The sequence below is a fragment of the Apteryx mantelli genome, chromosome Z, assembly GCF_036417845.1.
Source record: "Apteryx mantelli isolate bAptMan1 chromosome Z, bAptMan1.hap1, whole genome shotgun sequence".
NCBI classification, from domain to species: Eukaryota; Metazoa; Chordata; class Aves; order Apterygiformes; family Apterygidae; genus Apteryx; species Apteryx mantelli.
Window position 1 is genome coordinate 75,876,966 of NC_090020.1, and position 116,342 is coordinate 75,993,307.

A 116,342-nucleotide genomic window follows, 5' to 3' on the forward strand; every position below is an offset into this window, starting at 1 on the left:
ATGGCTTAATGGGAGTCAGTCTTACTGCAAGGGCTAAAGCAGCATATGTGGAGTGACCACAGCCCACACCTGACATGCTCTTGGAAGTCCAACAAGTGGTCTCATGGAATTGGAGCTCATCAGCTCCCATAAATCATGCCCTACAGAGTTTGGATTCATGAGCTGCTGTGTGGCCTGACAGCCCTTGGAAACTTCACAGAATCACAGAATCGCAGAATGGTTGAGGTTGGACAGCACCTCTGGAGATCATCTGGTCCAAACTCCCTGCTCAAGCAGGGTCACCTAGAGCACATTGCACAGGATCGCATCCAGGCGGGTTTTGAAAATCTCCAGAGAAAGAGACTCCACAACCTCTCTGGGCAACCTCTTCCAGTGTTCTGTCACCCTCACAGTAAAGAAGTTTTTCCTCATGTTCAGATGGAACTGCCTGTGTTTCAGTTTGTGCCCATTGCCTCACGTCCTGTCGCTGGGCACCACTGAAAAGAGTCTGGCCCCATCCTCTTGACACCCTCCCTTCAGATACTTGTACACATTGATAAGATCTCCTCTCAGCCTTCTCTTCTCCAGGCTAAACAGGCCCAGCTCTCTCAGCCTTTCCTCATAAGAGAGATGCTCCAGTCCCCTAATCATCTTGGTAGCCCTTCGCTGGACTTGCTCCAGTAGTGCCACATCTCTCTTGTACTGGGGAGCCCAGAACTGGACGCAGTACTCCAGATGTGGCCTCACCAGGGCTGAGTAGAGGGGGAGAATCACCTCCCTCGACCTGCTGGCAACACTCTTCCTGATGCACCCCAGGATACCATTGGCCTTCTTGGCCACAAGGGCACACTGCTGCCTCATGCTTAACTTGGTGTCCACCAGCACTCCCAGGTCCTTCTCAGCAGAGCTGCTTTCCAGCAGGTCAGCCCCCAACCTGTACTGGTGCATGGGGTTATTCCTCCCCAGGTGCAGGACCCTGCACTTCCCTTTATTGAACTTCATGAGGTTCCTCTCCGCCCACCTCTCCAGCCTGTCCAGGTCTCTCTGAATGGCAGCACAGCCCTCTGGCATATCAGCCACTCCTCCCAGTTTTGTATCGTCGGCAAACTTGCTGAGGGTGCACTCTGTCCCTTCCTCCAGGTCGTTGATGAAGAAGTTGAACAAGACTGGACCCAGTCCTGACCCCTGGGGGACACCGCTAGCTACAGGCCTCCAACTAGACTCTGCGCCGCTGAGCACAACCCTCTGAGCTCTGCCATTCAGCCAGTTCTCAATCCACCTCACTGTCCACTCATCTAGCCCACACTTCCTGAGCTTGTCTATGGGGATGTTATGGGAGACAGTGTCAAAAGCCTTGCTGAAGTCAAGGGAGACAACATCCACTGCTCTCCCCTCATCTACCCAGGCAGTCATTCCATCACAGAAGGCTATCAGATTGGTTAGGCATGATTTCCCCTTGGTGAAGCCATGCAGACTACTCCTGATCACCTTCTTGTCCTCCACATGCTTGGAGACGGCCTCCAGGATGAGCTGCTCCATCACCTTTCCAGGGATGCAGGTGAGGCTGACTGGCCTGTAGTTTCCTGGGTCCTCCTTCTTGCCCTTTTTGAAGACTGGGGTGACACTGGCTTTCTTGCAGTCTTCAGGCACCTCTCCTGTTCTCCATGACCTTTCAAAGATGATGGAGAGAGTGGCTTAGCAATAACATCCGCCAGCTCCCTCAGCACTCGTGGGTGCATCCCATCAGGGCCCATGGATTTGTGGATGTCAGGTCGGTTAAATGATCTCTAACCCGATCCTCCTCCACCAAGGGAAAGTCTTCCTTTCTCCAGACTTTCTCTCTTGCCTCCAGGGTCTGGGGTTCCTGAGGGCTGGCCTGACCGGTAAAGACTGAAGCAAAGAAGGCATTCAGTAACTCTGCCTTCTCTGCATCCTTTGTCACCAGGGCACCCACCCCATTCAGCAGCAGGCCCACATTTTCCCTAGTCTTCCTTTTGCTACAGATGTATTTGAAGAAGCCCTTCTTGCTGTCCTTGACATCTCTTGCCAGATTTAATTCCAAACGGGCCTTAGCCTTCCTCGTCGCATCCCTGCATACTCTGACAATGTTCCTGTACTCCTCCCAAGTGGCCTGTCCCCCTTTCCACTTTCTGTATACGTCCTTCTTCTGGTTGAGTTTTGCCAGGAGCTCCTTGCTCATCCGTGCAGGTCTCCTGCCTCCTTTGCTTGACTTCCTACTCATAGGGATGCACCGCTCTTGAGCCTGGAGGAAGTGATGCTTGAATATTAACCAGCTCTCTTGAACGCCCCTTCCTTCTAGGGCCCTCACCCATGGGATTCCTCCAAGTAGGTCCCTGAAGAGGCCAAAGTTTGCTCTCCTGAAGTCCAGGGTTGCGATCCTACTTAGTGCCCTGCTGCCTCCTCACAGGATACTGAACTCCACCATCTCATGGTCACTGCAGCCAAGGCTGTCCCTGACCTTCACATCTTCCACCAGTCCTTCTTTGTTTGTTAGTACGAGGTCCAGCAGTACACCTCTCCTTGTTGGCTCCTCCACCACCTGTGTCAAGAAGTTGTCACCAATGCTCTGCAGGAACCTCCGGGACTCTTTGTGCCTAGCTGTGTTGTCTTTCCAGCAGATATCGGGGTGGTTGAAGTCCCCCATGAGAACCAGGGCCTGGGATCGTGAGGCTACTTCCAACTGTCTGTAGAAGGCCTCATCAACTTCCTCTTCCTGATCAGGTGGCCTGTAGTAAACACCCACAACAGGGTCACCCATGCTAGCCTGCCCTTTAATCCTTACCCATAAACTCTCAACTCTCTCTTCATCCACCCCTAGGCAGAGCTACATTCCAGTTGCTCTCTCACATAAAGAGCAACTCCACCACCTCGCTTTCCTGGCCTGTCATCTTATTTGAACTCTACTACATGGATCCCATTGAAATAAGTCACCATCAATTAACTAGCAGCTCTAATGGTAGACTGTGAAGGAGCTAGGCATATGAATGAGTGCTGTGGCTTTCAGTATATCCTCAGCACTGTGCTAGTGCATGTTATATGCTAAGAAGATGAATCTTTAAAAATGGTAAATTTCTGTAAAGGAGGAGGCCAAAACACAGATTTCTAGACCCCAATGCATTTAAGGACAGGGAAAAAGAAAAGGAATATGAACATCAACTGCAATAGGAAGCTTCTTGCATCAAATGCATTTCCTAAGTTTGGTCATTTTCCTTCACTGATTTTGCTTCTTTCTTGCAGTGAAGAGAAGCAGTGAGTGCATCTACATTTTACCCTGGGATTTTATGGTGCCATTACCCAGTAAGTTCTCACTGTGGCCATACTCCTGATCCTTGCACCTCTTCTGGCTGCATGGGGACAGAAAGACCACAATCCCAAAGCCCAGGGACTATCCAAGAAAACAGGGAGGGCCTGATTTGGTTTTGCTGCTCCTCTCTCTGCAAGTTTGCTAGGAGGCTTTACCCCATTCATCTCACAAACACTGTATGGGAGAGGGCTGGACTTGATGCACTGATGTTTCTGAGCTGATAATAGAAGAGACCCAGCTTCCAGAAACCTCTCAGGGTCTCTGCTGTGCTGAGGCAGTGTGGGCAGATGCACCGAGATGTCCTGGGGTGCTAAGGATGGTGGTTCCTAGGAAAGGACCAGCACTGGAACCCCAGCTGGGTGGTGGAGAGCAGCATCACAGCAGGGTAACAGGAAAGGTTTAGAAGAGAGGGCAAACAAACCACATCTGGCTGATTCAAGAGCTTTTTCAGGACTGGAAGGAGTCCCAGGGCGGGGGGGGGAGAAGGTCAGATTTGCTGCAGGTGAGGCTCAACAGGAGGACTGTTGCAGCTGTGGTGGTTTAAGGTAACAAGTAGTGAGATTTGGGGGCAAAGGTGATACAGTATAAGATCAGCTGACTTAGCTAGAAAAAAGTGGATGCATTTTCACCTGCAGTTTCTTCTTACCAGCTCTAGCAAGAAGCAGTGAAGTCCAGGTCAAACATAAAGACAGAAGTTATTGCTGTCTGTTGAATGTCTTTACATAAAGTATTGAGAGGACCTGAGAGAAATGAGGGAGTAGAGTGTGATACAGGGGCATTGGCTGGTTTCAGCCATGTCATTTCAGTGAACGAACTGGGTGCCTTGGCTGAAAACAATTGCTTTCTGTAAATGGCCTGTGTGAGGTCCATGAGCCTGAGCAGTTGTGCTGTGAGACGCTAATTCTGGTCACAATACAGATGGGATGGCTGGCTTTGCATCAGGCATGAAGCAGTATATGAGAATTCTTTCTGCTGTTGAATTTCAAGTTATGCTTCCCATGTAATTTCACTGCATATGCTGAATGGTTAGTAGCAATTTCTCTCCTTACCACAGAAAGGTCTTACAAGATATCTGGGTGGCTCATTCACAGATGTAATATATTCCCTGAGGGCGGGTCACAGGCAGGTGCAAGAGGATTGTTTTTTCCTTGACATCCACAACTTGATCTCTAGGGAGAGATGAGTGAAGTAGGTTTGAGGAGGTTTTGGAGATGTTTGTGGGACCAGGATTATATGATGGCTGCCTGAGATGGCTTGAGAAAAGGCTGGACTGGTCCACCAGGGAGATCAAACAAGCCCTGTACCTTGAACGTGGTGCATCTGTGCACATAGGCAAGGAAAGAAAGTGGCTTTGACACCAGTGGGAGGCTTTCTGAACAAAGAGGAAGCTTCTTCCACCACATGCAATTTCCCTGCCAGGCTGTTTCATTTCTGTGTTTGCACCTTGATTGCACGCAGTTACACAGATACCGTTCCTGAGGGGCAGCGAGTGGGACGGAGACCTCAGTCTTGCCCTGGAGCTGTACGCTAACATGGTCTTGCGAAGGCTGGCTCTGGCCTTTCTCCTGGTTCTTGCACCTCTGATGCCGGCACAGGGACAGAAGGATCCTGGTCCCAAAACCCAGGGAGCAGCTAAAGAAGCAGGTAAGAGCTAGTTTCTCCTCCCTCTGCAAGAGAAGGTCTTGCTGCTTCCCTCACTGCAAGTCTGCTATGCAGCTTTACCCTATTTGGCCCACAGCAGCTGTGCTGGAGAGGGCTGAAACTGTTGTCCATGTAAGTCCCAAGACAGTCGGGCATCAGTCAGGTAGCAGTGGGGTGTGGGGTAAAGCTGTGTTTGGAGGTGGAGGGCAGCAAGCCTCAGGGTGCTGGGAAAGTCTCTGAGAGTGCAGGGGCTGTAACATTCCTCCAAAGACCGGGCAGTCTCCCCAGGAGCAGAGGTGTGTGGCCTTCCCAGGGCCATTGGAGCAATGCTCCCATTACAGGGGTGATGGGTGATAGTCCTCATCAAAGACCTCAGGAGCTGTAAGCTGAGCCCCTGTGTCAGTGGGGATGCCTGCTCTCTCCTGGAGACCCTGGGGACAACAGTGGTGGGAGCTATGGTTTGGTGGGATTGTTCTTTAAAAGTCTTGTTCTGCTCCCCACCAATGCCGGGAGAGCCAGGGTACCTCCCAGGGCTCTGCCTGGTTCTTCTGATGGAGACCGTGTGCTTTCCGCTGTGCTGTGCCCTGGGCCTGCCAGTACCTTTCAAGGTCCCCAAGTGGCAGAGAAGTAACAGTTTCTCTTGGCACTAGAAACTGGGGTGCCAAGGGGGTGAGTCATTGTGTCTGTGGGGAAATGTGAGCAGAAGTGGCTTGGAAAGTCATCCTATGGCACATGAGTCATGTTACCCATCTCCAGTGGCTGGAGAGACACTACCCTTCCGGTGTCAGGCATCTCTCAGCTATCTGTAAAAAGGGCAGTGTGAAGTTGATTTTCCAGGTCTCACCAGCAATTCCTGCCACTTGCTCCCATTCCCCACAGCCCATCCCTCATGAGCCCTCTCAATACTCACAGCTCTCCCCTCTGACCTACTGCCTGGGGAATGGAGAAGACTGTGTTGTGTTTGGTAGTGGCATTGGCTCTGAATCACTGGGGGAGGTTTCTTGGATCTGCGGCCACAGAAGAGGTGTGGAGCACCAAATTGAGGTTCTGCCTGTTACCCTCTGTGCCATGCAGCTGGCGCCTGCAGCACAGGAGGGGGTCAGAGGAGTTTGTGGATTATGAGTAGCCCAGGAGAGCTCTGGGCAGGGGCAGAGCTTGAGCTTGCCTCCATCTACACAAAGAGGAAAGCCCTGGTGCCAGGCCAAGCCTACAAAAGGGCTTTTGCTGCAGTTTGTGCTCTTCAAGTATCATCAGGGAATTAATCCAGCTTACTTCCACATGTCTACCATAGATGTATGCTTTTCCCACTTTCTCTGCATGTCCTGTGTTCTTGCTGTTTCATGATAGCTATGAAAAGCCAAATGATCCGCATGCATTTTCTGGACCAGATCTAAACAACAAAAGCATGAAAAGCTCTGCCTTGGTCATGTTACTTGCTGACAGTGCCTATGGCCCAGTCTTGCTAGCCTTCCTCTCCTCAGTGAGCTCTACATAAGACAATTTCGTGCTCCGGTTGCTCTCACTTACTTCGTACACTCTTGTCCTTTGGTCTTCCCAGCTGTTTCCCTACAGGCTCTTCCTGTTGTTTTCTACTTCCTTTGTAGTTCAACCTATTTTTTACTGTGTACTATTGCATTTCGGGTCATTATCAGCCTCATGACTGAGGCAGGTTGTGCTCTTGCTGCAAACCCTGTCCTCCTCCCGTGTAAGGGTGTTTCTGCAGAGCCTTTCATATCATACTTCATCACAGGGACAGACAGCCTTCTCGACCTCTTTCCTGACGATTACCAACAGGAAACCAGTCCTCACCATGTGTGAAAGTCTGCTTTTGAAGTGTCTTTTGTTTTGCTTGCAGGGGGATTTCCTCCCTGGCGGCTTGGCCATGTGGGGGTAGCCCACACTCTACTGTGATGGAAGGCTCCCTGCCTTCCCTCTCCTTTAATCATAGGAGAGGGGAAATGTTCATATTGGGGATATCTAACTAAATGCACACGGAGTCAAGGGCTTAACATCTGTCAAGGCTTTTGGTTGTCACAGTGAAGTCTGTGGCCTGAAGGTGCTAGGAGGCATCCAGTTGAGGGGGAAGAAGTGCCCACGCAAAGGCACGCGACAGGGTGGGGTGGGCAGGCGTGCCTGCAGGGACCTGTCCTGCACTGCCCCCGGCGTGACTGGGGTAAGTGCATCGGGGGTTGGTCTAGGGGCCTGATCCTGGTAGGGGCTCATCCCTGCAACCCCTCTGAAGTGAGGGGCCTGACGCCCCTCTGGATGTGGTCCCATCACCCCACAGATGATGCCAGAGCCTAGTGAACCCCAGGGCTCTCCCTCATTTCTTTGCACACAGGAAGATGCGAAGCCCCCTCCGACTGGGACCCCAAGCTGCAGTTTACCCCTAACAAGACCAGCTATGCCTTGAATGAGTTGGTGCAGCTGAGTTGTGCTGGGGGCTACGAGCCATCAGTCCCTGTGCTCAGATGCATTTCCAACAGGAGCCAGAGCTTGTGGAATGGGACTGCCACCTGCGAGGGTAAGCACAGCCCCACATCACCGGGATCGCAGGGTCCTGGGCTGGCACCAGCCCCTCTGTGCTGGCTGTCCTAGAAAATTCCTTCCGCCTGCCATATCCTGCCTTCTTGTGCTGCAGCTCAGCCCCCTGCTCAGCCAAGCCAGTCCCCTGTTACGTCTGCTCGTTTTCCTGAGTGTGGGGATGGACTGATCTTGTGCTTGGGGGTGGCTGTGCTTACAGACCTGCCAGCTTTCCTGACCGCCTTTGCCTCCCATGGGAACACCTTGACCAGGCCCAGAGTAAGAAGACGTCTGCCCTCCTGAGGGCTGGGCTGTGTGCTCTGCTACGTGCCCTCCTTGCTGCTTTGGGGATCTCAGACGCCGCTCTTTCCTGGTCACAAGGCTGCCACTGTTTATCACATCCCCAGCCAGCTCTTCCTGGATCACAACTAGCATGTCCCAGAAGGCCCCTGCCCTGGCTGGCCCATCCAGTGGCTGTGCTAAGAGGTTATGCCCAAGTCCCTCCAGAAATCTCCGGGACTGTTGCACCCCACAGTGTTGCCCTCCCAGCGGATCTTGGGGAGGCTGAAGCCTTCCACGTCTGTTTATCTGGAGACTTCTTCAAGTTGCCTAAACAGGACTTTGCCCATGTGTTCACCTGAGGAGGTGGTGGGGACACAGTCTCACCACGATGACACCCTTACTAGCCTCTCCCTGGTCCTGACCCACAGGCACCAACCAGTCCGTCAGCTGTTGCCCATTTCATAGGAGCGCTTCAAATGCTCGAGCCAGCTCTGGATGCCACCAGGTCTGCTGCCCTGCCTGGGTGACCACCTTGGAGCTGGAGACCCACAGCAAGCCCCTTCCTGGCCCACTGACTCCCACCTCTTCCCTATGCAGTGAGATGCCAGCAACCCCAGTGGGACCCAAGGCTCCACTTTGCCCCAGAGCAGAGATTTTTATGGGCTCAATGAAGAGCTGACACTGAGCTATCCTCCCTTCCCCAGCCTGAGCATCTCCCAGGCCCAGTAAAGGGGCTGACGCTTTCTCTCTGTAAGTGATGCAGCAGCAGCTCTCCTGAGTGCCCTCTCAGCCTTGACCCACGGTGGCTGGTCGTGATGTTGCCCGGCTGAGTGCCGGGCATGCCACAGTCCCCCCTTGCTGCTGTGCCTCCTGGCAGAAGAGGCCAGCCAGGGTACAGGAGATGACTTCCCCATAGGCAGGCCAACTGGCGTCACCTGTGGTCATTCCTGAGGAGGCCAAGTTGGGGCCCTGCAGATGTAGCACCAGGGCCTGGGGCAAGATCAGAGGCTCTCAGCGAGGTGCCTGCTGAGGTGCCCTGGGCTCCAATGCACCTCCTGGTGCCACCCCGGAAGGTGCAGGTCTGCCCTGTTCCTGTGTTGCCTGCCCGCCCATGTAGTTGAGGGGTGGGAGGCATCTGGCACAGCCCCTGCAGCCAGGCTTGAGAGGACCAAAGGGAGCCCTGAGTGGCCAGTGCTCAGGTGGCCCTCAGCGTCTGGGCTGGCGGCAGCGGAGTGACGCCTGGGGGGAAGAGCAATGCCCTCCCTCAGGTGCTGGTGGGTGCGGAGCTGCCCTGGCAGCGCAGAGCTTGGCCGAGCGTGGGGATGGCTGTGCGTGGCAGTCCAGAGCGCAGGGGAGGTGGGACAGGGAGTCACCCTGCGTGCTACATGAGCCCACGGTTCCGCAGGCCTGCTCCCTGCATCTCGGGACAGGCAGAGCAGGGGCAGGAGGATGCAGCAAGGTGGGATCGGCCTCTGTGCAAGGAGTGTGAAAGACAACAGGGCTCTTCAGCTGGACAAGGCTGTGGAGGGGGCGTGCAAGAGCCTGCGGTGGGTTGGGCTGGTGCTTCAGGGTCTTCTTCGTAACGAGGTACTAAGGGGTGGGGAAGATGGCAGGACCAAAGGAGTCAAAGGAGGTGTCTCCTTACATGGTGCAAATGGCCTCAGAAAGCTCCTTGCTGTGGGATGCAGAGGGGGTAAGGAGTGTCCATGGTTGTGAGTGCAGAGCAGGGAAGCAGGGATCAGTCATTCTTTGTGAGCGGAAGGCGAGGCTGGATGGATGCGTCAAGTTCCCCTCTCCCTTTAGGGGCAGGAATCCATTGCTGACACCGCCATCATCTACCGTGCCCCGCCTGGTCAGCTCCCCACTCTGACTACCCTTTGCCCACTTTCCCCTTCTGTTTCTCCTGCAGAAACATGCCAAAGGCCCCAGTGGGCCAGGGCTTGGGTCTTGAGTTGCATTCTCACTGTAGCATCGAGTGAGCAGGAGTATGGGGGAACAGGGACATGTCCCATCGCACCAGGAGCCTCCTCCTGCACGGAGTGGTTGTCCCAGGAAACTCCCTGCTGCAGGACGTGGTGGAGGGCTAAGAGTGTCCACAGACACAAGGGCAGAGCAGAGAAGTGGTCAGTCCCGCTTCATGTGCACAAGGAGAGCCACCTCCCACCACTCTGGGCTGAGGTGTCTTGTCATGACCAAGGGGTGTGTCGCCTTCCCCTCTCCCTTTGGGGGCTGGACTCCATCACGGGTGACTTCTGACAGCCTCGTCTTCTCCCCACTACCCTGACCAACCCCCATCAACTTGTGCCTCTGCCAGGAACATGCCAAAGGCCCCAGTGGGATCAAAGACTCCAGCTGGCACCAGACCACACAAACTACAAAAAGAATGAAAAAATCAGGCTTAGCTGCCCCCGGGGTCTCCATCCTTCCTTCTCCCAAGTCAAATGTTCAGGGAACGTCCAGTCCATGAGTTACTCTGGATCTGTTAACCAAGATGTGTGGCTGGGGAAGATCGGCACAAGCAACTGGACCCACATTCAGAGGGCCGTGGAGTGCATCAGTAAGTGAGTCAGCAGGAGGTGCCTCCTCTGGAGCCCCATGGTCAACTCCTGCCCCCTTCATCCCTCTCTGAGCTTCTCTGGGCAAGCTTTGTACATTGCACGGTTGCATCCCTGGTGTGCAGAGACCCGGGAGCTGTCAGCTGCCTCTAGCCTTTCCTGGGGGCCTGAGAGGATCAGTGTGGGGCCCTTCTTTGCCTCAGCTCCTGCCTGGGGACGTGGTGTGGGAGGGCTCCTCCCCCGTGTTGTGTCCCAGAGCTCCCTGCCTCTCCCTCGTCATACTGTGCCAGGAAAGGGTATCACCCCCTCCCTCCCTTGACATTCTCTGCTAGGCCAGCCTTCTGCCCTGCTAATGCCTACACATCTTGTTGGTGCAGAGAAATGCCGGAAGCCCCAGTGGGACCCCAGGCTCCTGTTCTCTCCAAACAAGTTGTTCTACGAGTACGACGAAGTGATGGTGCTGAGCTGCCCTGAGGGGCATGGGCCTCCCCCCCTGGAGATCACGTGTGTCAAGCTAAATCCAAGCTGGGAATACCCAGGTCCTCAGGGTGCCTGGCACATGAGGAATGGCATGGGCACCTTGCACCGTATCGAGGGGAATATGACCTGTGTGGGTAAGTGAGGGAGCAGCTCATTCTCCGGTTACTCTCCCACTCTTGTTCTTTCTGGGCGGGGAGAGCAATGCGGGCTGTGGCCTACAGCATTAGGGCCCTGTGCTCAGGGAATAGCCCGTGCCTGGGCATTTGCCCAAGGGAGAACTGAAGCTGATCCGGCACAGAGCCTGTGCTGGCAGCAGGAGCTGCTGCCCTGCACAGCTCCCACTTGCTCTAGTGCCTGGACTTTCACTCACCTCGCCAGTGTAAAGCCTGCCTGCAGGATGGTCCTGGGCTGGGGCAGAGCCTGGACATGTGTCCAGGTGAGAGTCAGCATGGGAAGGTCATAGTTTCTCCCAGGGGCCAGTCCGCGGAGGTTCGGCAGCTGTAGAAGCAGCACCCACAAGCCCAGGAGGAAGTGTGGCCCCTTGTGCTCTACCCTGCCTCTGAAGGATCACTCCAGCCTCGCAACTTCCCAGGTGTGAGGCGAGAGGGGCCCCCTTTGTTGCTGCCTGTGAGCTGTGATGGTGCCCATGTGGGACATGCTGGCCTTTGCTTTCTCCTGCCCCCCATCCCCATGTCTTGGAAACTTCTCTCACTCTTGGCTAGTCATGGTGGCGCGCCCTCGGTGCAGCACGTTGTATGGCCAGACCAGCCTGACAGACTGGAGTGGGTCTGGGTCACAGTTGGTCATGACGATGTCCTGACATTTACACGGTGATGCCCCCAGGCTCCAGCACCTGAATCGTGCATCGCCTTCAACATGGATTCACAAAGGGGAAATCATGTTTAACCAGTCTGATAGCTGGGTAGATGATGGGAGAGCAGTGGATGGTGTCTACCCTGACTTCAGGAAGGCTTTCAATACTGTCGCCCGTAACATTATCATAGGCAAGGCTGGTGAAGTGCGGGCTACATGAGTGGACAGTGAGGTGGACTGAGAACTGGCTGAATGGCAGAGCTCAGAGGGTTGTGCTCAGCGGCGCAGAGTCTAGTTGGAGGCCTATAGCTAGCAGTGTCCCCCAGGGATCAATACTGGGGCCAACAGTATTCAACTTATGCATCAGTGACCTGGATGAAGGGACAGAGTGCACCCTCAGCAAGTCTGCTGACGATACAAAACTGGGAGGAGTGGCCGATACACCAGAGGGTTGTGCTGCCATTCAGAGGGACCTTGACAGGCTGGAGAGATGGGCAGAGAGGAACCTCATGAAGTTCAATAAAGGGAAGTGCAGGGTCCTGCACCTGGGGAGGAATAACCCCCTGCACCAGTCCAGGTTGGGGGCTGACCTGCTGGAAAGCAGCTCTGTGGAGAAGGACCTGGGAGTGCTGGTGGACAGCAAGTTGACCATGAGGCAGCAGTGTGCCCTTGTGGCCAAGAAGGCCAATGGTATTGTGGGTTGCATGAGGAAGAGCATTGCCAGCAGGTCGAGGGATGTGATCCTTTCCCTCTAGTCAGCCCTGGTGAGGCCATGTCTGGAGTACTGTGTCCAGTTCTGGGCTCTGCAATACAAGAGAGACATGGAGCTCCTGGAGTGAGTGCAGTGAAGGGCTCCTAAGAGGATTAAGGTGCTGGAGCATCTCTCCTATGAGGAAAGGCTGAGAGAGTGAGACTGTTCAGCCTGGAGAAGAGAAGAATGAGGAGGGGGAATCTTATCAACGTGTATAAATACCTGAAGGGAGAATGTAAAGAAGATGGGGCCAGACTCTTTCCAGTGGTGCCCGGTGGCAGGTCAAGAGGTAACTGGCACAAACTGAAACACGAGAAGTTCCATCTGAACCTAAGGAAAACCTTCTTTCCTGTGAGGGTGACAGAGCACTGGAACAGGTTGCCCAGGGAGGTTATGGAGTCTCCATCCTTGAAGATATTCAAAAGCCATCTGGACAGGGTCCTGGGCAACATGCTCTAGATGACCCTAGAGCAGGGGGTTTGGACTAGATGATCTCCAGAGGTCCCTTCCAACCTCAACCACTCTGTGATTCTGTGCATGTGCTCTGAACGTTGCTAGTCTTGATGCAGAGCCCTGTCACCGAAGGGATGTGGCTTCCTGCCACTGCTAAGAGCTGGAGCCAAGAGATGGTGGTAGAGTGGTGCCAGCAGCAGCAACGGAAAGGGCAGCAACAGGTCAACTTTTCGCTAGCCTGCAGTTCCAGAGGGAATACGATAGAAAAGAGAGTGAGAGCCACGGTCTGAGGCCCCGCTGGAAGTGCGAATCAGCACCCCCAGGGTGGGAAGGAGGTGGTGTGAAGAAGAAGGGGAGGGAAGTATGAGTTGTTAGGGTTGTGACTGGAGATAGGGGATGATGCAGGAAGGGAGTTGAGGGAGATGATGTTGGAGCCATAATCTGTCAGGTTGTGGTGAAGACTGGGCAGAGGTGGGCCCCTTGCCTACGTCAGCAGCTGTACCTCCTCATGGCCATGTCCTGTCAAATCATGCGGTGGCTTTGAACCTGAAGTTTGACTGAATGTGCACCGTCCCCTCAAGCAGCAGGAATCAGCCCACAATGTCATACCTGTCCTCTTAGCGCACCAGGATCCCAAACTGCTCCTGCTGCCCAACTCGGAGACATGAAGGGACTGCAGTCAGATCCATGCTTCCTCTTCCTCCCCGCTGGGTGGGGAGCAGGGTGCTCTGACTGCAGCATCCTTGCAAAGGCAGGAGGGGAAGGGAAGGAAATGACGCGCTTGCAATGTTTCCTTCACAGAACTTCTCCAGGTTGTCCCTGGGACCTTGGAGGTTTCTGCTACCAGCATCAAACTGAACTGGACCTGCATGTTCCCTGACGCCTGCCAGCACATGTGGGCCATGTGCCGCCTTGCCGGGCCTTCCTCCCCTCCCTGTGAGGCTGAGGAAGTCACGGGAGAGGAGATGCTACAGGGCCAGAAGGGAACATTTACCTGCCCCCCTCTGCAGCCCTTCACTGTCTACAGCGTCACCATCTCCTTGCCCCCCAGCATGGTCCTGTACACAAGGCTGGTCAGGACAGAGGAAACGGGTATGTGCCTGTGTAAATGTAGTGTAAATGTGCTCTTCCCTCTGCAGCTCAGCCTGAGCGTATGCCCTGTGCAGTGATGGTCCTGGGATCAGGGACACTGGGAGCCTGTGGGGATTTGGGGCAGGGACTGTGCAGGGCCCTAGAGCAGAGCACAAGCCCTCCTCACAGTCATCCTCTCCACCACACCACTACTGTTCCTGCTGCCGCAGTACCCTTTAGGGGGTGCAAAGCTTGCTTGGGGGGGGTCAGTTTGCAGGGTGTCCTCTGGACCAGGAGCTGCCTGCACCCTGCTCTGGCCTCAGCCCCATTCCCTGGCCCAGTGTGTGACTCCGTCCTCCTGTGCTTCCAGTGCCGGACAAAGTGGAGAATCTGTCACTGGATCGCAACACCGGGTTGCTCAGGTGGAATGCGCTGCCCTCCTGCAAAGGGGAGATCCTTGGATACCAGGTACCAGGCTACCCCGGACTCAAAGGTGAACTCCCTCCCCTCTCCAGGCACGTCCCACCTGGGCTGCTTTGGACATACACACTGGGGTGCGGTGTGAGCCCACGTCTGCTGGGTCCCCTCAGCTCTATCCTGCTGGCCATTCTGCAGCCTCAAGTCCTGGCTCTCTGGGACAGGAGGCTGCAGGATCCCTTAGTCCTTTCTGGCTCCATACAAGTGTAAATCCAACTCACCTCCATCCCCAGTACTGCAGCCTAATACCTCAGGTTCTCCCTGCTCTTGCTTCATGCAGGAAAGGCTCCCTCGGATGCTTTGTTATTTCTCAGCTCCTCCACAGCAGCAGAAGCACATACATCAGTTTTCAGCTGTAGGTTGGGAAGATTTTGGACCCTGATGGGGGAGTAGGGTGCTCTCAGGGAACATCCCCACCCCATATGACTGCCCAACAACTCAATGCAGAGGAGCTGGCGCCAAGAACTCCCTGCAGAGCTGTGCCCCTCCAAGTGCCTTTGGAGAGCCACCAACACAGACAGAGGCAGCACAATTCCTTGTGCTGTTGATGTTCCCCACTCTGCCCTCTTGTGATGGGGGCAGGTCCCCTCCTGTCCTTGACCAGCAGTAGCAATGCCACTCCATGGAGCTGCCCTTCCCTGGAGTGAGAGGTCAGTGCTGCTCTCTGTCCTTCCTCTAGCTGAACATCTCAGCCAGGAGAGTGCATGATGGCAGCTTCCTTGAATTCAAGCAGCTGATGGTGAACGCATCTGTCACTCAGTACATGCCACCTTATCAGAGACCTGGCAGCAAATACATGGTGGCAATCCAGGGCCTGACAGCAGCTGGTGCTGGGGACACATCAATCCTGGAATTTCAAATGTACTTCTCAGGTAATGGTCTCTCTGCACTGGGTCTCCCTGAAGAGGCCATGGAGCGAATGCTGAGGCTGGAGCATCTTCCAGAGCTCTCTGCAAGCTAACCCGGTGCCCACCAATATGGAGACAGGGAGTGTGGGCACACAAGAGACCTACTCAACCAAGAGGTGCAGTCCTGCTTCAACTGAGTGCATCTCCTGGCCCCCAGAGCCAGTGCATTGTGTCATCTCCTGTTTGTGAGAGTAGAGCTGGCCCAACTCCTCCACCTAATCCAGGCAACAACTGAGAGCATATGGGAAGTGTCTGGGAATTCTGGGCCACAGCAGACAGACAGGAGGGACAGTTTAGCATCCTTTCGTATGAGCCAGGAGCTACAGCCTCAGAGCTGGGAAGTCATACCTACAAGGCTTTTTCCTAGGTTTAGCATGTAGCTCCCACAGGAACGAATGGCGTTTCTTACCTTATGGCCCCTGAATAACACAATCCCACCATAGAAAACACCAGTCCCTGCATCAATGTATGCTGCTGGCTTGGGGCTAGACAGTGCTAAGGCTGCTGAGCCAGAAGGGCTCTGTGTCCTGGCTGGATCCTGGGTTGAAAGGGTTTCCATCCCCTGTGGTCTTCTCTGGGAGGTGGGTCAAGTCCCCCTGCTCTGGAGGTCCCTTTTCTCTGCCTTGCCTAGAAGACTTGAAGGCAGGGCATGGCTCTACCTCACTACCTGTCTCTTGCAGCAGCCAGGATGGCAGAGCCCAGACACCCAAGTGTGCACACATGTGCTCACACCCAATGCCAAGGGTGGGGGCCCTCATGGACCCATGCCCCAGGCAGTGACACCCACCCCCGGCTCTCTGTTAGCTGCAGGGCAAGCCCCGGCCCCATGGCCCTGGACTGCGGTCACGGTGGTTGCTGTGCTCTCGGTGCTGGTCCTCCTGTCTGCAGGGATCCTGTGGTTTGTGCTGTCCAGGTGAGTGGCTGAGCGGCCTGGATCACTGCTCTGTTGCAGGCCTTTGTGTGCTGGGGGCAGCTGGGGCTGGAGAGGGTCCTCTCCCCTGCTGCTTCCACTTTCTGGGTGATGTGGATGCAGCCGGCTGGTCCCAGCCCCACTCAGCTGGTAGGGCTCCTGCCTGGGGCTCGTGAACATCTTCCCTGGGGCTGTGGCAGGGGCCACAGGCACCAAGAGCCCCCATTCCCTGTGACTCTTCCTGCCACTGCTGCTGTCCCTCAAGGTGCTGGTGGGCAACTCTTCTGCCAGTTTGTGGGAGGCCAAGAGCAGAAGGGTGCAAAGCCCTCCCTCCCTCTGCTGCTGGGGTCAGCAGGGCCCTGGGCAATGTCAGCCTTGCCCCTCTCAGGATTGCCCTTTGTCTTCGCAGGAAGAGGAAAGCCTTGCCCAGCAAAGTCGAGGAGGAGCATTACACAGGTAGGAGCCAGGTGACTCCCTGGGGCCACCATCACAGAGATGGCTGCAGGGCTGAGGTGGGCAGCAGTTCTCCTCCAGGAGGGCCTGACCCTTGGCAGAAACATCTGCCCATCCTCTGCCATCCCAAGGTAGCTGCAGGGAGCCCGGCCGGTACTGGCTGACCTACCAGAGCAGCATGCCCCATATCTGCTCAGCGACTTTCCCCTCCCAGCAAAGAGCCCCTGTCCGGATGGCCTCTTCCACCACCTCCTTGCTGGGGTCCTCAGTAGTGCCAGGGAGAGCTGGGAGCTCCTGGCCTTGTTTGCCCTGTCCTGGGGAAGCAGCACCTCTGCGCAACTCTGCTGCCCTGCAGATGCCTGTGCCGGGGGCTGTGTCAGCTGCCAGGGCTGCTCCCTGCCTGGGTGTGCCCTGTTCCTTCTCCCATCTCTCAAGCTGTTTCTGTCCCCTCCAACAGAGCTCCAGTCCTATGAAAACTTGGACTCTTACTGTGTAATCAAGGGCTGTCCTCTGGCAGATGACAATGCAGGTAGGACCCAGAGTGCCCTGCCTGTGTCCCCACGCACCTCTGGGAGAAGGTGGAGAGGGATCCTGCCTTGACATGCCCCACGTTTGCTCCAGCTCTCTGGTCCCCTGGACAGTCAAGATGACTCTCCCCGCTGGCCCCCAGGCTGCAGCCAGCGAGGCTCCAGGCACGTCTGCCCAGCCTGGCACAGCGGCAGGGACAAGCAAAGAGGAGCACCCAAAGGGGAGACTCGTCTCTTGCCCTTTGGAGGGACCCAGGATTGTGGGCAGGGCCCGGGGAGGGCTAACCCTCCCCTGTGATGGGGAAAGCTCTGCTGGGAGGTATTGCAGGAGGGGCAGGCCCCGGGGACTGGCTGCTCTCGTGTGTGCCAAGGGCACATGGCAGCCTCTGCCCTGGTGCTGTTGGTCTCCGCAGGTAAAGGTGGCCAGGCTGAAGAGCTGTCACTCCCGTCTCTGCCCTGACCACAGGAGACAGGAAGAGCAGTGAGGGATCAGAAAAGATGAGGAAGATGTTGTCAACTCGCTGCTGATGGCAGCCATCTCCCCAGGCCCTCCTGTGACTGCGATCAGCTCTGGGAGCCTCATCCAGGAGAGGCCTGAGCTGTTTCTTTCAGGGTACAATGTCTTCTTTAGAGCTCTTGCCAAGCTCCAGTATGCTATCTCACAGAGCAAGAGCAGCCCAAGGCCTGGGACGAACTGCTTGTATCAGCAAAGATGTGTGCTGAAAGTCCTTCACTGCTGTGATTAAGCCATCTGACCCTGACCCTTGTGCCCATGACTGGCCTTTGGGACCAAAGCAGCTCCTTCCCATGGGCTTGTTGCTGTAACCTGCCTGCTTCAATGGAGCTGGCTGCTGCCGATTGATGAGAGGGAATGAACAGGTTTGGGATAATGGGAAAACTGAGGTTTGGCTTATGCTGCTGCCTCCACCCAGGCTCCCAACCCCTCTCCCTGCTCCATATGCTGATGTCCAGCCAAGCCCACAGCTCTGCTTGAGTTTGGCCTCACTGTGCTGCCCTCGTGGCTCTGCCCGCTGTGTCCTTACAATCAATAAAGGCTTGTGATTTGGAGGGGACTGCCTGCCCTGCTACAGCCCCTGCCTGGTCCCCTCAGTGGGTCACACCTCCTGTGGGAAGCTGAGCTAATTGCGTCTTTGGGAGGGAAGGCAGGAAGCAGGGCAGCCATGACCCCCTGGCCTGGACCTGAGTCTGACGGCATGCCTGACCCCCCCACAGCTGTGCTAAGCAGCTCTCACATGCATTTGTATGATGTGGTGCGTTGTGGGAATCGGGAATGGATAGCGCTTCCCCACACACACCCGGGGCAGGTCTGTGGCCTGTGCCTGTGGTATGGGCAGAACTGGGGGACCTGGGTCCTCTTAGCCCCTCTGCTGCCCCCATGTCTGATCACCCCTCTTTCCTCTCCCTGCGTTCTTCCCTGGTGCTGTGTGCAGGTGCCTCAGTATCATCTCTCTCCTTTGGTGAGCTTTTAGACTAATGTCTGACCTTCTACTGCCTCTGTTTTCTTTTCCTGGGTATTTTGTGGCTCCAGTCCTGTTCTTCACCTTCTCTGTATGGCTGCCATTTGTTCTTCATCTTCCTGCTAGCTGGTTTTCTGTCTGAAACCACTCAAACAGTGCTCTGTAGCAATCACTGCAGGCTATTCCTTTCACTCCTGTTCTGCTGCTTCCTTTCGCGCTTGATCTGTGTGACTCAACTTTTGTGTTACCGAATATTGGCATATCCTCCAGGATTTTGGTGCCCTTGTGCATCAGTCCTGTACCAGACGCTGTCTGCAGCTGCTTCTGCACTGCACCATCAAATCCATTCTGGGGTCACAGTTTTGGGAACCAATGGACATGGCCTCTCTGCACATGTGAGGCTGTCCCGCGTGGAGAACAGAGGACAGTCTGGTTGGAATAACTTTCCTGTGGGGGCTAAGAAAATGTTTCCAAACAGGGGAGCAGGGAGGCTCAGGAACAGCCTCCACTGGCAGGCAACTGACCAGGGGAGGTTTGAGAAAGCTTTGGGATGTCTCTGAGCAGGATTAAGTGATGGTAGCCTGAGCCAGCTGGGGACCAGGCTGGGCTGAGCCAGGCCACCCAGGAGATCTCAAAAGCCCAGAACCTTGCACATGATGCCTCCATGACCTCCGAGGAAGGAAGGAAGGAGGCAGCTCTGAGGCAGACGGAGGTTCCTGCTCCGATGAGGAAGCCTCCAGAGCCAGATCCCATGGCTGTTTGATTTCTGTGCATGCACCTCTCGCATGCAGCTACACAGATGTGCATGTGTGGTCTCTCACTGGTTGTTCTTCTGTTAAATTCTACCACCATCCTTTACCCTCCACAGTAACTGCAATCTACACAGGTAAGTGACTCTTTTTTTGTTCTGACGTTCTCTAGTTGCAGGGGTCTGAGAATAAAGCATAGCAAAGGGGGAAAAAAAGCAGTTTTGTGGGGAGGATTCAGTCTTTTTGCTGCCAGGGTTTGGGGACACTGGCATTTGAAAGAGAAGATTGCAGCAATAGGGGCATCCCTGCTTGGTGAAGGATTGGCAGGCAGTGAGGTGACTTAGGCATGCTGCAATCAGGAAGCCCCAGAGATTTCAGCACAGCATCCTCACGTAATAGTTTTGCGCAAAAAAGAGCACAACCTACAGCTTGCAACATGATGCAGGTTTCAGAGCCAACCTTACAGCCCGGCAGCTCTTCCTCAAAGTTAGACCAAGGACCATCCGCGGGGAGGCAGATCATTCCCTGGGCACATGGCCCTGGCAGGGGAGAAGGAAGGGGACTCATGAGCCACCTGGGAGACCCTGCCTCAGCCTCACCTGGACAGCGTAGAGGTGGAAATGTCTGTAGCTGCATGGCTTTCCTGAGTAGCTCCTTGTGTTTGTGGTTTTCCAGTGGGTATGGATCATCTCTGGCAGTCTCTGAAGAACAGCCAGCTGGAGCCAGGGCAGAGTGTGTGTTGCCCAGAGCTGCAACAGCACTGGGAGCTGGGACTCACGGAAGTGTGAGACCAAGTGACAGTGAGTGAGCTGGAAAGTAGCAATGAGCAGAGCCTGGTGGTGGCTTCAAGGGTGGGACACTCGGGGAACGTGAGTGAGGCAGCGTTGGGGTTCTGGCCCAAACTTTGGAGCACCCAGAGAAGTCCCTACCATGTCGAAAGATCCTGTCTGCCACCTGAGCCCATGGGAGGTGCTGGTGGCAGAGAAAAGCAGTGGGGGTGGGTGATGGGCTGACAAAGAGCTTATGGATCACGATTAAGGGGCAGACTAGCATGGATGATACTGTTGCGGGTGTGTGCTGTGGCCACCTGATTAGGAAGAAGAAGTAGATGAGGGCTTCTGCAGACAGCTGGAAGTAGCCTCGTGTTTGCAGGCCCTGGTCCTCCTGGGAGTCTTTAACCATGCCAATATCTCCTGGAGGGGCAACAGAACAGGGCACAGGCAATCCAGGAGGTTCTTGGAGAGCATTGATGACAACTTCTGGATACAGGTGACAGGGGAGGCAACAGGGAGAGATGCTCTGCTGGACCTCAGGTTAACCAACCTGACAGCTTTCTATGGTGGAATGACTAGCTGGGTAGATGAGGGGAGAGCTGTGGATGGTGTCTACCCTGACTTCACACATAACACCCTAGAGCAGGGGGTTTGGACTAGATGATCTCCAGAGGTCCCTTCTAACCTCAGCCACTCTGTGATTCTGTGAAGAGGCTTAGTGTGGGTTTAATGTGTTTTTCAGAAGGGTCAAGGACCTTTTCCAGCCTTGAGGTGTTCTTTGGAGTTCACCTGTCTTCCCATCACTGACTCTTGACAGCTCTTTTCATACCTTCTCAGAGGACCTCAAACTGCTGTGATCATTGAGGGAAAAGTGCGGTGATTTGTTAGAGCTCAAAAAGCCCATGACTGCAAGCAATGACTTTGGGAAGCATGCAGATATAGTGTCAGAAGTGTGAGCAGTGTTTCTTGAGTACACTCTGGTTACCAGGAGGGTTTGTGGAGCAACCCTGGTATCCTAGTGACAGGGGTCCTCCTGGTGAGAGCCTGCGCCTGGATGCCCCGTGGCACACAAACAACAGGAGGTAGCAGCTCTGACACCAGTGGGAGGTTCCCTCTCCAAAGAGGAAGACTCTTGCAACACATGCAATTTACCCGCGTGGTTGTTTCCTTCCTGTGGTTGTACTCTCTTGCATTCTCTTGCATGAGCTGAAAGGCAGCGGGTGGTGCTGAGATTTCAGTCCTGCCCTAGGACTTTATGCTAACATGGTTTTGAGAGGGCTGGCTCTGGCCCTTCTTCTGGTCCTTGCACCTCTGAGGGCTGCACAGGGAAAGGAGGAGCCTGGTCCTAAAGACCAAGGAAGACCCCAGGAAACAGGTAAGAGCTTCTCACTGTGCAAGAGGAGGTTTGGCTGCTCCCCTTCCTGTAAGTTTGCTGTGCATCTTTACCAGGTTCAGCATGCAATAGCTGTATCTGAGAGGACTGGAGCTGGTGCCCATGCCAGGGCCCAAGACACCTGTACCTCAGCCAGACTGTGGTGACATGAAGCTGCATTTGGGGATGGAGGGCCGCAAGCCTTGGTGTGCTGGGAAAGTCTCCAAGAGCATGGGGCTGCAGAATTCCTCTGGGAAGGGGCAGTATCCCTGGGAGCAGGAGGTGGCCAGCTCTCTTTGCAAGGTGTGCAGGTGAAGCCTGAGTGTGTGGCCATCAGAGCACTGTCCCCATTACAGGAGACCTGGTTGCTGGTGCTCAACAAAGACCTTGAAACCTGTGAGATGGAGTCCAGCTGGGTGCCTGAGCTCCTGTGTCATCTGGGATGCCTGCTCTTTCCGGGAGACCCGTGGGGACAGGAGCTAGGGTGCCACGTGGCTGTGTTGGGGGTAGTGTGAGAAAGATAGGATGAGGCTGGACAGTCAGGGACTAGTCACATCCTGCACTGAAAATCCATCCCGGAGAAGGTAACAACCCTGCTCATTGCCATGCACAGACCAGAAGGATGCTTAGACAGACCCAACCTTACACGTTAAGCCTTGGCAGAAGGCAAATATGCACCTGGGACACTGTCCCTGCTGAGAGTAGAGCAAAAGGAACAGCCTGTCACTTTGCTGAGCTAGATGGGCCTGGGCATGGGGTGGGACTGTGTGCCTCTAGACCGGAGGAAGTGCACAGGCAGTGACGTGTTGCTAGGGCACATCTGCTGTTTGCGGTTCTCAGCTGGGCATCCCTTGTCTTCTGTAACCAAGGCTGTTCAAAAGCAAAACCTTCTCTTAATCGGCTTTTGCTTCACAGCCAAGTTTGTACTTCTTTGTGGCTGTTCAGAAGATGCAATGAAACTTGTCAGATATAGTCTATGTCCCATTAGGATAGGGAAATTCATATTATAGGCACCCTGAGAACTTGCAGAGACCCTTGCAGAGGCTGGCATGGGAATTGCTCCCTTTGCAGGTGCGAGCATCACTGCCCACAGGAATCCTCACGACAAAACCTGCCCTTGCAGCACTCAGCACACTGTTGGGACACGCTATGCGCCTGCTCTCTACCTGTGCTCTCCTCAGCCCGGGAGGAGGGAGAGTGCAGCAAGGATGGGCAGAGCCAGGAGGAGGACAGGGGCCAAAGGAGCAGGGCTTGTGGCAGGGGAAAGGGGCAGGGGCAGGAGCTGGGGTAAAGCAGAGGACCTGAACGGAGAAGGCCCCATGTCCCAGCTGCATGGGGACATGGGCAGGAAGGGAGCAACAGAGGGACAGAGTGAGCCAGCACAGGGACAGCAGAAGAGCTGTGTTATTGCTGTGGAAGTGAGCGACCAGGCATGGCGGCAGGAGGGCATCTCCCACGCCTTCGCCTTCGGGAGGGAGGAAGAACCGTGCCTGGAAAGAGGTGCAGCCCAGCAGGAGTGGCCATGCGTTGGGGACGTGAGGGGCAGGCCGACCTGGGGGCTGAGGGGGACGGGGGGGGACAGCAGCCTGTGCTGGGCGGGTGGCAGGTCAAAATGAGGGGAAAAGGGGGTCTGCTCTTGCAGGGTGATTCTCTCAGGAATCTCTTTGCTGCGGGATGTGGTGGAGGGCTGAGAGTGTCCACGGACACAAGGGCAGAGCAGAGAAGTTCGTGGATGAGTGGTCATTCCTGCTTCATGTGCTCAAGGAGAGCCACCTCCCAGCAGGCCTGGCTGAGGCGTCTTGTCATGACCAAGGGGTGTGTCTCCCTTTTGGGGGCTGGACTCCATCACGGGTGACTCCTGACACCCCCATCATCTGCCCTGCCCCACCTGGTCATCCTGCAACCCTGATTAACATGCACCCCCTTTTGCCTCTGCCAGAAACATGCCAAAGACCCCAGTGGGATCGAAGACTCCAGCTGTCACCACACCAGGTGAATTACAGGAAGAATGAAGAGGTGGTGCTGAGGTGCCCCGAGGGTCTGCAGCCGTCCTTCACTGAGGTCAAATGTGCAAGTGAAGTCCAGTCTATCAGTCACGGGAAACCTGTATACAGAGAAGTTTGGATGGGGAGGAATGGCACAGCTGGCTGGATCCGCATTCGGTCTAACGTGGAATGCATCGGTAAGGGAGGCTTCAGGATCTCTCCTGACTGCCCTGCTCTGCCCTCCCTGAACAGGAAAATGCAGGCTGTGCGTGCACACAAAGTTTCAGCCTCTCTGCCAGGCTAGGGAAACAGTAGGTGCTGCTGAAGGCAGTCCTGATGGAGTCCCTAAGCCTACCCTGTCCTTGTCCAAGGTTGCCAGGCGCACCTTGGAGTGGAAAGTGGCCAGTGCCAACGTTTGTGCCTTCGGGTGCTGTCATGAAGGGTCTGAGAGAGCATGCTCACAACAGGCCAGGGCAGGGTGCTGGGCATGCAGGAGTCCAGCCTTCAGTTCTTGTGTGTGCAGGAGGCTTGTGGTGATGGTGTGTGGGTGACGTGGGGCTCCTTGAGGGCTTTTGGCCCTGGTAAGCCAAGAGTATTTGCTGGGGGGAGAGAGGATAAAGCGTTGGGCAGGGAAGAGGTATGTGCGGTGCAGGCTGTGGGCTGCACTGAATCACAACTGTGGTGGGCTCTGCTGCCTGTGTCCCATGCAGTTGTGGTAGTGCTCCAACCTGCTCCCCACTTACTGATCCCCCCATGGGCCCTGCTCCATGCTGGGCTCAGGCTCAGTGCCATGTAGTCGCAGCTTGGGGCACTGAGATCCCTGCCAAGGGAGGGTAGGGTGATCTTGTGGTGTTTGAGAATCCCAGTTAGATGTCGCCAAAGCTTGGGTGACAATTAGCCCTCTGCTGCTGCCCAGCTTGCTGCATGCCCTCTGACTGGGCCAAAGCGAGAGGGCTCAGGGTTGGTTCCCCACTAGCAGCTCTGAGCAAGGGCAGTAGGGGATGTGGGCTGGAGAGGAAGGGGATGATGCTCCTCTGACAGTCTGTGATCCATGAGCAGGGGCCATGGGGTGAATCTCCATGCCTGGGCCAAGTTTTCAGGGTGTCCTGCCTTGTCCCTTCGACCCTGTGTTGGCCTGTCCGGCAGCACACACCCAGGCTAGGTGGTGGGAGCTTGGAGGCCCCTGAACCAAATGCTGGTTGGACAGTGCCCTCCCTGGTGCCCAGAGTCCCTGGAGCTCCCTGCTCTTCCTGGCCTTTCCCAGGAGGCCTAGGGGAAGCAATGTGGGATCTTTCTTCCCCTCATCCCCTCCCTGGAAATGTTGTGGGGAGAGCTCCTCTGTACTGTGTCCCAGAGCTCCATCCCTCCTCATACAGTGCCAGGACACAGGATCCCCCCCTTCTCTTGGGTCTTATCCACAGCATGGAAAGGCTAGTTCTCCAACAGCCAAATATACTTGGCTGTGGAACTGCTTGGACCCACAAACACTGAGGGGGGACAGCTGCCTTGAGCAATGGCAATCAGTGCATACACCTGTTAAGCCATGCCTGTCTTCTTAGCACACCAGGATCCCAAACCCATGAGCCCTGCTCCCCAACTCAGAGACATGAAGGGACTGCAGTCAGCCTCGTGCTGCTTCTTCTTACCTGCTGGGTGGGGAGCAGGGTGCTCTGACTGCAGCCTCCTTGCAAAGGCAGGAGGGGAAGGGAAGGAAATGACGCACTTGCAATGTTTCCTTCACAGAACTTCTCCAGGTTGTCCCTGGGACCTCGGAAGTTTCTGCTACCAGTATCAAACTGAACTGGACCTGCATGTTCCCTGACACCTGCCAGCACATGCGGGCCATGTGCCGCCTTGCCGGGCCTTCCTCCCCTCCCTGTGAGGCTGAGGAGGTCACGGGAGAGGAGATGCTACAGGGCCAGAAGGGAACATTTACCTGCCCCCCTCTGCAGCCCTTCACTGAGTACAGTGTCACCATCTCCTTGCCCCCCAGCACGGTCCTGTTCACGTGGCAATTCCGGACAGAGGAAACAGGTATGTGTCCATGGGCAAGTGCAGCAAGGACAGGACAGTCCTGGGCTGTGTCACAGGTGGGGGAGGCTGGTAAATGCACCTTTTCCTCTGCAGCTACTCCCTGCAGTGATGGTCCTGAGATTGGGGCCTGCAGGGATTTGGGGCAGGGACTGTGCAGGGCCCTAGAGCAGAGCACATGCCTTGCTCACCGTCCCCGACACACCAGCTGCAGCAGTATGTCTGCCCTTTTGGGGAGCAGAGCCTGCTTGGGGGGTCAGTTTGCAGGGTGTCCTCTGGACCAGGAGCTGCCTGCACCCTGCTCTGGCCTCAGCCCCATTCCCCGGCCCAGTGCGTGACTCCGTCCTCCTGTGCTTCCAGTGCCGGACAAAGTGGAGAATCTGTCACTGGATCGCAGCACCGGGTCGCTCAGGTGGAATGCGCTGCCCTCCTGCAAAGGGGAGATCCTTGGATACCAGGTACCAGGCTACCCCGGACTCACAGGGGTACTCCCTCCCCTCCCCAGGGGTGTCCTGCCTCGGCTGCTCTGGGCATGCAGGTGGGGAGAGCAGGGAGGGTAAAGCTGTGATGGCCCACAGTTCCCCCATGTCCGGTCCTGCTGAGGTGAATTTCATGCTCTAACAAGCCTGAGCGTTTTCTACACCCAGTCTTTGTTCCTCCTGCTCCGGTGCTGTCTGGAGAAGTGCTGGGTGCCCCCTGCCCCACGGGCTTCCTCTTGACTGTGCAGAGCCTGGTGTTTGGATGGCTTTGCAGATTGGTGTGCAGCACTTCGTGGCGTGTTCATTGGCTTACAGGCCACGGGGGTAGCCAGCTCATAGCCACCTGGAGATAAGATATGTTTCCTGCCTTACTGGGATTTCTTGGAAAACCTTGTCCAGTTCTGAGAGCAAAGGACTGCTCTGAGCAACCCCCTCCTCCTGCTTGCTGCTCTGCTGGTGAACCTCTGGTGCAGCAGATTCCTCTCAGCTGACGAGCGCTCCTCCGAAATGCCCGGCTTCACTGGGAGAGGTTCATAGTTCCTTTGAATTGCCCTCCCTGCGTGGCGAGAAGTGCCTCGTCTTTCTGATCAGTCAGGGCTCTTTGCTCAGCGTAGTCCTGCTTTCTGGTATTTGGTGCCTGACTCTCTTACCAGCGTGCTCTGTGGCCTCTCTGAGGACAGACCTGTCTGTAGGGTGAAAGGGGGCCCCAACGTGCTGCTGCTTCTCCCCCCGTGAGCTCTTTCCTGAAGGAGCCACAGAAGTGGGGCCACGGCTGCATTGCAAAGACCAGGCCACCGGAGCTTTGGGAGTCCGTGCCAGCTGGCTTTCTGCTCCCAGACACCGGGGCTTGCGGCAAGAACCATGTCTGTGGCTTTGAATCAATGCTCCCTTGCGCGTTTCCAAGATAGCATTTCCGTAAGCATCCCTGCAGCAGCAGGGCTGGGCATGGGCTCTCAGGTGACGTTCAGATGACCCAGTGGCACTTGGAGAGCCTTGATTGACATCCCTTGCGGGGAATTCTGCCATCCCCTCTCCAAATGAGTCACCTCCATGTTGCCATGCTCCCGTGAGCCTGGTGCTTCCAACGTGGGGCCCAGACAACCCTATGCAGGGCCCAGGCAACCCTACGTGGGGCCCTTCTCAGGGTCACTGCACCCCCCGAGCTTTCCCTGCCCTTGCAGGGGATGCGGCGTCCTGGAGCGCCAGGGGCAGCTGCCCCATGAGCATGTTGCTGCCGGGCTGCCTTGGCCCCGAGCAAGAGGTCAGTGCTGCTCGCCTCCAGCTCTCTGCCCTCCTGCAGCTGAGCATCACGGCCAGGAGCGCACACGAGGGCGGCTTCCTGGAGATTGAGCGGCTGAGGGTGAACGGCTCTGTCACCGAGCACGCGCTGCCGGACCACCGACCTGAGCGCACGTACGTGGTGACGGTGCAGGGCCTCACGGCTGCCGGTGCCGGGGATGTGTCACGCCAGGAATTTCTGAGCAGCGACTGGGGTAAGGGGTCCGCACGGGGTCCCTCTGTGGCGACCGCGGAGCGCGGCAGGCGGCCGTGCAGCGGGGCGGCGGGGGCCTGCCCCCCCTGCTGAGCCCCAGGCTGCACCAGCAGCTCTGCCAGGGCAGATGCGGGGGCAGTCAGGCCCCAGCGCCGCCCCCGTCTCGCAGAACGGCTGCGCGGCCTCGGCCGCACCAGCCGGGGCAGCTCTGCAGCCTGCGCTGCCCGCGGGCTGCTGCCTGCGCCGCGCAGGGCCCCTCCGTGCTCTGCTGCCTGCTGAGCCTGGGCCCTCTGGTTCCCCGTCAGGCACCGCCGCCCCTCTCAACGTCAGCTCCTGCGGCGCTCGTGACATCTCCCCATCCCAAGGGACGGCCGTGCTTCCCCTCCGCCCCATCGCCCAGCCCCACGCGGCGGTGAGGTGAGTGCAGCCCCTGGGGAGCTCGGCTGCTCTCCGTCCCGGGAAGCCTTTCCCCCACGGCTGCCTCCGCTCTGCTCTCCCGCTGCCCATGCCCCCCGGCCCCTCTGACAGCCGTGCCTTGCAGGGAGCACCAGCTCATCGTTGCTGTGACCCAGGACACCGCTGCGGAGGCAGGCGTCTGCTCGGAGGAGCTGCAGCCCTTCGACGCCAGCCTGCAGCACCGTGCCTACGTGGCCGCGGTGCTCAACCTCACAGCCCCCACCGACTTTGTGCTGGGTGATGGGACTCACCAGCACGGTTACTACAACGCTCCGCTCCAGCCGGATAGAAACTACACGGTCCTTCTCCGCCTCGTCCGCCGCCAGCAGCAGGTAGCCTCTCGCGGGGCTCGGGGCTCGGGCTCGGGCAGAGCCTGCTCCTTCCCCAGGCCCTGTCGCCAGCGGAGCAGTGAGAGGGGCTGCTCCTGCCCCACGCACTGAAAGCCGGGGCGCCTTGGCAGCACGGTCCCGCTGGGGAGCTTCGGCCACAGCTGGGGCGTTTTGTGGCCCTGGGGGGGAGGTCTTTGCTCCCGGGAACTGGCAGCTGGGCAGCAGTGGCCTGAGCTCTCCCTCCTGTCTCCTCCAACAGGCAGAGAAGTTCACCTGTGTTTGCTACAGCTTCTCTGTTGGTAAGTGGGCTCCTCTCTTCCAGGCTGGGCTCAGCCCCACACCCTGTGCCCGAGGCACCCTCCCGCATCCTGCCTTTTCCCAGCCTGGCCGCTTCCCTTGGAGAGGGTTTGGCCGCTCCCAAGGGCAGTGGGGTCTTGGTGTGGGGGGCAGAGGAAACCTTTTATTTCTCTTACATGTGGGTGTTCCTCCATCCCAGAAGAATCCTGGTCCACAGAGTTGTGTGTGGGGAAGGGTTCTAGGAAAGTGCCCAGCTGAGGCTCAGCATGGGAAGATCATAGTCCCCTCATGGAGTAAGCCCCTCGGATGTGTTGGCCTTGTTGACTGGGGATTGTGCCTTCCTGCCCTTTCAAAGACCCAGAGCAAAGAGCCAGAGATGTGGCAGTGCCAGCAGAGAGGGTGGAAGGAGACGCAGAGCTGAATTGTTTCCTAGCTCCCTGCAAGGCAGGGCATGACTGGGCTTCACTGCCTGTCCCTGCAGCAGCCAGGATGGCAGAGCCCAGACACCCAAGTGCGCACACATGTGCTCACACCCAATGCCAAGGGTGGGGGCCCTCATGGACCCATTCCCCAGGCAGTGACACCCACCCCCGGCTCTCTGTTAGCTGCAGGGCAAGCCCCGGCCCCATGGCCCTGGACTGCGGTCATAGTGGTTGCTGTGCTCTTGGTGTTGGCCTTCCTGTCTGCAGGGATCCTGTGGTTTGTGCTGTCCAGGTGAGTGGCTGAGGGGCCTGGATCACTGCTCTGTTGCAGGCCTTTGTGTGCTGGGGGCAGCTGGGGCTGGAGAGGGTCCTCTCCCCTGCTGCTTCCACTTTCTGGGTGATGTGGATGCAGCCGGCTGGTCCCAGCCCCACTCAGCTGGTAGGGCTCCTGCCTGGGGCTCGTGAACATCTTCCCTGGGGCTGTGGCAGGGGCCACAGGCACCAAGAGCCCCCATTCCCTGTGACTCTTCCTGCCACTGCTGCTGTCCCTCGAGGTGCTGGTGGGCAACTCTTCTGCCAGTTTGTGGGAGGCCAAGAGCAGAAGGGTGCAAAGCCCTCCCTCCCTCTGCTGCTGGGGTTGGCAGGGCCCTGGGCAATGTCAGCCTTGCCCCTCTCAGGATTGCCTTTTGTCTTCCCAGGAGAAAGAAGGCCTTGATCAGCCAAACCAAGGGGAACAATTAAAAAGGTAGGAAAAATGCATCTCCCTGGGGCCACCATCGCAGAGATGGCTGCAGGGCTGAGGTGGGCAGCAGTTCTCCTCCAGGAGGGCCTGGTCCTTGGCAGAAACATCTGCTCATCCTCTGCCATCCTGGGGTGACACGTCCCATTTTTACCCCAGCTCTCTGGTCCCCTGGATAGTCAAGATGACTCTCCCCGCTGGGCCCCAGGCTGCAGCCAGCGAGGCTCCAGGCACGTCTGCCCAGCCTGGCACAGCGGCAGGGACAAGCAAAGAGGAGCACCCAAAGGGGAGACTCGTCTCTTGCCCTTTGGAGGGACCCAGGATTGTGGGCAGGGCCCGGGGAGGGCTGACCCTCCCCTGTGATGGGGAAAGCTCTGCTGGGAGGTATTGCAGGAGGGGCAGGCCCCGGGGACTGGCTGCTTTCACATGTGCATGTCTGGGACACCCTGGCCGCCTCTAGGGACCTGTGGGTGGGCACAGCTGGTGACAGGGTTGGGACCGTGCACTGCCCAGCACTCCAGCCTGTCTCAGACACTCGCCCATTCAGGCAGCTGTGGCGGGGGGACCTCCCCACACTGCCAAGGGCCCCAGGCAGCCTCTGCCCTGGGAGCCAACACCCCATATCTGTTCACGACAGCAGGAGACGGGCGGAGCAGTGAGGGAGTGGAGAAGAGGAGGAGGATGTCCCTGGGTAGGTGCTGATGGCACCCCAGGCTCCCCAGCCCCTCCTATGACTGTGACCAGCCCTGGGAGCCCTCATCCAGTTCAGCAGAGCAAGAGGAAAATGCAAAGCCAAGGAAAGGCTGTGAGCTTTTTGTTCCCTGAACCCCCTACCTCGCCCCATCCTTCACTTACTGATGTAATGCTTGGCATATTTTGATGAGACTTCTTAGAGTTCCTTTTTTTGAGGCTTTGCTTTCTTTTTTGATTTCCTGGAAACAGGAACTGGAAACAAGGCTTCCTAGCCCTTGAATTTTATGGGCTCAGGCTAAGGTTTGGCTTGTGCTGCTGTCTCCAGCTGGACTCCCAACCCCTCTCCCTGCTCCATGTGCTGCTATCCAGCCACACCCATAGCTCTGCTCAGATTTGGCCCTCACCACTCTTCCTGCTGTGTCCAGAAAACCAATAAAGGCTTGTGGTTTGGAGGGTGCTGCCTGCCCTGCTACAGCTCCTACCTGGTCCTCTCATTGCCCTTATAGGGTCACATCTCCCATGGGAAGCTGAGTTAACTGCATCTTGGGGAAGGGAGGCTGGGAGCAGGGCAGCCATGACCCCCTGGCCTGGACCTGAATCTGACGGCACGCCTGATTCCCCACAGCTGTGCTAAGCAGCTCTCACATGCATTTGTATGGGGCGCATGGTAGGAATCAGGGAAAGGCGGTGCTCTCCTGTGCACACCTTGGGCAAGACTGTGGCCCATGCCTGTGCTGTGAGCAGAGCTGGGGGACCTGCATGCTCTTCGCTCCTCTGCTGCCCCCACGCCTGATCATCTCTGGAAGAACAGTGAAGGTCCGAGCTTGACGCCACAATGGCCAGCACAGAGCCTTTACTGGTAAGACACAGAACAGAATCAGGGATTCAGCCCTGGCTCTAAGGCCCCTTCCCCTTTGAGCAGCTCTGGCAGAACCAGTCTCCAAGGTGCAGCAGCCCCTCCTGGGAGGTAAACTGTGGGTATAGCATCAAGGGTACCCAAGCTTAAATGCTGCAACCTCGGACTGCCATGGTGGAGACAGATAGGCTGGTGAAGGAGCCTCCCCAGAGCTGGCAAAGCTACAGCACCTGGGACAATCAATGTCAACAAGACAGCACTTGAGGAAGGGGTTTTCAACCAGGATAGTCCTATGGGGTGGTGGCTTTTCCTTCCCCTGGCTCTTCTTGGCCTTGGACTTTGTGCAGGACAGTAAGACTGGGCTCCTGAGCCCTGTGTATCTGATAGAAGTTTGATGATCCCCTGGTGGAACAGTTTTGTGTTGGTGGAGCAACCTTTTTTCCCATGCAGCTGCCTGCAGGGCAGGGCAGCTAGTTCTCTCTATCCCGGGCACAAACAGGTCAAGTCTCGGTGCCTCCTCTCTGGCCTGCACACTCAGGCTGTGATGCTAGGTAAGTTCCTGCCCAAATTCTGGGAAAAGGGCAGGGTTCCTGCTTCAAAGCCTGGTCGGTGACAGCACAATTTGGAGACAGTCCAGACTGCCCTGTCCAGCTGCAGAGGATACAGGAGTAAAGCATCTTGGGGCTGTGTACACCCATCTCATCTCCTCTGGTTTCCACAGTCACTGGCAGAGAGCTGTCAAGAGAGCTGGAAGTCCTGGCCAGAGATGGGCTGTGGTCATGCCTCTACTTGAAGTTTCCATAGGTTTCAAATGAATTCAAGTAACTGAGGGCTAGTTCGTAGCAGAGCCGATATTGCTCCTGTGGACAGGACACACATGAGTACACGGTGCATGAACCCTTGTCATGGAAGCCAAGCCTGGTTGCTGACAGCTTTCTGAGCGAGCCTCACACAGATACAGCCTACGCTCCTCCTCCCCCTTGCAGCCCACCTTCCCCCACAGAGAAATCACCGGTGTGTGCTCCAGTGAGCTGAGGGGCAGCAAGAGGAAAACCAGCATCCACAGCACAAAGTATCTGCTGCTCACACCCATCCAGAGTGCTTATCCCATCATGGCTTCTAGCACCTAACTGGGAGGTAGGTGCCATGCAGGCACCTAAGCACCCACTGGTTCAGCCCTCAGCTGAGCAGGGCCTACGGACCAACAAGGGGCAGCTCAGCCTGTGGGATGCTCCAGCACCCATGTGGTCCTGCAGAGCCTCCTGCTGAGTGGGTTGGGTATGTCCCAGCAAGGAAAAAGTAAGGTTTCCAGAGGTCTCATCTTCCCCAGAAGGATCTGAACACACAGGTTCTGGCGTAGCTGCCAGGACTGCTCAGGCTAAGGCCCTTGCTCTGATGTTGCCATCCCCAGCTGGGTTTGGAGTCAGTACCTACCACATCCTTAACCAGCTGTCTCCGCCGCCTCTTCAGCATCCTCACAGCCTGGGACACATCCACCAGCCCCTCGCTTTGGATTTGCTCACAGAAGAAACTGGCAGCACAGAAGATCCCACTCCGACTGGCACCGTCCCTGCGGAGAAGTGCAAGTGGAGAATCACTTGGCCTGGGATCACCTGGTAGTACTGAGCCTTGGGGGGTGTCCTGCTAGCCACACAGGCCTGGGGCTCTCAGCATGGTTTCATATACAGATCCTGCATGAAGCCAGCCTCCATGGGGAAGCCTTCCTCCCATGAACACAGCTGAACCCTTGTCCACAAGTCCACTCTTCCCCTTGGCTGAGACTGGAGCTGTGACCCAGGTTTGATGATGCAGCCTGGACTGTGCCACAGCTGCCCCTGCTAGAGACCTCGCTCACCAACAAGTGACGAGTATGTGTGCATCTTTGCTCTGTCGCTGGTGTGTTTCCACCTTCCCCAGCAGGCTGATGATGGTGGCAGGGCATGGGGGAAGGCGCTGCTGCATGGGCCAGTCCTCCAGCTGACAGAACTGGACTTTCAGTGCAGATTTCTTGGGCTAGCAGGGAAGAAAGGCAGTGAGCTGTGACTTCAATCCCAGAGCAAAACCTGCTGATGCTGGAGCCCTGCCAGTACTCCCAGCTCTCACAAGGACTGATCTCACTTCACCGTCTCTGTGCAAAGGGCCCACCTGCTGCTTGTTGGTCAGAGCAAGTGTCCGGACTGTAAAGCCAGCTCCAGGCTCCTCTGAGATCAGCTGGACATGGAAACGGCCATAAATAGCTTCCCCCTGGGTGGGCCAGAACTCCACGTACGTCTGGGGAGTGACACACACGTTATCACACACTGCCTCAACTGACATGCATAGCAGAGCTCAGCAGTGCTCGCATGGGTACACTCAGGCCAGCCCTTCGCCCACAAATCGCAGCGAGCACAGGGGTGCTCTGCCTGCCATGCACTTGGGACCAACCAACCCACAGAGAAGCAGTCAGAAAAAAAACCACCCCCACAGAAAGGACACCTGGGCAGGAGTAAGCAAAACCCAAAGTATGCCCCTTCCTCCCTTGCTATAGCCCACGCCATGACAGTGGGGAGACCCCATCACTGTAGTGCCTTATGAGAAGAGCTGCAGGGGGCTCAGGGCAGAAAACACACTGCCTGGCCCCATGGTGAGCCTGGGGAGGGGAGGGAGGCTTGTGGGCTGCTGACCTGGTCCAGCTCCTGGAGTTGGTTTAGCACAACCACCGAAGTGCAGGTGTAATCCCAGACCAGAGCCCAGAAATCCACCAGCGTGGCCAGAAATGGCAGTTGGGTGATGATGAGTCTGTCTTCCTCAGTGTATGTCTACAAAACAGACCGGGGAGGAGGTCACATAACCCACCCCCTTTGAGCCCCTCTAATCACAGCAAAAGGTCCCTGCCTCCTCCCAGCTGGGCTGCTGTTTCCAGCCCTGCGCAAGGACAGCCTTACCGCAGAGGGGATACCTCTAGCAGTGGTTCCCGGCTGCTGTGCGTGTGGGCAGGGGTAACCCTGGCCCTCCCTAGCAGTGCAAGGGGCAGGAGCATCCCTGATGGGAAATTTCCACACGTACCCCCCCTCCCCCCCCCCGCCCGAGCTGATGTTGAGCCCTGGGGACGGCAGATACTCGGTCCCTGAGGGGTGAGTCTGCAGGTGGGTGACAGGACGATAGGAGATGGGGAGAACAGCTTCCTCCTGCAGGTCCTCACAGAGCTGAAGGAAACAGTCAGTCCCCATGGATCCATCCCACTGGGACCTGGGGTTATTGCCAGTATCCCCAGTCCCTGTAGTAACCACATTGGACAGGTACCTGAGCAACCTCTATAAGGTTGAATGTCGAATTAGGCTGCTCTGCAGTCCCAGAAACAGAGCCCAGGGAGATGCAGGCCACTGCAGCCCTGCTCAGAGCAGGTTTGCATCCCTCTGCCCCCTCAGCTCATCACACCTGGGCCCTCCTCACAGCAGGCAAATGCCAGAGGCTGTATAGCAGCCTGCTGAGCTGTGTGCCAGGAGGCAGCCAGCACAGGCAGGGTTTAGGCTGATCACTGAGGCCATCTCCTGGCAGCAGGGCCCAGACGCTGGGAAACAGTCACTGAGAGGAAGCCCCAGCACCGGGACACATCAAACCAGGGAGCCACGGTCTAGCCCTGCCTCAAGAGGTGGTGCCTGTGGGGCCCTGCAAGCCTTTGCTGCTCCCAGCAGCTCCAGACCCCTGCTGAGGCTGGAGCCTTACGTCAGCGAACACTGCATTGATATAACCTGGTGAACCATCTGCGTTCAGTGAGGACATGAGGATGGGCCGGCAGGAATCCGCTGTGGAGGCAAGAGGCAGAGAGAGAAAGGGTGAGCCATCCTTTCCCTGCACAGAGGCCCCGGGGCTTTCCTTGCAAGTGATGGGGGTCAGCATGACTCCCTGCAGCACGGGCTGGAGAGGCCTGGATGAGCAGGCACCACCAGCCCCAGGGCCAGGAGGACTCAGGGCTGCCTGTCACAGGATGTCCTGAGCCCACGTGAGTGGAGGCACTAAGGAACAGCAGCATCGCCCTCCCAATTGCTTCCTGATGCCCAATTCTGGGACAGAATTGACCCAGGGGTGTGTTTATCCCAGGGGTAGCCCATGAACCCACAAGTCCGGCAGGCACAGAAGGAAGCGGGGAGGGCTGGATGAGGCTTTGCTCATACAGACAGATCGGTCTAGTCTACACCGAGTATTGTCAGCCAGAAAGTGGCACTTGGTCCCCCTGGGCAGAGCCTGGCAGTGGCGTGGTGCTGGGGAGGCAAGCAGCAGGGCTGAGGGCAGCATCACCTCCCCCATACTGCTCTCAATTGCTGGATCACAGGGCGAGGACAGCCCAGCCCTGCCAGCAGTACCTGGCAGGATCCCTGGCTTGCGGTTCTTGGGCTGGTTGCTGGGTTTCTCCGCTTCTCTGCATGGCAGGAGCTGGAACAACTCGGAAAACTTCTGCAGGGCCTGAAGGGATGATTCAGCTGAGCCATTCTGGCTTATCAGCAGCCTCCCCCCTCCCATTTATGTGTCCCCAAAGAAATGCTCTCCCCATCTCCCTCCCACTGCTGAAGGGGAGCAGCAAGGTGGGTGGAGATACCAGAGACCAGCCTTGTCAGCACAAGATCCTTTGCAATAAAGGAAGTGAGAACATGGGGAGCTGCATATGCAGCCACCCTTGGCACAGCCTCAAAGACGTGAGCCTGGCAGCTCGCCGACCCCACCTCCGGACACCAAGACACACAGAGGGAGAGGCTCTGTCCAGCAGTCAGCAAGCTCTGGCAGGAGAGCCCAATGGTGTGATTTCCCCTAATGAAGCTCAGACTTGCCTTAGAGCCAGCCAAAGTAACATCTGTAATCCCTACAGCTTGCCCCAGAATAAAATCCCATGGTACCTTAAACTCCTTCTCAAGGGTGTTGTTCTGCCTCTGGGTCTCAGCTTCTCGTAGGGAGCTGATGTGGCTGATGACACTCTCCACTGGGACCCCGGTACTGCCGCAGAGCAGGCCTTCAAGCAGCACCTCGTACAAGAAGGCATACTGCTCCTGCACGGGATCACGGGTCAGCTGCACAGCCCAGACCCGGGATCACGGGTCAGCTGCACAGCCCAGACCAGTTCCACCTGTTTGCACCCAGGGCCACAGCATGGGGACCCCTGGGAATCTGGGCCACCAGCCGTCACACTGGACAGAACTCCACATATGTGGCCCTTCACCACCCCTTGCTGTGGGGTCCCTGAGGCCAAAAACCACCGAGGCATCGCTGAGGGCCAGCCAGCAAATGAAATGACCCAGATAAGGCCATCTTCCTGTGGTTCAGTGTTCCCTCTCAGTCCAGACCCCTGCTCTGAGGAAGGAAACTCAGAAAAAACAGTGAACAGCTCCTCCTCTTCAAGGGGCCGAGAAACCTTGCCCACTCTATAGATCCCCTCTGTGGGGTCCTAGCACTGAACAGGCCATGGGAAGAAAGTCCCTCAGCCAGGACACTGATGCCCAGAGGATGCCACGAGGGCAGATTTCCTGCAAGCCTGAAGGAAATGTGGATTCTCACACATCTGCCTTGCCTACAAGACAGCCCTTCCATACCAGGATGACTGGTGCATACAAAGGCTGCTACCACTTCAGAGGGTCTCAAGAGAGCATGGATGCTGCCTAGGTTTGGACACCACTTTGAAAACAAGAACCTGCAGCCTCAGTCACCTGGTAGCCCCAGTCTCTGTGGCTAGACCATGCACCGTCCAGCTTGTGAGGCTTTGTGCGGCCACATCCCTGGAAAGGGTGGGAACCAGAAGCTGTGATCTGCAGCCTGCAGCATGCAGGGGGCAAGTAACTCTCCGCACCTTGGTCTGCACCATGCTGATCCGCTGCTCCCTCAGTCTCTGCACACACCGGAACACATCCACCTTGCCCTCAGCCTTCGCCATCTTCAGGAGGAAGTCCAGGGCGATGAAGGTACCCGTCCGCCCAATACCCGCACTGAGAACACAGAAAAGGGGAATCAGTGCTGCCGTGGCCACCCTTGCCTCAGCACCCAAGCACTCCCAGCCTCGTACCTGCAGTGCACCAGCACAGGGCCAGTAGGGTCTTCTGACACCCGCTTGTTCACCTTCTCCACTAAGCACAGGAGCTGGGTAGGGTTTCTGGGGACCCCATGGTCTGGCCATAGCAAGTAGTGAAACTGCTCCACCAGTCTTGGGAGAGCACAGCCTGTCTGCAGAGAGGGAGAAAAGGGAGACATGGCTGAGAGCAGGGAGCAGGAACCATCCCAGAAAGCTGTGCAAATAATTGCAGGCCAATACATAGGGAGTAGTGGAGAAAACCATGGCAGGGGTGCACCAGCACATCCACCACACTGACTGATACACCATAGCTCAGACAACAGTGGGCACAACAAGGATGAGGACTCTGAGCAAATTCACCAAGCACACAGCCACACAATTCACTTTATTCTCTATTTCCCCACACTGAGAACAGTTAACTCAGAGCATTTGCTGACCTGTCTGTGCTGGAGACCCGGCAAGGCTGATTACAGGGTTTCTCAGCCAACAGCTCCTACCAGATGCTGAACTCCCAGAAACACCCTGCATCCCCAACAGCTACATGCCAGTCTTACCTTCTGCAGGCGGAATATGCGTGTGACAAGGCCTGTGGTGGTCCTCGTGTTGTTGAGTGCAACTGTGAAGTCCCCATAGACCTGCTCCTGCTCTGGCCAGTACTTCTCACACTTGGTCTGTCAAGAGAATCGAGCCCCCTAAGAACTAGCAAACTCATTAGGGGAGTGTTACAAGCCAGCAGCTGTACACTGCATCCTCTGTATCACTGTTCTGCTTGGGCAGGCAATAGATAGTGCAATAACTGATCTATGGCTCAGGTGGAACCCCAGGTCTTGACCAGGGCTGACATGTTCCCCTAGCATTGGAGACTTTCCTGATGCTGCCTACACCCAGGGTGCTGCTACGTGCTTCCTGGGGCAGCAGCCTGCTCCCTGGGGACATGTGCTTCGATGGCAGGCCCTTTCCCTCTCTCGTGCTCCCAAGGGTCAATCCCCTATATCAGGTGGAGGGTGGTGAGCTCCCACCAGGAGCAGGCAGCTCTGGAGCAGGGAAGGGCTCTGGTGTGCAGCTGCTCTCTCTGCTCTTATTGATGCCTGCATCAAAGCAAAGCAAAGCAAGCAAGGAAGCCTGGACCCTGGTGAGGCCCAGGGTGAGCAGAGACTGAGATGGTTTCTCTACCTTGTTCTGCTCCACTAAGTCTGTCAGCATCACAATGACTGAAGTCTTCTCCTGCCAGATCATCTGCCAGAAATCCACCACCGTTCCAGGCAAGGGGCCTTGGGGAGGAAGAGGAGAGCCTCATGTCACTGTCCAGGCCATGGCAGTGTGGCTGCTCTCAGCCACTGCACAGATGCTCAGGGTAGGGCAGATGGTCCCAGGCTACGGAGCAGTCCTGGCTTTCCCTCTGCCCAGGGACAAACACTGAACAGCCTGGGGACAGCAGCACCTAACAAGGATGGCTGGGTACCTTGGCTCCAGCACCCATGTTAGAGAAGGGGACAGGGAAGAGGGAGGGCAGGTGTGCCCAGGGCATGCTGGGGACTCACTACTGCTGCAGGTGCTTCCAGGTGGCCTATTGGGGTCCAGCGGCCAGAGGGCTGGGCAGAGTCTTGCGGCAGTGCAACGTGCAGCCTTTCTCAGCCAGACCCCTAAGGTGACCGTGAGCTGCTCCCACATTTAGGGTCTTATTTCCTGAAAAGTATCTCAGCAGCTTGCATGGAGCCTTTGGGACCCCTCATTGCATGCTGCCCAGAGCAGACTAATCCATCCTGGTTCTGTGCCATCACAGGGACCAGGCTTCCAGGAACACTAACAGTGCAGGCATTTGCAGGTTGTCCCATATGAAGGCCAGACCTGTCACACCAGTCTCCACAGGAGATAGGGCAGGTTTGCAGGTGGGAGGAGCTGCAACATGTTCCCACCAGGTCCTTAGCTTGGGCAGTCCAGAGATCAGATCACAGCCTTCTTCTGTGGTCTAGCCACTGCTGAAGTGCCACCAAGGCCTTCCATGCTCAGCAGCAGTGGCCACCAGCTGAGTCAGAGACCCAGGAAATACAGGTCCCCAGACTGAGCCATTAACAGTTCCTCTGCTGCTGTCCCAATTCTGCACACCCCAAAGGACTCAGAGCTGGGACAAGCTTCTCCCAAGTACACACAGGGCCCTGTGCCAGCTCTGGGCAATTCCCAGGGCTGTAAGCACCCACCTTGAGCTGCTATGAAGAAGCGTGGACTCCGGTAGCTCTGTGGGAGGGAGATTTAAAGAGCTCTGATCACATGCATTAAACATTGAACAAAGAGTAAAATAAATGACCACTTCCCACAGGCTCCAGAGCCAAGAGCGCTCAGCACAGCATGTCCAACAGCACCACTCTTGGTCAGCATGGACAGCCAATATCCAAGGATGACATCTCCATTCCTGTCCCCCCTGCTGTGAGCGTGGTCCCTTTTTGTTAAGGATGAGAGTTGCACACAAATCCAGACTCCTCCAGATAGCTCAGGGAGGATGCAAGAAGAATGATAGCCCAGGATCTGCCAACACCTGAGGGCAGCAATGGTGGTGGACAGGACACCACCCAGGACCCAGGACAAGTGCCAGTCCTTGGGCCACCAGTGTGAGAAGGACTGTCCCCGCCCAGTGCAGTAAGATAGCTGGTATCTCCCTTGCCCCCTGCAGAGCAGCAATTTCTCCCTACCTACCTCCACGTAGCTGGCATTGATGTAGCCATTGCCTGTGTCAGAGGACTGCAGCACCACACGGCAGTGATCATCTGAAAGAGAAGGGAGACAGGAGGTAGTGGACTGCCCCTTTGGGGCAGCAGCAGAAGTGACTGTTTAAGGAGGGGGGGTGTGATTTAGGAAACCCCAGGACTGCTGCTCCCTCCTCAGCAGCACTTCAGGCCTCAAGACACATTTGAAAGAATAGTTAAAGAAATGAAGGGTGACAGAGCGCAGGAAGAAGTGCAATGCATGCGGGAGACTGTTAATGCAAAGGCCAATATACACACTAAGTGGGGCCCAGAACAGTTTTAATCTTTAATTAAAATTGGATCACTCCCTCCACTTTCCCACAATAGCCACCTCTGGATGGGACACAGCAGCATTCAGCAATGTCTGACAGCAGGAACAGATATACAAGTGCATGCATAATTAAGTTTGCAGGGAGACTTAAGGAGCAGAAGAGGATTCTCCAGTTGCATATAGAATTGTAGAGCCAACACTACGATTTGGGGAAAACCCTGTGGATTTCAGTGACTACAGGGTCACTGAAATGAGAGGAGGAGCTCAGCGCTGTTGAACAGCTGGAGGGGCACTTACACCCACCCAGTGCCTGTACTGCCTAGCCCCCCTCCAAATCCCTGTGACAACTCCTGGGAGGCTCTGCTTACATGGGACGATGTTCTTGTAGCGGTTTTTGCCCTGATTACATAGTTCCTTCCCAGCATCACAGGGATGCAACAAAGTGGAGACCAGTTTCTGCAGGGGAAGAAGATGAGCACACTCTGGATTAGCACATGTTCTGAGGCTGGCCAAGGCCGTCTGTATCATGTATCCAAGGAGAGGTTGGGTCTGGATGGACAGTGCAACCAAACGGGCAAGCAAAGCTAAACCAGACCTGATACTCTCCCAGACGCCCAGCGCCGTGTCTCTCGGTGTCTGATTCATCCTCTGTCTGCTCTGCCTCTACTTCTTCCCTCTTGAACCTTTTCAGAGCCTCCAGCAGTTCCTCCACTGGGATCCGTGTATTCATCTTGTTCGTACCTATGGGGACCATGAGGTCAGTAATTTAGCCTGCATCTGATGCCTGGCCTTGGGAGTGGGACCTTTGAGGTTGGGACCAGACTGTCATTGTGGTGGGCAGGACCCCACCAAAGCCCTCCACATGCAGGTTCTTCTCTCCTTGGGAGGTGTCCCTTCCCCTTGCCAGCCAGCTCTGACCCCTTTGCTCCTGTAAGGACCTCAGAACCCTCTGCCTGTGTTTTTAACAGAGAGCCCGTCCAGACAGGGCTATCAGGTTCTCTGCTCATACTGCACCTCCTCGACATCTTCTCAGGGGGATAGTGCTGTTGCTCTCACAGGTTTTTGAACTGTTGCGCTTCCTCCTGCAAAACAGCAAGTCAGACCCATAGACCAGCAGAAGTGAGAGACAGAGGAGAGGACATTGTCCATGTAACAACCCTGCCTCCCACCTTGCTTTATCTTCCGGTCCACTCTGCACATTGCCCCGCAGTACAGGGAGCTGGATGTCCCATGGCAGCACAGAGAGCAGGAGAGGTGAGGCACATACTGACCTGAAGAGTAGGAAGAGCAGCAAAATCCCCAGGGCCAGGAGTGCCACGACCAGCGCTACTGCCATAACCACCACCATCCTGCCTAGCTGAGGAATCGGCTCCTGCCCTGCAACCAGCACAGCCCAGACTCAGGTTCCTGCACAGCCCAAACCAGGCAGTGGGACATCCCACTGGGGCAGTGGGGAGGAAAGCAGTTTTTCTCACCTCCCACCACAGGCTTTGTGCTGGAAAACAGCTAAGACAGAGCAGGAAGATAAGACGCTTGCCTGGCATAATACCCTTCAGCATGAACACTGCCTCTCTGACTGTCCCCTGCTATGGCCAGAGCCTGGTGAGGTGTTTGCATTAGTGGGGCTGCACATGTACCAGAGATCACTAAGACTAATATGCAATATGAGACGATGGCATAGATGCACAATACCCATGACTGCCAGCTGTGCCACGCCTTGCAGGCCACCCTCCATTGCCAGAGCAATGATGTGTGTCAGCTGCTCTGCCCATCCTCTCCAGAACCCTTTCCCAGGGAAGGCATGCCGCTTTCAGCATCTGGAAGAGCTGTCAGAGATGGGCTGTGCATGCTCCTGGCCAGCCCGAAGCCTTCCTGTCCTAGCAGCACCACAGCATCATGCTGGGGCGGGTGAGGGTGAGCAAGAGTCAGTGGCCCTGGGAGGCAACTGGGAGAAGGAGGATTTTTATTCCTAGCAGTGCACCCTATGCTACAGTGTCAGCTGCAGCACAGGTCTCGGCACCAGGACAAGACCAGGGGTGTCCAGCCAGTCCTAGAGACCATCCAGCTCTGACATCATGATAGAAATGAGCAGTAAATACCATGGGGACAGAGGCCTGGAGGGAGGCCAGCAAACACCTGTGCAAGTGGCCAAAGATTGCCCTAAACCCATCCACCAGAGTCTCAAGATCATAGGAGTGTGGAAGATCATGGAAGTGAGAGCTGGTTATGGTAGCACCTACTTGTAAGAGAAACAAAAGGTTTCCTCTGCCCCCCACACCAAGACCCCACTGCCCTTGGGAGCGGCCAAACCCTCTCCAAGGGAAGCGGCCAGGCTGGGAAAAGGCAGGATGCGGGAGGGTGCCTCGGGCACAGGGTGTGGGGCTGAGCCCAGCCTGGAAGAGAGGAGCCCACTTACCAACAGAGAAGCTGTAGCAAACACAGGTGAACTTCTCTGCCTGTTGGAGGAGACAGGAGGGAGAGCTCAGGCCACTGCTGCCCAGCTGCCAGTTCCCGGGAGCAAAGACCTCCCCCCCAGGGCCACAAAACGCCCCAGCTGTGGCCGAAGCTCCCCAGCGGGACCGTGCTGCCAAGGCGCCCCGGCTTTCAGTGCGTGGGGCAGGAGCAGCCCCTCTCACTGCTCCGCTGGCGACAGGGCCTGGGGAAGGAGCAGGCTCTGCCCGAGCCCGAGCCCCGAGCCCCGCGAGAGGCTACCTGCTGCTGGCGGCGGACGAGGCGGAGAAGGACCGTGTAGTTTCTATCCGGCTGGAGCGGAGCGTTGTAGTAACCGTGCTGGTGAGTCCCATCACCCAGCACAAAGTCGGTGGGGGCTGTGAGGTTGAGCACCGCGGCCACGTAGGCACGGTGCTGCAGGCTGGCGTCGAAGGGCTGCAGCTCCTCCGAGCAGACGCCTGCCTCCGCAGCGGTGTCCTGGGTCACAGCAACGATGAGCTGGTGCTCCCTGCAAGGCACGGCTGTCAGAGGGGCCGGGGGGCATGGGCAGCGGGAGAGCAGAGCGGAGGCAGCCGTGGGGGAAAGGCTTCCCGGGACGGAGAGCAGCCGAGCTCCCCAGGGGCTGCACTCACCTCACCGCCGCGTGGGGCTGGGCGATGGGGCGGAGGGGAAGCACGGCCGTCCCTTGGGATGGGGAGATGTCACGAGCGCCGCAGGAGCTGACGTTGAGAGGGGCGGCGGTGCCTGACGGGGAACCAGAGGGCCCAGGCTCAGCAGGCAGCAGAGCACGGAGGGGCCCTGCGCGGCGCAGGCAGCAGCCCGCGGGCAGCGCAGGCTGCAGAGCTGCCCCGGCTGGTGCGGCCGAGGCCGCGCAGCCGTTCTGCGAGACGGGGGCGGCGCTGGGGCCTGACTGCCCCCGCATCTGCCCTGGCAGAGCTGCTGGTGCAGCCTGGGGCTCAGCAGGGGGGGCAGGCCCCCGCCGCCCCGCTGCACGGCCGCCTGCCGCGCTCCGCGGTCGCCACAGAGGGACCCCGTGCGGACCCCTTACCCCAGTCGCTGCTCAGAAATTCCTGGCGTGACACATCCCCGGCACCGGCAGCCGTGAGGCCCTGCACCGTCACCACGTACGTGCGCTCAGGTCGGTGGTCCGGCAGCGCGTGCTCGGTGACAGAGCCGTTCACCCTCAGCCGCTCAATCTCCAGGAAGCCGCCCTCGTGTGCGCTCCTGGCCGTGATGCTCAGCTGCAGGAGGGCAGAGAGCTGGAGGCGAGCAGCACTGACCTCTTGCTCGGGGCCAAGGCAGCCCGGCAGCAACATGCTCATGGGGCAGCTGCCCCTGGCGCTCCAGGACGCCGCATCCCCTGCAAGGGCAGGGAAAGCTCGGGGGGTGCAGTGACCCTGAGAAGGGCCCCACGTAGGGTTGCCTGGGCCCTGCATAGGGTTGTCTGAGCCCCACGTTGGAAGCACCAGGCTCACGGGAGCATGGCAACATGGAGGTGACTCATTTGGAGAGGGGATGGCAGAATTCCCCGCAAGGGATATCAATCAAGGCTCTCCAAGTGCCACTGGGTCATCTGAACGTCACCTGAGAGCCCATGCCCAGCCCTGCTGCTGCAGGGATGCTTACGGAAATGCTATCTTGGAAACGCGCAAGGGAGCATTGATTCAAAGCCACAGACATGGTTCTTGCCGCAAGCCCCGGTGTCTGGGAGCAGAAAGCCAGCTGGCACGGACTCCCAAAGCTCCGGTGGCCTGGTCTTTGCAATGCAGCCGTGGCCCCACTTCTGTGGCTCCTTCAGGAAAGAGCTCACGGGGGGAGAAGCAGCAGCACGTTGGGGCCCCCTTTCACCCTACAGACAGGTCTGTCCTCAGAGAGGCCATGGAGCACGCTGGTAAGAGAGTCAGGCACCAAATACCAGAAAGCAGGACTACGCTGTGCAAAGAGCCCTGACTGATCAGAAAGACGAGGCACTTCTCGCCACGCAGGGAGGGCAATTCAAAGGAACTATGAACCTCTCCCAGTGAAGCCGGGCATTTCGGAGGAGCACTCGTCAGCTGAGAGGAATCTGCTGCACCAGAGGTTCACCAGCAGAGCAGCAAGCAGGAGGAGGGGGTTGCTCAGAGCAGTCCTTTGCTCTCAGAACTGGACAAGGTTTTCCAAGAAATCCCAGTAAGGCAGGAAACATATCTTATCTCCAGGTGGCTATGAGCTGGCTACCCCCGTGGCCTGTAAGCCAATGAACACGCCACGAAGTGCTGCACACCAATCTGCAAAGCCATCCAAACACCAGGCTCTGCACAGTCAAGAGGAAGCCCATGGGGCGGGGGGCACCCAGCACTTCTCCAGACAGCACCGGAGCAGGAGGAACAAAGACTGGGTGTAGAAAACGCTCAGGCTTGTTAGAGCATGAAATTCACCTCAGCAGGACCGGACGTGGGGGAACTGTGGGCCATCACAGCTTTACCCTCCCTGCTCTCCCCACCTGCATGCCCAGAGCAGCCGAGGCAGGACACCCCTGGGGAGGGGAGGGAGTACCCCTGTGAGTCCGGGGTAGCCTGGTACCTGGTATCCAAGGATCTCCCCTTTGCAGGAGGGCAGCGCATTCCACCTGAGCGACCCGGTGCTGCGATCCAGTGACAGATTCTCCACTTTGTCCGGCACTGGAAGCACAGGAGGACGGAGTCACGCACTGGGCCGGGGAATGGGGCTGAGGCCAGAGCAGGGTGCAGGCAGCTCCTGGTCCAGAGGACACCCTGCAAACTGACCCCCCAAGCAGGCTCTGCTCCCCAAAAGGGCAGACATACTGCTGCAGCTGGTGTGTCGGGGACGGTGAGCAAGGCATGTGCTCTGCTCTAGGGCCCTGCACAGTCCCTGCCCCAAATCCCTGCAGGCCCCAATCTCAGGACCATCACTGCAGGGAGTAGCTGCAGAGGGAAAGGTGCATTTACCAGCCTCCCCCACCTGTGACACAGCCCAGGACTGTCCTGTCCTTGCTGCACTTGCCCATGGACACATACCTGTTTCCTCTGTCCGGAATTGCCATGTGAACAGGACCGTGCTGGGGGGCAAGGAGATGGTGACGTTGTAGACAGTGAAGGGCTGCAGAGGGGAGTAGGTAAATGTTCCCTTCTGGCCCTGTAGCATCTCCTCTCCCGTGACCTCCTCAGCCTCACAGGGAGGGGAGGAAGGCCCGGCAAGGCGGCACATGGCCCACATGTGCTGGCAGGCATCAGGGAACCTGCAGGTCCAGTTCAGTTTGATGCTGGTAGCAGAAACCTCCAAGGTCCCAGGGACAACCTGGAGAAGTTCTGTGAAGGAAACATTGCAAGCGCATCATTTCCTTCCCTTCCCCTCCTGCCTTTGCAAGGATGCTGCAGTCAGAGCACCCTGCTCCCCACCCAGCGGGGAGGAAGAGGAAGCATGGATCTGACTGCAGTCCCTTCATGTCTCCGAGTTGGGCAGCAGGAGCAGTTTGGGATCCTGGTGCGCTAAGAGGACAGGTATGACATTGTGGGCTGATTCCTGCTGCTTGAGGGGACGGTGCACATTCAGTCAAACTTCAGGTTCAAAGCCACCACATGATTTGACAGGACATGGCCATGAGGAGGTACAGCTGCTGACGTAGGCAAGGGGCCCACCTCTGCCCAGTCTTCACCACAACCTGACAGATTATGGCTCCAACATCATCTCCCTCAACTCCCTTCCTGCATCATCCCCTATCTCCAGTCACAACCCTAACAACTCATACTTCCCTCCCCTTCTTCTTCACACCACCTCCTTCCCACCCTGGGGGTGCTGATTCACACTTCCAGCGGGGCCTCAGACCATGGCTCTCACTCTCTTTTCTATCGTATTCCCTCTGGAACTGCAGGCTAGCGAAAAGTTGACCTGTTGCTGCCCTTTCCGTTGCTGCTGCTGGCACCACTCTACCACCATCTCTTGGCTCCAGCTCTTAGCAGTGGCAGGAAGCCACATCCCTTAGGTGACAGGGCTCTGCATCAAGACTAGCAACGTTCAGAGCACATGCACAGAATCACAGAGTGGTTGAGCTTGGAAGGGACCTCTGGAGATCATCTAGTCCAAACCCCCTGCTCTAGGGTCATCTAGAGCATGTTGCCCAGGACCCTGTCCAGATGGCTTTTGAATATCTTCAAGGATGGAGACTCCATAACCTCCCTGGGCAACCTGTTCCAGTGCTCTGTCACCCTCACAGGAAAGAAGGTTTTCCTTAGGTTCAGATGGAACTTCTCGTGTTTCAGTTTGTGCCAGTTACCTCTTGACCTGCCACTGGGCACCACTGGAAAGAGTCTGGCCCCATCTTCTTTACATTCTCCCTTCAGGTATTTATACACGTTGATAAGATTCCCCCTCCTCATTCTTCTCTTCTCCAGGCTGAACAGTCTCACTCCCTCAGCCTTTCCTCATAGGAGAGATACTCCAGCACCTTAATCCTCTTAGGAGCCCTTCACTGCACTCACTCCAGGAGCTCCATGTCTCTCTTGTATTGCAGAGCCCAGAACTGGACACAGTACTCCAGACATGGCCTCACCAGGGCTGACTAGAGGGAAAGGATCACATCCCTCGACCTGCTGGCAATGCTCTTCCTCATGCAACCCACAATACCATTGGCCTTCTTGGCCACAAGGGCACATTGCTGCCTCATGGTCAACTTGCTGTCCACCAGCACTCCCAGGTCCTTCTCCGCAGAGCTGCTTTCCAGCAGGTCAGCCCCCAACCTGTACTGGTGACTGGGGTTATTCCTCCCCAGGTGCAGGACCCTGCACTTCCCTTTATTGAACTTCATGAGGTTCCTCTCTGCCCACCTCTCCAGCCTGTCAAGGTCCCTCTGAATGGCAGCACAGCCCTCTGGTGTATCGGCCACTCCTCCCAGTTTTGTATCAGCAGCAGACTTGCTGAGGGTGCACTCTGTCCCTTCATCCAGGTCACTGATGCATAAGTTGAATACTGTTGGCCCCAGTATTGATCCCTGGGGGACACTGCTAGCTATAGGCCTCCAACTAGACTTTGTGCCATTGATCACAACCCTCTGAGCTCTGCCATTCAGCCAGTTCTCAGTCCACCTCACTGTCCACTCATGTAGCCCGCACTTCACCAGCCTTGCCTATGATAATGTTACGGGCGACAGTATTGAAAGCCTTCCTGAAGTCAGGGTAGACACCATCCACTGCTCTCCCATCATCTACCCAGCTATCAGACTGCTTAAACATGATTTCCCCTTTGTGAATCCATGTTGAAGGCGATGCACGATTCAGGTGCTGGAGCCTGGGGGCATCACCGTGTAAATGTCAGGACATCGTCATGACCAACTGTGACCCAGACCCACTCCAGTCTGTCAGGCTGGTCTGGCCATACAACGTGCTGCACCGAGGGCGCGCCACCATGACTAGCCAAGAGTGAGAGAAGTTTCCAAGACATGGGGATAGGGGGCAGGAGAAAGCAAAGGCCAGCATGTCCCACATGGGCACCATCACAGCTCACAGGCAGCAACAAAGGGGGCCCCTCTCGCCTCACACCTGGGAAGTTGCGAGGCTGGAGTGATCCTTCAGAGGCAGGGTAGAGCACAAGGGGCCACACTTCCTCCTGGGCTTGTGGGTGCTGCTTCTACAGCTGCCGAACCTCCGCGGACTGGCCCCTGGGAGAAACTATGACCTTCCCATGCTGACTCTCACCTGGACACATGTCCAGGCTCTGCCCCAGCCCAGGACCATCCTGCAGGCAGGCTTTACACTGGCGAGGTGAGTGAAAGTCCAGGCACTAGAGCAAGTGGGAGCTGTGCAGGGCAGCAGCTCCTGCTGCCAGCACAGGCTCTGTGCCGGATCAGCTTCAGTTCTCCCTTGGGCAAATGCCCAGGCACGGGCTATTCCCTGAGCACAGGGCCCTAATGCTGTAGGCCACAGCCCGCATTGCTCTCCCCGCCCAGAAAGAACAAGAGTGGGAGAGTAACCGGAGAATGAGCTGCTCCCTCACTTACCCACACAGGTCATATTCCCCTCGATACGGTGCAAGGTGCCCATGCCATTCCTCATGTGCCAGGCACCCTGAGGACCTGGGTATTCCCAGCTTGGATTTAGCTTGACACAAGTGATCTCCAGGGGGGGAGGCCCATGCCCCTCAGGGCAGCTCAGCACCATCACTTCGTCGTACTCGTAGAAAAACTTGTTTGGAGAGAACAGGAGCCTGGGGTCCCACTGGGGCTTCCGGCATTTCTCTGCACCAACAAGATGTGTAGGCATTAGCAGGGCAGAAGGCTGGCCTAGCAGGGAATGTCAAGGGAGGGAGGGGGTGATACCCTTTCCTGGCACAGTATGACGAGGGAGAGGCAGGGAGCTCTGGGACACAACACGGGGGAGGAGCCCTCCCACACCACGTCCCCAGGCAGGAGCTGAGGCAAAGAAGGGCCCCGCACTGATCCCCTCAGGCCCCCAGGAAAGGCCAGAGGCAGCTGACAGCTCCCGGGTCTCTGCACACCAGGGATGCAACCGTGCAATGTACAAAGCTTGCCCAGAGAAGCTCAGAGAGGGATGAAGGGGGCAGGAGTTGACCATGGGGCTCCAGAGGAGGCACCTCCTGCTGACGCACTTACTGATGCACTCCACGGCCCTCTGAATGTGGGTCCAGTTGCTTGTGCCGATCTTCCCCAGCCACACATCTTGGTTAACAGATCCAGAGTAACTCATGGACTGGACGTTCCCTGAACATTTGACTTGGGAGAAGGAAGGATGGAGACCCCGGGGGCAGCTAAGCCTGATTTTTTCATTCTTTTTGTAGTTTGTGTGGTCTGGTGCCAGCTGGAGTCTTTGATCCCACTGGGGCCTTTGGCATGTTCCTGGCAGAGGCACAAGTTGATGGGGGTTGGTCAGGGTAGTGGGGAGAAGACGAGGCTGTCAGAAGTCACCCGTGATGGAGTCCAGCCCCCAAAGGGAGAGGGGAAGGTGACACACCCCTTGGTCATGACAGGACACCTCAGCCCAGAGTGGTGGGAGGTGGCTCTCCTTGTGCACATGAAGCGGGACTGACCACTTCTCTGCTCTGCCCTTGTGTCTGTGGACACTCTTAGCCCTCCACCACGTCCTGCAGCAGGGAGTTTCCTGGGACAACCACTCCGTGCAGGAGGAGGCTCCTGGTGCGATGGGACATGTCCCTGTTCCCCCATACTCCTGCTCACTCGATGCTACAGTGAGAATGCAACTCAAGACCCAAGCCCTGGCCCACTGGGGCCTTTGGCATGTTTCTGCAGGAGAAACAGAAGGGGAAAGTGGGCAAAGGGTAGTCAGAGTGGGGAGCTGACCAGGCAGGGCACGGTAGATGATGGCGGTGTCAGCAATGGATTCCTGCCCCTAAAGGGAGAGGGGAACTTGACGCATCCATCCAGCCTCGCCTTCCGCTCACAAAGAATGACTGATCCCTGCTTCCCTGCTCTGCACTCACAACCATGGACACTCCTTACCCCCTCTGCATCCCACAGCAAGGAGCTTTCTGAGGCCATTTGCACCATGTAAGGAGACACCTCCTTTGACTCCTTTGGTCCTGCCATCTTCCCCACCCCTTAGTACCTCGTTACGAAGAAGACCCTGAAGCACCAGCCCAACCCACCGCAGGCTCTTTCACACCCCCTCCACAGCCTTGTCCAGCTGAAGAGCCCTGTTGTCTTTCACACTCCTTGCACAGAGGCCGATCCCACCTTGCTGCATCCTCCTGCCCCTGCTCTGCCTGTCCCGAGATGCAGGGAGCAGGCCTGCGGAACCGTGGGCTCATGTAGCACGCAGGGTGACTCCCTGTCCCACCTCCCCTGCGCTCTGGACTGCCACGCACAGCCATCCCCACGCTCGGCCAAGCTCTGCCCTGCCAGGGCAGCTCTGCACCCACCAGCACCTGAGGGAGGGCATTGCTCTTCCCCCCAGGCGTCACTCCACTGCCGCCAGCCCAGACGCTGAGGGCCACCTGAGCACTGGCCACTCAGGGCTCCCCTTTGGTCCCCTCAAGCCTGGCTGCAGGGGCTGTGCCAGATGCCTCCCACCCCTCAACTACATGGGCGGGCAGGCAACACAGGAACAGGGCAGACCTGCACCTTCCGGGGTGGCACCAGGAGGTGCATTGGAGCCCAGGGCACCTCAGCAGGCACCTCACTGAGAGCCTCTGATCTTGCCCCAGGCCCTGGCGCTACATCCGCAGGGCCCCAACTTGGCCTCCTCAGGAATGACCACAGGTGACGCCAGTTGGCCTGGCTACGGGGAAGTCATCTCCTGTACCCTGGCTGGCCTCTTCCGCCAGGAGGCACAGCAGCAAGGGGGGACTGTGGCATGCCTGGCACTCAGCCGGGCAACATCACGACCAGCCACCGTGGGTCAAGGCTGAGAGGGCACTCAGGAGAGCTGCTGCTGCATCACTTACTGGTACACAGCACGGTCTTCCCAGTGCGGATCCAGCCACCTGTGCTGTTCCTCCCCCACCAAGCATCTCTATACACTGGCTTTCCAGAACTCTGTTGCACAATTTCCCTTGCACATTTGACCTGGCTGAAGGATGGCTCCAGATCTTCAGGGCAGGTCAGCGTCAGTTCTTCGTTCGGTTCATAATGGCTTTTCGTTGGTGAAAACTGGAGGTGTTGGTCCCACTGGGGTTTTGGGCACTTTCCTGCCAGAGAGAAAGCGTCAGCCCCTTTACTGGGCCTGGGAGATGCTCAGGCTGGGGAAGGGAGGATAGCTCAGTGTCAGCTCTTCATTGAGCCCATAAAAATCTCTGCTCTGGGGCAAAGTGGAGCCTTGGGTCCCACTGGGGTTGCTGGCATCTCACTGCATAGGGAAGAGGTGGGAGTCAGTGGGCCAGGAAGGGGCTTGCTGTGGGTCTCCAGCTCCAAGGTGGTCACCCAGGCAGGGCAGCAGACCTGGTGACATCCAGAGCTGTCTCAAGCATTTGAAGTGCTCCTATGAAATGGGCAACAGCTGACGGACTGGTTGGTGCCTGTGGGTCAGGACCAGGGAGAGGCTAGTAAGGGTGTCATCGTGGTGAGACTGTGTCCCCACCACCTCCTCAGGTGAACGCATGGGCAAAGTCCTGTTTAGGCAACTTGAAGAAGTCTCCAGATAAACAGACGTGGAAGGCTTCAGCCTCCCCAAGATCCGCTGGGAGGGCAACACTGTGGGGTGCAACAGTCCCGGAGATTTCTGGAGGGACTTGGGCATAACCTCTTAGCACAGCCACTGGATGGGCCAGCCAGGGCAGGGGCCTTCTGGGACATGCTAGTCGCGATCCAGGAAGAGCTGGCTGGGGATGTGATAAACAGTGGCAGCCTTGTGACCAGGAAAGAGCAGCGTCTGAGATCCCCAAGGCAGCAAGGAGGGCACGTAGCAGAGCACACAGCCCAGCCCTCAGGAGGGCAGACGTCTTCTTACTCTGGGCCTGGTCAAGGTGTTCCCATGGGAGGCAAAGGCGGTCAGGAAAGCTGGCAGGTCTGTAAGCACAGCCACCCCCAAGCACAAGATCGGTCCATCCCCACACTCAGGAAAACGAGCAGACGTAACAGGGGACTGGCTTGGCTGAGCAGGGGGCTGAGCTGCAGCACAAGAAGGCAGGATATGGCAGGTGGAAGGAATTTTCTAGGACAGCCAGCACAGAGGGGCTGGTGCCAGCCCAGGACCCTGCGATCCCGGTGATGTGGGGCTGTGCTTACCCTCGCAGGTGGCAGTCCCATTCCACAAGCTCTGGCTCCTGTTGGAAATGCATCTGAGCACAGGGACTGATGGCTCGTAGCCCCCAGCACAACTCAGCTGCACCAACTCATTCAAGGCATAGCTGGTCTTGTTAGGGGTAAACTGCAGCTTGGGGTCCCAGTCGGAGGGGGCTTCGCATCTTCCTGTGTGCAAAGAAATGAGGGAGAGCCCTGGGGTTCACCAGGCTCTGGCATCATCTGTGGGGTGATGGGACCACATCCAGAGGGGCGTCAGGCCCCTCACTTCAGAGGGGTTGCAGGGATGAGCCCCTACCAGGATCAGGCCCCTAGACCAACCCCCGATGCATTTACCCCAGTCACACTGGGGGCAGTGCAGGACGGGTTCCTGCAGGCACGCCTGCCCACCCTGCGCTGTTCCACGCCTCTGCCGAGGGATACCATCCATGGGATCCAGCAGCCTGGTGGATCTGTCCCAGAGACAGGGACTGTGGAAAGGCACCAACCCCAGTTGCCACCACACAGCTGCATTCATGTCACACTGCTGTGCAGCTCCTAGCACTACCTGCCCATACCCATAAGTACACTTATTTCCCAAAAAGAAAAAAAGACACTCAAGGTACACATTTGCTTTTGCTCTGCAGGTCACACTGGATATTTTCTCCTCTCCATCCCTTGCCCAAACCACCCATGGGCTCCTAGGACTGGGTATCAGCTGCCCCATTCCCCTGCCATCCCCTGCCTGGGAAGGTCAACAGCTCCACACATGGGCTGCCTGAAAGGAATCCATAGGGCCTACAGGGTCTGGCCCTACTCCCCAGGGCCTGGGACATGAGGACCACCACACACCCGGCATACTCACGGAGGCAGGAGAAGTTCCAGTCTGCCCTGTTGTCCTCCACCTCTGTGCAGGTGGCACTGAATAGCTCATCTTTGGAGTCCCCAGGGCAGGTCACTAACACTGTCTCATTCACTTGGAACTCCTCCCTGTCGGTGGAAAAGCTCGCTGTCTCAGGCAAGCTATCCCTTTTGCATGTCGCTGTGTGGGGAGAAAACAACAGACTGAGACAGCACGCTTGTACCTGCCTGCAACTGGGCCTGTGCTACAAGAGTAGAGCAGGCATGAAGAGCTGCTCAGCAAGCCAGATCTGGCCCCCTTTTCTGCTGCTGAGCAGGCTCCAGGGTGAAATACAGACACCACCCCTTCAGGAACCGCCACATTGGCCAGTGACCCAGAACCAGTGGGCGGGGGTGCCTCCCGCAGCTCCTTACGGAGCCGCCGTCTCAGGTGCGCGTGTCCTGGCCCTGTGTCCCTTTCTTGCTATCAGAGGTGACAGCATCCAACGGGGACAGCTTTTCAGAGGCAGAATGCAAGGTCAGCCCGGGACCCACGTGTATGCAGGTAGCACATGAGGCCAGACGTCTCCCCACACTCCGGTAGGATGTCCCCCCTTCAAGGCTGAATTAAGGAGCTGCCGTAGTCTCTCCTTCACCTTCTCCTCAGTTATGCTGGTTGCACCAGGCGAATACCTTAGCCTTCCACCCCCCTGCATAGGAGACGCCGTCTGGCATAACAGCTTGCATGCTGCTGTTCTGATATTAATACACAGCAGCTCTTCGGGTGCCCATCGTGCTTATACCTATTACTTCCACTTCCCTCAATGGCCTGCCCTGCACGGATAGGAATCGTTCACTGCTTTGTCCTGGCAACATTTCGCATGTGACTGAAGCAGCAATTCAGGTTCTTAGGAATTAATTGGGCCCAAGTATGCAACTGAAATTAGGGTGAATCAAGAAGCTGAAGTGCAGCAGAATCTGTATTTAGTGAATTTGTATGTCTGTTTACACCAAGAAAAATTTTCTCCTTCAATGCGTGCAGGATAGGAGTGGACATAAGAAAACCCACAGATTTTAGGCAATCAGAAAAACTGGAATGTGACAATAAAACTTCAAATAGTTTTGCACCCAGGCACAAACCATTTAGTAAATCACTCAGTACACACTATTCCTCATATAAGCAACTCATACCTGGCCTCATGTCCAGGCTCAGCAGCACCCCTGTGGTCTTACCAAGTGACTGGATCAAATTTATTTCATTCCATTCACTGAAATCAGCATATGAAGTCAGGTGATTAAGACAAAATGTATAGCGTTAAATTAAATCTCTCCCCAGATTTTTCTGCTTGTTGTTTTTAGATAAAAATTTCATGCATGACTACAAATTTGTTGTAATTTACTTATTATTGCATTAAGTCACATTTCAACATATGCACTGCTGCTTACTTTTAAGATGGTATCATTGTTTTTAGAACAAAATGAAAGAAAAGTGAGTCACAGTTTTCAGTCATAGAAGAAGTCTCTCCATCATGCCTATTTCCATAAGCCTTTTAGAAATTTTAGTAGGCAATTCTCAACCCATGAAATAAAGCAACTTCTCTTAAATGGAGACATTTAAAGATTCTTTCAAATGCAGATTATCAAATGGTTATATTATGGCGATGTGTCAAAATTTTCATGTATTCAAGACAGAAATCATAGAATCCTTAAAGCCGTTAGCAGATGGGGAAAAACTGTCGGAAACTTTCCATTACAAACTTCAGTTTGAAATGATATTTAACTGTCTGCATGTTCAGCTGCATTCTGCAGCATATGGATTATGCAGCTGATGGAAGTAAGCTTTCATATTCATTTTCCATTAGTTTCTATGCAGAAATGGTGCTATCTCTTCATGACACTAATTTGGGTCTCTCTCCACTGACCAGATATCAATTTTCATATAATGATAACAAATTCACCTAAGAGCATTCTTTGTCCAACAAATCTGGTTGTAACTAGGCAAAGGTTTTCCAGAGTTACTGGGTTCCTGCCAGCCGCAGACAGCGAGTTTGCACTGCCTCGTAACACACATAAATAGCATTAGGACTCACCGTTAAACCATGATTGCTCTGCACTCCTCGTGCAACAGCCCAGCAGACCACAACAGCTGCATCACCTCAGCCAGGATAAAAGCCCTGGCAAGTAAACGGGATGAAATCCCACCAGATTGGTAAATCAAGCAGCAGTGCTTTCAGCCAGATGAGAACTATCTGCAAAGGTATTTCCAAAGTTTCATTTTGCATTTCAGTGGCTGAGATCGCTTCTGCACGAGGTTTGTGCAGCCACGGGGATCCTTTCGGCTTTGTGTCACTGCATAAACATGAACAATCGTTGCTCGAAAAGAGGTCCACAGCCACTGGCCTCAGGCAACAAGCAATTTGAGGAAATGAAACCCTGCCAGCGGAGACATCTCCGATTGAGCCGCTGGAGCCCAGATGGATGTGAGAGCTCACGGCACAGCTGGTCTCTCCCAGGCTGCCCCCAGCCCTGATCTTCAGCTCAAAGGGATCCCTTTGCTTTTCTTTTTGTAAGGGCTGCCACAGATGCTGGGAGCTTTTACAGCCTCCTCAGTGACATGAAAACTGCCAGCAGCACAGGACATGGCAACCTGCTGGGCAAGAAACGAGGAAGGAAAGGGAAATTCTCCTTCACGTGGAACTTGCTGACACAGTGCAGGTTTTGAGAGATATCTGGGACAGTGTCTTCCTACCAACATCAATGCCCTGCCAGCTGGGGGATGTTTGCAACCATAAGTCAGAGCTCTGCCTTGCTCCCAGGCCTCCCTGAGCCTTTGCAACAAAACATTTAGTGCCCTTAATGTGGTACTACCTTTTAAACTACTTTTTAAAAGGTTGTTTCTTGCAATTGTTATTTCAGGGGTGTAACACAGTGCAGACTTATCATAGCACAAAGGAGAAATATGCTTTGTTTAAAGTTTATGATTCCTTTTTATTAAAAGGCAAAGCTTCCGCAGGCTGAAAATAGGTGTAGTCAACATTATGTTGCTTAGTGCCGATAAGCCAAAAACAGGATGGATTGATTCAACCCTTAGTTATGGGGTGATTCAGTTAAGTAAGAGAAATTGCTGCTGTGTAAGTCTCCCTGGCTCACTCCCCCTCCCCGGCTGGGGGAGAGTGCGAAGGGACTCCTTGGGCTGGACCAGCATAAGGAGTCGCACATTTCTGACCAGGCTGGCTCCCTTTGCCGGGACTCCAGTGAATTGCTTCTCTTAACCCTGGGCCTTTATCAGCCCTAACCTTTTACCAGAGATGTGAGCATCCTTTCCCTTTCCCTTCTTCACACAGGAAGGACCCGGCAGAGGAGCAGTTTCACCCTGGGTTGGTTCAGACTTCCCATCGGTGTCTGCTAGGTGGGGTGGTTTCTGAAGGGCGGTAGGAAGCTGCTGCCACCAAATGCAGTTTCCAGTGTGGCATAAGGCAAAGGTGCATGGCTGAAATGTGCCGCTGTAATGACAGCATGTAGCTGTGAGCCAGCAGCGTGTCAGTGGCCACATCTCACGTTTGGGCCCAAGGACTACACTGGCGAGCAGTCCCGCAGGCAAGCCCTCTTGTTTCTCCTCAGACCCATCCTTTGCAACTTGCCCTTCCCTTACCGAGTCCCCTGAGCTGTGTGGGTGGGCATTAGGCTCATTTTTCCTCCACGCCAGCCCCTCTGCACACATCGGCCTGATGGGTGCAGCCCTGCCAGGCTCACACGTGGGGCAGAAGCGGGCCAACGCAGTGACTGGACCCAGGCTGGGCAGACACCAAGTGGGGCAGAGCTGAATACTGGCGGTCTGAGAGCTGGGTGCAGAGAGATCGGAAAAGGCAGGCAGAGGCCACAGCTAACCCCAGTCCTTGGAGGAGTCAGAGCCTGAAAAGCACTGCTGCAGAGGAACACGCTAGCCTTGGAAACTAGCCTGGGAATTAATGCTATCTGACAGAAGGACAGATATAAAAAAACCAGCTCACTTGCCTTGGAAAGGGACAGTGTACACAAGCGAGACAGCCTGGGAGGATGCCAATGCCTGTTTGCCTCCCATATGCAAAGCACCCTGCTAGCAGCATTCGTGCCTGCAGAGCACCTCCAGGGCTTGCCTTGCACGGGACCCTGGTGCTGCTGAGCAGCTGAAGGCGTTTGGGGTGTCACAGAACTGATACCGTCGGCATTAAGGCATCTGCAGCTGCTCAGAGCCCTTTCCACTGTCATTTCTGATGACCATCTGAGGGCAAAGCCTCGAAGTCTCTGCTTCCCCATGGAAGGGGGAAGAGAAAACACTCTCAATCTGTGCCTGCTTTTGCCTCAAGAATATCTCCAAACATAACCCAGCTCAACCTCCCTTCTCCAGTAAGCCCAAGCCAAGGAATGTAATTATTACTTGAGATTCACTGGGCTGAGCCAATCCATGACTGCTGGAGGCGGTGGGAATGCACGGGTTGGGATGCACATGTTGGGGGGGACTCTGCTGTAATTGTCCTCTTTCTTGCACTCCTTCCCCAGCCACTCAGTAACTCTTGCTGGGGGCAAGGAGATCCTTGGAGCAGAGGAACCTTTGCTCTATCCCAGGGCAGATGTTTGTACGCTTTTGCAGTGCCATCGGCCATGGGAAGATGCATGGGGGTAAGTGAGTCAGAGTGCACCAGATCTGCCCCAGTTTCGCCAGTTGTGCAAAGCAGACAGACACACGTTGTCTTCACCCGGTAGATTGGCACTGCTGCAGAAGGGATGGTGCTCAGAGAGGAAGGGGAAAGAAATACTCAGCAGGGCTTCTAGCGTTGTAGGGACTAACACCATCCCAGGGAGCAAAGAAACAGTCGCCCAACTTTTTTTTTTTTTTTTTTTAAACACCTGCACCATAGTACGCAAACAGCCACCCACAGGCCCCTCCGCCCCCAAGTAGAGGAAAGAGGCTGAGACAAGCGAAATTTTGGTATGGAAAATATGGTGTAGATGTGACAAAACACACACCTCTCATAACGTGTAATATGTGCTCGTTGCAAAACGGAAAATGCTAGACTCCTAGGTGTGGTAATAAAAGGTTAATGCATTTGCCTCACAGTCAAAGACGACTGTTACATTTTTCTTCATTTGATATTATTAAATGAATATCCTCCTTATTATTATTGTTCAATACCTGCAAATAGACTAAGCACTTTACAGAAAACGTCCAGAATGTCTGTCATTTCTGCAAAGAGTTAGTGAGTCTGGCAGGCAAAGCAAAGCCCTAACATGCCCTAGAACAGGGTGTTGGAGAGGATCAGAAGAAAGAAGAAATAGCTATTCTGGTTATTCGGGTCAGATTCCTGGGGTTGGCCCTTTGCTTGCCAGGAGAAGATGTATGTTCTTACAAAGTGTTATCCAGTATCTGGAGAATAAATGACACTGTGAACTTCAAGGAGCAGCAGGTGAAGTTAAACACCAGCTAATACATGTGAAAGCAAAGTGTATTGTTGGCACCGGAGTCTACCCTGCATTTAATACCCCGTGTTTACTGACACGAGCTAAGAAAAGCCACCACTGTTTTCACTAGTGGAGAGTGGTATTGTAAGTGACTGAGAACACATGCATTGGTGCTTAAAGCATCGCCATGCTCGCTGCTGACAGCCAAAACCGCTGTGTGAGTCTTTAAGAGTGACTGGCAGCGTGATAGACCTCAGGGATGCTCTACATGCAAGAGGCACCAAGGAGAGGAGGTGATGAAGCAGGGTATTGATCTAGGCATTGCAGAAGAGCAGGGGAAGCAGCAGCGCTTTAACCTTTGCTGCGCTGCCACACAAAAGGACATTTGACAGAGTCTTAAAAATAGGTGGTGAAATAATCGTTTCCTGAATCTGTACTCTGGTAACAGATAGCAAAAGCATGGTGGAGCACACAGTTCGCAGCCAGGGTGTAACACAAAATCTTCCAGTGCGAGTGTGGCTTTATTTTAACTAACTCTCACTGACCCGCCAGTCATTGCATCCATGATCCTAGTTAGGACTCCTTGCTAGCTGCTGATAAATCACTGCGAAATGTCAAGCAAGGCTGATGAGGAAGGGGCTAGGACAGCCTAGATAACAGACCCTTCCTCTGCAGAGAAAACCCCCCTGAAGCTTTTTCACTTCTTGCCGAGGCTCACTGGTCTGTAAAGGGATGAGGTTCTTGTACAGGTGGGATAACCCAGGGGAGGAAAAAAAAACCCTGCGAGAACAACACAGCAAGACAATAGGGGACAACAGAACAATGCGCCTTGTTCAAAGCGCCCTTCGTGGTACAGCTGCTGGGGTGACAGTGAGAACAGGGAGGCGCTGCCCCGGCTCTCACCGCGCGCCGCACGCCAACCACATCCTCTGCTGCAGCTGCTCACCTCTTTCCTGCCTGCTACTCGCAGCACTGGCACCACGTACGCCGAGCGGACCTCCTGCGCTGCCCTGGCACGCTGTTGTGTCACCTGGCCTCACCTCCTCAGCGAGCCCAGGGCCCCTGCAGCCCAGGGAACTGCCCCAAAACCCTGATCCCCCCCATCCTTACCCCTGAAGCTATCATGATGCCTGCCACTTTTCAGGAACTTGCGCTGCCAGTGCTCAGAGTGAGGGGACAGGGTGACGTGGGGGACAGACGCACTCGGCATGCGGGAGCCCTGCTGCAGGGCAGCATCGTGCAGTGGGAGAAGCTCTTCCATACAGGGACAGTCGCCCCTTTCCAAGCATCCCTCCCATCTGCCAAGGTCATGGGAGATGCTCAGGGACATCCAGGAAAGGGGGCCTTAGGCCGTGTTCTGCCCCCATGCCTCCCATCTCCCTTACCTGACCCTGCCCCACTGCCCCATGGAGGCCTCTTCCACCCCAGGGCGGTGGGAGGTTTCTGGGACCCTGAGCCCCTCCTGGTCATCCCCATGTCCTGGCATCAGCAAGATGAGGCCCCTGAGCCCGGTCCCCGGGATGTGATGAGCCCACGTGGTGAGGACACAGGCAGGGCTGCCTGCAGCACTGGGTGCGGCTGCTGCACGTTTTCATCTTAGTTCCTCTTTTCTCAGACACCAAGGTGCAAACTCAGCAGTGCCATTTCCACCGCAGGCAGTCCCAGGGCCCTCCTGGGACAGCCAGGCAACGGCACTGCGCAGAGCACGCCGAGGGTTTGCCAGCCACCGGCTCCCCACTGTGTCTCTGCGTGCATGGTGTAGCCAGGTCCTGGCCTTAGCGTGCCCACGTGTGCCGTGCTTGTGGGTTGCAGAGCCGTGCAATGCATGAACTGCACATGCTAGCCCTGCAGGGGATCCGGATGAGGGGAAGCCACCGCGGGCAGGAGGATATCCTCCGTTGTGGGCTAGCCCTCGGTTTTCGAGTGACAGAGTACTGTGCTCACAGTCCCTGCAACCACAGGGACACCTCCCCCTGGGAATGGGCTTGAGGCTCTCAGGGTCCGTGTCACAGAGCAAAGACACTGCTGTCACTTCACCGGGCCCATACTGAAATTAGCAAGCAAAGATCCCTGTCCTGTTCCCAGGTCTCTGTGACAGCCAGGGTCTTTAATCAGCTCCTTCTTTTAGCCAGAGACATCCCCACAGCAGGTCAGGACAATGTGAGCAGCTGCTAATTTAGTGATTTTTGTCACCTAGCCTAAGCAAGATTAGTTTAGAGAAAAACTCAGCTTCAGACAGATGCAGAGCAACACAGGATCACAGCCCCAGGAGCCGAACCCAACTCTCACACCATGCCAAGCTGGACTGATTCAGTGTCCTCCTGGTAGGTCATACAACATTTGACCCTGCAGAGACACATTGAATTACTCTGCTTAGATGCAAATGTCAGCCTCCTTTCTCAGTTTTGCTGCCAGATGCTAGAAATAGCAAAACAACCGTGATCCGCTCTTAGAAAGCAAGCCGTGCTACAAGGTACCTCTGCCTGAGCCTGGGGAGGCACGTGCTCCACATTCACTGTGCATGTCTCTCCCTACCCCAGGTCTCCGTCTGCTCTGAGCTGTTCAGGGGAAGCTGAGGGCTGCCCGTTACTGGGAGGGCAGCATCCCTCCAGCCACCAGCAACGGGTAACGTGACTCGTGCTCATTGTCATGGCAAGTCACCACTCACAGGTTTCCCTGCAGAGACAGTGATTCACCCCTCTGGCACACCAGCTCCTGGTGCAGGGCACACTACAGATACTGGCAGCCCTGGAGCACAGCACAGGGGACAGGATGCAGTCTCCTTAGGAAGAGCAGGCAGAGCCCTGGGACATGCCCCTGCCCCTCCTGGGTCCACAGAAGCCCTTTAAAGAGCAGTCCAACTGAACTGCTGCTCCTGCCTCCCAGGGTCTCTGGGGAAAGCAGACTTCCCCATCAATACAGGGGCTCAGCTCGCAGCTCCTGAGGTCTTTGCTGAGGACTATCCCCCATCACCCCTGCGATGAGGACATTGCTCTGGTGGCCCCAGGAAAGCCAAGCACTCCTGTTTCTGGGGACACTGCCCTCTCCCCAGAGGAACATTATGGCCCCAGCACCCTGAGGCTTACTGCCCTCCACCCCAAACACAGCTTCACCCCACTGCTACCCGACTGATGCCTGACTGTCTTGGGACTGATGTAGTCGTCAAGTCCACCCTTCTCCAGCACAGCTGCTCTGAGCCAAATGGAGTAAAGACCCATTGCAAACTAACAGAAAGAGGAGCAGTAAAACCTCTTCTTGCAGACACAGAAGCAACAAAACAAGTCAAGTCCTACCTGTTTTCTTGGCTTCTTCTGGGGCTTCAGGACCAGGCTCTTTCTGTCCCCATGCAGCCAACAGAGATGCAAGAACCAGGAGAAAGGCCCATCTCAGGTCCATATTATCATAAAGTCCCAGGGCACAACTGAGGTCTCAGGCCCCCTTGCTGCCTCTCAGTTTACCCGTCTGATTGCAAGAGGTGCAAGCACGGAAAGGAAGCAGCCACACAGAGAAATTGCATGTGGTGCAAGAGGCTTCCTCATTGGAGAGGGAACCTCCGCCAGTGTCAGTGCTGCTTTCGTTCTTCTCTTTTGTGCACTGGGGCAACAGGCAGCTTCACACCCCTTTTGCAATCTCACGGCTCTTTGAGCTGTTATCTCTTTAGAACCGCCTAGTTTTCAGCCTTTCTGACAGGAGCAGTCACTAGCCACAACACCTGGCATGCTTGCTCTCTGCACGGATCTCAGAGGTCCGAGAAGGACATGTGAACATTGCTGGTTCATAGTTCTCCAGACCTGGGGTTTTTCAGGAACATGCAGCTTCCACACTCACATGGAAAACATGAAGAGACCACATCAGGCTGTCAGAACAACCCTCCCCTTTTACTGCCTGAGAACTTAGGAGGGATTGTGAAGCAAGGGCCCCTAAATTGCGCAGGAGGTCTTAATTACCCCAATGTACATGTCTTAGGCCAAGGTTTTGGCAGAAATGGCTGGGTGCTCGAGATTGGACTGAGGGCAGATGCTCAGGAACAAGCTGTCCCAGGGCCTGGGAGCACAAGTGCTCTGGCTGGTTGTGCCACAGGGAAACCCTGGGAGGGGGAACCAGCGAGAAGAGCTGGGAAGGCAGCAGCAGACACAGCCCAGAGAGATGCTGGCAGTGAGGTGAGAAGGAGCTGCCAGCAAGACTGTCCGTGTGGCTGCAGGCTGGTGGAACCGGCCATAGCAGCAAACCTGACCATCAGAGATGGCCTAGGGCAGCAGTCAATGAATTTGTGCTCTGGCCTGCCCAGCAGCTCTTGCCAGAGGTGCTCGGTCCATGCCCCAGCTGAAGCACACAGTTGGGGAGAAACCAAGTCCTGAAATCCTGTCCGCACCTTCCCAGAAGGGCCAGCAGCCCCTTGTGATATAGACTTCTTTTCTGTGCCCTCCAGGAGGGTCCGGGACTCCCAAGCATGGGGCTTGTCTCAGCTTTGTGCTGATGCACATCCTTCACTTGATCCACAAGCCCTGTAACATGATGCATTCCCTGCCTTGCTGGCCTTGGCACAGGTAGGGTGTGACACGGCAGGGAAGCCCCCTCCAAAAATAGTCTATCCCCAGCAGTCCCAATAATCTGACCCTGAGCAAAACATTGTAGAAGTCTAGTTTTGGCATTTCCCCAGCAATGCTGCTTGGGGCGGGTGCTCCAGCAGCCAAGCACCTCTCAGGGACGGAGCTGGAGTCTGCCTGGATGCCTCTTTCCCGCCCTCACATACTCGGAAATGCAACCTCAGCCTCCTTTCCCCCATCAGTATTTCATCTCTTCCTGCAATAGAGCTGCTACCCAGGGCAGAGACCTGCCTTTCTATTTCCTCTGCTCAGACACAGAACTAACCCATGCAGGGTTTCCCTTACCTGAGCACATATTTGCCCTGGCAGAAGTGCCTGGGGCTCCCAGGGTGCAGCCTCGACCCCCATGTAGCAGCATGGTGCTGCCCAGGGGTACGCAAGTGTGACCCAGCCAACTGCGGTCACTGGCAGCTCCCCGGCTCTCCCTGCAGCAGAGCATCCTTCTGCCATGCTCTGCCTCAGGCATGAGTTTTGGTGGGGAAAACATCTGCTCCTCTGCCTCCAGCACCTGCAGGAACTCAGATGCTGCCCTCCCTGCTTGCTGGTGTTTAAGCCTACACCGGGGATTTTCAGCGTAGGGGGCCAAGAAAGGACTATGAAAGCAAACCACACCAGTAGGAAGAGGTTTCCCGTTTGGGGGTCTTTGGAAAACGGCTAGGGGAATTCCATAAATCAAACAAGGCTGAAAAAACGCAGCCCCGGTGGCTCTGTCTGCCGATCCCAGCGCAATGGTTGTCAGGTCAGACCCATGCTAACAGTATGACATCCCCAAAAGCCCTTCATTACCCCATCTGAAACCTCAAGTGCCACAGAGGAAGTGTGGCTCAAGCAGCTGTCAGGAAGCCCTGTGCATTTGCTCAATCTTTCTCTTCACACTTCCCTTTGTACCACATCAGAAAATCTAGTCTTGACCATAACCCAGGCTCTGCATTGCAAGACGGCACCATGGGCCCAAGCATTCCGGGAAATGACTTTGGGGCATGCTGCAGTGCAAGGACCTGCAGAGAGGAGCAGCTGGGGCTTCCCAGGGAGGGGGGGAGAGCAACCACCCCCCAACACTGTGAAAAGCAGTTGTGCAATGTGGGGCCCTGGGTGGGACAGCAGGAGCTGGGCAGAGCTGGTTAGGGCTCTCCAGGAGCTTTTCCAAAAAAAAAAAAGGCAAGCAGCACCGCAGTACTCTGGCAGTGCCGGGGTCCAGGCATACAGCTGTGCACGCGCCTCATTTTGCACGAGCCTTGCAGCGTGGCTTCGTTCCCTACAGCCTGTGGCCGCCCCTCCAGCGCGGCTGGCTCACTGCCTCCCTAGCCAGCGCATTGACATTTGAGTCATGTTTCTCAGAGCTGTTGCCACCCCGTGGGATGTCACTCCTCCACTGTGGGAACGGGCACTGCATGAGCACAGGTTCGTGGGGTTTAAGGCTAGCGGGTACCACTGCAACCCCTCCAGAGCCTGGCACTGGAAGCAGCACGTGGGAGAGTGCAGGAGCAGCAGAAAGCACCTCCAGCCCTCATTTCAAAACACTGAATGACCCCGCAGTGAATAGCTCAACGCTCTCAGCGTGGCACTCTTTGGCCTGGACCAGGGTAACTCTTTCTGCCGAGGGCAGACTGATCCCACTCATGCTGTCTGGCTGTTTGAAGATCTTTTCTCTGGACGTCTTTGTGTCATGTTTGCTGAGGAGTCACCAAGAAAGAAGGATCCACTGCTGGAGCCTCCCAGAGCTCTCCCATGGTGAGATGAATGCAAGGACTCACTTAGCTTTTCACTGTGAATTTGTCTTCTCTAAATTCTCCTTCATGCCCTGAAAATATATTTGCCCTACAGACACTGGCAGATTTGCAGCTCTTGAAGTGATTGCAAAAAGGATTGCTTGCTGCTTTTGCAGGCTGTTCTTCCCTCTCTCTTTTTTTCTTTACTTTTTTTTTGTCTTACTGAGCTTTTACATCCAGCTTGATATATATATATATATATATATATAAATATATATATATATTTTTTTTCATCTGGACATGGCTTCAGCTCTTTGAAGGGGACCCTTCTGTTTCTACTGTTCTTTGGCCCTGACAGTTAGCCCTGCAGGCACCCCTTTGTCATTTGATACCAGGCTGCAGCAGGAGCCCTGAAAGGCTACCTTAAATCTTTGCAGGCTTGCTGGACACCATATGACCTTGTTGCTTCTTTTAGCTTTTTTTTTAGTCCAAGTTTCCTCATTTCATGCATTTCCCCTTTCTGAAGCTGAACAAAGCTGCACTGGACTTTTCAATCTTTCATACTTGCACAGAGCCATTGAAACAAAGTACATTGTGGCTGCCATCAGCGGACAGCTTTTTGGTGAGAACATGCTCAGCTGAGTCCCACATGATGCTCAGTTCCCCATCTTCCTCCCTGAACTTCTGGCACATGTGGAAGAGCCGCATGTTGACACCTTGCCTCCATCTGGTATTACAAACCAGCCATCTGGCTACTTGAAGACTAACACCAGTAGCGCTACAGCCTGCCTCTTCCTTTTGATAGGGATCCCCATCTCCCAAAGTGTATCTGTGGTACAGAGGAGTCTGCATCCTCTTCTAAAGTGGAGGTCCCATCAATGGGCTTGTCTTAGGCCATACCTTGGAGAAAGGGCAATTTGCAAAGTCCCTGAAGGTCTCACCGCCTCTTTCCTCCACAGTGTTGGGGCTGCTCCATGCTCTCCCTGAAGCTGTCATCAGAAACCCTGCCCGTGTCCCTTTCAGCCAGCCAGCCTGTTCCCAGGAGAGCCCGTGACCTTGGACATCCCTGGGCCACCAGCACTGCACACCACCACCACCCTGCTTGCTCCCAGAGGCATGGGCTGGCGCTGAGTTACCGGCCATGTGCAACTGAAGCAAATGACTCCTGGAGTGAGCTGTGAGATGAAGGCTACATCTTGCTGTCAGCCAAACATCTCCACTCCTGACTGCAGGAATCACGCTCACTCCACATGGGCCCTCTCCTCCCTGCAAACCGTGCCCTTGCCTGGTCCTGGCCTCCTGCCTGCAGCTGGAAGTCTGTGCTTGCTCCCATGAACACTATGCCAGTGCACGATGCCCTCCAGTAATGGCTGGAGGCTTTCAAATCCTCCCTTAAACCTCCCCCGCACTGTCATCCAAGGACCACTCACAGCTGCTGATGTGCAGAGACCAGTGGCTGCTGTACTGGTGGCTACTGGTTGGGTCTTCCCTGCTTCACTGTTGTTCTGCTGGCTGGCTCTTGCCCTGAAGCGAGGGTGTCCCATGTGCGTTGCAGCAAGGGGAAAGAAGGGCTCTGGGCTGTGAAAGCTTCTTGTGGGCACTATGGTAATGCTACCCCTAAAGGTTATGTAAAGGAAATGTCCTGTGTTTCTTTGTACATATGGGGGAACTGAAGAGCAGAGAAAGTCAGCAAAAGGACTAAGGGCAGGCAGGAAATCTGCATGTCAGCAGCTGATTTCAGAGCTGACTCCCAAGCCGGTGCGGTTACCATAGCACTGTCCTTCCTGAGCTGAAAAGGAACCACTCTGCATCCCAGACTGAGCACCCGGCTGCAGCGTCCTGCCTTAGCATGTCCAGGCTACTGCTGCGAGCAGGGTCACACTGGTCAGGGTCCAGGGAAGTGGCTCCTGTGACCCCAGGCCACGATCGCTTGCATGCAGGGAACCAGCCTGTCCCTGGAAAGCTTCCAGTCGATGGCCAGGACACCGGGCAAAGCTTGGGCTGCCCCTCGCACTGGCTGTGCAGCCTGGAGGCCCTGGGGTGGCAGGGGCTGGGAGGAGAGATGTGGTTGCTCTCAAGAAAGTCTGGAGCCCTGAAGCCTGCAATTCTGGGGGACCTTTATTCCTCAACCTGCCTCCACCAGGCAATGCTCCAGCATTCCCGGGCTTGCACAGGAGGCCTGTTCCTAAGGCCTGGAAAGGGTGGGCTATGTTGCTTCTGGGCAAGCACAAAAGATGGATGTTCAACTTTATTTGGCAAGCACAAAGCTCTCAGGGGCTAAATGTGAGCTCATGCCTGGCTTGATGTCCCTGTCACACTGCAATGTTCAAAGAGTGAGAGTCATGGAGCCACCAGCATTCCCATCACCAACCAGGGGTATGGGCTGTATCCCATACACCCATGGATATCCTGCATATCCCATGGCTGCTGCATGGAGCCTCCCAGGGATTAGGGCTGTGTCACAGCCTGCAGGGCACTGGCTTTAGATACACATGTGCCCACCTGCACTCCATGCTCCCTTGAGCTGACATCCGCCCCTCTGTTGCCTTCCAAGCTCAGTGCTGCCTGCAGCTCTTGCAAGAGTTGATCCAGCAGAGTGTGAGCCTATGTTTCCCATCACTCTGACACTTCCCCACTGGCCTGCATTTTAGTGCCTTGAATAGGTGCCATGTTAATGTGGTACCTTCTTTGTTTTCAGCCAGACACCTCTGAGTCACTGTGATGCGACACTGTTACTGTCCTCTGCCAGTCCGACTTGCTGCTACTGAGTCTGATTGATGAGACACCCTCTGCTTTCCTGTGGCCTGTGCTGGCATCACTCACAGGTCTCTCCTCTGACACTATCACATCCTGGTTCAGTCGTACAGAGCCCCTCCAAAGGCAGCTCCATCAGCTTGGGGTGCCTATAGGCCACCAAGACCTTGTACCCACCCCCGGAGGCTGCCTATCCTGCCCTGAGTGCATCCCTGTCCCAGCTCTCCCTGCCTGCCCTGCCCAAATGTGCATCTCTCCATCCCAGCTCTCCCTGCTTGCCCTGCCCCATGTGCATCCATGTCCCGGTCCTCCCAGCCTGTTCCCAAGGCAGCTTGGCTGTTGTTGGTGCTCAGGAAGCTCCTCCCTTCCTGGTCCCCAGCTCCTCAGCACTTGTCCTGCCCGCCCGGCTCCGACAGCAGTCTCTGAGCGACTGTCAACATTGTTTTGCTCCTGACCAGGGAGGGCTCTGCCAGACAGCAAGGCCCCTGCAAGCCATGGCCACAGCCTTTGCCCCGAAGATGAGCCAGGTCCTGACGACTCCTGAGCCCCACTACATCCCCGGGTAAGTGCAGGGGCCAGTGCTAGCCTCAGGGGAACAGGGTTCAGGGAGCAGTTGTGCCCCTGTGCAGGGACCCCTGTCCCTGGGGGGGCCTCCATGCTGAGGCCCACAGGCCTCCTCCCGGGCACAGCTGCCCTTGCCCACCCCTGTGGGGTGCTTCTCCTGCTTCCCACCCCAGCCCTGCACTCCCCTGCAGCCCTGCCAGCTCCTCCTGCCAGTACTGGGCTCCCTGCCCTCACCATCCTCTCCAGCACCCAGGGTATTTTTTTCTCTGGATGGAGAGAAGGGAGGGAGACATCATCAGGACAGTTCCCTGGAGCCCCACGAGCCACCAGCTCACAGTGACACTGTGTACAGGGGCCTCCATAGCAACTCTCCTCCACGGCCAGGAGCTGCAGCAAGAGGCAAGGTGGCACGGTGAAGCACCACCTCTGCTGCTCCCCCGCTGGCAGTGCTTGCCCCAGCAACCTCAGCTCCCCAGTGCCCCAGGGTGCTGCTTGCCTCCCCCCAGGCCACTGCGAGCTTGGAGACTCGCTTCGAGGTTGGGGAGCAAGCATGCATGTTTCCATGTGAAATAGGCTGCTCCCATGGGTGCGGGCACCCTGGAGCACCCAGGGCAGGTCCCCGTGGCCAGGATTGAGGGCAAGTGGGTTTAGAGGTGCAGGTAGTCTCTGGTGGGGTGGGTGGCTGTCTGGGAGAGCTGGTCTGTGCTGTTCACCTGCAGTGCATTTCCCACAGCCCTTTAGCTCCAGATGTGAGAGATCAGGTGTGCAGCTCTGCACCCTGTGGCCTCCAGCATCTCCCAAAACAGGGAGGTTGGTCCACAGGAGTAAGGTGTGGTTACCCTCCTGTGCTTGGGAGGGTCCTGCCCCCATGTGCACCAGCATCCCAGCTCTCCCTGCCTGTCCTGCCCAAATGTACATCCCTATCCCAACTCCCCCCGCTTGCCCTGCCCAAATGTACAGCTCCATTCCAGCGCTCACTGCCTGTCCTGCCCCATGTACATACCCATCCCAGCTCTCACTGCACGTCCTTCTCCATGTACAGCTCCATCCCAACTCCCACTGCCTGTCTTGCCCCATGTGCAGCCCCATCCCAACTCTCCCTGCCTGTCCTGCCCTGTGTGCGCCTCCATCCCAGCTGTCCCTGCCCATCCAAGGGAGAGCACCTGCAGCTTCTGGGCACACACACACACACACACACAGAGTTACAGCACGGCAGCTCATGTGAAGTGGCAGGGCAAGCATGGCAGTGCTACAGTGCTGGGATTCATCATTGCCCTGTGCGACTCCCCCAGCCTTGGGCCTGCCTTCACTTCACCGTGGCAGCTACACTGGTTACTGCCCTCACTACAAGTTCAGTGTGGGGAAGACTTACAGGCAGCAGACGTCCCAGCTTCTGACCAGCCCGGAGGTCCCGCGCCCCTGCCAGCGGGTGCTGCAGCTGACTTGCTGGTCCTGCCGAGGCACTGAGCCCCAAGACCTGCCGGGGGAGCCGGGATCCTGCTGGGGGGCAGGTGCTCAGCCCCTGAGCTCCATCGTCATCCCTGGATATACAGGTAGGAGGAGGCCAGCCTGGCACAAGGTGGCGATCTGCAGCACCCACCTACCTGTACTAGGGCCCCAGCGCTGCTGCCCTGTCCCCAGCTGTTGCCCTTGTGAAGTACAAAAGGAGCCACAAGATGATTTTGCAGGGCAGACCAGAGGGTGTGCAGAGACAGTCCCCTAGGACCCCCTGTCACTAGCAGGTCCTCCCCTCCGAGCTGGCACGTGTTCCTCAGGTTGGCATGTGCCTCTGCGCTCCCATGCACCCTTAGCACCCCCAAAGCCATGTTCTCACCCCATGCCTTTACCTCCCCTACCTCTGGGTCCCACAGCCCTCCCCACTGCCCTAGAGCAGGCTGCATACCATGAAGGTGGGCTCTTCTTTGCTTCCCACGTGTCGGATGTTCTGCTCCCAGGATTCATTCCCAGAGCCCAGCACTTCTTTGCCAAGACCTGCTCTGAGATCTGCAAGGAGGCCAGGAGCGACTTTGCCAAGCAGAGGCTGAGAGCTCCCGGCAAGGAGCAGACCTGGCTGAAGACACAGCCACTGCCACAGGACCCCGAACAGGAGAGTGATGTGAGACAGATTGGGGTGAGCAGGCATCTCGCCATCGGTCCAGGGCTGTCCCCCACCTTGCTCTGTGCCCACGGCACACAGCACATCGCGGCCACGATGAGGGTTGGGCACGTGAGCTGGGGTCAGCAGCCAGCACCCATCCCTCCCTTTATCTCCACCCGCATCGCACAGCACCTGCCTTTCTGCCACCAGGCCCCTGCTGAGGGGGTGCTGAGGGATGCTGAGCTCCCTGTGCCAGTAGCTGGCTGAGTCACCCTCCCCAGATCAGGGCCCTGCTCCAGGGCACGGCAGCACCAGGGGCTCCTCACCCAGCTGAGCCTGTCCCTGGTGGTACTCACGGTTCTATGTCCCCTTCAGGATCCCATGGCTGACCCCCCCCCCAGGGCCAGGCTGCCACCAGGGCCACCCAGTCGCAGCAGCAGCGTCGGCTGCCTCTGCCCCGTATGCATGGCTGCATGCCTTCCAGCCTCAGCGCTCCCCCTACTCCATGGAGGATGACGACCCCCAAAAATATTTCATCTCAGGTGAGGCTGCAAGGAGAGGGGCAGGGCTGGGCTGCCAGGGGGATGGTAAGGGGATACTGTCCTGATGAGTTCTGTGTATCCCCTTTGAGGCAATACCCTAGAAGTGTTAGTTTGGAGGGGGTGTGGGGTGGGCATGGGAGGGGTCCAGCACAGCCCCCCAGGTGTCCCCAAGTGGCTTGGGGGTGTCAGGTCTTCTGAGGACTGCTCACAGCCAGTGCTGGCCTTATTACAGGATATCTCCTGTGACCTGTGCAGGCTTCACAGGCTTTGTGCCCCGTGCCCGGTTCCTGATCGGGACAGGCTACCCAATAACCACCAACTGGGCCCTGCTTGAGTTTAGCCAGATGGCCCTGAAGAAAGGTGGCAGGAGTGAGACCAAGGAAGGCAGCACCATCCTCCCACCCCTGGGAAAGATCTACCCAATGGAGATGGGCCTGCTACCTCACTACGCAGGCTATGTCCCAGGTGAGTGTCCAAAAGCAAACAGCCATGGCCACACACCTTCCCTCTGGAGAAATCGGCTTTCACCCCCAGTGTGTTCCTCTAAATCTAGCAAGAGCGTTTTGGCATGGAAGGACTGCAAAGACCAGAAACCCCATAGCTGCGACCCCAAATCCAGCCTCTCATGCCCTAATTGTTCAGTTATGGCCCACCACATCCAAGGCAGCTTCAGCAGCAAGCACCCCATCATTGTAAGTGTGGGCAAAGCTGGCACTCGGTGTCTGTGCCAACAGCACACAGGCTGCTGGAAATCCCTTCTCCTGCCGCAGGCCTGGCTCAGCATTCCCATTTGGGAGCACACAGTCCCCTTCCCTTTTCTGGCCAGCCTGCACAGATGGGAAGAGCAGTCTGGCCCTGTGCCATTTGTAAGCAGGTCTGACCACAGCACCCCTCTGAAGGGTTAAAGCAGCCCATGTGCAAGCTGTGGCCATTTTGTGCCTCACTAGATTGGAACAAGGGGTTGTGCTGCTTCATTTATGGACTTTTGAACCTGTTTGACTCATTTCGCCACTGCAGACTGTAGCCTCAAACAAACTCCAATGTGATATCCTCATAAAAAAAGCTGGAGCCTCAACCAGAGTTTTTTTCTTCTCCCCGGAGCTACCTGGGTGTAAGGGAAAGGGATGAATGGGCTCTCAGGGGGTCATTCCTGCAGGACCTGGGAATCCTGTGCTGTGGCCGGTCTAAGTTTAAATGCCCCAGAGCCCTTCTGTGTGAGGTGACCCACAGCCAGCAAGTTGCACAGCCAGGTTGTCCCAGGCTCTAGTTCTCAGCCCCGTGGCCTGTGTTCAGCCCATTCTTCTCGCTGTCTCCTTCCCACACTACTCAGGACTTCCCCCTTGTTGCCCACAGGTTACAAGCTCCAGTTTGGCCATACTTATGGCCACCTTACTCACAACACCCTGGGCCTGAGAACCCTCAAGAAGCAGATGCCAGACTAAGAATCCTGGTAGGGCATGGTTGTGAACTCCTCTCTGAAACCTGCTTGGGTTCCCCCCAAGCATGCAAAAGGAATAAAGACAAGCAACCCCAAACGATGCTGCCTGCCAGTGTGATGCAAGGTGGAAGGTGTTTGCAGCCCTTCTTGCTTTACCTAGGGCTGCGCCCTGGTGTGGTAATGCTTCATCTTGCTGCAGGACAGGAACCTCCCTTGAGGGGATACTGCAGGCTCCAGGGTGGGTCACCCCAGCCCGACCCAGCCGCCCAGCTGAGACATACCACAGTCAGATTATGTGACGTAGTTCAGCCTGAACCAACAAGTCAAAGCAATTCATTTTCAGCAGGAACAAGAGATCCCAGATGGCAACGGGTTTACGGCAAGATCAGGAGTGGTGCCCCTTATGGCCATTTCCTTCTTCCCTGCCCTGAGAGCTGACAGGGTCTCCAAATCTGTACAGCTAGCGCTGCCAGAGTTGGAAGCAGACAAAAACACAAAGGCTTATCCAGGGGAGCAGAGGAAGGAAAGACTCAGGCAGGGGCAGCCACATCCAGCCAGGGTCTGTGAATACACCGTAGGGATGAGGAAAGGACCTCTGGTCCTGCACTTAACTGGATGATATGGGGATCTGTTACTCCTGGCCAGGTGGGGACTAAGGTCTCCCTTCTTGCATGGTCTGTGATGAGCCAAGGATAGCTGGTGGCAATCTGTCTCTCTGTGAAGGTCTGGTGTTGGCTGTGGCTGGAGACAGGATGAGCCTGCAACACGGTGACCCAGCAGGGGTACCCCTTGGGCCCTCCCCAGGGACAGGCTGAAATCACAAGGCTGCGTACCAGCAGGGAGGTCAGTCAGCACCTTTTTTATTAATATGCATCATAAATAAAGAAATAAATAAAGGCGAGACACCTCCTTCTAACTGGGGAATACAAATTAAATATGGTGCAACGTCTGCTAAGCGATGTACAAGCAGGAGGTAACATTGCAAGACCAGGGTCCCTTGCCATGGGGAAGCCAGCCCAGGCATGACACTGTGAGCAGTGTCAACCTGGCCAAGGCACCAAATACTGGCATGGCCTTTCACTAACACTGTTCCCCACCAGTGGGCAGCATGAACATGGCAAGGAAGGGGTTGATTGGCATTGGCTCTGCCAAGGACCCCAGGACCCCCAGCAGCCCCTTGTGCTCGTGCACGATTATGGGCCCACTTGCCCCCCCACCCCATGGCACTGCGTGGCAAGACCAGAAACCCTATGCCATGGGGAACACCATCCCTCCCACCCCATCTCCCCTGCTCCCTCTGGGAGCACCCCCCCCGCTCTACCTACTGGGAGCACTGCCCCTTCTCCAAAGAGCATCCTAACCCAGTCAGGGACCCTGTCTTCACCCCCCTCCCCTCCTAGTCCCCCTCTCTCCACTGAGTGACCCAGGACATCCTAGGCATTGGCTCCCTGATCAGCGTGGAGGGCATGGGGGACACCCATCTCTGCCCAGGGTGCCACTACCCATTCTGGACCTACGTAATACTGAACATTCACACGCCTTCCTCACAACCCCACACAACCCCTTGCCCTGCACACACACATACCATTTCCCCCCTCCCCTGGCCATGGCCAGGCACAGCAACAAGGCCCTGCAGCATGGCAGTGCCAGGCCATGGGCTGGCCTGCCCTCCCAGGGAAGCACCTGGCCATGCCCGACCCATGTGACACGAGCTCTTGGTGTGGTACAGTACATGATGCACCACTGTTACAGGTTAGGACAGGGCTGTTCTAGAGTGGGGGAGCCTACCTTATGGTCCCCCTCAAGCCACAACACAACCTGTCAGCATGGGAGAGCCTTGCAGAGACCTTGCCAACACACAGCGCTCCCACTTCTGTAGCTGATGATGCCAGGTATACTGAAGGCTGCAGGCTGCACTGCCATTCCTGGGAAGGGGACAGCCAACATCCTGCATCCTTCAGCATGGCATAGAGCTGGGCAGAGGGGCAGCGCCTGCTCTGGCAGGGACTGCTTGAATTCCTGCTATGTACAAGTTCATGGCCTACAGGTGCTGGAGATGGCGTGAGGTGTAGGGGGCTCAGACGGTCCCTGGTGTGGCTGCATGCACGGCGATGCCTGGCAACACGAGGTGCAGCTGGCAGGAGGACCTGCAGGCTGAGTCGGCCTTTGGCAGCTGCACGAGGAGGAGCAGGAAGGAACCACCTATGGTTACTGTATTCTGTAATGGCAAGAAGGGTAAGAAACTAGCAAGAAGCTGTGTCTGTTCCTCTGGCAGGGTGGGCTTCCCCCAGAGGAGCCTCAGCAGCTCACAGTACTGTGCTCAGCCTCCCAGCCACGTCAATAGTCCTCGTCCTCTGGGTGAGTGACATACATGATGGGCACCAGTCCCGTCTCGGAGCCGAGGCTGCACTGCAGCCAGTCACCGTCCACCTTGGAAATGACCTGCAGGATGTCCCCTTTGTTGAAGCTCAGCTGTCCTGCCTCAGTGGCAATATGATGGCAAAGAGCTTTCACTTCACTGCAGGCAGAGGGAGGGGAGAAAGGGTTAGCCCACCACAGGGCACTCACCCCACTGCAACCCAGGGACCACTGCAGTCACAGAGGAGCAAGCAAAGCAACTCCTCTGCCTCCTCCCCAGCCAGACTCCCCCTGGCTGCTTTGTGACAGGGCCTTACAAATGCCTTCCCCAGCTCCCCCTCGTCTGCAGGTTGCAGAGTTGGGGTGGACGGGAGCGCAAACTGCTTTACTGCACTAAACTGCCACTGGTTCATGAGTGCAAAAGGGGCCAGACAAACCTCAACAGGCAAAGCAGCCAACCCCAGCCCACCACATCCCTGGCACCTGCAGGATGGCCACACGGCACCGCTCACCAGGGAGGGTTGGGAGACAGCCCCCAAGCCGGCCGCTGCTCAGGTGACACTTCAGGTGGCTCCATCCGTTGGGACTCCGGCTCAGGGGCTGCTTCTCGCCACATGCTTGCCCCAACCGTCTGTGCCACCAGCTGGAACACAGACTTGTCCAAGCTCAGCCAGCCAGAGGGCAACCTGTGAGAGGGAGACAAAAGCAGACAGTGGCAGGGAACTATACCTGGATGAAAGGAGCAGCTGCTCCATGGCAAGTTCATGCCCTGTAAGTCTGACTATGCACACAACATGCACTGCAGTCTCCAAGATCCTGCAGGGGGGATCAGCAACCTCCAGACACGCCATGGCCTGCTCTGGGAACAACATTTCTAGTGGCCACAGAAGCCAGCAGGGTGCAGATGGAGAAGCAAAGCTGGGAGGCCCCAGCTACACTGGGCAACTCATGCCTCTTCCTCACGTGTTGTGAGCAACAGGGATGGCTTCATGTTCTTCTCTCACCTAGTGTGTGCTTTTGGGAGGGATAAGGTGATGAAGGGGATGGAGCAGCAGGGGCCATACTAAAGGCCTCTCCCCACTTTCCCCCAGAGAGTGGCTTAGGAGTCTAGGCAGTGGCCAAGCTCAGGCAGAAGAGGAGAGGCAGTAAGGGGGATAGATGAAGGGTGAGAGCAGTGGGGAACAGTGGTATGGGTGGAATTAAGGCAGGCTGGCAGGGCTGATGTACCATTGTAGTGTAGCACAGGACTAGGCTGTTGGCCTGACTCCCACCTGCACTGCAGCAATCCCAGGTTAACTAGCCCTCCCTAGCCCTAAGCCTTTCGTGTTCCTACCTGTTGGGCTGTCTGGGCTCCTTTTGCACCTTCCTGGACCCAAACAAGTGTCCCCACTTGATGGGCTGGCTGCCCTCTGATGCACTGGTGCCAGTCTCCTCTTGGGGGGCTGCTGCTGCTGCTCCCAGTCTTTGCTGAGTCCCAGTCTCCTTCTCCTTGCTGCGCTTCAGCTCTGTAAGCACTGAATCTGGGGGGCTGCCCATCCAGAAGGGCCAGCTTCGTTCCTTGGCCTCTTCACTGGCTGGTACTTGCTGGGGCTTTTCTAGGGGTTCCACCACAGCCTCTGGGCTTGGCCTGCTGTCAGCCTTTGGCCTCTCCTCCAAGGTGCCCTCAGCAATTGGGCAGGCCTCTGCGCCCTCCACCACCCCTTCACGGGGGGGCGGTGCCTTGCGAGTCTCAGTTGACCTGGGCACAGCACTCAAAGCCTTCTTCTTCTTTTCATAGCGGATAAACTTTGAGCCTTCGGCTGAGCCCTCAATGTAAATCTGGGAGCTCTGCATAAGCTGGTACCACCAGCCTGCCTGCTTGTCTTTCTTCCCCTCCCATGTGCTGTCTCGTGCCTTCCTCTTCTCTTCCTCCCTGTCTCCATCTCCGCAAGAGGCCCCCACCCCCTTGACTCTCTCACTTGCAACTTGGTCCGGGCTGTGGCCTGGTGACACGTCACCATCTCTGGCACCTGCTTTACATGCTTCAGGAGCAGTGCTGCAGCCATCAGGATCCTCACTGCTGCCTCGCGTCCGCATCAGCTGCAGGGTGGAGTGTGCAGAAAGCAGCAGGTCCTGTTTCACACGCAGCAGCTCCTTTTGCTGTTGCTGCTCTTTGCCCATCTGCATCAGGTGGTGCTCAAAAAGGAGGTCTAGGTTGAAGGGCAGCAGAGAGAGAGGCTGGAGCAGTAGCAGAAGCTCCTCAAAAAGGGGCTGGCACACACTGTGAGACAGGCACAAGAAGCCCACCGGCTGGTAGTGAGCCAGGATGATATCTGTAGGGCAGGAGACAGTGATTAGATTAGAGGCCCTCACCACCTTTGCCCGCTGCCAGGCCACCAAGAAGCTACTGAAGCTATGGGGAAAGGAGTCTGAACACTAGTTTCTGGTCACAACCGTGGCTGCAGCATGAGGTTCAGCACTGCACCACTAGCCAGGGAGCACCAGATGTTCTGTGAGCAGACAAAGGGCCCAGATGCTGCTTCCAGTTCTGCTTGCAGCCTGAACTTTGACAGGATCTGCCTGTCAGATTATCCACCAGGAAAACCTCTATCACAAATGCCATGGGCATAGGGTGTGAATAAAGAGCATCAAGGAGGGTTGGCACACGTTAAGATTCTCTTCTTCCACCTCCCAGATATGAATAGGGAGCTGCAGAAATGAGCCAATACCAGTTCCCTACACAGAGAGAGTGTCAGGAACAGCTGAATAAACTCTTTTCAAGGAACTGGCTAGGTTGAATTGTGGATCCTAACAGAAAATTGACTAGCTCTTTCCATCTGCAGCATTCAGCTTGCACTTCATTTGGCCATATCTGCACCACCATTGACCACCTCTCCATCACAGAGTTGGGCATAGGGTTTGTGGCCATTTGGCCCCAGTGGGATAACAAACTTACACCACAGACAGGACTTGCACCCTGCCTCTTATCCCTCTGCCCAACCTTCAGTCTCCAGAGACCCCTAGCTATTGCTCACCCTTTCAGCTCTTAATATTGGCTTGGAAAAGACTGAACAGGAGGATTTGTAAGGGTCTCTCTCTGCTCCAGAAAAACAGGGTGGTGTCTCTTGCCCCACTTCTGAGTACAAAGGCATGTCTGCTCTCCTGGCTGTTCCAGAGAAAAGCGCTGACTGCATACACACACAGCTAGTAATGTCATCTTCTGTCAGCCCCTAAGTCTGCCAGAAGACACTAGGCTGGACTCTTTTTGCAGTACATGGGGCCCTGGGCTGAGCACACATTGAGCCCACAGCATTCATAGGGCATCCAGCATGTTAAGGGTGTCTCCGTCTCACTACGCACTTAGCACTTAGCCATGCTGCTTCTAGGTGTCAGGCAGCTTGGTCAGAGCTGCTGGGTGTCTACACACTTCAGATACATTTCTAGCTGAAAAAACAGACACAAACAGTAAAATCTGTTCTTTGTGCACCAGGAGGTTTTCCTTTCCATTTCCCATGCTTGAAGAGTTTCAGCCAAGTGTTCACACCTCCAGCCATCCCAGATTCCTAGGTGCTGGGCAGAAATTTGCAAAAAATAAAAAAAAATTTGAGGAGGGTTAGATCTGCACACAGGCACCAGATCCCATGAGGGTAGACTGAGGGATCTGCATTGGAGATGGTAGCCTTGGGTGCTGGCTGCAACTGGGAAGGACATGGTTGGCCAGACTCTCCACAGCTCAGGTGCAGGGACCTGCATGGGGCTACAGCTTCCACCTCCCTCCCTGTAGCTGAAGAGCCCTCCAAAAACCTGTACACTGGGGCTGGACACAGTCTAGTCCTTCAGCTCAGAGCAGAGGGGAGCAATGTAGGCTGAGAGATCACCAGGGAACAAACGGGCCCCAGAACTTAGATCTGTGCTCACATCATGCAGAATTTGGTCTCCACTCCAACCCACACAGCACTCAGGCTCTTACCTTCATGGTTGTAGAGGTGGTTGAACCAGAACTCCAAGGACCGGATACTGCAGGAAGGAAAAACAAGCAGGGAAGAAGCAGTGAAAATCCCCTCACCCCCTTCATCCTAGCTGTTCTACAACAAGTGTGGCTGGAAAAGGGCATTTACATAGCACAGCCCTGTGAACCTCAAGACCTAGCGAAAAAACAGTGGCTTATTCTGATCAGCATGCTTTGACCACAGCCAACTAGCCTGTCAAGGGGCCATCCTTCCCCGTTTGCTTTAAAATGAGGCAATGTGCAACTGTGGTCCCTAACAGCCACATTTCCAGCAAGTTTCCTCACAATTTAGCGCCCTTGTCCTCGGCAGAGCTTAGCTTTGCTGAGCAGGGCTCATATGGAAGAGGCAAATCATCTACAAACATGAGACCATTGCTTCAGGTTTGGCCCCCAAAATGCTGACATTCTGTGCCTGCTGGGCCACCCTTGGCACAGTGAGCATGGCATAACTGGCTTTGTGGGGTCTCCCAACATTTGGAAATCTTGGGGACTCCATTGCCAGTGTCAGCTCCTGCTGACGACCAGAGTGGAGCAGGGAAATAGCATCCTAACAGCACTCATCTCATCACAGGGAAAGAGACAGAACATCACTGTCATCTTGCTGTTTAACACTGAGTGCGCCCACTCCTTATCCAGACTGTAAGGGTCAGCCTTTAGTCCTGGACCAGGGAAATTTCTCTTTCAGAGCCTCACATATTGGGATTCACTGCAACCCTAGGAAGGAGCAATACAGGCATTTCCAGGAGTAATTTAAATTACATAAATTATCTCCATTCCTACATGAACCCAGACAGACAGATTCCTCCCACCTAATGTTTGGGGGCTAAAACAAGTTGACAGTGTTTTTCAGTGGTCTGCGGCCAGCCCCTCTCAGTCCTGGCCTGGTGGGGGGTAGGTTTCAATCCCTCTGGAGTTCCCTCAGGCTCATGGCTTCCTTGTTCCTCCACACACAGCTGGGGAGCTGCTTCCCAAGTTTCTTAAATATTTCTACTGGCAATTGCACTTGTGTGGGATGTGAGGTGCAACGCTTGCTGCCAGCCCTGGAGAATGACATGCAGTCAGACCAGGAAGTCTGCTTACTTGAGAAGGCCAAAGATGAACGCATTGAACCTCATGGTGTGGTTGGTCAGCTCCGTGTATTGGCTGATCTTGCTGTAGAGGCTGTGCAGCAACTTGGTGGAGGGGCCTACGGAGACAAGCAAAATGGTGGGAATAGTTCTGGTCAGCAAAGTCAAAACGGCACCACAGGAAGGAGCACTCAGGGAAAGGCAGAAAGGGCCTTGGTGCCCCTGCTTGCTTGTGCATTTCCCCACTGCTGATGAGAAGGATGAATTCACTCCATTCCAACAGCTGGACTCCACAAGGGAGATGCATCATAGTCTGTCCCAGATTGTCACTCCAAAACTTTGGGAGAGTTTCAGTGGATGAAAGTTCCCCAGGGACATGTCCCTCTCACTTCAGAGACAGCCACAACCCTTGGCTCAGAATCAGCAAGTACACAGAATTGTGCTGTGGGTGGTTATAATTTGGGGTGTCTGCAATCACAATGAAAACACCAGAGCTAGAGATTTGCTGCAGACAGGCTAGGAGGCTTCCCAAGCCTGGACGTAAGCTCTTCATGAAGCAGAGATCAGTGTGGGCCTGCCATGTGTAACCTCTGGATGTTAGCCACTGCCACAATCTAAGGTGCAAAGTGTTAATAGCAGAGGATGTAGGTGATGTGGCTATGCTCAAGCTTAGTGAGCTGTGTGCACAAATTTGTTTACAGACCAAGCTAGAGTACAGCTCTGCCTTATATAGCAGCTGTGCAGGGCTAAAGATGAAGTCTAGAAGCACCCTGGAAAGGTATAGAGGAGGAAAAGGACTTTCTTTGGGGGGGGGGGGGGGTCCCTCTCTTTTTTGACCACTTTGCATCCTCACCCCTACAGCCAACTTTCCCCAGCACCTCCCCAGCCACAGTACAGCAGTGTTGAGGAGGGATGGGCATCATAGCACAGTCTCCATACCCAGCTGGGTGGATGCCTCCACCACGCTCCAGGGGATGTTCCTCCTCTGGCCAATGATCATATCCAGGACATAAGCCTTGAGCCCATCACTCAGGATGTCCCGGACAGCAGGGCACAGATATTTCAAGATGAGATGCCCCACGTTGGGGCTCACGGAGCTGTTCCCAAGCTTGGCCTAAGGGAGAAGATGCAACAGGGAGAGGGTTGGTAACTGTCCTGCGGAGTACTGACATATGCAAACAGTCTAGCCCCATTTGCCTACCACAGACACCCAGTAGGCCAATATCTAGGCCAAGATGAAACCGAGCAGCTCCTTGCACAGGCTGGCTCTTCCCCTTCACCCCTGCTGCCTCACACACAGCATTTCTGGCCTGTTCCCTGCAGTGTCTACTCCAGTTTGAGATGAGGCAACAGTTTGGCAAGAGGATATCCTAGTTAGAAAGGATGTCTGAAGTTCTCCCTTTAGCATATATAGCAGGGAGATACAGCAAGGCTGTCCTGCAGGAGGAAGAAAAGAGTAGGGGCTTTTTGTGCTGCTGTAGAAGATTTTCTTGCTGCTATTTTAGAAGCAGGAAGCAGCAACTGACCTAGGAACTTCCAGCACTGAGGGGTTAAGGAACACTTAACTCAGTGACATGCCAAGCTATAATTCCTAGGGATTACCATAAACAAATCCTAGGGATTACCATAAATAAACAGGGTGGAGGTAAAACGGCTGGACAGGGCCTAGGTTGAGGTGAGGAAGCATTTAAGAGCCCAGCATCAGCAGAGCAAGGACACATTCTGCTGCATGCAGTCCTTGAGTTGCCAAGGGGTCAATTCAAAAGGGTCAGCCCCGGGCCTTGCACATCATTCTGGTGGCCCTGGGCAGCTGGGCTCAGAGCACAGCTTTTACCAGCTGAGCTGGAATTACACTGGCCGGCTGGCACGGGTCCACAAAAGCCCTGAACTGAGACTGAACTTCTGGGTCAGGAATAATCCTGCCAGATCCATTGAGTGTGGGAGCATCAGGGACAGGTGCTGCCTTTTGACAGGTGAATGCTCAGCCCTTGGCACACTGAGGCATAATGAAACCCCATATAAAAACCATGTTGAGGCTGTAAGTACAGCACTGTCTGCCAAGTAAAGTAATGTGAAAATGTTGCAATTATTCCCCAAACCAACACTGCAAGCATAGAAAATGTACAGTGAAGCTTGCAAGACACTGTGGAAATACAGTCAGGAAATCCAAACAGCTCCAGTTTTGCTACACAGCAATCTCCGCATCAATGACAATTGTAATTAGGGGCAGATTACCCTGGGCTCTGAGATAAGACTGAATGGGTTTGGAGTCTGTCATAGTCAAGTTTCTCCGTGGGGATGGCACTCCAGGACAGCTGTCATGTCCAAACAGCGTAACATTGCTGCCTCAGAGTCCCTGTGACTGAAGCAGAATATTCAACTTTGAGAGGAGGCACCACAGCCATGTTGACTGTCACAGGACTGAAAAACAATGGCTGGTGCAGGCAGAAGTGAGCTTGTTCTGCCTGTGTTATTCCAGAAATGGGAGACAAAGGGAGCACAAGCCAGAGACAGCCAGCCCAAAAGGCAGCCTAGATGCACTCTGAAGCTAGTGATTTTGTGGCAAGGGCCACAGGGGACACCCACCTGCTCCAGATGTCCCATGACTAGCACAGACTGTCACTCCATTTATCCCCAGCCCCACAACAAAACAAATGCTGATACAGGGGTAGAGCAAAGACTATGGCAGAGTCAGCTACTGTGGCACCCGGCTACAGAAAGCATTACACTTTCTCAAGGGTTCTGTCACAGAACCAACACAGGTCTTCCCAGGAAGGGTGTCAGAGAAGGACACCAATGGGCAAAGACAGATGCACTTTTTATCATCGTGGAGACCTGTGGTATGTCAAGGGACTGGGGACACTGCACTGTGCTCTGGTAGGAGTGCCTGAACAGGACCACAGGAAGGGCTGAGGAGGGAGACATAACTCTCCACTATATGAGACAAAAGAGCAGCTGTACTGCCGCAGACCAGAGGTCCAGCTGGCTTGGTATTCTCTCATTAAGGGCCACATATAAGTCCATAAGAAAGAGTCAAACTAGAGCAACACATATAATACTTCTCTTTAATACTGTTCCAGCCTACAACTACTTTCAGTTCAGGGACTGCCTAAGCTGGACATGGTTCCTATGTGTTTAGTAGACCCAATGAATTTCCCTTCCCTGTATTGGTCCAGTGTTCCCTTAAATCCATGTAAACTTTTAGCACCTCCAGCATCATGCAGCAAGAATCACCACAGATTTACTATTTGCTGCATGAAGTACCATCGCCTTTGTTTGTTCTGTTCTTACTGCTACTAGCTTCATTTGATGCCCCATAGTTTTTGTGCTGGAAGAGAATGGAAAGTCAATCCCTATACACCCCTCTATGTCACTCATGATATTGAGAAGCCACAGAGACAGCAACATTTACCTTCACCCCTGGATCCCTGCTGGTTCCAAAGTGAGCCACAATCAGGTCAACGGCAGTGTTGATTGCCTTCACCAGGCCTAGAGGACAAAGACATGGTCAAAGAGCTGCCTGAGAGGCCTCTAGGACAGACCCAAGCCAAACACTTCATGAAGAAATGAAGCAAGGGCATTTCCAAGATCATCTTATGTCTCCTCTCTGTGAAAAACATGCAGAGCCTCTCCTAACTCAAATATCAGTTCGATAGTAGAGACAAGCTTTAGAAGTGGCTGAAGCATAAGACACCCTGTCAAGACTCCCAAAGGACATGGGACATCATCTCCCTGCACCATCCCTTGTGGGAGCAGAGATGGGTCCAAGGCACAGAGTCCTTCAATGCTCTGATCCTGCATGGAGACAAAGCAGGAGCCATACATTTGGCAAGCTATGTAATAACTTTCAGTGACAAGCCAGCAGTGGGTCATCTGACAACTGCATCAACATGATGCAAGAACAGAAGTGGAAGAGGGGGGAAGGCTGCCATCTGGTAATCACCAACACAGAGTTGGTAAAGGCATGGGAACATTTCTGCACATCCCTTCTCTCTGATGTGATACAGAGGTAGCTGTCAACAACCTCGTACCCAAGCCTGCCTCTAGCATGTGCCCCATCACAGCCATACCCTGTTCTGGTTTCTCTCTCCCACCCATTTATATAAACACTTCACCACATAGCTTAGAACCCAACAGAGCTTTCAACTAATTTACAAAATCTCAAGCATCTGTAACATCACATGAATCCACAGATTAACCCCTGTATTGTGAAACAGGGTGGCAGCATGCCCTGCTTTAGGGTCATACTCCTGTGCCTGCCTACTCTCTTCACCTTTTCTTGAGGACTTAAGACCCCTTCTCACCATACTTCCTGGGACAAGCACCTCAAATGTATTCCATGGCAGGTGGCACAATGCAGAGAACATGTGAAACTGCCATGGAAACAGCTGTCAGTACAAGGGGACATCTAGTATGACACCAACAGCAGAGAAGGGCTGGGAAAGAAACCATTATGTCTATTCAGAGATGAGATAAGACAGAGGTGAGCACTGCTCTGCCACACCACACTCCTCCACTCCCATGCAAGAGGTATGGACTCACCCTTCTTCTGCAGCAAGTCGATGGAGATGGATTCTGTGTTGCCATCTGGGGAGAGGCAGAACTCAGCAGGGGGTTTCTCCGCTAGTGAGAAGTAGTCAGGGAAGAAGTCAGTGTAGGTAAGCTGGAGTTGCCTCATAGACTGTCCTGCAGGGCCAAGATAGGGGGGAGAAGGATCAGCCCCAAGCCCTTATACCAAAGCCCCTCCTATACTGTTGCTTTTCCCAGTGGCAACCTGCACCTGCACCTGCAGGAGCCTTCACACTAGCTTGCCCCAGCCTGAGACAGAGCTGCAAGGCTACAGGCTTGTAACTCCCCCAGCAATGTTTTTTAACATGAGTTTCTACAGTTCAACCCCACATGCCACCCAACATCTAGGTCCAGTTTGGCAGGGGACCATGGGCACTGGAACATGCTGTGGGAGGTTCATTCTCAATGACTGGTGCTGAAGAAACCTCTCTGCGTCAGACTCTCAGGACAGTTGTACAGATAGCCCCAACAGGGATGGAATTGGATCAAAAGCATAGCACACAGAGAATGCCTACTTGTCACACACAGACAGCCACAGGCAGTAAGCAATGCGCCTTCTGCCTATCCTTTGGGACTGTCTCTCTCCATCTCCAAGGGTAGACTTCTGCAGAAGCTCTTTCATATGCTAGATTTCCATCTGGTTGATTCCCAGTGAAGGAGGGGTGGAAAAACTGCTGGGGTTGGTAGTGTGAGGTGTAGAACTTTGGGGAATTTACTTCATGACGTGAGGCTGGCCTCAAGAACACTCTCCCTCACACAGACAGATCCCACAGCTCTTCCTGGAGGACTCACAAAGGTTCAGTCAAAAGCAGTTTGCCCCTCACAGCCCCTCCTGCACAGTTTTTGGAGGACGGGGAAGACCTTAATGGCAGAGCATTAAAGAGAAGACAGAACCCCACAATATTGCCAGCCACCCCATGAGAGCTATAGCCCAGCACTCAGCATGCTGCCAGGGTTGGGGCAGATGGGCTGACACCCTGGTACACTTGGACATTAGATCCTCAAGGACTGAGAAATGGCTACAAGCTGGACACAGGCCAGGACCACTTGCTGAGGTATGAGCTGGCTCTTGGGCCATTCACTTTTCCCATGACCTTCAGTCTGGTCCAGAGCCAGACCTGACTACTTTCAGCTTGTGCAGAAGGGAGGCCCTACACAGCCTGTACCCATCAGTGAGCCAATCTTCACCTCCTTCTGGTACCCCTCAGCCCCACTGTGATCAGATGCAGCATCCCTCCTGCTTTGAGCAGCCAGAGCAACAACGAGGCCTGGCATGGCTGGGATGTTGAACCTGAGCACCCAGGTGGTCCCCAGATAGCCCCAGCAAAGAGGTGGTGCGCACCATTCAGCCTGCAGTGGAACTGGCTGGTGTTGAGAGTGCCAGGGAACTCAAAGATGGGGTTCCCCCGATTCAGCCGGGGCTCCTGCTGCCTCTTGTCTAGGCTGCCTGCTAAGCCAGGCAGCCCTGAAACGCGGTCCAGGCCCAGGGGGTTCCTCCGCCTGTACTCCCGCCACTTCAGTGCTTGAGGGGATAGGTGGTTTGCTAGAACACCACAGGCAGTGTGCACCATACGGGAAGACATGAGCAGTTGGAGGGGAAATGGGGAGAGAGGATGAGGAGAAAGGACAGAGAAAGAGAGACAGCAAGTTAGTTACAGTCCAGCAGCATTTCAGGACATTAGCATGTATACATGACAGACAGGTGGAGGCCACAGCTTGGCACAGCAATGCAGGAGCCTAAGAGGCCTCATGGTTGTGGGCACAGAGGGAGCAAGTTTTGGGGTGCAAGCACCTGGCACAGGGAGCTGTGGGATCAGCAGCCCCATGCTGCCTTCTCCAGAGAGACAGCGTAGGGATCAGGATTGGAGGGTCATGCTCTTGGCATATGACTTCCTTTTGCAGGCAGACTGATGACAGGGCTGTAGGGCACTGCAGCACCCAGAGGCAACTTCACCCTGGGCTGTCGCTATATGGGAGGGTGGTACTACAGAGAAGAGCCACAGCCAGGGTGTTGGAGCTCTCCCAGACTGGCATGGCCTGGTGGATGGGTACCTACCGTTGAGGGGCCGTATGCCCATGTTGTTCAGGGAACTAGAGCTGCTGGTCTCGCTGCCACTCCTCCAGTGGGGCTCTGCATGGCCTCCCACTCTGCTCATGGGCATACCACCCACTGAGAGGGGCAGGAGGGACCCACTGTGGAGTCGGTACTCAGAGAGTGGCGGGCTTGGCTCCAGCGGTGCCTCCTTCTTGGGAACTGGCTTGGGGTTCTCCTTTTGCCTCAGGACATCAGCTTTGGTGGCTTGGGTGGATTGCCTGGCACTGACAGCTGGGGAAGACCTCGTGGGAAGCAGGCTGGCGGAGATGGGACAGGACCTGCTCCTGGGAGGCTGGGTCTCTCCAGCTCTCTCTGCAGTGGGTGAGGAAGAGGAGGAGTCCACACTCTGGAAGAAAGGCACGTTGCATCGCACAGGAGAATAACTCCCCAAGGGGGATGGTCGAGTTGTCTCAGGGGCAGGCTTCTTAATGCAGCCATCATTGAGAGAGGCAGCTCCATCTGCTGAGCGCTGGGTCAGGAGTGTGCTGTGAGCTTGGCTCCCTGCCACCACTGACTGCTCTGCTGAGGTGGCTGAGGCTGAGGACTGGGAATTGGAGGAGGTCTGCTGGCTGGCAGAGCGGTTGCTGGCCAAACTGTAGAGTTGAGAAAGGCTAGAGGCAAAATGGCTGTGCAGGGCTCGTGCCTTGGGTGGCTTGCTGAAATGGTGTTGGAAAACAAAGGGCTGGATGGGCAGAGTTGTGGGACGCTGGTCCTTGCTGTAGCGTACCACAGGTTTGCTGTCTGTGCCACCACCTTCAGGGAGAGAAAGGGGGACCGAGTATGAGGGTGGGCAGAGGAACAATCATCATGAGCCTGGCAGATCACAAGCAAAATGGAATGTGCTCTCAGCTGTGGGAGGAAGAGGATGAACCAGTGAAATAAGCAGACTGGTTCAAGTTGGAACCAGCCACATACATCATGAGCTGGCAAGGTAAAGGCAAATGGCCCCAAACATGGAGTGTCCAGCTGCCTGGAAGAGTAGGGGGCTGCACTGCGGCTTCTCTCCTTACAGAGTCACCAGCTTCACACACTCCACTCCCCCCTCTCATCTCTATCCCATCCCCCAGGACAGCACGGACAATAAAATCTCAGTGCAGCTCTGTGTCCAGAAGCCACAGCCCCATGCACCTGTCCTCAGCCTGCCTCCTTACAGGCCCAGCACACCATGGTACAGCACTTAGCACAGTGGGATTTAATATCCCAAAGGACTATCCCCTCCCACACTTGCTGAGGACTCACCCAACCTAGCATAAGCATCCCAAGTAACAGCACCCACATCACACTCAGTGCTGTTGGAAAGGCCCATAGCTCCCCTGCCAGATCTTTCCATTCTGCCTCACTCCTCTTTCCTTTATAACAGTTCCCACTCTGAGCACACAGCTTCCTTCCTCCTCCTGCCTATACCAGAACCCAAGCTGGATGTTCCAAACATCAGTGGTGGCAAGAAGGGAATTCCCTAGGGGCAAGTCAGACCCACAGCAGAAATAGAAGAGTTTCCAACCCTGGAAAAGCCAGGCTTGCTCTAGCAAATGACAGACACAGATGTCCAAGAGGCTGTGCTGAGCTATCTCCTGTCTGCATATGTCTGCAGCTCCTGGTAGGGCCACTACATCCACAGGGACACAGCTGAAGCGTGACACACTGTGTACAACACACACACACACAAAGCACTGGATACACACATAGGCCTGGCTGGGATCCTTGATTGACAGCCACACAGCATCCCAGTATGGCACAGCAGGCTCTGGCCTGCCTCCTCTGTCCCTCTTCCAGAACTGCCTTTGGGCAGGGACCTGCCCCAAAAAACCCCAGGCCTACAGCAAACCCTGGGACACAGAGGAGCTGAGGACCTTCAGGACCTATTCCAAGCAGAGCTCTAGTGTTACCTGCTGCCTGTGGGGTGTGCCAGGTCTCTTTCCCTATAGCTAGCACTCAGCAGGGCTTTCTTTCCCTCTAGTCCCTTCTCAGACCCTCCAGGCTTCATGCTGCTCTCAGCTGGAGCAAGGCAGCTCTGTGTCTATCTCTGGCTGCAGGCAGGGGTTTTTGGCACAGCGCTAATGTGCAGTTCACATCCTATTACAGGTCACAGGAAGGGAATGCACAAGGGCCATGGCTGTGGGAACTGCTGGGATACATTGCCCCAGGAGCTGCTGTCTGCCCCCTTCTCCCACTCCCTGAGCAGCTCTTGTTCCCTCCAAGCAATTCCTCTGCAAAGCAAGAGGGCTGCTGCCATTGCTGTCTTCTCCCAGCAGAGACCTGCTTTCCAAGCTGTCCTGCAGCAAGCACAGGTTCAAGGCTCAGTAAACAAACAACTCAAAACACAAAGAACTCTTGCTCCAAAAGCTAAAACCTCTCCCACGCTTGCAGGGCAAAACACTGCCCTAGCAGTGAAAGAATTGTTCCTCCCATCTCTTGCTAGAAATCTTCATGGCATTAAATGGAAACAGTCAGGGCTCTGGCACATTAGCAGCCATCTAACACAGCAGTCCGGTCAGCACCTCATTTTAGACAGGCTCCTACCTGTGAAGCAGGTACAAGAACTGCCTGGGGCAGGGATAGAGATCTCCTGCTATGCTAGAGGAACAGTTGTACTCCTGCCACATATAGGGCTGTCACACAGCTCCCTCACCAGGGCATGTAATGGCAATATCAGTGTGGAAAACGATTCATGCAAAGGGCTTTCCCACAAAGAGAACTGGAACAATTACCCTGGTGATGGCCATGCACCTCTATAGGAATCCTTGCTGCAATCCCATGCACTGCGGAGGATACAGCCAGGATGTTCCAGGCTAATGGGATGGCCCAGCAAAGACACCAGTGATCCTCTAATATCTACAGGGCTCATACTGTAAATCGTGGCAGACACTGTGTGAGCTTCCTGGGCCCTGCATTGAGAAGAAGCTGCTAGCTACGCCTTCTCCTCCCCTTCATGTGGCTCCAAAGAAGAAGGGCTAAAAAATATCTAACTGTTCCCTTCCCTGCCTCTGTTGGGAACCCGGCTCTGCTGAGCATCCTCAAATCCCTGTTGTGGGAGCTAAAGGCAGTCCCTTACGGGACTGGAGGAGTACAACTCCATGGAACAGAGTCAGAATAAGACAATTCTGCAAGAAGTTGCACAGATCCTAAGTGCTAATGCCACGTCCTCCCTTATATGATATCGGAGGACTGTACAGGACCTCAAAAGGCTCTAGAAATACAAGGGCAAGACATTTGCACTGATCTGGGTCCGTAATAAGCACAGCAGGGCTTTACCCCAGAGGGTGGTAGGCCAGAGAACAAACTGCAGAGGCAACGGTCTCCCATCGCCATGCAGGTTCCTCTGTTGCTCCCCTCATGTCCCAAAGGGCAACCTCTTTTTACATCTCTGTTCTGCCTATTTTGGCTCCTTACCGTCTGCTCGGACTCTAACATCTCTTTGTCCACGGCCACTGGCAGAGCTACCTGAGCAGCTGGCATCGGCCTCCATGAGCAGGGAGAGAGAGGCTTGCTCACCTGCCCCATGCCCACCAGGGATGGTCTCACTGGAGCCCAAGTCTTTGGTGGAACACAAAGCCTGGCCATCTCCAAAGGTGTGATCCAAGCAGAAGCCCTCGCAGCTCCGGTTCAGGCCATGGACGAAGGGCATGGGTGGAAGACTCTGGCTGCGGCGAGCTCTTTCTTCAAGGAAGGTTGGGCAATCCCGCTGTGTCTCGGGAATAGGGGAGAACTCCAAGGAGGAATCACCACTGGATCGGAGAGGTGGGGAAGAGCCGTTCTTTTTCCTGCCTTTAGCCAGCTCAGCAAAAGATGTGACTCGCTTTGGGGGAGAAGACTGGATGGGTATTGCTGGACTTTCACTCAATTTAACGGGACAGCTCACCATGCGCTCCAGAGAGCCCAGCCGGCTGCTAGGACTCCTGTCCAGATTCTGATCATAGCTCCTGGAGCGCTGCCGGCCTGTGTTGAGGTTAGGTGGTGACACATTTACATAGACCTGACCCTCAATCATATTCTGTGTGGTTTCTCCCTTTGTCCCCGCTTCACTGCATTCTGCATTGCTTTCTTCTTGTCTCAAGTCTGGCCTTCTAAACAGGTAGTATTCATTGGGCTGGGCTGGGCTACCTTTGGTGTGGTCTTCTGAGCAGCTAGTTATGGAAGACCCTGCTGGGCTAGGGGATGACTGGGAAGACAAGTCACACGTGACTAACTTATAATAATTCTGAGTGGCCACAACGAGCCGTGCTTGGCTCTGGAAGCAGGCAGTGAGATCTGAACTCTCTGAAGTGCAAGGCTCACAGTGGAGGTGGTAAGAGTTGCAGTTAGCATCAAGGACAGGTGAGGAGGAGTGGTGACATCCACACACCTTCCCTGAACTCTCTGGATGATGCGACTCACAAGACATCTTGGATTCTGTAGGTGATGAATGCAAATCCAGGTAAAAAGCCCCTGTGTCTGAGTGGCTGCAGAAGGAAGAGTCACAGGACAGGTTGGATGAATTCAAGTTAGACCGAGACTGGCCATTCATTTTGTTGTAGAGAGCACTGAAGTTTACCAGCACTCCATCAGAGCTGTTGCAGGAAGAGTCACTGATGTAGCCCATCTGCTGATCAATCACTTCTGACTGACTTGATGAGCTGTAGCACCGACAGTGCTGGAGCTCTGAGCTGGAACAGCTGCATGTCCGGCTGTGCAGAGCATCCTGATTCCTCAGTGCTTCACCTGTGTTCTGGTTCCATTCCTGGTCACCACCATCAAACGAGAAGCTGGAAGAGCTCCCACGATGGCAGCTGCATTCATCCAGCTCCATGCGTTCTGAGGCCTGGCGGCACCGGTTGACATTGTTCCTCTTCTGGACATCATCACTGCTCATTTTGTCCTCTTGCCCATCCACCACACCAGACCGACTGGCCATGTTCCAGGACTTCACAATGTGGTTGGAGTCGTGGAGATGGAAAGGGGGCAAGGACAGCTCATGCAAGTGAAAGGGAGGTTTGCCAGACACAAGGGAGTTGTGAAGGTGGAAAGATTTTTGACCCAAGTCATCCCCAAAGATGCTGAGGTCTTCACCCTCATTCAGCAGAAAAGGGTTGTGCCGCTTACTGACGCTAGGGACAATCAAGTCCCTCGCTTTGCCTTCTTTGTTGTCTGACGCCTCTGCTGAGGTTTCCGAGGTTTGGAGAAAGCTGCTGTACACCAAGGAGTCAGTCTGTGAAAGGTCTCTGTCTGGAAGGACAGAGGTCCGTGTGATGCCTAGCTCTGGCTGGCAGAAGGGGTTGGTCCTTTTGTTCACAGAGCAGCACTGTCTGTCAGGGACCTGGCAATGCACCAGGGGAATGTGATGGACAATCAGTGTCTCGCCAGTCAGCTTGGGTGGACTATCCATGGTGAGGAATGCTCTCCAGGACATCAGTTAAGCTGGCACGACCCATGGACAGGTTGGGGTGTGCATGAGAGGCTGGGAGGACACTTCTCATGAGGGAATTCAGATGCCTAGAGAGAGACAAAAAAAAACAGAGGAAGTCACCTCTCTGGAAAGGCAGTAACAGTTCAGGGCATCCTTGGTTTGACTGAAGACTGCATGCCCTGAACAGACTGGGTTCTCCTCAGCACAATTACTAAGGTCCTCAGCATTCCTTCTTCAGGGAAAGCATTACAATGCAAGGCAAAGATGTCCCCCTCCAGACTCCTGGGACAACACTTGTGCTTCCAACTGACCCCTCTCAAACCTATCTGAAGCCAGTAAACTGATTTCACTCAAGTGACCAAAGTGCTGCACAGGTCCTGCTCAGAACACTGCTCTGCAATGGTGGTGGCACTGTAAACTCACAGGAAAGCAAGCAGACAGCACATAAATGCCCTCTGATGAGGGCAGTCTATCTTCTTGCACTGGATTCAGTATCCTTCCCTGCCTCTTGGTATCTTGAACTTTCCTTTAAGAACAAAACTCTTAACTGCACTGGCAGATCTCACAGCATTAGAGATAGAGAAGTCCAGGCCAGCCCTGGAACAGGAAACCAGGAACACCCATTCTTCTCTGAAGTCAAGGAGCCCCCATGAGGCCCTAAACTCTGTTAATGGTGCCAAGGGAACAAATCAAAGTGGGTGATTACTTAGGCACACAAATGCCTCTCATGTTATGGGGAGTGGATGACTTCAGTGAGCCCTTGGGGAGCTACTGCTGAAGGTTAAATAGATCCCATACAGCACCTTGCACTCTACTAACTTTTTGCTGATGACAATCCTAGGGTGGCTGGCTCACGGTTTCCTGCCATTTTGCCACATTATCTGTAGCACTTATCTACTGCACTTCACAGCACTACCACCATAACAAGCCACAATTCCAGGAGCCATACAGGCAGGGTACTAAGAGCCCAACTCCATCAGGGGTCAGTAAATAGCAGGTTGTCATAAGGCTAGAGAAAGATGTTTACCAGTGTTTGACATTAGAGAGCAGGGAACATGTTCACTCTTCCTTCCCCAGCTGCCCCAGAGGGTCAAACAGCAAGTGCTGCCAGGAAAACTTGGAGGGTGTTTTCCCTCTTGCACTCCCTTCCATACTTCAGAGAAGCTAAGGCAGAAAGGAGAGGGAGAAACCACAAAAAGACAATGTTGAACCAGGATGGTCTTGAGGGATTCAAGAATGAACTAGAGCTCTCAAGGATCAAGCTCTCCTCCTCCAAACTCTGACCCAAACACTGTTGGTTAGCAATCCACATCCCACGTCTCATCTAAGCATTCTCAGTGCTCAGTACTCTGATGCTCCATGCTGTGATCCTGCTCTGGACGCTAGGACCCCTGTGTCTGCTGCCATCACTGACCTCCAGACCTCAGGAAGTAACATCCACAGTATCTAGGCCTTCATCTACCTTACCTCAGCATTTGTGACTATGAGATGATAATGAATTTGGAGCAGAGCTACAAGGGCACATGGGAGCCCAGAAGGGAAACTGAGAAAAGTAGGATAAGGGAAGTCAGAAGAGTGTAAACAACGAGACAGCTCTAGAGAAGGAAGATCAGGAGCTTCAGTTCTTCCAGATTCACAGCATAAGAACAGCAATTAAAAGATGCTAAAATAAAACTGATCAAAAGTACTTTCCTCCCACGCATAACAGTGCATCTCAGAGACATAGGATGTCTTGGCAGGAAAAAAATAGAAAGATGGAAATGGACCTGGTGTTTACAGTAAACACTCATTGATATAAGAGTTAATGCTAGCACCAGTGTTAGCAAGCAGACAAGCCTGTGGATTAGGCTAGACTCTACCAGAGATCAGCATGAGATCCACTTAGGGGGCCCACACCCTCGTACCTCCTTCTGTTGTGATGTTTCACCCAGGATAAGGCTCTGAGGTAGAGAAGATACTTGGATCACATCCAGCTAGACCATTGTATGATCCTAAGCTCCCACCAACAAGATTACTTAATGCCCATATAACCCTTCACTCCCCCTTCAGTGAATCCTCTGTCTGACAAGCCTCTGGCTGCTTTCCTGCATCCTCTGCTGCAATGGCTGAAAGGGATGAGTCAGTTCTCAGCCCTGATTCCCAGGAGATCTTTTACATCAGGGATTCCCAAGCTCACATTGTTCAAGAATCACCATCACTAACAGCAACTCCTGGCTCTGTGCCTAGCGCACACATATACTGAAGGTGGTGTTCAGCAGCTGGGGCAATGTTCATGCCCCATTCTGAAGCAGCTTGCATACCACTTCTGAAACAGCCCCGATTTACCCTATTCCCCCCCCCCCCAGCACCAAGGGAAAAAGGATGCATCAGGGCCCCCTAGTGCCTGTCTGTTCATTCAGGCCTCCCCTGCCTTTGCTGGTACCTTTGGGGCTGATTGTAAGGTTTAGACCACATCTCTCTGTAAGTGGTTGCCGGGAACAGATTTCCAGCACCAGCACCAATTTGCTGGCAAGCCTTGCTGAGTAACACAGGCCTCACTTTTGTGCAGATGTTGCTGTGGGAGGACAAGGTTTGCACAGGCACACTTTGACATTTGACAGCAAAATGTCAGAGAGCTGATACACAGCCATTTCCCAGCTGTCTCTCTGGAGCTCTGACTGCATCACGCAACTCTGCTCAGCTATTTGGTTTCAATAGAAGCAAAGGCTCCCTGGTGGACTGTGATTCACTGTCACAGATGCTGCAGCAGACAGATGCCTATTCTGCTTGCACTCCCAGCCTGCTCCCAGCACAAGGCTCTGAGGGCCAATATTGTAGGAAGCATGCAGCCAGCTCCTGCTGGAAGTCATTCTAACAGCTTCCCTAGGGATATGCATGGTTTCTTTTGTGCCCTAGATACCTGTCTCTCCCTTGGAACACCTCTCCTGGCTTTCTCCTGTCTCAGGGATTGCAGGGAAGTCAGGCAGTAGCATTACTACCACAGGGACCATTCAGTTCCCAACACCAGACCAACCTCCCTTCCATACATCTCTGGCCATATACCCTCCCTTGGTTCTCCCTCACCAGTTCTGGAAGACTGTAGAAAGATTCTCCCTCTTATATTCAAGGTTTGGATGACTGGGATTGACACTGGGCCTTAAAATGTATCAGGCAGAACGGTGTCAGATTCTGCAGGCTTTGATCAGCTCTCTGTAAAGCCCTCACACCCCTTTGCAAGGAACGATTCTCAGAAATGGGAATAGGCAGTCTGTACCAGACACTTTTTGCCAAATTACTTCACTCTTCTCATTTATCACTTGTAATACCACAAGTCAACAGTGTGCTGAATCCTCCTCAATCCTACACACACAACAGCAAACATAGAATCCAGCAATGATCCCTGCTCAGAAAAGTGTGTCATGGCAGTACAAGGCAGGAGATAACAGATAGGTGCAGGCACACAGGGAGCACCATGACTCTAAACACACCAGTTTGACAGCCATTTTGATTGCAAATGTCAAAATTCTTTACCTCCTGCTTCTGTAGCTTTGCAAAGAAGCTGCAGAAGACCGAGCTGGCTCCAAACCAGCCTGCATGGCTCTGCTTCAATTAGGAGAGGGCTGGTGCAAATACCAGGCATGCCTGCGAGTGCTGATGCGTTAGGTGTGGCAGTCACATACCTCCAGACATACCCTGCTATCTATTACTGCCCTAATGACACTTTTGGAGCTCCATCGCTGATTGTTTAATACCCTGCTCTGCTCAACACTGTCAGCTGCACAGATGAGGTGACAAAGTTCAAGAGACAGTGAAGCAAGTTTCTCATAAGATATAATGCAACAGAAGGGGAAGGCATGCAGAGATTTAAGAGATAAATATGATTTAAATACAAAAGGATACTATATATGGCATAGAGGATGCAGAGGCAGGAGTAAGATCATCAGAACTGCCAGTTGGAGGAGATACTGCTTTTTTGGAGGCTGGCTTTTCTGAACAGATTACTGTTTCTACAAATCCCAGCCACTTCATCCATGAGATTGAATGAACAACGTAAATCTTTTACTGTGATGGTTCTTGCTGCCTCTTTCTGTATGGCTGTGGTTTCATTGTCATCATCTTCCTCAGATGAATCAAGACCAATCAAGTCATTTAAGGGTTAAAGATGGAAAAACAGGGCTAATGGCTGGGAATTCAATCTCATTGATGAACTGGCAAAAATCATTTTGTATTGGAGATGCACACTCTTTTGAAGGTTGTTCCACAGGAATGCCCAATTCCTATGGGGCATTTGCATCAACATGCCCAAAGAAGCCATACAGCTCTACAGAACAAGAATCAGCAGAAATGCTGCAAAAAACATGTATCTTCTCTTTGCTCCATGGGGAGAAATATATCCAGTTTACTCATTGTAAGTTTACTTCAGGGCCAGAAGGTTGGGAGAAGAATCCAGACTGAAAGTTAAATCTTGAGACATTCCACAGGACACCCAGTGGGGGGTGTCCCAGGGGGGATCTTGGGGCTCAGACAGCTGCTCACTGACTCAGGCACCAGTTTCTAGGATTCCAGTAATGCAGTTAGTCCCTGCCACAGCTTTGCTACTCCAAAGGCTGCCAGAAGGTACTGAATGGTTTAAAAAAAATCAACAGGACAAATCCAGCAAGCTGGAGGGTATTCAGAGAACAGCCTGAGCGAACAGCAAGGGGCATGGAATGAGTGGCTTGGGGACAGGACTGAACTACCTGAGTAGGAAAAAGAGGGTGGACGTGAGGATTTGGGAAGCCTCTAAGTTGTTGCAAGGTAAAATTAGACAGTGGTATTTGCTTGGATATTCATTCATTTCTAGTTAGCTAACACATCACTGCCAAATTCACACCTTGATTAAATCATTTAATAAATCATCCAGCACATATAATGAAAGAAAAGGTTTAAAAGGAAATACTAGTTGTTTGATTCTTCCTAAGCTTCCAGCTCTCCTTCCCTGTCTCAAGGAACACAGAGCATAGTGAGGTTGGTCTGCTCGTTCCTGGAGTGAATATTCCAGCATCTAATGTTTAAAGGGGAGCTGTTGCAAGATAGAAAGACTAAATATTTTCTAAATTTCTGCCTCAGCTCAGGCCTGTTCCTCTTGTGCTCCTGAGTAAGTCATGATTCCTAAAAAGATCACTTCCCTTTTCTTTCTACAGCTAGGTGCTGCCTGGGCCAGAGGATTTTCCAGAGGTTTCCAGGACAGCTTGACTAAGAAGCCTAGCCAAAATGTATCATTACATCCCAGAATTATATAGGATTACAATGTGTTCAAAATGGAAACTGCAGCATGTGACACCATGTGACAATCAATCACAGCCTTTGTGCACATGGCAGTAAGTAGCTGTTCAAGTCAGGGGTGAGGGGCTTGCTAACAGTAATGATATGGTGAGCAAGTAAAGAAAAGGTAGACTGTATATTCCTGACGATGATACAACTAGCATGAGGCAGGTACCTCCCAATTAGAAGTAAAGAAGCCCCAGCTGCTTCGGTGTTCTGACTTGGAGGAGACATTAGAGACACTCGCTCAAGCAGCAAATCTACACCAGCTATCATGCTGGCTGGACAGTGACCTGACAAGTTTCTCCCATTTCTGTGCTCTCTTGCTCCATGACTCATCATTTGGCATGTGGGACTCGGCAATAGCCAGTTATAGGCTGTGACTCACAGGCATCAGCCGAGGTGAGCTGGGTTTGAGTCTGCTCCTTCTTCTCTCCATCAATCCTCCCATCTTATATGCTCCTAATTACCATATGCAAATCCAGAGGAGAAAAAGACTTTGATGTTTCTAGCTGCTAATATCACAGATTACTGCTGAACTAAACTGCAAACACAGTAAATCCTTTCTTATCACAGACACTCAAGTAGCAGCGGCAGCAGCTGCAGGAAGAACTATATTTCTATAGCATCTTTCTGTCTGAACACTCCAAAAGCATGTTAAAGATTTTACAGGAGCAGGAATCACAATTCTTTTCTGAAACATGGATCTGTCTGGGTGCTGGAGCCTGGCTGCTATATGATTCCCAAAGAGCACTTAAGGACCCATGCAGATAAGAAAAATCCAATAAAATAATGAAACTGCTGGGCAGAACCTAGCTAAGATGCCAAGTTTTACTCCTCTTTACCACAGGACTTCTTATAATCACAACATGGTGCCTAGATGCCAGCTAGGGGACAGAGCCCTGCCCCCTAACTCCCCTGCCCCATTTTCAATGACATCTCGTAATCCAGCCTTTCCACCCAGGCCAGGCTCATCTGCACTGAATGTGCATGGTATCTGCCAGAGACTGTACAATTTTGGCCAGGGCTTAGCCACAAAGCAAGGCTGCCTCATGAATATACTCCTTTTTCAGATATGGCTGAGGAACCAGAGGCTTCAGTCAAGTAGTGGAAACAATACAGCAGGCAGTTCTGGGTGAACCAGAGTCAAGGACAGTAGAAGTACAGCCTGAAGATCTTCCCACCACTTCTACATGTGGGAGCTGGGTGTTCAAGAATCTCTATCACAACCACCACAGCCAGGCATGCAATAAACCACCTCGCTGACAGTCAGGCCTGAAACTCAGTGTGGCTTCATAGATCAAAGCTGAACTGTGCCTGGAGACATACAAAATGCCAAGGCTGCTCCTGAAGTCTCTGTTATATAGCTACATGCAACTGTGATTGAGCAGGTTGTTCAGGTGCACTCTGCAGGGGCAAAGGCTCCCAGGATCATAAAAAGCAGAGGAGAGGGTACAGCTTCTTCATGTAAGTGAGAGTACTTTCAACAGCACCGGAGATTTCAGGGGTTGCTGGGGATCTGAAGCATCCCCAAAATTGCCACATTTTGGAAAGGTCTCTCAATGAAAGGTCACAAATCACTCTTGCTGGGTCCTCAGGACCTTCCCCCCAAACATTTACTGGAATCCAGCTTCAGACAACTTGGCCTTGCCCAGACACTGCCAAAAGAGAGGTCCTGCTCATCCAAGGCTTAAGGGAGGATAATTTCAGAACCAAGTTTCACCTGCACAAAGAAAAACAAATGAGGAGAGCTCCATCTCAGATAGTTCTAGATCCCCTGTCACCTTGTTGACTTGGGGAAGAGGGTGAGCTAAACCCTAAAAGGAACAAACAAGGTCTATCTTCACAGTAAACAAGATCATACTGCAGTACAGGTCAGCACACCCATAGAAACTTCAGCCACTCCTTAGCTGCCTATATTTACTGTTGCTTACTCTATATCCAGATTAAAACTGGCATGGCATTTCTGTCCAGACCACACCTTGCAGGAATCACAGCTGCAAAACGATCTTGAAGCCTCATTGCAAGGGAAAAGTGCCAAAGATCACTGAAAGCCCAAGAAATAAGGAACTCGGGGTTAAGATAACTGAGATAAAGAGACTGTAAAATCATGCCTAATGTCCTTTCAGACCAAAGCTTCACATATACAAGAATCACTCATTATCAGTTGAAAACAGCCATTTCTGGGATGGCAGATTATAGATATATGACCTCATGTAGCAACATAGCAAGAGTAGGACAAGCAGTAAAAGGTGGGTACTACTTTCAGCCAAGAATAAAGGAAAACCTCAGGAGGACCAAGCTTTTGAAATAATTAAGGTACCATCCCCACCCCGCAACCCACCGTAACTAACTACACAGAACATTGAGATGAATGAATACAGCAAGAGACTTCAAAAAACCCTAGTATGATCATTTTCAGACTTGTACAAAGCAGCAGCATGATGGCTTCACTACCAGGACTAGGTGGCCACGTCCCAGTGAATGGGAGAAGCAATGCAGATGGGGCATAACCTAGCAGTGATGAAGACCAGCTCTGAGAAACAACCAGAATGCCTGCATCCACAGAGCTTTATTATTTTTAAATGATGCAATCCTACTTGAAATTTAATATATACTGTGCGTAACCAGATCAGAAGCCCCAAAACCAAACACAAATGGAAAATATCCCAGCAGCAGACTGGTTTTATTAGATGTTCCTCTTCACAATGCTCATCTAAATGGCTTTTCAAACAGCAGCTACATCCTCCTGCCAAGACTGCAGAAAACTTTAACCCTTCCGAGCTCTAGAAAGCTCTGCCAAGACCAGAAGCAATAACTGCATACACAGGAAGAAATTTTCTATTTCTGCAAAGCAAAAATTTGCAACAAACTCAATGGTCTGGAAGCAGGCAGAAGCCTGACTCAAGAACGATAATATGTTATAAATCAAGAGGGCTGAGTAACAATCCAATAAAAGCAGCATCTACTGAGACTAATGCATCAAATCTATCCCATCCTGTGAAGGATGTCAGGACCACATATATTTTTGCTGCTGACACCCAACTGCTCTTGGTTCATTGGTTGGATTGAGGAATTCCCAGCAGTTAGCTGGAAGAAAAGACCCTTTACATACAGGTTTGAAGAGGGAAATTGTTTGCCTGACTATTGTTAAGACCAGGCATTTCTTGACCCTTTTTTGGGCCAAGTGCTTGAACAATCAGGCCTTGTATAATTGATCATGTCCAAATGTTGTCTGAATCTCATTTCAATAGAGTTCAGGGTGGGAAAAGAAAGGGAGAATGATTCCCAAGACATGGGACAAGAAGCTTCAGATTTGGGAACAAATCCTGGGACCAGTCTTAGGGTGAGACTGCCTAAGATTAGAAATGGCTCTTTGTACTACATGGCAACTCTTGATGTGACCTCTCCGGCCAAAACAAGTCTAACAAGAAAGGTTTTTTCAGGAAAGAAAATCTAGGGCAACTGTTGCCACTAGCTCAGAAATAGAAGGAGGAGAAGGAAGCAATGGGCAGATGAACATATTTAGCCTTCATGGATCAACAGCTACAGTGAAGTTTTGATATCAGCAGAGGAACATAGAAGTCTGGACTGGATCATATAGTCAGCGAAGCCCAGTCCTTCATCTTTGCCAGCAGAGAGCTCAGATGCTCTGCATGAGATGTAATAGGCCTAGGTGGGCAAATGAGTGACTGGCTGCTCCATTCTCCCCTCCCACAAGCAGCTTCCTTCCCAAGAGAACAGTTTACATCTAGAAGCAGGTTTTATAACCCTTCCATACTAAGCTAGGTGCCTAAATGATTATAATGTTATATATTCTTGACATCCCTTACAGTGTCCATTTTTTGTCTGAATTCTCACTGCTTTTGGGCCTTGTAACTTCCTGAGCCAGTGAGTTCACAGCTAATTACGTGCCAAAGGGACAGTTTTCTGTCAGTCCTTCTGAACATGACAGCTTTTAATGTCAATGTTTGTCCTTGTGTTAGGGCAGGAAGAATATTATCTTCTGTACCACATTCACCTCCCTTCTGCCTAGCCTCAAGCTTTTCATTCTTTTCACATACAAGAGCTTTCCCTGGTCCTTGGTCCTGCCACCCATCTCTCTCTGACTGGCTTCTTAATGTGTGCGTGCATGTATGTGTGTGTGTGTGTGTGTGTGTGTGTACGCACACATGGACATGCATGGCAGGTGGGGAGGAGGGGAGGCAGAACTCAGAGCGCCTGGATAAATCTGCAACATTAATTTACATAACAGAATATTTTCCATGTATCAGAACTAATAAAAGGCAAGCCAGAACCTTAATAAAATGCTTGTAAAGCAGACCAGACACTACTAATGATTACACATACTTTTCTTCTGAGAGGAGAAGCTTATCCCTCACAGGGGCTGGCAACCCAACCAAACCCTTCCTATAAAAGCTTTAGTAGGGACAGTGATCAGCTGCACTGAATGAGACTTTCATTTTTGGATACACTCTAGAAGATGGCTCATGTGCTAATTAGGCTTGGAACGACTGCACTCAACTGAGTATTAAGGGTCTAACTAACTAAATCTGATAACCCTGGATTAACCAAGGTCTTCTGCTGTGGAAAGTCTTGCTGGGCTGCAGAGTAGGCACAGACCTACTCTACAGGAAGTAGGAGGAGGGCAAACTGGGATGATCCTTGGCTCTGTACTGGAGGAGCAGTTAAGAGTCCCTGGGTACACACTGAGACTACCAGAGCGATGACTGTTCTGCTTCTAATCTCTTCAAAGATGTTAGGGAGGGTTTAGGAAGACACCTCAAGAATGTAGGCTCCCAGTCCATCCCAACGAGGACACACCCATATTGGGACACATTGTCACTTGAAGCTGTTGTGTCCTTTTTGTACCAGATGTCTGAGAGAAAAGAACAAGTATCTACAACAGAGGTGTAGGAAGACTTTGTCTTTCCCAAGCCCTTACACTGAGACTGGCTTCAACTCAACCATGAGATTTCAAAACTCTACAATTTTTGTTCTGAATATGTACAATATATACATCAGATAGTCTTGTTATCCACACAAGCCCCAAACCATTTGGGAATATTGCTGGACTTTGAAGTTTAACAGCAATATCCATGGACCAATTAATCACAGTACGTGAAAATCATTCCCATTACCAGTTTCAAATAATCCTCCTTAATTTCCTAGAAAATTTCCATGTTATAAACTGAGCAGCACATAAATCACTGTCCTCTTTCTCTTGAGCATTCATTATTTCACATCATGATTCCTAAGTTTCCTCTCTAACACAAATAATTCCATTTTCTTCAGTCTTTCCTCTTATGAGAGTTTTCCAGGATCTCATAAAGTTTCCTGGGCTGTTTCTCAATTTTCTCCAACTCTGCAGTCATCCTTCTGAGCTGGGGTAACTAACTGCACACACTTTCCCAATGAAAAGTGGGAGGTCCTCTGTTTTATGTATTGACATTAGAAGACTCAGTACCATAATTTTCCATTCCATTTCATATGTAGCCTAACTCTCAAATGCAGGCATTCACCAAAAAAGGTCCTCACAGAAATGGCAAGAGTGACAACCAGGTGCTCTTCTGAGCTTAATGGCAGCTGATTTGGAAGCTAGCAAGGTGTCCTTTTGTGAATATCCTCTGTAACTCTGTTACTCGTGTTGTTTTCTTACAGTAAGATCAAGCTCCTAAACCTCAAGGTCTTTGCAAGAAGATTAGCTTAGAAGGAACCAGGCGATTTTTCTTACATATCTATTCTCTGGGGAGAGGAGTTTCTTTTCACTGTTTGTGTAGTGTAGTTTATGGGGGTTTTGCCCTGTCAAGTTGCACAGATTCTTGAGGTAGGAAAGGGAAAGTCTTCCCTGCCCTCACGCAAAATCTCTTTGTGGATCCCCCAAGAGATAAGGAGGTCCTCAATGACTAAGGTCTGGGCTGAAAGACAGTTTGCCTGGTGAACTTACTTCATTAAATCAGTGAGGTCTGGTGACCTGGCTCCACAAAAGAAAGAAGCTTCCCCTTTCATTTTGATGAGCAGGCCAAGCGGTTTCTGTGGTTTTTTTATTTTTCCCCCTCAACCTCAACTTGTGCCCAGGGGAAAGCAGACAACGTGGCAGGAGACCAAAATTTTGGCTGTGGAACACCTTTGGTAAAGAGGGAAATCATTCCTCAGCATCTCCAGGACCAATACAGATGCATTGCTTCTGTTATGAGTGTTTATCCATCCTGTAATATCCCATCATATCAGCAGCACAAAGCCTGGGAGAGGTCAGAGTTATGGAGAAGGAGGTATTCTTTGACGTGGTTAAAGCTTGTGCAAGTCACCAGCAGAAGCATGTGAAAGAGAAACCCCAATAGATCACTGTCTACATATCAGTTACTCAATAAGGCACATCAAGGCCTAAACTGAATGACATACGACTACTGTGGTGCCATTGTAGTGCTTTAATACCACCCTCATGGCTACCGCTTGTCAGTGCTGGGACACATCTTCCTCAGACAGTTCTTCCTCTCCATACCTCTTACTGTGCCGTGAAGTAGCTAGCCCTACTGTATTAAGGTCTAGAGACCCTTGCAAACATCTGAGGCCCCTCTGTGCTCCATGCAGTCTCACCTTTCCTCTCCCTCAAGTCCTCCCTGAAAGGCAGCTAATTTAAGAGAAAACAGGGAGGGAAAGCACATGGAAACAAAGAGGCTGTCAGGCTTACTGTAATAAGATGCAGTCACCACCTTCAGAGTGCTTTATAAATATAATAATTATAAATAGCAAATGTCTGCAGAAATGAAAATGAGGCATAGGACATGAAGCTGAAGACGAGGAGGAGAGATCTGGATAAGGAAGAGGATCTCTTCAGCAGCCATTTCAAGCACTATGACCTGCAGCAGGAGGACAAACCTTAGCAGTGGGTCAAGTTAGATGCTGTTGCAGGGGAATGAGAGAGAATAGTTTGTTGGCAATACAAAATAGCTAAGCTTAGATCTGTGCTGAAATCCACTTGCCATTCTTCCAAAGGGCCAAGCTACAACCACTGCTCATGTTAAGCCACATTCAGCCAATAAATACCTTAGAAGTGACTGCAACTATTCACATACTAACAAGTGCTGAAGGAGAGGACAGCCACAGTAAGCCACAGCTCAGGGCAGATGGGGTCATTCCAGCCAAAGATCATCAGATGGATCTAAGCAAAACCAGAGAAGACATTCTGCAAGGGCTAACAATATCTTGGGACCACAGATATGAATTATTTATACCTCCACTAGATATTTTCATGTTCGGGCTTACGACTCTACCACCTGAGTTACTGGAAAAAGTCTGAGGGCTGCACTACAGGGAAAAATGCAGTGCAAGCAAGCACTGGAACTAGCCTGACTGCAAAGAACAGTAAATTGCACTAGCACAATGCTCCAGACAGGTCATTCTCCCTGCTGAGGACATCTGTAAGGACAGTTATGCTGAGCACTGCTTCTACTGCCTGAGCTACACAGAATACACACGGCAGTGTAGTGTGATGCCTGTGTCCCTACTCTTTGCCATGGGAAACCCAGAGAGGGATCAAAAGAAGGTGGCCTGGTAAACAGTTTAGGCAGAATTGGAATCGCTAGGCAAAAAGAAGGTTAAGTAAGTATGTGGTTACTCCTGCACCAATGCAGGCAGAGCAGAACAGAAAAAAGCCTGCCCACTGAAAGCATTTAGGTCACACTTTTCCTGATGCAATTGCAGCTGGTACCAGTTTACAAAGAATTGAGCGCAGATCTGGAGTTAAAACAAACTAATGAGATTAGCCTAACTTTGTGAGAGGAAGGACTCCCTTCTCCCTTCAAGAGTAGCACCTGAAGGGTCCATTCCCTGAGGGCTGGAAGGAGCTGAGGGAAATGTTATAATTGGCACTGAACCGAGTCTGTGTTAGCCATCACTCAGGAGCACAAAATTTCCCCCAGCATTGACTGCATCACAGTTAAGCAGCTCATCAGTTCAAAACATCACAGAATAACTGGAATTCTCATGCAAAACTCATTTTCCTGCAACTGTATCCCAATTTTTCTGGCACTAGTATTCAGTGGAGTTCCTGAACAAACAAACAGGACCACAGACACACAGGTCAGTCCTTTGCACATCCAGGAACCAAGGGGAAAGCAGACTGTCCCAGTCCAGTCCTCATCCTTCACCCATGTGTCTCACTCTTCCTCAAGAACAGAGCACAGTCTAGTCTGAGGTAACAGTGGGTCCGAGAGAAGTATCAGATGAAAGTCTGCTGTATATTTGCAGCATGTGGTCTCTTTCCCAACAGCTCAAACTCAGAGTGTGAGCCTGAGCCAGAAAGTGCTATTACATACACTATGGCCACCCAGCTGCATCATGGTCACTATTTACCAGGGTGGCTCTGCCTCCTGTTATTGCCACTTGGCTGGCAGTATCCTTCATCACCTCACCTACGACACACTCCAGTCAACCTCAGCTCTTTGTCACTGGGCTGAACACTCCCATCTACTAGAGTTATAATGACCACAGTCTTTTCTCTCTGTCTAAACAACCATTTGAACTTGTCACCTGCATCTTTGTGCTCCTTTAAGCTCCCCCCAGTGGCTGCTTTACCTGTCAGATTTTCAATTTAGTGAGCTTTTTGGAGCAAAGGATGTTTCTTACATTGTATTGTGTAGTGCCTGAACCACTGAGCCCTGACCTTCCCTGCAGTTTCTTGATATTAATGTATCATGAACAAAACTCCCAGCAGCATGTTGCCTGATGGACTGTGCCTGAGCAGCCAGCAGCCTTGCCCAGTAAGAAATATTTGCATGCATTTTATGGATAGAAAATTCCATTACCTACAAATATCCATGGCTACAACATAATTCTGGTGGGGAGAGGATGGGTTTGTGGATAGGCCTGCTCTTGCTCTCATCTTGAGAGGTATGTCCCTGCTTTGACCCACTTCTTTCAGAAAAGAAACACTAACATAATTTCCATGAAGAGAGAAAACTGGAGCAGACATATAAATGTTAGGGCATGCAGGGAATCTGCTCAGCAGATAACATGAGAAATCCCTGCTAAGGCTAGTTACCAACACAGCTCATTGATCATTGCTATGGATTCCACCTCCTGCCAGCCATGAGCCCTCAGCTCCTTGAAGTCTTATCTTGCAGCCTCTTGCATAGCCTGGAATGGGGTTAAACTTCTGACTCTTTTGGACCTACAGACTGGATTGGAACTCACTGCTCAATCTGCCAGAATCACTTTATCCCCCCAAATCTTCTCGGTCAGTACTGTCATTCAATTCCACAGCTGACAGGGAGGATCTCCATCTCAGATCCTCAGTGTCTCACAAAGATCTCAGCACCTCTCACTTTTCATTTGCTTTTGTTGGGTTTAATCACCGCTCGGGTCCATGAGAACCTCGCCTACAGAGATATCGTCTAGCATCGGTGATACAGAAGTGACTTTGGACTGAATGATCTCAAGCGGATCCAGTTTACATAAAACAGAAAGGCAAAAATTGTGCAGTTCTGTAAAGAAGTCTTTTTAATTTTAAAAGAGCAGCTCTTTGGCATATTAGGGAAAACAGTTATAAAGCCAGCGAAAATGAAGAGCTTGGGGAAATACTACAGAAAACATTTTGAATGTATACCATAAGTAATCTGGAATCCATATGCCAAGCAAGGTGAGAAATTTGAAGAGTAGTGCTCCTGACTAACCTGAATGAATAACCACACCAGGAAGGATATTAGGGGTATGTAGAGCACTTGCAAAAACTGGAAAAAGGAGTTATTCATCCAAGAAAATTCCACCTTAAGACATCATGGGAAGGGATACAGAAAGAATCACAAAAGTCAAGCATCGTTAAATTTTGCCAAGGATACCTAACAAGTTCTTCAGCCACATAAACAAAAAGAAAACAAGGAGAGAGGAAGTGGGCCAACTGTGCAGTGAGGAAAGGTAGAACGAAAAGACAAATCTAGATATGACCCAAATAGCTAAACTCTCTGATAATGTTTCAGCAAGAAGAAAAATATGGGAGCTGGGGCAATGACGGGTTAGGCAATGCAGGGAAAAGAGGGTGCAGAAAAGGAAATGATTATTTGAAGTGGAAACAAACTCAAGAGTATGAATGCACTCAAGTTAGAGGGACAAGACATTCTTGATCCCAGAACAACGAGAGAATTGTTGCATGATCACAGCTGGCATCAGGGCTTTTGATAAAAATATCCATGAGGAAAAAGAGAGGAAGGAGGGAAAGCCATGTGACTGGTGAACAATAAAGGTAAAGCCTGTACCTGTATTGAAAGAGAGGGCAATGACCCATGCTAGAATAGATCTACTGGCCTGCCCTTAATACTACATAAGGCTACATACGAATAATGAGCCAGGGAAATAAATGAAAAATGGGGCAAAACACAACATGGGTTTGCTAAAGTTGGGTTACTGCCTGGCTATCAGGAACAATACCAGAGTGAGATCTTGACTCACCAGAAGCATCAGACTGGAAGGAAATTAAGATCTCTGGGACAGAGTATTTTGTCTTTGTTTCCTACTACAGCCTCAGACACTCTGACGAGCAATAATGGAGCCACTGGCAGGCCATTTGTGAGCCCACTGCATATTCTCCTGGGCATCTGCACTTTCTGCAGTGCACGTCCAGGCCCATCCCAGAGATCCTGCTGTCCATTATCCCCAGCAGCAAAGCAGGCTGCATCACTTTCTTTTTTTTCCATCAGGCAATCATTGTACACACTGCAAATTCTCTTCTGCACCCTGATACATGCATCCTGCATAGTTATGTCCTGTTGCACATCCTGTCCTCCGGCCCACGATGCGCCTATAAACAAATGCACACGTGCTGCACACGTGTCTTATCCACTAGCTACCTCCTGCAGAAGCCTGTTCTGAAGCATCACTTTTTCACCGCACAAATGCAGTCTGGTAGCATGTCTCTCACTGTACAAATCCCCCTTTTCACCCCTGCAGGAGCATATCCTGCTACCCAACCCCGCCAGGCTGAATGGGATGGAGACCTGGAGACACAAAGAGGGTTCTTAGTCCCCAGGGAGAGGTTTCAGGCCTGGGATGAGAAGGAGCTGCAGTTCAGGAAGCTCCAAGAAGCTTCCAATACATTGTCACAGAGTGGTGGGCAGAACTCACTCTGCCCTGTGGCTTTGCTGAAAACCCTGTATTCCCTGTTTGTTACCCTGAACAGAAACTCTGGGTTCTTTCTTCTTCACAAAGCGTAAAGATCAGAGAGCCTTACCACAATATAGGAATGGAGAGTGAACAACTGCCTAAGAATCTGCAGCCGTAAAATGGTTCCTTCAGAAAACCACTGCAGAAAAGGCTGTCCTGAGAATCGCTCCCATCTCAACAAACCTGTTGGGTCTGCACACAACACTGACCACCTCAGGGAACCCAGTGAGAGAGGCTGGAGAATGACTGTACAAATGACACAGACAAACCCTTACAATGACAGCCCTGGATTTCCTCCCTTGTGCCCTCTACCACTGATCTCTGACCCACAACCCCCTGCTCTTCTAGCTCTGCAATGCCCCTCACACCTGTCTATGGCCTTTTTGGCTCCAAGGTTCCTCCACTGCTCTGCCAAAACACTTAGCATTTTGCTTACATTATTCCTACTGTCCTGGGGCTCCTGACAGGCCTAAAGATGCTTTATCTGAACTATTATCTGGTCATTTCAATACTGAGCTGCCCCCAAGCTCTCTGCCAAGCTTGGCAAATTGCAGAAGGGTTTTGTGAATAGGTTAGAGCTGCCATACTTGCTCATTAGCAACATCAGTATACGAGACTCTAGGTGTCCAGAGGTAAAAAGCAGAAGAATTCTACCTCCTCCATACTCCATACATTCCTTACAACACCCATCAATCCAGTCCCTGTATGTACGTTCCACAGTAAGCCAATGCTGCTGTAACTCCCATAAACACCACATTCCCCCTAAACACCTGCAATTGCAACCCCATATGCTCAGCATTTTCCATAACCCCAAAAGACTGCATCTCCTATTTGCTCATTTCCTTATGTTACTACATCCCCATGTGTACATTCCTCTATAGCCACATCATTGTACCACATATACCAAAATCTTGTTCTTTTATACTTTTGCCTTATTCTTCTGACTGTCATCCTGAACATTGCCTCTTTGGCATCTAGATCCCTTTCCCACGTACATCCTTCTCTTTGTTCAAGCGCTTCTCCTTTCGCATTTGCAGAGGCAATTTGATGGAAGGATTTGTGCAGCAGTGGGGGAGGGAAGAAGAAGAAAGGCAGGGAGGGAAAAGAGGGATTTGGTTATAACGAGACCATGTAATTAAGCTCTAGTAACTGGTATCCAGCCTGGACCACTCATCTCAGTAATTAAAAATAATAATTCCTCCATTCTTAGATAACCTTTCTCATCTCATTTGTGAAAAGTGGCAAGCAGAGAGCATTCATTTCACAAGCATCACAGACACACCCTAAGCAATACAAAGGACTCCAACCTGCACAGATTTCTTTGGAGAGGAGCAAGATTTTACCTGCCACTCTATTTTATGCTAACACCTTTTTGTGCAATCGATTTACTGCTATTAAAAAAAAAAGCCAAAAGCCACACAGACAGCAACCTTTTCTCTGTCTGTGTCCTTTGTTTCTGGCTTTTCATGGAAGCGCTGTCTGTCAGAACAGCTTTCGTGCTGCACAGCAGCAGCACCACCAGGGATGCACGGAGAGCATGGCAGCTCTTGAGACCAAAACAATCCGTGTGGGCTCGGCTGTCATGGCAGACACAATAGAGAACTGTGCAACTGCATCAAAAGGAGAGCATTGTCAGGGCGAAACACAGCTCGCCTCTGCACAGCCAGCCCCCGACACAACAACCGCTATTTCATAGCTACAATGAACAAACATATTCTGCACAGCAATACCAGCCTCCTCACTCTTTTACATCAATTACAATCACAACAGCTCCAAAGCAACACAGCCTCTGATGAGACAAAGCAATCCCAAAATCTTTTAGCTCCATTGGGTAACTGGCAATCTCTACAAAAACAAACCAACCCCTGCAGGATAATGGCTAGAAAACCATCAGTAAGAAAAACATCCACCCGATCACTTCCCCATCTCACCTTTCCACGGATCCTCTATTCCCCGTCTCCTCTCACTGAACACACTCTGCTCCAACAGCACCAGCCAGTGCTGAGCACTCAGATTCCAGCGGGCTCTGTATTCTCTCCCAAGGATGCTGTGGGAAACAGAGAGTCAATTTTTTTTTTCACAGCTGCATCCCTGGCATTGCAGAGGGTCTGCGCAATCACATCTCCAATGCTCCTGCTGCTGCTGTTGTGACGTTGCTGCGTGTGAAGGAGCAAGCATGCCCACAGCACAGCCGCTCCAGCTCACAGTCAGTCCCTGCGGGACCTCAGACCAGGCAGGGGATGGGAGGGAGCAGACATGGGGGGAAAGGCAGAGAACAAGCTGAGATGGAAGACGGACGATTGATTCTTACAGTAATTGGGAAATCAGGAAGGTAGCATGAGAAAACACGTAAAGACAAAGCCTGTAAAGGGCTGTAAAATAGAGCTGCAGCATCTTATCCTGTGTTGAGCTTGTGTTTCAGATGCTGTGTGGTTGCAGGCTGTCAGGTCTCTTCTCCTGGCTTTGGAAAGCAAAGGGAGCTGGAGTGCTGTGTTCCTACAACTCACAATGGCAGCCAGAGCCCTTGGAGATAAAATGCTCTCCTGCAAAGCAGCACACAGGAGGAGGATGGGCAGGACTCAAACTGAAAGATCAGGAGTACTACAAGAAGCTTCTTGAAGCTTCTCTTCTATTTCTGTAATGCCTTTTCCTAAACAGCTTTACCAACAGCATCCACACAACATCCCTGAAATGCAGCCACCCCTGGAGTGGGATGCAACCACAAATAGTTCATTCAGTGTCAAACACACCTATCAGGAACAGGATGTAAAAAGTTCAAGCTATCACAGGAAATCTTAAATCAAGATCCCAGCAGCTATTAACTAGAGCTTGGGATTAAAGCACTGCCAATAAATTAGGCTAAATCCTGGCACCCCTGCAAGGCAATCCATAACAGACCCTCTTTCTTAAGACAAAGGCAAGATGCACAGAGATCACTACCTGCAAAAAGTCAGGCTCTCTTCTGATCCTGAGACCACGTGTAAGGATTTTTTGGTCAGCCCGCTTTCATCAGAGACTGCTGCAACCTGCTCCATATGCAAGTCAGTGCAGCTCCTGGCAAGGCACAGGCAGCTTTGCCAAGGGACACATGCTGCTACTTCAGGATTTCTCTTCTGAAAAGAGCCCTGAACCGTCTCCCTTCTCCCTGATGCAGCAGCTTGTTATTCTGTCACAGGCTGGGCACAACTACACACCTCAGAAACCAAGCTGGGCTCAAAGGCAGTTCCAGCAGGGATGTTTCTAGCAGTGAAACAGCTCCCCTGAGACAACCATCCTAGAAGAACTACTCACATTATTTCACTTTGCTGTCTAACCCTCCTCAGAGGGCTAAGTTGCCATTTCTATCCTTCTACACTGTCAAGGCCTACAAGTCTGAACCAAAATCCATCTCCTTCATGGGGGCTAGGCAAGTCAGAAAACAGGATAAAAATGTCACACAGACACATAGTTCAAAGAAATTAAGAACCATGACACATCTTAGTACTTTCTGCTCTATGCCATGATACACCCAAAGCAACTGTCAAGCAAAACAAAAGAAAACAGCCTAAACAACACAATACTTTGTACAGGCTTCTGCCTCTGGAGAGTCCAACATAAAAAGCTATACCAGAAAAATATTAGATTCATCACTGGAAGTGGTTGCCAATCATCCTGGATCCCAGACCACTATCAACCCTTAAAATGCCTCTTTGGGTAACATTCAAATCAGATTTCTGACCAAAAACACAGAGACTGTTCCTGCCAAGTAGTTACCAAGGGCTCCAAAGACAGGAGTTTGGGACTTCCCCAGTGCTGTGGGTAAGAGTGCAGAAAGAGACCTTTACAGGAAGACAAAAGGAAGGACCTTGGGCCTTCTGTGGGCTGGGCAGTCCATTCACAATGTGTTGCAGCCAATATCACAGATGCAGCTCTGTCACTCACCTTCAAAACAGTAGGAACAATCTTGTCAGTCAGTCCCAAAGCTCAGGCTCAGCAGGTCCTTCCTGCTGGCAATGAACATGACCCATCTGTGGCAGTTCACGCTCCTGAGCCCACTGCTTGCCTTTGCTTGGGCCCCACACTCCCATCCGATCCCATTCAAGTGGCAGGGACAAGCCTCAGGGATGATGCAGCCCCATAGCAGGAGTGAGGGATGTACCTCCACGCCTGGTGATTGCAGCAAGAAGAAAGCTAGTCCTGGAGAGCCCTGTTCCACCCAAGCCGCAGTAAATGAAATTATTAACAGTTTCAGCTAAGTATTCCCATAGAGCGCAGCCCCCAGACCCCCATAAGGCCAGCCTCATTGTATTGTCAGCGTTAATTAAGGCAGGCTCTAGCAGACATCTCGGGCCCGTTCAGCTGGGACAGTCAGGGAGCAGCAGCAAGAAAGGAGACAGAGTCTCAACTGTGGAGCTCTGTGCAGAACAAGGAGCATTTGTTACCCAGGAGACTCGTTCCCACAGCAGAGAGGAGAATGGAAACTATTCTGGTGCCCTCCCCAGTCCTCTGCGAGCTTTGCCAACACTGACGCTGGGAGCTATAAATGCTGGCAGGCTGAATGTTTGCCTGCATCCCAGCCCCTGCCACAGGACACTGGTATTAACCAATTCACTGATGGTAATGCCTCCTTCATGTAGCAAATAAGCACTCCAGAGCAGATGCAGTCAGGGGGCTGTTTTGTTAAAAATCAGATGGATCAATGCAGCAGAAAAAGGGCTCCTTCAGAAACACCCCCAGCTAGCTATTTACGTATGTTTCCCAATGTAAACACTCGTATTCTCCTCCCCCAAACAGTTATTCAGTTCAGTGCCTTCCCCCGACCCTAAACTCGTTGCCTTGCATCCCTACTGCAAGCTCCCCTTTGCTGCCCCTCTCCACAAAAGTGGTAAAAACTGATGGGTTTTCTCAGAGCTTCATAGGCAATAAGAGATTACAGGCAGTAATGGAGAAGAAGAAAGCTCTTTCTTGGGGCTCACTTCTAGATGACTTCTCTTTGATCACAGAGATGAGTCAGTGCAAGAAGGGGAGGGTGGCTGACTCCACAGTCTCATGCAAAGGAGGGGAGCAGGAATATTGAAGGCTGGTAACTGCTCCTTTGAGAAGCAAGACACAGGAGGTGCAGGGGCCAGAACCCACCATCCCTACATTAACCCAGCTCCACTCCCTGCTCTGTGGATAATGCTTCCCACAACACTTTCGGCATTGCAGGGTGCAGCTTGGCAGGTGAGAACAATCAATGTTATCAAACAATGTTAGTCTCATTACTCACAGGCATCCGAGATGTAGGGCAGGGGTTTTGCCATCTTCTCCCTCCAAGGGTGTGAGAATTGAGTGCACAACATGTTCTCCAGCCCAGGTATTCCAGTAAGGAAGCATCCCATTCCCAGTGCCAGGTTGCAGCACAGCTCGCCACTTCAGGGGGAGCCCTGTGTGCCGCACTTGGGCTGGGCATGGGCCATATGTACCTGGAGTGCTTTGTTCTCCTGCAGACTATCACCAGGACATGAACATTCACCCAGCCCCTCAGCATCTAGGGGGGAAAAAAGCACAATGCTTTTCTGCCTTGACAGTGGAATATTCACCTGCTTTCACATACTGTGCAGAAATCAGCTACTAAGGCCAGCGCATCCCTGCAGACAAGAAGGAACAAACCTTCCCACCCTCACTACGACTGTATAGCAAAATCATCCACCTCAGCAAAAATAGCCTAAGCCTCCCACCTATTTGCTGCAAATCTTCCCGGGTGATCAGTAAAGTGGAAACAGCTCAGGCTCAAATCCCAGCTGGCTGCCTCGGCTGTAGTTCTGACATCAAGCACCAGATAGGAAAAGGCCTTTAATCATGCCTCACTGTCAGGCACGGTGCTCAGTCTGCCCACCCTTGCAACAGCCAGACAGCCTCTGGGCTACAACCTCTTTGCTGCAACTCACTGGTGTAACTCAGCACAGAGAGCTGACTGCCTCCTTCTCCTGAGGATGGACACTTTGATCTAGGCATCGTTACCCGCAGTGTGCCTTCAGCAAATAAAAAGCTGCAAGAACAGCAGCAAGCTCATCACCACAGTGGACAGCCTGTGCCTTGCTATCTACAGCAGAAACAGCAAGAACATGTCTAGGCCACAGCTTGACTCTTCATGACCTGATTTGTAGCACAGCCACAGGAGGGAGAGACATGTCACGCTTTTGCACATGCTGGACATTCATGAGCAACGCAGGAGCAGCTCACTGCCTTTCCACCCTCACCTACTGATTGCTCATGGCAGAAATCTGAATCCACAAAACACAGCAACCCCATCCCCTACCAGTCAGGCCATTTTAGGAATGCCAGAGAGGCATGCTGGTCAGAGCTAGTAATCAGCACGGTGCTGCTTACCTGCAGCAAGGGGGACCAAAACACTTCAGGAAAGCAGAAAGTACTGAAAACTTAAAAAAAATCCTCAAAAAAAAAAATCATTCCCCATCTCTGCAAACTCTGCCTTCAAGGTCAAACATCATCACTCTCTCAAACACACAGAGATCAATACAGGCTGATCATTACCAATATATGCTTGACAACTTTTGTATCCAGTATAAGGTGGGAATAAAATATGGATGATTTTGAATGAGGGGGGCAAAAAATCCAGAGAGAGTGAGAAAAGCACACAGTGACAACAGCACGCTGACAATGCCTGCTCTCAGCCCCCGCATTTCCCCAGAGGGTCACTAATGATCCCCACTGAGCCTTGCTTCTGAGAGGAACCAAGGGCAGAGGCACAACAGTCGGCAGGGCCATGAAGGTTGCACACACATGTTTGCAAAAGCAGGATTCACCAGGCAGCTCATGATGACCCTGCCCCAGCAAGCCCTGTCCACTCCCCAGAATGGCAGTACTGGTTTCTTCAGGGCTAGCAATCCAAGGCAGGAGACCTGCCTCCAAATTAGCAAATGGCTTGATACAGAAAGGTGTTTTTTTCCAAAACATGGACTATTCTTGTTTGCTAAATATTTTTCAAGATAACAAAATTCCTAAATTGACTCCTCTGATGTTTAAGAACCTAAAAAATTTCCAGCTCACTTTTATTCATAGGTAGCTCATCCCTATTCCCTCCTGTTCCAAAAATGACCGTTAGCTTCAAAATTTATCCAGTCTGTGTTTAAAGTTAAATTATCCAAGTTCTGTAACTGCTTCGCAGTAGGTAGGCTCTCCATTTCTTTGACCATAGCAGTAACCCTTCTCTGGACCTGATCCAGTTTGAATCCAACCTTCTGTGAGTGACCAGAAACATACACAATCTTTCAAATGAGATCTCATCATGCCTTAAGATAATAGCACTAAAATTTCCCCATCTCTACTAGAAATATTTTGTCCAATACACCATTTTGGATGACGTTTATCTTTTTCATGGCTGCATCATATTAGTTGTTCACAGTTATCTCATGCTTGACTGATAGAGCCTGGATTTTCCTCTGTCTCCCTCATTTTCTCCAGTGAGCTGTCAGCTGGAGCTGAACTTTTTGCTTATTCCTAATGGACATGACCATGCAATTTTGAACTACCCAGTTCCCATTTGTAACATTCCTTAAAGTCATCCAAGCTCTTCCTTCTGAATAGCCCTGAACTGCCTCTGAATTGATGATGCTCCCCAGCTTTGTGTCTTCAGGAAACATTATCAGCAAACTCTCACTTTTTAACGCTCAGAGCTTTATGTATTGAATAGGCTCCATTCTAAGGCTAATTTCTGCTAACAGCTTCCCTTTTTACCAGCATTTCCTCTTTCAACATTCCTCTTATCTTCCTTTAGTCAGTTTGCTGCTCCCTATTTCTCAGCAAAGAATGTTGTGGAGAGAAGAATTTCATGCCTGTTCAAGAGGAGGCAGGAAAAGCGCTTGGGAGATCCATTTCAGGTCACTAAATGGTCAAAATACAACAGACTTAGGAAATCCCCTGAACTGAAAATGTTTAGAAGCTAAGGAACTATTAAGGTATCATATCTGCTTGCCTTTTTCTCACTC

General features: G+C 53.5%; 5 protein-coding genes across 8 annotated transcripts; 3 read left to right on the forward strand and 2 right to left on the reverse strand.

The window, feature by feature from the left end:
• The first annotated feature begins 4,836 nt into the window (after positions 1-4,836).
• On the forward strand, positions 4,837-17,608 carry LOC136995434 (uncharacterized). The gene is made up of 9 exons (XM_067316453.1): positions 4,837-4,948; positions 10,065-10,307; positions 13,604-13,894; positions 14,244-14,341; positions 15,030-15,222; positions 16,147-16,171; positions 16,578-16,624; positions 17,079-17,150; positions 17,562-17,608. The coding sequence occupies exons 1-9, from the start codon at positions 4,837-4,839 to the stop codon at positions 17,606-17,608; spliced, it is 1,128 nt and encodes a 375-aa protein (XP_067172554.1).
• A 3,752-nt stretch (positions 17,609-21,360) lies between these two features.
• LOC136995305 (receptor-type tyrosine-protein phosphatase U-like) lies at positions 21,361-30,901 on the forward strand. 3 transcript variants are annotated; one of them, XM_067315624.1, is made up of 11 exons: positions 21,361-21,523; positions 23,460-23,702; positions 25,249-25,539; positions 25,897-25,994; positions 27,316-27,508; positions 27,813-27,924; positions 28,049-28,295; positions 28,552-28,591; positions 29,201-29,303; positions 29,710-29,756; positions 30,388-30,901. In XM_067315624.1, exons 1-10 carry the CDS (start codon positions 21,412-21,414, stop codon positions 29,750-29,752), a joined length of 1,482 nt encoding a protein of 493 aa, XP_067171725.1. In that variant the 5' UTR covers positions 21,361-21,411; the 3' UTR covers positions 29,753-29,756; positions 30,388-30,901. The 3 variants fall into 3 exon arrangements, 2 of the variants coding, with proteins under 2 accessions (XP_067171725.1, XP_067171726.1); XM_067315625.1 differs by having other exon boundaries at positions 30,693-30,901; XR_010886867.1 differs by lacking the exons at positions 28,552-28,591; positions 30,388-30,901.
• Positions 30,902-31,289: 388 nt separating this feature from the next.
• On the reverse strand, positions 31,290-62,199 carry LOC106493254 (receptor-type tyrosine-protein phosphatase mu-like). The gene is made up of 30 exons (XM_067316232.1): positions 62,054-62,199; positions 53,347-53,523; positions 52,488-52,670; positions 51,209-51,451; positions 49,401-49,643; positions 48,789-49,025; positions 45,814-46,104; positions 45,359-45,456; positions 43,845-44,037; positions 43,429-43,540; positions 43,058-43,304; positions 42,762-42,801; positions 41,617-41,722; positions 41,360-41,427; positions 40,941-41,086; positions 40,714-40,801; positions 40,025-40,095; positions 39,532-39,568; positions 38,507-38,604; positions 37,888-38,004; positions 37,328-37,485; positions 37,115-37,250; positions 36,171-36,320; positions 35,643-35,742; positions 35,005-35,084; positions 33,963-34,097; positions 33,445-33,570; positions 33,155-33,312; positions 32,734-32,869; positions 31,290-32,159 (listed from the first exon to the last, which is right to left on the reverse strand). The coding sequence occupies exons 1-30, from the start codon at positions 62,154-62,156 to the stop codon at positions 32,085-32,087; spliced, it is 4,152 nt and encodes a 1,383-aa protein (XP_067172333.1). The 5' UTR covers positions 62,157-62,199; the 3' UTR covers positions 31,290-32,084.
• A 6,125-nt stretch (positions 62,200-68,324) lies between these two features.
• Positions 68,325-72,476, forward strand: CIMIP2B (ciliary microtubule inner protein 2B). Its single transcript, XM_067316454.1, has 6 exons — positions 68,325-68,392; positions 69,718-69,947; positions 70,350-70,525; positions 70,977-71,034; positions 71,290-71,499; positions 72,388-72,476. Exons 1-6 carry the CDS (start codon positions 68,325-68,327, stop codon positions 72,474-72,476), a joined length of 831 nt encoding a protein of 276 aa, XP_067172555.1.
• An 836-nt stretch (positions 72,477-73,312) lies between these two features.
• Positions 73,313-113,679, reverse strand: RUSC2 (RUN and SH3 domain containing 2). Of its 2 annotated transcripts, XM_013952849.2 has the most exons (12): positions 113,621-113,679; positions 89,940-92,018; positions 86,511-87,302; positions 85,797-85,997; positions 84,428-84,571; positions 83,298-83,374; positions 80,825-80,999; positions 79,899-80,004; positions 78,780-78,826; positions 76,164-77,142; positions 75,343-75,516; positions 73,313-74,990 (listed from the first exon to the last, which is right to left on the reverse strand). In XM_013952849.2, the coding sequence occupies exons 2-12, from the start codon at positions 91,933-91,935 to the stop codon at positions 74,810-74,812; spliced, it is 4,872 nt and encodes a 1,623-aa protein (XP_013808303.2). In that variant the 5' UTR covers positions 91,936-92,018; positions 113,621-113,679; the 3' UTR covers positions 73,313-74,809. The 2 variants fall into 2 exon arrangements, with proteins under 2 accessions (XP_013808303.2, XP_067171942.1); XM_067315841.1 differs by lacking the exon at positions 85,797-85,997.
• Positions 113,680-116,342: the final 2,663 nt, after the last annotated feature.

Coding starts and splice junctions, on each gene's coding strand:
- LOC136995434 (XM_067316453.1), top strand. CDS start 4,837: ATGGTCTTGCGAAGGCTGGCTCTGGCCTTTCTCCTGGTTCTTGCACCT. Junction 13,895..14,243: donor GGTCAGGACAGAGGAAACGG/GTATGTGCCTGT, acceptor CTGTGCTTCCAG/TGCCGGACAAAGTGGAGAAT. Junction 16,172..16,577: donor CTGTGGTTTGTGCTGTCCAG/GTGAGTGGCTGA, acceptor TTGTCTTCGCAG/GAAGAGGAAAGCCTTGCCCA.
- LOC136995305 (XM_067315624.1), top strand. CDS start 21,412: ATGGTTTTGAGAGGGCTGGCTCTGGCCCTTCTTCTGGTCCTTGCACCT. Junction 25,540..25,896: donor ATTCCGGACAGAGGAAACAG/GTATGTGTCCAT, acceptor CTGTGCTTCCAG/TGCCGGACAAAGTGGAGAAT. Junction 25,995..27,315: donor GGGAGATCCTTGGATACCAG/GTACCAGGCTAC, acceptor GCCCTCCTGCAG/CTGAGCATCACGGCCAGGAG.
- LOC106493254 (XM_067316232.1), bottom strand. CDS start 62,156: ATGGACCTGAGATGGGCCTTTCTCCTGGTTCTTGCATCTCTGTTGGCT. Junction 44,038..45,358: donor GGGAGATCCTTGGATACCAG/GTACCAGGCTAC, acceptor GCCCTCCTGCAG/CTGAGCATCACGGCCAGGAG. Junction 37,251..37,327: donor CCTGTGCTGGTGCACTGCAG/GTACGAGGCTGG, acceptor CTGTGTTCTCAG/TGCGGGTATTGGGCGGACGG.
- CIMIP2B (XM_067316454.1), top strand. CDS start 68,325: ATGGCCACAGCCTTTGCCCCGAAGATGAGCCAGGTCCTGACGACTCCT. Junction 71,035..71,289: donor CCAAAAATATTTCATCTCAG/GTGAGGCTGCAA, acceptor TGACCTGTGCAG/GCTTCACAGGCTTTGTGCCC. Junction 71,500..72,387: donor CTACGCAGGCTATGTCCCAG/GTGAGTGTCCAA, acceptor TGTTGCCCACAG/GTTACAAGCTCCAGTTTGGC.
- RUSC2 (XM_013952849.2), bottom strand. CDS start 91,935: ATGTCCTGGAGAGCATTCCTCACCATGGATAGTCCACCCAAGCTGACT. Junction 87,303..89,939: donor TGTTAGAGTCCGAGCAGACG/GTAAGGAGCCAA, acceptor CTCTCCCTGAAG/GTGGTGGCACAGACAGCAAA. Junction 81,000..83,297: donor GCAGGGATCCAGGGGTGAAG/GTAAATGTTGCT, acceptor CTTCTCCCTTAG/GCCAAGCTTGGGAACAGCTC.